This window comes from Cornus florida, unplaced genomic scaffold (genome assembly GCF_030987335.1).
Source record: "Cornus florida cultivar Cherokee Brave unplaced genomic scaffold, ASM3098733v1 CherokeeBrave_3.0.0_Hap2_Chr05, whole genome shotgun sequence".
Classification (NCBI taxonomy): Eukaryota; Viridiplantae; Streptophyta; class Magnoliopsida; order Cornales; family Cornaceae; genus Cornus; species Cornus florida.
This window is the reverse complement of record NW_026775575.1, coordinates 69677433-69813040: the sequence shown is the minus strand read 5'-3', so window position 1 is coordinate 69813040 and position 135608 is coordinate 69677433. Positions and strand designations below refer to the sequence as shown.

Below are 135608 nucleotides of genomic sequence, written 5' to 3'. Positions count from 1 at the left end.
CTATTCTTGTATATAAATATAGCTCTTGGCTCTCGGTTTGAATAAGCCAAAACCCAAAACTTTTTCCTTTTGGTATCAGAGCAAAACAAAAACCTTCGCCTCCCCATCTTCCTCCCCAACGCCGCCACCTTCTCTCTCCCTCTCTCCATTTTCCCTCACCTTTGGCGCACCTCCATCTCTTCCCAGCCCTTGCGCCAGACCCTTCGAGTAACCCTTTGTTTTTGACTCATTTTTTAGGGGAATTCCCTTAGTTTTTTTATGACCTAAGGGTCCTTATGGTGTTTTTTTTTTTTCTTTGTGGGCTGCCGGTGTTTGTTCGGTAGCATATTTGGAAGAAAGCACCGATTTTTCCGGCCTTGTTTTTTTCTCTTTCCTCCCGCTTTGACGTGTAGACCAGCATTCTAGTAACCAAAAGGACACTTTATCCTCGGTCCAACATACTTTTTCTTTGGCACATCATACTCTGGCACATCAGGTTACTAGTGTGCTCTTGAATGGGCGCAACTTCGTATCTTGGTCTTGTTCTATTCAACTCTATATTGGAGTGAAAGGGAAAACTGGTTGGCTTTTGGGTCTAGTCAAGGAACCGGAAAAGACGGATACTAAATATATTGCATGGGACATGGACAGGTGCACCATTCTGGGTTGGATCTTCAACTCAATGGAGGAGCGTATCGATAATATGTTTATGCTTCACACTTCCATTTTTTGTCTGTGGCAAGCCCTCAACAAGATGTATGCCCATTCCCGCAATGACGCTCGTATCTTTGAATTCTATCAGGAGATTGCTCATGCATCTCAGGAGACACTCAAGCTGTCAGTATCAGAGTATTTTGGGTACCTCCAGTCTAGGTGGGAAAAATTAGCACATAATGAACCTCTCTCGGATTTTTCTGAAGAAGCTGCAACTCTTTTGGTCAAGAGACTGGACCGCCAGCATACCTACCAGTTTTTGATGGGTTTATGATCTGAGTATGATGCTCTTAGAACTCAGATCACAAAACACCTCTCCTATGCCTGATTTATATGTTGCCTTCGCTACTGTTGACCATGAGGAGCATATATGCCAGATCTTTCAGCCAGTAGTTTTATCGTTGATCAAATGACTCTTGCTGCTAATTGTAGACTTTCAGAGGGACAGGTTATTTGTCAACATTGTGGAGCCACAGGTCACGTAAAGGATTGTTGCTTTAAGCTTCATCCCGAGCTAAAGCAGAAATTTTCTCGCAATTATCCTTCTGGCCGTGGCCGTGGCCGCACTGCCACAGTTGCCAATACTTTAGATGGCTATACTACTCCACAGATTGTTGTCCCTCCTTCTTCAACTCCTCCCATACCATCTTTTTAGGACTTCAATCAGTTATAAACCCAAATTGGTCAGCTCCAGGAGCAGTTCGGAGCTTTATCTACTAGGGCTGGCTTTTCTATTTCCACGGCTACTATAGCTACAGGTACTCCTTCTTATTTTCATGTTAAAGTAGGAAAACCTACTTGGGTTCTGGATTCCGGAGCCAATGATCACATGACTGGTGAGTTGTCATTATTTTCTACTCCCTTTACCCCTGTTAATCAAGTTGTTAGTCTAGCTGATGGGTCAACTACCATTATTCGTAGTAAATGAGATGTTCATCTATCTCCTGATATTATTTTGCATCCGTTCTTCATGTTCCTAACTTTGTGTTTAATTTTCTATCTGTTAGCAAACTTGCCAAATCACTAAATTGTGCAGTGATTTTCTTTCCTCATTATTGTGTTTACAGGACCTGTGTTTGAAGAGGATTTTTCGCAGGGGATATAAGCACGATGACCTCTACTACTTTAGGGATCCTCCACTGACACCTCCTCCACTTGCTTCAAGCCTCTGTTCTTCCAGTTTCTAGGTCTTATGATTTTTCTTTTCAAACTTTAAATTTATGGTATGCTCTCCTTGGGCATGTAAACTTTCTGTATTTATGTCTGCTTTTCCTTTCATTAATAACGGCTTGTAAAGATAATAAATTTCAATGTGAGATATGTGAGCTTTCTAAACATACTAGAACCAGTTATATTTCTTATATGCATCGTGCACCTAGTATGTTTGATCTCATACATTCTGATGTGTGGCGTCTTTCTCCTGTTACCGCTTTTTCGGGACATCGCTATTATGTCACATATTGATGATAATTCCCGCTGCACATGGGTATATTTATTTAAAATGAAATTTGAAGTTTTTCCCTTGTTCACTCTATTCCTCCAAATGATCAAAACTTAATATAAAACCGTTGTTAAGAATATTAGGTCTGACAATGGCCGTGAATATGTTTCCAATGACATGTGCCAAAGTCATACTGGTACATGGCAGTTCTTACAACTATTTTTCTCATTATTCGTACCCTTAGTAGAGTATTAAATGGTAAGGCCACCTGACAAGTCTTTCAGCCTGATATTACTTTCTTTTCTATCATGTCTCGGGTGTTTGGATGTACATGCTTTGTTCAGAATCGTAGCCCTTCTCGTACTGAACTTGATGACAAGGCCATTAAATGTATCTTTTTAGGATACTCTTCAATGTCAAAAAGTTATCGTGTTATGATCCTGTATACAAACACATGTATCACTCTCTTGATGTCACTTTTCAGGAGCATACCCCTTTTTATGGTTCTAACATTATCTTGTAGGAAGCTTCTACCCCTGACCAGAAGGCTTCTCCTCTTGCTCGTCCTCTTCCTATTTTTCAAGAAGAGTCTCCTCTTGTGGTTTCCTTACCCTCTTTGCAGGTTTATTCTCGCTGCCCTCGTGCTCTGCCTCCATTGCCTTTATCCTCCTCATATACAGGTTCAGGTACATCTCCTCTCTCTCTTTTACATTTCCCTGACCCTGTTCCTGAGTCTCGGTATCCCACTCGTGTCCGCAAACCCCTTGCTCGATTTGGATTCGCTTGTAGTACTGATCATCGTATTTTGCAATATATCTCTTATGATGGTCTTTCTGGGTCTTATCGAGCCTTTTTAGGCAAACTTGATTCCATCCATTCCCAGAAATGTCTCTGAGGCTCTCCGGAATCCCAATTGGATGTCTGTTATGATGGTAGAAATGGATGCTTTGCAGCAAAATGAAACGTGGGAGCTTGTATCTCTCCCTCCTGGTGAAAAGACTTTTGGTTGTAAATGGGTATTCAATGTTAAATGTCTGCTTGATGGCTCTATTGATCGGTATAAGGCCTATTTGGAGGCCAAAGAATTTATTCAGATTCCTGGTAAAGACTTCAATGATACCTTCCCTCCAGTGGCTAAATTGACTTCAGTTCGTTTGCTTGTTTCCCTGATTGCCTCTCATAATTGGCCTCTTCATCAGCTTGATGTGAAGAATGCTTTCCTTAACGGTGATCTTCTTGAGACTATTTATATGGATCCTCCACCTGGTTTTTGGGCTGAGGGGGATTATGCTGGAAAGGTCTGTCAATTTCAGAAGTCTTTGTATGGGTTAAAACAATCTCCTAGAGCTTGGTTCAGCTGCTTCAGTGATGTAATTCTATCTATGGAGTTTGTTAGATGTCATTCTTACCATACATGTTTTATCCACCGTTTTTCCACCGGTAGATGTATCATTCTTGTTGTCTATGTTGATGATATCATCATTATTGGCAATGACATCCCTGGGATTGCTCAAGTAAAGCTTCAATTGGCTAAAGCTTTTGATGTGAAAGACCTTGGGCAACTCAGATATTCCTTGGGAATTGAGGTTGTTAGATCTAAGCAGGGTATCTCTTTTTTGCAAATGAAGTATGTCTTGGATCTTCTTCGAGACACATGTATGCTTGGGTGTAAACCTGCTTCCACTCCTATGGATCTTAATCTGAAAATCTCGGTTGGGTTTGGAGATCTCCTTTCTAATCCCTCGCAGTATCAGCGCTTGGTAGGAAGATTGATTTATCTTACCAACACCAGTCCTGATTTGGATTTTGCGGTTAGTGTTGTGAGTCAGTTTATGCATGTTCCTCGTACATCTCACATGGACGTGGTATATTATATTCTTCGATATTTGAAGTCCTGCCCTGGATTTGGATTTTTCTATTATTCTAGCAGGCAGGTTAGGCTATTTGGTTTCAGTGATGCAGACTATGCTGGGTCCAAGACTGACAAACGTTCCACATCTGGCTTCTGTACTTTCTACGGAAGATCATCTTATTCTTTAGCTTCGATCTTTCTTGGAGGAGCTAGGGCTAAGTGAAAAACAGTCCTCAGACTTGCTTTGTGATAATAAGTCAGCCATCATGCTTGCTTCAGATTCTGTTCTTCATGAGAGGACTAAACATATAGAGGTAGACATTCATAGAGAGAAGGTTCGTTTGGGAATTATCAAGCTGTGCTTTGTTCGGTCCTCTAATCAGTCGGTAGATGTGTTCACCAAATCCGTTGGTCCATCTGTGCTTCATTCCTCGATTACCAAGCTAGGCTTGATTGATATCTTCACTCCAGCTCGAGGGGGAGTGTTGAAATATTTGTATTATTATTATTATTATTTTTTATTAGCTGTTTTCAGCCTTTTATTAGGTTGTTTTATGTAAGATCCTTATTATCAAGGGATCATGTAGATAAGATCCCCATAATCACGGGATCACGTAGATTTTGGCATATTTTCTGTTTTTCTTTGATTTTGTTATTGTATATAAATATAGCTCTTGGCTCTCGGTTTGAGTAAGCCAAAACCCAAAACTTCTTCTTTTATTTATTATTATTAGTTACATCGATACATTCCATATAGAATTTCATGATCTTCTTGACATCATCCCAATCCATACAAACAACCCCACCCCCGGCGGGCGTGGTGGTAGTTAATTGTGTAAGACTAGCATCTTATCTAATGATGTAGTGGTTGAAAATAAAATTGCTATATATTTTTTTCATTATATATCTCATGAAAATTATCAGGTAGGAGTCCTGTTTATAACTACTTTAAGGAAGTCAATGATTAAACAAGACGGGCCCAATAGCAACATTGTTCCCTTAATACCACTCTTTTGTTGTACATCTTATCTAATGATGTAATGGTTGAAAATAAAATTGCTATATGTATATATTTCATTATATGTCTCATGAAAATTATCAGGTAGGAGTCCTGTTTATAACTACTTTAAGGAAGTCAATGATTAACAAGACGGACCCAATAACAACATTGTCCCCTTAGTACCACTCTTTTGTTGTGCTGTTGTTTAGTTACCGTTTACTTTTTTAGCAATTTAATATAGGTTAAATAATAGTTTGATGTATTTAATCTTTCAGCATTTGAAATACTAGTATTATATTGTTCGAAGTAAGACGTTCAGAATGGATGAAGCTTTTTCCTGCTTATAAAACTGCTGTTTCAGTACAAAAGGTGTGACCGCTTAAGTCCCTCACAGTCAAAATGGCGTATTAATAAATTTAACTCTTCTCCGTCAACTTTGCTATTTAGCCAACTAGCCAGGAACATCCATTAATGGATTTTCCTCTAGTTGGCTATTTTGCTACTGTATTTTTGCTTTTGATTTTATGTGCATGATAGCATGAGATATTATATCTGTGTGTATGCGAACAATGGATATTCCTGGCTAGTTGGCTATTTTGCTATTGTTTTTGCTTTTGATTTTGTTTGCATGCATTTTAGATGATAGGTGTGGGAATGGTTTAGCAAGTAACGTTCTACTAGAAACTGTCATTGTTTTGGCTAATATATGTCTCTAATCATTTTGCAGAAGCTGCTCAATCATGCAAAGTTATTCTCGATATTGTTGAATCTTCATTCCAAGAAGGCTTGCCTGAAAACTTTGGTGCTGACTGTAAATTGCAGGAGACTCTAAGCAAGGCGGTTGAGTTGCTTCCTGAGTTATGGAAACTTGCTGATTCTTCTCATGAAGTGATCTTGTCATACAGACGAGCCCTCCTCTTTCACTGGAATCTTGATGCAGAAACTACGGCAAAGATTCAAAAAGAGTTTGCCATTTTTCTTCTGTACAGTGGAACTGAAGCAATAGCCCCAAACCTTCGTTCCCAAATGGACAGTTCATTTGTACCTAAAAACAACATAGAAGAGGCTATTCTTCTGTTAATGATTCTACTAAGAAAAGTTTCTCTAAAAAAAATTGACTGGGATCCATCAATTTTGGATCACCTCACATATGCTCTGTCTGTCTCAGCGGAGTTACATGCTTTAGCTAATCAATTAGAGGAATTGCTTCCTGGGGTTATAGAACGAAAAGAAAGGTATCTCAATCTAGCTCTATGTTACCATGGAGAAGGAGAGGAATTGACAGCTTTGAATTTGCTTAGGAAATTGTTGAATATTAGAGAGGATCCAAATTGTGTTCAAGCTTTATTAATGGCTTCAAAAATTTGTGGGGAGAATTCTAATTATGTGGAAGAAGGGGTAAGTTTTGCTTGTAGAGCTATTGAAAGCTTGCAGGACAGATGTGATCAGATGGTAGGTGTTGCCAATTGTTTATTGGGCATCTCACTCTCTATCCAATCTAGATCAGTTGCAACTGATTCTGAGAGGGTCAGGAAACAATCCGAGGTACTTATGTCCCTGGAGAATGCTGGGAAAATGACAAGAATGAGAGACACCAAAATTATTTTTCACCTTAGCCTAGAAAATGCTGAGCAAAGGAAGTTGGATAGTGCTCTTTATTATGCTAAGCGCTTGCTAAAACTGGAAGGTGGGTCCAGCATTAATGGGTGGCTGTTGTTGGCTCGGATATTATCAGCTCAGAAACGGTTTGTGGATGCTGAGACTATCATAAATGCTGCTCTAGATCAGACTGGGAAATGGGATCAGGGAGACTTGTTGCGAACTAAAGCTAAACTCCAAATTGCACAGGGCCATTTAAAAAGAGCGACTGAAACATATACTCAGCTGCTTGCTGTTCTGCAAGTCCAGGCCAAAAGCTTTGGATTTGGGAAGAAGCTTTTAAAGGTATGTCGATGGGGAGTTTTTTTTTTTTTACTTAAGTATTTGAATTGTTATTTGTTACTACCTTTCCATTTATAGCTCTATGATATTTTTTTTACAAGCTACTAGTAGCATCAAGCAGAATGTCTTGAAAATGGATTTCTTAACATGTCTAGCGCAGAAATTCTGTGTTTTTTTATATTATTTAAAATTTTGTTTTTATTTTTTGTTTTTGTTTTTGTTTTTGTTTTTGTTTTTGTTTTTTTGTTTTTTTTTCTCTAGTTCATGAGATTCTTGTTTGGAGAGGAAAAGGACACTAATTTTAGGATATTGCCACTGTGGCTACATTTGTTTTGTGGAATGGCAGAAATTTCAAATGATGTATAGCTTCTTGCCATCATTTTAATGGAAGGTTAGTTATTAACAAAATACACATCGTCTTATACTGCAAGCACAACAACAATTCTGCTTCCAAATATTACACTCGGTATATACTTTTTTTTAATCTCCTTTCTTCAGTGTTCACCTAACCCTCCCCAGACCCCATAGTGACTGGAGCCTCGTGCACTGGGTTTGCCCTTTTATTTATTTTTCTTTTCTTTTCTTTTTTTTTTTTTTTTAATTTTTTAATTTTTATATATATATAAATTTTAATTTTTTTTTTCCCAGCCCTATGTGGCTAGATGAATTTGTTTCTGAGAATGGTCTTGTTTCATAAAAAGCCATCAGGAGAAAAAACTGAATCCATGATTTTGAATAGACAGTGTAACATCACCAGATTCACCACTTTAAAGAGAAATACTCTATGTTGGTCCTCTCAGTTTGGGGTGCTGGGAGGGTTGAACTTGGTATAGACTTTATCACTTTACTTCAGGTTTTATTTATGCAAACAAACTCTCTCATATTTTTTTTCCTAGTTGGTAGTCACACACCCCCCTCCAAGGAATTGTTTGCACCTAACAGGAATCGATCCTGAGACCTGATGCTTCATGAGGTACCCGGGCCCAAGTCTTTTCCAACTAGGCCAACCCCTTGGGGTTGAACTTTCTCGTATTCAAACCTACATTTTCGTCCTTAATATTTCACCAAGCAATAACCCTTGCACTGTTACAATATTACTGTAGCCTGTATCTAATGTGTAAACTTATGTAATTGAAACATTTGCTAGAAAATGCTATCCCTAAACTAAGATAGCAATCACCATTTCCAAGAACCCGAACACGCATTCTTTTGCTCCTAACACATGGTAGATAATTTTGGAATCATCTTTTAGGTTTACTTTTCCTTACTAGACATGATCTTCAAGTTTATACTCTTCCGAGAAATCTATCTTGTTTAGAACATTTGTGTGTTTTTGACAGGGCGATGGGAACCATGACAGAACTTTGGAATTGGAAACCTGGCATGATCTGGCTTGTGTATACATAAATTTGTCACAGTGGCGCGACGCTGAAATTTGTCTCTCCAAATCTGAGGCCATCAATTGTCATTCTGCTTCCAGATGGCATGCCATCGGTACATTTATATATTCCTTATCTTATATCCATTGTCTTTTGTGGTCACTCTTAGTGTTCAAAACTGCTTCCCCACCCATTGGGAAAACAAAAAAAACGTTATCAAATTTAGAATCACTAAAGGAGAAATAGCACAAAAGCATCTCAATTTAATATGAAAGTATCGATGATTTTTTTTTTTTTTGGTAATAAGTTCTACAACCTTGATTTTCATTTCTATAATTGAAAATTAAGAAAAGATGTCTCTTAGATGGACTGTGGCGTTTAATTGAATTGATTCCTGTGGTGAATTTTGCCCTTGATGATAACTTCAGAAGTATGTCGCCTGACATGAGTTTCCTGATGTCCATCCATCATGAGCTTTCACTCGATACATTCTGGCTGGTTGTTATATTCTTAATCTAAGTTGGTTAACCGGCTGGCAGTCAATTTCAGTTTTTCTATCTATTCTGTCCAGAGATTTCAGCAATCACCAAAAACATGAATTTTCTGTCTGAATGTCTTCCCAATTCGCATTTATTTTCTCTCTAGAGAGTTGTTTTATTTAATTAATATTAAATGGCTAATTATCTATTTTGTATTAGAACTATAAGATTGTATCGATTTTTACTAGAAATGGTAACTGTCATAATTTCACATGAGCTGTTAGGACTTCAAAGGATTTTCTGCATTTTATGAGATAATGACCAAATGTGGAAGTCAGAATTTTCACATGAAAAGGGTGATTATTTTATAAAACTGTGATGTGAATTTCAGAGGAACTGTTAAGACTTCAAAGTTTTTCTGCAATAGAAGAGATTGAAATGCTTTTAGTGCATTATGGAAGCCATAGATTAGCTACCAGTTGCTCAAATTTCTGGGATGGAGTTTTCTATTGATGAAATGGGGCTTGTTGTCTAGACTATCTTCTAGTTTCAGAAGAATTGTATGAATCTGAAATGCATAACAGATAAGGTTACACCCGTAGTCCTGTAAAGTTTCATGAGACCATTTTTTGGCCAACAACTAGCCTGTCTGGAGTTTGTAATTGGCTGATAGAGGGTTGACATCTGGCTGAGATTTTGATCGGAGAATAATCTGAAGACTTGGTGGATCACAGTTAGATTTGTAAAAACTAATTGTAAATAGCTGGGATTTAGACATAGCAGTTCTATTTATGGTTGCAGCCATGAAATCGGTTATTTTGATTCCTTTTCACCTCTTGTTTTAGTTGTTAGTCGGTGCCTTGTTTTTTTTTTTTTTTTCTTTTCTTTTTTTTTCTTTTTTTTTTTTTTTTTTTTTTTTTTTTTTTTTAGCACTAGAAGGCTTTCGTCTGAGATGAGATGTATTGTCTTAAGGCTGAGTTACCTGTTGGACTTGCAAGTTTACTTTCCTCTTATCAGTTATAGTGATCCATTGGAGACTGGTTCTAGCTCCTCTAGCTGTCAAAGTGATTAGATAGAAGTTATTATCTTTTGCATGTTCTGTGAAACTAATTTTATTGTGCGGGCCATGTTTGATATGAAGTAATTGCTTCACACTACGAAATAATAAGAGACAAGAGTTGGGGTAATTTTGCAGGTTTGCTTCACGAAGCGAAGGGTCTCCACAAGGAGGCTCTTAAAGCTTTCGGTCAGGCTTTAGATGTTGATCCCACTCATGTCCCAAGTCTGATCTCCACGGCCGTGATTCTCAGACAGCTTGGTGGCAAGTCTCTATCAGTTGTCAGAAGCTTTCTGACAGAAGCACTACGGTTGGATAGAATGAATGCTTCTGCGTGGTATAATCTCGGCCTGCTTTACAAAGATTCCGGCGCTGCATCAGCGCAGGAAGCTGCTGATTGTTTCCAGGCCGCTACCCTTCTTGGAGGCACTGCACCAGTTGAGCCCTTCAGGTGACAAGATATTGACGAGTCATTGGTCTGTAAGAGCCGTCGTCTTTCTGCTTCTCACTCTCCTCGTTTATGTATCATCGATCATGTTGTTTGATGGAAAATCGATATATATAAAGGTTCCGGTTTTGTTTTCTATCATCCTTATTCACAGCCCGAGTTCTGTATAGTATCAATGGAGGACGATGTCCGGGAGTTTGGTCTACCACTGTTCCTGAAATGATGGTTGCACTGCAATAATAAGTTGATGCTCTGTTAACCACTTATTTCAAAGTGTGCAAAATTTCAATACATGAGAATAATATATTTGAATAATGTGTTTGATTAAACGGTCCAAAATTTGTTGGAAGGAGGAGGTTGTAAATAGACATTTCAAACAAGATTGTTTGTATTGTACTGACTAATTCTCTGGAGTTGAATTTTGCAGTGGAGGTTTATTTCTCGGAGGTTTCACCATAGTTTGAAGATTGAAGAATACAAAGTAAGTACCATGTCCTGGTAACCAACAAGAATGTTCTGCTTTGGAGTCTAAAATCTTCCAGAGACCCGAATTTTCGCTGGTACGTCCCCCGCGCAGTGTGGGCCCCTGCTGGGGCAAGAATAAAATCTTTTAATAATTTCAGGGGGGAATAACAATATTTTATGAGTATATAATGAATTTCAGGGGGTGCATACCCCGCCGCCCCGCGCATATGCATGATGCAGGTCCGTACCTGGTTATGTTCACGAAGTAACTGTACCATCATCGAGGCTTGTGGTGTAATGATATCTCTTTTCTTTTCAGAGTGAGTGAAATATGGAGGGTTGATACTCTTCAAAAATATTGTGGGAGACGAAAAAAAAAAAAACTTTAGCGCAGTTGAGCATGGTAAATGCTGCCTGCAAAACTCATGAATTTCTTGCCAAGAGAAAATTAAATTGTGACAAGCTATTAAAAGGAATTCATAAACTGCCATCAAATGAGATATTTCAGGACAAAAACAGGGCACCATTTATTGATCAAAATGTTACTCCTTTAAATCAATATGGTGTTTTGAAAATGCTCTTGAAGCACCAAAATATACAAAGTTCAATATGACCTTTCCTTTTCCCTTTATTTCGGGTATTTTGCAATAATATCATAAAATTTCAACATTTTATGTTAAAATTGTTTAATCACATTGACAAATTAAACCGTGAATTCAAAGTCTGCAAAATAAATGAAACTCACTTATAAAATCAAAATGTAATTACTTCCAAACATATCATTTATGTTCGGATATTCTCTATTCTATCATATTTGATTTTCAAGGCTTCAAATTCACAATTTGTTTCTAAAGATTGCTTAATCAGTAATTTACCTGCATTATATATATATATATATATATATATATATATATATATATATATATATATATAAGATAGAACCACGTGCAATGCACGTGAGTATAATTTAATTATATTTTGAGATAGTAAAATAGCACAAGTGAAAAATAAAAATAATTTGGAAGTCAAATGGAGAAAGAAAAATCTAAAATGAAATTAAAAATAATTGACGGTAACGTGCGGATAAAAGTGCTAAATAATTGACTTTTAATCTCAAAGATAAATAAGGATTAAAAATAAGTAAGTCAATCATTTTGACACTTTTCATCATCTTCAAAGTTCCTTTATGCAAAACTTTATTGAAATCCTAATATTCTTGTATCAATAATCATATAATGACTCTCTTTATCACTTTAAATTTTTATTTTTTAAGTTATTTATTATTGATTGTTTACGTAACTTATAAAAGAAAAACAAAATGAGTTACAATCTTAACAACAAACACACCTTTTAAAAGTAATCTCCTTAATGCAAAATACTTCTAATATTTTAATAATTAAACAGAAAGATGATTAAGACCCTCATATAAATCATATTAATATTTTAATTTTAATTAACATCGTAAATCTAAATTAATTTTAAAAAAAAACAAAACTACTTAATGAGTTACTATCTTAATAACAAATACACCTTTTAAAAGTAATATCCTTAATGCAAAACACTTCTAATATTTTAATAATTAAATAGAAAGATGATTAAGACCCTCATATAAATCATATTAATATTTTTATTTTAATTAACATCGTAAATCTAAATTAGCTTTAAGAAAAAACAAAACTACTTAATGAGTTACAATCTTAACAACAAGCACACCTTTTAAAAGTAATCTCCTTAATGCAAAACATTTCTAATATTTTAATAATTAAACAGAAAGATGATTCAAACCCTCATATAAATCATATTAATATTTTAATTTTAGTTAAGATCGATTCCATAAATCTAAATTAATTTTTTGGTTTGGAAGATTCAAAATTAAAGTCAATTTTATTTTATTTTGAGATAAAATATTATATAAAATACCAATTATTTATCCAATATATATATATATTTTTTTCGTGCATTGCACGTGTTTATTTTCTTAAGGAGATCACTTTTAAAAGGTGTGTTTGTTGTTAAGATTGTAACTCGTTAAGTAATTTAGTTTTTCTTTTATAAGTTACCTGTTTATTTATTATTTATAATTGTTATATTATAATTAATTGTTTGTTGGTACCATTAGTCAAATAAAAAGGATCATTCTTCTGTAAGAACAATCAAAGAATTTCATTAAACAATCAATAATAAATAACTTAAAAACTAAAACTTTGAAGTTATTATTATTATTCTTTTAAACCAAGAGTCGTTTGTTTTTGTTTTTGTTTTTAAATAAGAATACATGATTTTGAAGATGTGTTAGTTTTTAAATAGACAACTGATTTATTAGTCTAATCAGTCATGTGCTTCTTTGAACGTTAGATTTCAAACGGTCCACTAATGATTTGCAACAATTGAAATAGTTCAAGGGGTTAAGTGTCTTTCACTCAGTTCAGATGTTTATTGGAAAAGAAAAGAAAGTTGAGGGAGGTTTTAAAAAAAAAAATGTATATACTATTAATTAAGAAACTTAATCCCATAATCGTTCATTTAACCCTATCATCAAGTCTATCATTTAACCCTCATGTACTAATTATATATTGTATATATAATGATTCATTCATGAAAGAATTTTATGATAACTAACTGACATTTGAATCAATGATTATTCTCGTCAGTTATCTATATATACTTATACACGTATATTGAATAAATACAATATTTCATATATTTTATTCATGTAATTTTTCTGAACAAAACAAATTTAATATTCATGCATATTTCTTTCACATCGTAATAAAAGAATTTCAGAACTGAATTATTAGGAGAACATATAAAATATAATAACTCCTCATGTACTAATTATGTATAAAACAATATAAATATATATATGATTAGATAGAAAGATAAAATATATAAATCGTTCTTTAATTCAAATTAAAACATATCTTTAAAAAAAAAAAATTTGAAAGGGTTTTGAGTTGTAATTTGATGTACATGAACCAAAAGGCGAGTCTCCTCTCAAAGCTGTTGAAATTGTTTGCGGAATAAGAAACCTCTAACAAACTTTTTGTGAAGAAATTCTTTTCAAAGAGAGATGGAAAGAAATAGAGAGGAGTAAGATATAGGGTGATATGAATGTTAGATATATATATATATATATATATATATATATATATATATTATATGGTAGAACAAACATGTGTTTGCAGTTAAAAGGTGACTTTTAGAAGATGTATTAGTGCAGTTAAAAGGTGAATTTTAGAATAGGTGTTAGTAGTTCTTTGAAAAGTCACATTTATTTATTAAAATAAATTAAATGATTTAATTGTATATAAATGATAAAAGGTGACTTTTAGAAAATGTGTTAGAAGTTATTTGAAAAGTATATATTATTATTACAAAAAAGTGTATATAACAAATACAAATAGAATTGAACAAACAGGTGTTTGTAGTTAAAATGTGACTTTTAGAAGAAGTATTAGTGCAGTTAAAATGTGACTTTTAGAAGAGGTGTTAGTAATTATTTGAAAGTCACATTTATTTATTAAAATAAATTAAATAATTTAATTATATATTAATAATAAAAGGTGACTTTTAAAAGAAGTGTAAGTAGTTATAATATAATTTGTATATAAAAAAATATAAATAGAATACACTTTTATAGGGTAAATAGATATATATATATATATATATATATATATATATTTTTTTTTTTTTATGAGATTTTAATATAGAAACTTCCATTCCATTGTCAAGAATAAATTTATGCAGACTTTTATCAATAAAAAAAAAAAAAAAAAGGTTATGATTACTTGTCAAAATAAGAAAATGTAGGATAATGAAATGAACCAAATGTGACTACCAAACATGGAATAAATTGAATTGCTAGTGGGACAAAGGTGGTGGCCAAGTAAAAAGAAAGTTTGAATAAAGCAGTCAACAACAACTGGTGTGAACAGTACCTTGGCTCTATGATATATATATCTACTTTCAAAGTCATACAAAATACACCGACACAGGTTGACAGCATTGGGACAGACAGAGGCAACAATAAAAGGCTCTAAAGACAAAAAAAAAAAAAAAAAAAAAAAAAAAAAAAAAACACACACACACCCCATGAGAAGCAGTGCTCTATAGTCTACATATATACACACATATATGTATACATATAGAGAGAGAAAAGGTTTGTCTGTCTAGGACTCTAGTGTCTAGTGCCTACAACTAAAACAATTACTACTGTATTAACACCCTTGTTAGTGTTTTGGGGGAAGAGAGAGAGAGAGAGAGAGAGAGAGAGATGGAGGGTGGGAAGAGAGCAGAGGCAGGATCATCTTCTGGGGTTTTCTCAGGTAGTGGTGTTGGGGATGGAAAACAAGTTCAAGGGAAACAAACAGAAATGAGTGAGAGACCTGCAGAGGAGGAGGTTGGTGATGATATTGAGACTGTTGATCATGGAGATGATGATGATGATGGCGATGATGATCATGAAGAAGAAGGCGGGGCTGTTGGTAATTTTGTTCCTAGCCCTCTTTTACCTCTCAAAGATCAGCTTGAGAAAGACAAGGTTTTGTTTACTATCTCTCACTTAAAAATCCTCCTCACTTGTAGTATATGTGTTTCAGTTGTTAATATGTTTCTTACATCACTTTTAAAATTGTAAATCTCTTTCTCTTCCTCTCTCTATGTGTGTGTGTGTGTGGATTACCTGAATCCCTTTTATGATTTAGGGGTTGTATTTTTTTTACCCTTAACAATTAAAGATATATGGTGCTTGCCAAAAAAAAAAATCTTACCCCCAAAAAATTATAGTATATATATCAGAGATGTGTTTACTTTACCTAATTAGTATCAGCTTTAGGATTTCATTTGGTTCATTTTCCCCACTTACATTGGTGGTTAAGATTTTATCATTTCAAAAATTTCTATTTACATTCTAGAAGGTAGATTTGTGCTTTCAAATACTATTGAAACCTCAAAATGATTTTATTCCATCCATGGGGAATCAAAATTGCTTCTGTAATGAACTGCTAGGAATATATATATATTTTTAAATGGGTAACCCTTCCAACCTGGTAACCTTTGGTACACGAGGCTGCTAGGTAAATCTCGGATATGTGCAATCACCAGCAAACCACACACGTCGTTTGAACCGAGGTGTTTTTGCGTCTTGTGAGAGTCGAAGGACATCATTGTTCATTAGTATATTTGCTTTTCAGGATGATGAGAGCTTAAGGAGGTGGAAAGAGAAGCTGCTCGGTTGTTTGGAAGGCGACTTAAATGGTTTGTTTAGGGCTTTGTGTTGATGACATTTTTACACCACATCTATATTTGTTCTGTTTTTTTTTTTAAATTGGATTTCTCTTTTGTTAGGGCAAATGGAACCTGAAGTCTCATTTCATTCCATTGGAATCATATCCGAAGACCTTGGGGAAATTAACACTCCCTTGCCTCTTGATGTGAGCACGAGCAGCCGCGTCCTCTTTACTCTCAGGGAGGGATCGCAGTATCGATTTAAGCTGACATTCACTGTTCTGCACAACATTGTGTCTGGTCTGACATATACGAACACAGTGTGGAAGGGAGGACTACAAGGTTTAGAACTGTTCTTATCTCATTTCGGATTAACTAATTTAATATATGATGGATAAATTATGGTTGAGATTATGATGACCTTAATCAAGTTTGAATCAAACCTAAAGTGATTGCATAAATTTACTAATCATAGAGCATATAAACACTAAACGAATTAGGTATATCTTGTTGGCATCTTATTAAACAGAACAAGCGAGTTTTATCTTGAATAATGAACAACATGAAAGGATGCTTTAACGTGATTGGATACGGAAGGTTTTAAAATTTATGAAATTTGTTAACATGGATTGATATAGGCTTATCTCCTAAAGTCTGCCCATCTAGGAAAATTAATTATTGTTAAAATAGTAACATAGAATTACTTTGCAAAGTTACAGTACCAAGAGGTATAAACGCTTTAGGTTTTCTTTTAGAACTACACTATTCCTCATTCTTTTTTCATGAGCATGCATTAAAACAAATTTTATTTTAGAAAATAGTTATATAATTTGTCTGCATGATTGTGAAGCCATAAACACCTTAGATTTACAGAGCGCTTGTTGGTATTTTTCATTCTTACACTAGTGGAGATGAATGGCAATGGTGTAGATGTGATGGTGCTCTTGCAGAAATCACGGAGCACTTGTACTTCCCAAATATTAATTGCCTAACTTATTTGTTTTGCGCCTGAAACCACTTTCCCCGTGGTCATATTTCTCATCCGACTATATCGTCTGGTTTCTTATTTTCATTTGTTTATTTTTGATTTGGTTGTCAGTTGATCAAAGCAAAGGAATGTTGGGTACTTTTGCTCCTCAGCGAGAACCATATGTACACACCTTGGATGAGGAGACCACTCCATCTGGCGTGCTTGCAAGAGGAATTTACTCGGCAAAGCTTAAGGTACTTATAGTGTTCGTGCATACCTGCAGTTGATGTGCTTTTGCATGATCAACTCAAGTATGTGGTGTTTTACTTTGTCCTCCACGGCTGTACAAGTGCACACACAAGCATACACAAGGGAAAAAGAAGTGGAAAATGCAATTGTGATGATCAAATTTTAATGAACCAAAGTTATGTTTTTATTCCCACAATCTCAAGTCTATAGTTTATTTTCCTCCTTAACCCTACATGCTGCATTTGTTTTTCTAAATTGATGTCACTAAGATCAACCAACATTTCGCTTGTTTTGGAAATTTGAACCTTTTCTTTGGTCATGTATGTTTTGCACTTTGAAGCACATCATATAGTCCATTGCCTTCTAGGTTCTCAATTTTTCATGGAATGTAGAGCTGCTTCGCCCTTTTTACTTTCAAAGAAGACCATTTATAGTGTTATCTTCTACATATTTTACTTTTATATTCTTTTTGTCTTTGCTGAAATAATTCATTCCAGAACAAATTAAATAGAAATCAGATTAAAGTTCAATAGGTCTAAATGTGTATACAAGTTTGTAAGGATGAAAGTAAAGTATATTCTTCAAAGAAATTGATGATGCATATAGCTGAAAGTTTTTGAGTTAGTCGATAGAGGGGTTAGATTTTCAATGAACTATCGTCTAAAGGCCGGTTTTGTACTTCATGCAGTTTGAAGATGATGACAGAAGATGTCATATGGAGCTCAAATATTCGTTCGAGATCAGAAAAAGCAGCTAGCCAAGTCTTCATTGAAAGAGTTTATTCTTGTCTTTCGCCTTTTTTGGTTCTTTTATTTTATTTTTATTTTTTGAACTACACATACTTGTTTGTCAGTGTGAAACACAAGAGTTTTACTTCAGAGTTGTATCTTGATTCTTGAAACACACATGATTTCATGAAGGGTTTATGAGAGGGGAAAAGATTGGAGACAGATTTAACATTATATTTTGCTGAAAGCAAATGTCTCAAATTCGAACCCACGGCCTCGTGTGTTGAATGTTCAATTCACTACTAGAATAGTTTTCAAAACTATTGCTAGAAGGCTGACCCAAGGCTGAACTGGCACAAAGACCATAAGAGCACCCACCAATGCCACTTGCGGAGTTAGGAGATGAGCAGTTTGAGCTGCACTTGTTTGGGTATTGGGTTCCTACCACAAAGACACACCAAACTTGCTAGGTGCTCCGTGACAAATTGTGGTTATATTGTTCAAGCCAAAGGGAAAGACACTTTTGGAAACTTCAATTTAATTTTACCATGTCTGAATCAAAGGTTAGTGTTTGGGGTCACATGGTATGTGTAAATGCTTCCAAACCTTGAATCATGCAAAACAATTACCCAAATGGTTTCCACTTCTTTTCCCACAATGATGTTGTCTTCTGAAGATAGTGAGAGTTATCAACATGCAGGTCCCAACTTTCCAAAGGGAGGTCAGGATTCGAACCTCAGTGAAGGCCCGTGTGTGAGTACCAACTAAGAAAAAAAAAACAAAAAATTTAGTGAGAGTTTCAACTAAATGTCTGAACGGCTCCACCACCCTGAATGGTGAATGTGGGACTCATGTTTGGGTCTTACATGCACTATCTAATAAATAGAAAGCTGATCCGTGCTTTCTGCAATTTTTTTTTTTTTCAAAGTATTAAGTGTTCAGGGTTAGATTAGTAGATGCAGAGAGTTGAAGCCTGACACTCCAAAGTCCATCGGAGACACTAACCCACTGGGCTGATCCGCTCTTCATTCAGTTGAAACTTTCACTATGCATATCATAACTAGTCTTTTGTTAAAAATGACTTTAAAAGTTTTGCTAAAAATGGATTTTAAGGGAATCCAAGTGCATGCTCAAAAATACATGAAAATTAAACATTTGCAATTTGTCTTCTACAGTATTTGAATATAACCCTCCCCTTTCGACTATGTAGCTTTTTACCACACCAGAAAAGGAGCCAAAATGTCAAATTAACTGAAACCTACGTAAGTCTGCTTGTAATTTTTTTTATATGATACGACAATATATTCTCTCTAAATGCTTCCACCAGTGAGTGCAACAAATTTCATATGCTAGATAATACCAAAATTTTCATTAAGATGTCCAAAAACTCCCCTTACACTGAACTTCAACAGGATCAAGTAATCTTGAGTTCACTGTTTGTACACAATTCACCCTAGTACATCAATGCTTGAAGAAAGAAACATTTTTGGTTCGCAGCAAAATTCTCCACATTGCATACTCATTGGGTGAATATTTTCTGAAGATACCAACGCCGCCGATTTACTACTAGGAGTGAAAATCTACTTTTCTGCAATACAGCATTGAAGTTTTGAAATTATCATAAAGTCATTAAACAGACTCCAAAGTATAGAAGAACAGGAAAAGAAAACCTCTACATTAGTGCCATGTTGTACTAGGAATCGTTAAACCATCTGAATATCAATCGGAATCAATAAGAGACTAAAGCACTCACATGTTCATTGTACATGCCTCTGACTATGGTGACAATCAGCAAGAATTTACAATGTGGAACCAATTTCGGGGAGATACCGATACCATAGAAAACAGATCTTACAGTTCTAACAAATCAGAGGTTTAAATAAAGTATCAGTCTTTGGAAACAAATTTGATATGTTCTATAACAAAGCAGAGGTTTAAAAAAAAATGGATCAGTCTCAAATAAAAGAGTATCTATTTAAAATAACATACAAGTTCCAAACTATGTTCCACAACGGTATATATAACAACCAAGATATAATAAACACACAAAACAATACACTTATGCTATGTTTGTTTGCATGGAATTGATGTCTTGGGATTGGAATTGGAGAAAAATCAGTTCAGACTTTAAACTAATTTATCTCCAATTCTAATTCTAAAGCCAATTCCATACAACCGAACATAGCATTAAGCGATACACAATATAAAAACTCACTAGTTGAAACAGATTCCTGTTGCTTTTGTTCATAGGTCTGCTAATTTAATCTGTAATATATATATATTTTCTTTGTTGCAACTCCTCAAGTGTTGCATTTTTTTTCTTCGTTTAGAAATGAAGTTACAAAAATATTGGATTGTTGGAAAAGAAAGCAAACATAAAGTAAAGTATTTCCTGCCATAGAAAAAGTCCCTCGAGTTGTGCTTTTTGCCAGTTCAGGCCAGACACTTGACCTTTAAAAACCTCTTCACCAAAGTTCGCATGCAAATGTACGAACAATAGTATTAATCTATGTGATTTCAAGAATAATATAATTGGCAAAACATATAACCCAATACATAAAATTTAAATGAATCAAAATCTTATAAAAAAGAAGACATCATGCTTGTTGGCCCTATTATTATCTCCATTATTAACATAACATAAAGATGAAGTAAATCATTTGCATCTTCAAGTGGCATGAAGGAAATAGGTTGTATTTTAAAAGGATAATAAGGAAATAGGTTGTAGAACCATTAGATTACTTGGATAATTCTATTGGACTATCTGAACTCCACCAACAAACATTGTTCAAAGCTTCGCAAGTTATAATTTAGCCTGGATATTGGAAATATAGATATACCCTTTTATAAGGTTTTCACTTCCCCATACCCATCAGGATCAACTGAACTCGGTGGAAGTATATGCTTACTTGTAAGCTTCCTTTATTTACAGAACTATATGTTTTAGATGAATTTTTTTGACAAGGGCACAGTGCAGTCCGAAGGAGGGCATATGACAGCAAATTCCGAAGTTCAAACTAGAAAAGTTCTTTTGAAATTTTCTCACAATTTCTATTGGTTAGACTTTTTTTAAGGATGATCACAATTCAACTACTATCTTATCACTTCATAAGCTATACAGAGTATTGACTGTTTTAAACTTCAAAAAGTTAATTATTTCTTCCTTGGACCCTTCAGAGCTGCTCAAAGTATTTCCTATTTAGTGTCAGAGTGCTTGTGATGCCTTAACTTTTTCCTCTTTTGCTCCTGTTTTTGGGTACTTGGTCAATAACTTGTGATCATTCAAATTTCTCATATAGAATCAACAGGAAGAAACAGAAAAAACACCTCATAGTCTATACATAATGCAAGAGGCGATCGGCTGATGAGTTCTTTATTCTACAGCTCTGCCCCAGGTGAACATCTCCAAAAAGATACCTGTTATCATACAGAAAGTGAAATAGTTGGCCATAATATTGTAAAAATTATACTATTTTCAAAAGGAAGAAGATATAACCTATATTCACAATAATCAGGCCATGCACACCGAGCTTTTCCATAGTCCCAATAGCAGTCCTCATCCCTCAGAGGTCCACGTGTCGCTGTTACATGTAAGAACTAATATTAATATAATTTAATACAATGCAAAAAAAAAAAAAAAGAATTTAATGAATACAGATTCACCTTTTGTAACAAATTTTGATTTTGCATCCGGATGAACATCATGCCACATCTCAAGCCACAGTTCCCGCATCAGAACTGGGGATCTAACAATATTCCTGTGATTGGCTACAAAAAGGACAAGCACAATTTGTCATGACAAAGTGCCATTATGACAAAGGAAACGAAAGAGGACATCTTGATAAGACATTCAAAAGATGGAAAGGAACTTTATCAGTCCATGTGCAATGTCAACTTCCATTTTCATTATTTTTCAAGGAAAATGAAACAAAATAAGAATGAATCTACAATGGTCCTGTAGATAGAAGAACATATATATGAGACTGTTAACTGTAAGAAGGCCTTAGTTCTTTTCCAAGGTTTAAATTTGCAGGGAACCTAAAATTCACCGAAATGTACATAGACGGTGGAGGGTAGTCTGCCAAGCAATTTCTCAGTAGGGAAAGAAACATGCTCTCATAAAATTTTCTTTGTCATTAAGGGGCATTCTCTAATAGCTTTTCTCTTAGGCTGTGAAGGCGTATGAATTTGTAGCTAACTTCTATATGAAAACTCATCTTCACATTTTCAAATGAATTTGATGTTTTGATGTAAAACATGCCTTCCACTACTCACCAAGTCACTAGACAATCCCTCAGTTCACGGAGAAAGCAAGCTGTAACAAAAGTCCCAAGGAGTTGTAGTTTTGGAGTTCTCTCTTTTCTTACTGGGTGTAAATTAATGTCGAACGGAAGAACTTACCACAAGGGCTGTAACCTAGATGTAATTCCTCACCTTCCAAAGTAAAAGGTCAGGGATTCAAGTTTCCATACGGGTAAAGTGGGTGTGTGAGTTTAAAATAGGAAAAAAATAAAAATAATGTAGAACACTATCATGACCGAACTTAAAAAACTCCCAATCAAACATCACCAAACAATCAATAGAGATCTCTATGCTAAAATAGTAGCCACCAATGATGCCTTCAGTGCAGAACCTTCTAAAAGAAGATAATAGAGAAACGATATATTGCATGTATATCATAGCCTTTTGGCCAGAGGAAGACTGCAGAAATATATATAACATTCGTACATATTGGCCAAATTTAACAGTGAAAATGGCAGTTAGATTATTCTAGGTTATAATTAGTTTCCCCCTTAATGCATACTAGCTGTCGATCCTAATTGTTTGGTGACAATGCTTCTTCCTTGTTCCTCCTGCAAAAGGTGAGTCATATACATTCCATGACAACAATTAATTGCTGTTGCAAAGAGCAGCAAACTAGAAGCAAAAGATAACCAGAAAGCATATATAAAAATAAAAAAGACAATGAAAAGTCAAAAGCTTGTCAGCCTTAATATTTTGCATGGTAATTTGTTCTTTCATGCCAGTGCATGTAATCATTCATTATCATGAACTTATTTGAAGCCAACACTCCCCAAATTGTATACTCCTGTGAATAAGGATGGTGAGACGCTTCACATACCTTTATCAATCTCCCAAACCGCTGTTCTCTTTCCTGGAAGACTTTCAGAATCTTCATAATAGGTTATGTACTTGACTCTAGGTGACCTTGTCATGTTGGGAATTATATCTGCTTCATGATCATGTTCTACATTCAGGTGCACCTGTACGTCTGACCCTACATGCTCTGACTGGTTTTCAATAGTACGAAGAAGCAAGGCAACGATTGATTAGTGTTTTATAAGGCCTCCAAACATATATAAGACAATATCAACTTGAAAAGAGAATATACAGACTAATTCCACCAAAAAATTATATATATATATAGAGAGAGCCACCAAATGGAAAAGAACGAAACTTAGATGGAGAAATTGAGAAAAGAATTATTCAACCAAATAATCATATTGTCGATCTCAATTAAAATAAAAGATACTTTGACCTACTAGTTTGTTTTACACATGCATCAAAATCTAGTATCTACAGGCGCATGGATGGGAAGTGACAGTAATTTGAGCAGATAAGAAACCCAACCTACTTCACCCTTCTAGTATAACTATGGTAATTCAAAATCAAAATATGGCCCGCATGAGAAGTTTGGGATTTGATCTAGCCCACCTCAGTCTCCTCTAAATATGTGGCATAAGTATGGCATGTGGTGGCTAGCATGATATTCTACTAACTCAACAAAACTTTTCCCAACTATTTGATGTCGGTCAAAGCAATCTTGTTTCACCATTCTGCTCTATCTAAGGCCATAGCATTAGTAAAACATCATGCCATCACATATTCCCTAATTATTTCAACACATGTTAGCTTTGATCTTCTCCTTCCCTTAGCATTACCCTCAATTAGGACCATGTCACTTTTCTTACTGATGCAGTAATTGGTCGCTTCACATGGCCAAACAATCTTAATTAATTCTCAAATTTTATCTCCAATCGATGCTACTTCAACCATCTCTAGAATGTGTTCATTTCCAATTTTATTCTCTTTTTTCATGCTACACATCCATCTCAACATTTGCATTTATATACTCATTTAATGATTATGTTGTTTTATAACCAGCCAACATACTTGTCCCATAAAGTGTGGCAGTTCTAATACTTGCTTATAAAAATTTCCTTTCAATTTCAGAAAAATATCTCACCTACTCTTGCTTTAATTCTATGATTGATATGGTGTCCTAGGAAGCACAGCTACGGACACGTACACAATACGGACATGGCATTACAGAAAATCTAAAAAAAAGAAAAACAATAAAGGACATGGGTACGACAAAAATTAATAATATACTAGTAATTTATTATTCCATATGTAAAATAATAATTTTTGCTTATTTTATCCATATAATCATGAATGAAATCACTAATTGGAGCTTTGTGTTAGATGTTTGTTATTTTTATTTTCCAAAATTTCATATTATTTTTTAATTAACCCATAATATATTTTAAATTGAATTGAATCCCATTTTTCTAAGAAAAATAATTACAAAATCACCACGTCATGTTTTGAAAGCGTCCTAAATGTGTCCTTAGTGTCTCAGTCGTATCCAACTAGAAAATACAATATTCAAATTCCAAGACACTTCTAGCCGTGCCCAGCACGTGTTCAGGCCGTGTCCCATGCGTGTCCGATGCCGCCACTAGTAGAACTGTCCGTGCTTCCTAGATTGTCTCCAATTTATCCCTTATAGTGCATTCTTGAGCCTAAGTAACATAAAGCTCACTTTTGGTAATCTCAACTACATCCTTGAACTTCTCGATTTACTAAACTTACATGTCATATATTCAGTTTTAATCCTATTTATCTGAACTCTCTTGATTATAGAGTTTCTCTCCAAACATCTAGTTTAGCACTTATCACTGCTCCGATTTCATCTATCAAATAGCATGATATTACATAACACTATTATAACAACCCATTCCATCACATGATATGATATTGTCCGCTTTGTGCCCGAGACCGCACGATTTTACTCTTGGATTTTATCCCAAAATGCTTCATACCAATTGGAGATGGCACCACCACATATAAGCATTTCACTTTTTCCTTACCCAGGTGATGTGAGACTGTGTACCCGTTGCTCGCCCAGTGTGGTAGCGTGCCAATGGGAAGGTGCAAGAGGCATTGGCAGGCTACCACACTGGGCGAGCTACAGGTGCACAATTCCACATCGTCTGTGTAAGGGAAAGGTGAAGTACTTATATGTGGTGGTGTAGTCTTCAATTGGTATGAGACATTTTGGGGTAAAACCCAAGAACAAAAGTATGCGGACTTGGGCCAAAAGCGGACAATATCATAACATGTGGTGAAGTAGGTCGTTACAAATGGTATCAGAGCCTGACCCAGCCAGAAGTGTGTCCAACTGGGACGTTGGGCCCCGAGGGGGGGGGGGGGGGGGTTGTGATTGTGGCGACCTTGTGGGCAGGTGCAAGAAGCACTGACAGGTTACCACACATAGCGAGCTACAGGTGCACAATCCCACATCGCTTGGGTAAGGGAAAGGTAAAGTGCTTATATGTGGTGGTGTTATCTTCAATTGGTATGAGGCCTTTTGGGGTAAAAACTCAAGAGCAAAACCGTGCGGGCTTGGGCCCAAAGCGGACAATATCATACCATGGGGTGGAGTGGGTCGTTACAAATGGTATCAGAGCCTGACCTAGCTAAAAGTGTGGCCAACGAGGACGTTGGGCCCCAAGGGGGGTGATTATGGCGACTTCGTGGGCGGGTGCAAGGCAGCAAGAGGCACTGACAGACTATCACATTGGGCAAGCTACGGCTGCACAATCTCACATCGCCTGGGTAAGGGAAAGGTGAAGTATTTATATGTGGTGGTGTTATCTCCGATTGGTATGAGGCCTTTTGGGGGTAAAATCCAAGAAAAAAACCTTACGGGCTTGGGCTCAAAGTGGACAATATCATAAAATGTGGTGGAGTAGGTCGTTACAACTATTTTTAACAAAAAGACACAAAGCATGGAGAATTTAGAAGTAAAGAACCAACGTCGCGCTAGGTTTTGAACTTATAATTGACTGCAATACGACATTATAGGCTTATCTTTCCCCATGTGGAGCTATTCTGTGTTGTGTTTGGGAACAAAAAAGTGTAAAGAAAGAGCATGTAATATTTAGATTTGGAGAGTAAACTAATTATATTTACTCGTCTATAAAATATGTCACTGCAATCTCCCTTATCAAGTCAAGCCATCCATTATCCATGCTACTTCATCATTGGAAGAACCAGAAATTTAATTTGGGGTCAATATTGAACATTATCAAGATAATTGTTTTACCAAAATAATAAATATAAACACTTAAATATTGATTAATATTTTTTTACTCAATACATTTATGATTGTCCTAGAACAAAATTTCATGCTTCCAATTCAGAAAAAGTTAATTTACATCAACAAAATTGTTATCCTTGTAATTTTTATTTTATTTTTTTTTTCAAAAAACTAAATTTCTATTTTGAAGAAAGAGTAAGATTGGGTGACAAAAGAAGACTAGGGTTTTTTGTATTGGCTAAGAGCTGAAAGAAGACTTCTATAATTCTCTCTTTGCATTTTTGCCTTGGAGAAAGATTGAGAGAGTAAACAAGATATACTGATGACTAAAGTAGATGAGATGAACTAGATGTGAGTTGTGGAAAAGTGACGTACAAAGAGAGCTAGTGAGAGGAAGAAAAAAAACTAATAAAGGAAAGGGCTGAAACGGTCCAGACTTGAGGTCCTTTTTGTTTTTGTTTTTTTTTTTTTTTTTGAAGTGGAGGCATGTTTATAATTTTTAAAAATTATACATACAAAATAAAAATAAAAAAAATCTCTTTGTGGTTCCGCCACTGTACTTTATCCCATGTCTAGAACAATTTCTATTTATATTTTGTGGCAAACAGCTAAAGCATGTGAATCGTTGTTGCCATGCTTTGAAGTTTAAAATTTAAAAGTGAAAGGAATAAGGGTCTCCAAAGGGTACCCTTGCAGCCTCAAATTAATTCTCTTGCCATGCGTCCCCCAACCTTGGGTTGGAGACAAGTTTAGGAAGAAAATTTCATTCTGTGCCAGTCCCAAAAGGGGCACCCAAAACCTACTTTGTTGACATTGCTAAGCAGGATATCTTATAAAACAACAAAATATGCTGGTATTTGAATGGCCTGAGAACTATAAAAGATTTAAAGCAGCACAGTAAAACATACACAGTGGCTGATAACACGTCTTTAGCAAAGGAATAGGTTTGTTTAGGTTGAGAAATGATCAGTAATAAACACAAGTACAGGAGCCAACCATTGATGGGTGTTTAATAGATGATCATAACCAGAACAAACATAGGGAACATTATATATTACGAGTAGATCAAACAACTTTTCCTCTTCAGCATAAATCTTTCACTTTTCCTCATAAAAAGAAGTCCATGAATACTGCCAATTTCCCATAAACATGGTCTAATACAACAAAGAGCCCTTTTATTTATTTTATATATAATATTAACACATACCCCTAGTACAAACCACCGTTCTGATCTGATTGAACAGAAACCACACGGTCATACTTGATGACTCAAATAATGCAAATACTCAGAGATAGCAGAATACCCTCACACATACACATGAATTACATATGGTGAAATAGACAGCATTTCTGTTAATTTAGCATGAAGGAACATAGTACAAAAGTGATATATAAAAGAATATACATATTATGTGACTTGGATGACAGTTATCCATTTTGAATAATAAACACTTAAAAAAGTGTTCTTTCCGAGTCCAGGGTTGTCATGACACGAATACAGTATTTGACATTACTGTCCCAGGGCATACAAAAACGATACCAAGGTATATAAGAAGATCTGTTAAAATTTTCATCAAATATTCAATCAAAAAAGAAAATTTCAGCAAACAAATATACAATTGTAGACCAATTAATAAATCCTAAGGAAACGAAAGAGTAACTTTATCACAAATTTGATACTGCTTATGACAATGAGAAAATATGAATCTAAATTCAGGTGCAGCAAGGGAATGCCCTTGCTTATGGCCTTGTACTTTAATTCTTGATTCTTGTATGTATAAAATTTTCATTTAGGAAAAAACAAGAAAAAGAAAATATGAATCTAAACAAAACATTAGTGGCATACTCATATTCAAGTGAAAATAGAAATTACTGAAAAAGATAGAACTTCTATGCACCGACTGGGATTACCTGAGGAGCCCTTGTTATGTTCACTTTGGGTCCCAGCCAAGTCTTGCACCAAGAGAGGGAATTGTATGGTACCTGTAAACAGATATTGCCGCTCTATTCATTCAAGCTAAAATAACATTCTAGTACATTTCATAATTGACACTGAAACAGAAAAATGTTTCTTCTATACACAAACATCCATTTACATGTAAAGTTCTTGAGCATACCGTCTCATCGCCACTTGCTGCTCCTGGGTTCCCTTCAACCAGATTTCCAGACCTAAAACAATGGTGAATGGTGAGAATAAATTTAAGAATCCCCAGTCTCTGGAACATTTTTAAGCAAAAGCAACAGTGCCTCAGTAAGAATAAAAGTAAGTTCAAAGTGCTCAGAATCAACCTTGGGTAAATCATCCTTCTTTTTAATCTTTTTCCTATCAAAGAAAATTATGTTGTGAATCCTCATAAACATCCTTGAAATATGATCTACCTACTTTCTTTGTGCAGTATGGTTCGGTTCCTTTGCTTGTACAGTTCAGTTCATTTCTTTTGAACTGATTAAGGTAGTTCGATTTTGGTTTTGCTCTAACCCAAGCCAATTAATATTTTGCACACCCCTAGTTATTCATGTAGGATTGTACTGGTGGCCACATCATAAGCACTGCCAAAGCTACTCATCCCAAAGGATCAGGAACACTGGAGATGAAATATTTGTAATATCTGCAATTTCACATGCTGTCTCAAACCAATCATGCACTAAAATGCCCAATATCTAAAATAACTCAAATAAACTATTATTATTGTTTTTTAACTTATAACTATCCTCAGAAGAACCCACTTCACTTATTAGATATTGTGCAATAGCTAAAAGCAACAAGCAGAAACTTCTTACAACTCCATACTGAGCATTGAGCAATAACTAAATTTGAAAAGCTTGAGTTATATGCATACAGTCCAGTTTATTATCCATCAAAGCTATATTGTTTAATTCCCAATATAATCTCTGATCAGGTGGATGACAGCTACCTGGAATATAAAGATCCTTCAATCTCGTATATGATATCAGTTATGATCCAGTTATCAGGGTAAGGTTTGCCACTTGGTGCAAAATAGTAACCCACCTGTTTTGCCATTAGAAAATACACCAAAGTGATTACTCACAGCAACATGGTTACCAGCTAAACGTAAAACAAGCTCTAACAAGCCCCTAGCCATGTAAAGAAAGTGTCTTATAATTGAAATAACCTGTCAGTGTCAGCTATTAAAAGTAAAATAAAATAAAGTAAAAAATTACACGTACTGCCCATGAGATTTTTTGAAATTTTAGGAACCTCGTGTTTCAAAACCAACACGAACCATCCCTCAGGTTTTCTTAAATCATCACATACCTCCCCTACTTTAGTTATTGACCAAATGTAGCAAAGGACTGTGATAGCATCACTAATTTTTTCCTTGTTTGACTTTTTTTGCCTAAAAAATAATAACAATGCCTAACACTTTAATCTACTCTCTTTGTAATTTCGTTAGAATCCTTTAATCCTAAAACAAATGAGGGTTTTTTTTTTTTTTTTTTTTTTTTTTTTTTTTTTTTTTTTTTAATTAAGACAATTATTTTATTTAAAATAATTCTAACAATCTCAAGGTTTAAGAGTCATTTATCACCCCTTCAATGGTTAACAGAAGAGAGGTATGTGGTGATTTTTATAGCAAAAGTAATGGGAGGTCAATTTTCTTACCCGAACTTTCAGGGTGGTCCCTAAAGGTTTGAAAACCACATGGGAAATAAGTATAATTCGGAAGATGAAGATACTAAAAATGATTAAGAATAATGCACGTAGAACACAAGCTATTTGCAGCAAACAATAAAAATAGTACTTCTAAAGCAACACATTGATACATGTATCATATTCCAAGTAACTTAAATAAATTTTATTCACCAGATAGATAAACTTACAGATATTTCATGGCACCCAAAAGATGCCTGAGGAGGAGGAGGAGGAGGAAGAAAAGGAGTGGTTGCTAGTCTTTAAAAGTAGTGCTCGATTAACTTTCAATTTAAATTGATGAAAGGTAGAAATTTCTCACATGGGGATTTTGGGCCTCAACGAAACTACCAAGTCATGCAGGGAAAAGCATGTTAACCCCAAGGATTCACACCAGGGGTGGACCCAGGAATTCCAACTTGGGGGCTGAACTAGTACTGCAATATAGTTTTTTCAAAAAAATATTGTAATCTTAGATTTTTCATTCAATAGTCTTATATATATTATTGATATAAAAATAACCTAAGATGTTTATAAACCAAAAGTATTTCACAATCCATTAAGTTCATAAGAAAATACATCCCAAGTATGAACAAAAATAGACAAAAGAATTTGAACTTTGTGGTAAATCTAGTGGGTTGTGACATAGGTTTGAACAAAATGAAACAATCATGATGATAAAAAAGAAGGTGATACTATTAAATTCAAAGCTCAATGAGTCAATGTTGCAATAAAAAGATTAAATTGAAGAAGCATCAGAAGACACTTGCTGATCGTCCTAGTTCCTAGGAGACAAAGAAAATAGGAAAAAAAGACTGATGCAAGAAGAGGAGGAAAAAGAGAAGAAGAAAAATTTTAAAGAAAAAGAAAAAGAGAGGAGGAAAAGAAGTGTGTGACAGGGGAAAAAAAGAATCAATTAGAGAGAGGCAAGAATTTCTGGAAAGAATAAGAGGAAGAAAGGTAAAAAAAAAAAAAAAAAATAGTAGAATAATTAGAAAAAGATATAGGAAATGAAAGGTAGAATAATTTGAAAAAGAGAGGAAATGAAAGGTAGAATAATTAGAAAAAGAGATAGGAAATGAAAGATAAACTAGCAGCTAGGGTGAAGAGAGGAGGAAAAGAAGTGTGTGACAGAGGGGAAAAATGGAATCAATTAGAGAGAGACAAGAATTTTTGGAAAGAATAAGAGGAAGAAAGGTAAAAAAAAATAGTAGAATAATTAGAAAAAAGATATAGGAAATGAAAGGTAGAATAATTAGAAAAAGAGATAGGAAATGAAAGGTAGAATAATTAGAAAAAGAGATAGGAAATGAAAGATAAACAAGCAGCTAGGGTGGTTTTGGGAAGAATCAGTATGGTAAAGACTAACTTGATTATTGTTATTAGCGTTGTTGATTGAATAAAAGAGAGGGGACAACAAAAATGAATTGAACATATGTGCTGATTGATGAACAGAGGGGCAAGGGATCACAAATTTTTATAAATATTTGTAATTGTTATTGAAAAGTTGTGCTATTTGATGGGTAAAAGTCAATTCTTTATTTTGGGGGGGCCAAACTAATTAGCAGTTTAGCACACAAGTTATATATACTAGTTTTGAAAAAAATTGGGAGGGCCATGGTCCCCCTTGGACCCTAGAAAGGTCCGCCCCTGTTTCACACCAAGGGTAACTTGGTAATTTTGATGATAATAACCTATTTATGTGGGAAAAGAGTCATTTAGCCTACGTGGTGTCACTTCAACACTTAAATTTTTTCAAATTACTTTTTTCCAGAGTGACTACACGTCTAGATGATTCTCTGTAGACGTCTACACCTTAATGAAAGGTCCAAAGTACTACAATTGCTGAGTTCCAGGAATTGGCCTTATAGACGTCTACATGCATAGCTATAGATGTCTATCTCTTAATGAATTTGCAAAGGACTGCAAGGGCAGAAGTTCAGGAAATTGCCAAGTAGATGTCTATATGGTTCCTTCTAGACGTCTAACCTTGCATGTCCTGCAAATGGACTGCAAGTGCACAATTCTTAGAGCTTTAGGACTAGACATCTACATCAAAAAGGTGAATCCGAAACTAGATGTCTTGATGTTATATTTCAAGTCTACATGCATACGGACCAGCCAGTGCTGAAAGTGATACAAAGAGGACTAAACATCCACATGAATACTTCTAGAAGTCTACATGACATGATTTTTTAAACTTGTTTCCATATAGCCTCTTAAAGTACTCCAACAGATACATTTCCCAATGAGGCTATAAATAGAAGGTCCCTTGCCCTTTTTGAGCAACTTTTGCACATAGCTCTTGTATATTCTTCAAAGTTTTACTCATTTGGGCAAACCTCTTGCTAATTCTTAGATCTCTTACATCATGTTTGCAAATCTTAGAGATCTTTGTCATTTTCCTCTAGAGCTGAGCTTTCATCACTTACTACATCTATTACTCTAGAGAGAGTGCTTTGATTTGTATATCTATCCATTGAGGGATCATTGTAGTGAGCTTTGAGTTGTAATCAGTCCATTGAAGGACATTCATTGTTGTACTCAAACTCATATCATTTTTGAGATTGTTCTAAAAGCATTAGTGTAACCCTTGAAGTCTAGGTGAGGCGCTCACTTAGCAAAGAGAGAATCTCAAGGAGCTCTATAAAGGTTTTCTTTCCACCTGTGAAGGAGAATGAGATAGTGGATTTTGGGAATCCTCAAGAGGCATTCTTAAGGCGTGGATGTAGGCGGGGGAGCTGAGCAACATAAAGATTTGGTGTTCGGTTTGCATTTCTCTAACCCTATCTCTTTAACTTTGAGTTTTGCATTCACTATTGTTCTTACTTTTGCAATATTCACTTGCTCGCCGAGTGTGTTGAGAAAAATCGCAAAACTACTATAGTTTGCTAAAAGACTCAATTCAACTCGGTGTCCTTGTGTTTGCATTTCTCTAACCCTATTTCTTTATCTTTGAGTTTTGCATCACTATTGTTCTAACTCTTGCAATATTCACTTGCTTGCCAAGTGTGTTGAGAAAAATCGAAAAACTACTATAGTTTGCCAAAAGACCCAATTCAACCCCCCTCCCTCCTCCATTGGGTCATTGTTTGGCAACAAAGCAAGTCCAAAAAGAACTGCATGCAGAACGGGTGCCAGCCCATTTAGTTTAATCAAAATAACACAACAGCCAACTACTCTTTAAAGAGAAGATTTAGCCATCTAGTCAACAGCCATAGTTAGCTTTTAAGCACATCCTGAAGCTTGTGTAGACAATGTGAGAGCCAAACTTTTTGTTCAGTGACAGAATGAACTAAAATTTTACAGCCATGATAAGCATGGAATCTGAATTAAGGCACAGAAATTTCTGTTCAAAAAACTACTTATACCAAAACAAGTAATCTAAGTGCAGAATGGTCAAACCTGTAAATTAAGACAAATCATGACAACCCACCATTAATGAGTGACATTAATAGCAGGTTATATTTTTTCAGAATATTATATAGATAGAAGGATATGTCGGAATTCGAAGATCAGGCGGAGTAAGGTTGTCTGTTTAACATATCACCACAAAACACGCCTACAAACTTCTCATATATCCTTAACGTAATTTTCATGGGAATTTAGTTGAAAGAGTGGGATAAAGGCTTCATGTGGATTAAGTACAGAGAGCACTCAAGTTAAGAAAATGTCCTTATGGCATATTCTCCAAATGGATCATACAAATGCTGAGCACAAGGAAAGCCAACATTCAAACACATCCTACCCTTTGCAATTGATATGGATCATGGATAGATATAATCACTATACGAAATACTTATAAAAAATAAAAATAAAAAAAATAAAATCACTGTACGAATTAGTGAGTGGAAGGATTTATAATTTTATAATGACAACTTCAGTCCAACATCTATATCTGCAGAGCAAGTGATTTCTGTTTAAAATTACATCAGAAAAGTTCAACATGTAGCATAAAGAAATGGTAAGTTTGTTGTTCAACAACCTTGAAGTTAATGTTGGCTAAACACCAGTGTGCATCACTGGACTGATAAAACAAAAATAAAAAATAAAAAATTTAATGGCAATAAGTTCTAGCGTTCTAAAATGGAAAATCCTCTTTGAAGCCAGCGCATAATGAATAATGATTCCAAATTCATGTCATACTATACTAAAGAAACAGTTAATAAAAAATGGTAGTCTGAAAGCATCTATTATCGTTACAGTCATGGCATTTTGAAGGCAAAATTCGCTAGGATCCGTATATACCTCGGTTTTCGAATCTATTCCATATATACAAAAGATGTTCTTTAGCGGTGGTCTCTCCCAAGGAGTCAGAGGGTTTAGAACCGGGTCGCCATGATACGAACTGAAATACAAATCATTTGAAGCATAATTGGGAAGTAGTAACAAAAAGTGGTGCCACTTAAGTCAACAAGATATTCAAGAAAAATAAGCAAGAAATAATAGAAATTTTCATTCTGACTAGCCTACATAGACAAAAAAGCACACACCAAAAGAATGGTGAGATGGATGGTGATATAACTAATGGGATAGGCAGGTTGGACAAAATGGAGGCAAACTAGAGGTTTTTTGTGTGACAAAAAACATACCATATAAACTTAAAGGAATATTTTACAGATCAGTTATTAGGCCAACTACTTTATATGGCGCAGAGTGTTGGGCGTTAAAAAAGAAGCAAGAGCAACGAATTCATGTAGCGGAAATGGGGATGTTAAGATGGATGATTGGAGTGACTAGAAAATATAGGGTTTCAAACCAATATGTGAGGGAGAAACTAGGTGTAGCACCTATTAGTGATAGGATGAGAGAGACTAGACTTAGGTGGTATGGACATATACATAGTAGACAATTAGATGCACCGGTGAGAAGAGGAAGGATAATTTGCATGTGGGGTAGGAGACAGTGAGGGCGTCTGAAATTAACATGGAATGAAATTATTATAAATGATTTTAAAAAGTTAAATATTAGAGAAGAGATGGGTTGTAACAGAAAAAAATGGAAAAAGAGAATTCATGTGGCCGACCCCATTCATATGGGATTAAAGCAAGGATGATGATGATGATGATTGCATTGCATGTTAGGAAGTTTGCATGATGAAACCACAAATGCTAAATGTAGCATAGCAATAAAGTTCTTGCTTCCACTAGAAAAGAAGCTGGAGTTATGGAAGGTTAAAGAGAAATAGTTTCAAACTGTAGGGTGGATTCTGTTGCAATCCCAAGAGAAGAAACAAGGAGAAGATTACATTAGTACTGCATTCCTTGTTAGAATATTTGCACAATAAAAGCAAAATGCTATATGAAGCAAAGCAATTCCTTGGTACTCACTTCTCTAATAGGTACAAGAGCCTTTTGATATCAGGATCATACTCCTCTATTGCTTTGAAAAAGGTCCCATCTGATACTTCACGAGCAGAAAAGGATAACTGAGTTGGGAATCCCCATTCCATGCTAGACATGTTGGTCTCCGCTACTTCTAGGAATGATGGATAAGCATCAACTCCTGCTAATACAAGATAATGAGCTTATGAGAATAATTAAACGTCATCGCCTTAAGATATGAACATGGCTTTAAAATCCTACCTCGGGTTGACGGAATTTCGATATTGATTATATTTGTTGGCCAACCAGAATAGTTTGACTGATACTCACGTTCATCACAATGGTATACATGATGACCCTTTTTGTTCCCACTAGAAAAATGCTTCCAATATGCATTATCTGTCTTACAATACTTTGAAAATGGCATCATCCATGGTGAAGAGCCAAATGAATTGAACATCAACCGAGCTGTTCCCTGATATCTTGCCAAAACGTATGATAAACATGAGTTAATACAGGCATCCGGCAGCATCGGTCAAGCACTCCAACAAGCTACGATAACTTGTGTCAAATCAAATTATATGATTTTTCAGAACAAATTATCATAAAACATTAAATGCTTCTCTAAAGCATCACTGTGATTAAAATTTAAAAAGTATAATTTGCAGATATATGGAAACACTTTGACATAATTTGCTCAAATTCATTTAATTTGGAGATATTTGGAAACACTTCGAAATAATTTGCTCAAATTTTTCAGTCTATAAGCAATGCAGAATTGTATATGAATAATGTGGCGACCTATGTGGGCGAGTGCGAGTCACTGGTAGGCTACCACACTGGGCAAGCTATGGGTGCACAATCCCACATCGCCTGGGTGTGGAAAAGGAAAGTGCTATATGTAGATTCAACACCCTTCTATGACACAACGTGTTTTTAAGCCGTGAACCTACCAGAACTCTAGGGTTAAGCGTGCTTAACCTGGAGTAATATCAGGATGTGTGACCCCCTGGGAAGTCTCTGGTTTGAGGGAGCCAAAAACGGACAATATTTTGTCTGGGTAAGGTGAGGGTCGTTACAAATGGTATCAAAGTCTGACCCAACCGGGAAGTGTGGCCAACGAGGACTTTGGGCCCCCCCCGGGGGGGGGGGGGAGATTGTGGATACCTGTGGGCGGGTGCGAGGCACTGGCAGGCCACCACACTGGGTGAGCTACAGGTGCACAATCCCACATTGCCTGGGTGTGGAAAAACAAGTGCTATATGTAGATTCAACACCCTTCTATGACACAATGAGTTTTAAAGCCGTGATGGCTGTGAACCTACTAGAACTCCAGGGTTAAGTGTGCTTAACCTGGAGTAGTACCAGGATGGGTGACCCTTTGGGAAGTCTCTCGTTCGGGGGAGTCGAAAGCGGACAATATTGTGTCTGGGTAGGGTGAGTGTACTTACAAATAATGTAAGTATTCAATAGAAATTTACTAACATAAATGACGATGGCAAGGAAGGCCAGTGTGCAATTATTGGGTTTCACATATTCAGGAACAAGTGTACTGGTATAAACAATTTTTTTGTTTTTGCTTTTTCCCTATTTGAAACTCTCACACACACTCTGCCCCTATGTGGACTTGAACGACCTTCTGCTTTGAAGGTGAGGAAGTACCACTAGGCTACAGCCGTTGGTGGTTGGTATAAAAATTTAAAATTCAAAAGAAAATTAGTATGTGACAGACTACTTGCTAGCAAAATAGTCAATTAGCTTATCAAAATGGTCCCTTGTAAGATAAGTGAATTCATAGATTTGATATTGGACCTGACAATTGTTTACTCAAGCAAAAGAAGCTAGCTTAAACAGGAATCGAAATAAATGTCAAATTTAATAAGTAACTTGCCAGTAAATAATATCATTAGACATGTGAAATGGCGATCTGTAGCTGCTAGCAACTTTTCTTTGTGTGATTGACTATATTAAGGATGCTTAATATTGAAGATTTAATGGAGTAATCAGTGGAGGAAAATCTTTCAGCAATTGATATTGTTTCCTATTATTGAAGATTTGGTATTACTAGAGAAATCAGTGAAGAAAAATCCTCCTTGTTTCCTATTTTCTAATTCTTTCCATTCTCATAATTTCTTCTCCTATATAAAGGAGCCTCCACCATTGTATTATATATGAATTGAGAGAGTATTATAAAAGTGATGTAGCCTTTGGGCTCTTTGTGCCGTGGATGTAGGCCTTAGTGCTGAACCATGGAATATTTGTGTGTTCTACTAGTTTTATTTATGGGGATGGAGGGTTAAGAAACTTGGACACTTCTATGAAGGCGTTGCCTCCGTAACGGACATGTGTTGGACACCGACAATCTGTAGCACTTCTAGACACCTGTTTGACACCTTATAAACATGTTTGTAATTCAAAAATGAATTTTATTATTCAGACATTTAAACTACACATCCTAGACGCTCCTCCACACAAACCTTATGTGGCACAAACACATTGTAAAGGGAGTTATATGATAATAAAAAAAAAGTGCCTAACCTTAATAAAGCAATAAATGACATATGGTCATCACAAATCATATGCATAAATACTCTTTTCTTCTTTTTGATTAGGTAACTACTCACACACATATTTCAATAATTGCCCACGGGGCTTGAACCCCTCACCTCCCCTTTGATGGAGGAGAGGTTACACCATTGGACTAATGGCCCATTCGTGCATAGATACTTTTTATTATACAACAAGAATATAATTGTACTTAAAAATAATAATAGGAGAATAGTAGTATAAGTAGTATATATAAAATAACAATCTATATGAACATTTGCTTTTCACATTATGTAATTCTCATTGTGGAACCAGAAAATCAATCGAAGTTCTATAGTTGTTTATAAAATGAAATATTTGTACTCAACCCAACTCTATTAATAAAGTCCTTTTTCCAACTACTTGGAGTTGACTACATGAATCTTCTTTTTCAATTCCGTTCTATCCAAGGCCATAACCTCAGTCAAAATCACATGTTTACTATATACTTCGTTACTAACTTTACCCATTAACTTCTTTTTAAACTTAACAAATAAATAAAAAACACTCTACCCACGTTAACTTCGATCTTCCCCAATTTAGGATTTTTCCTGTACATATCCAAACCATCTTAATCGATTTTTCTCTTATTTTATCTCCGATTAGTGCTACTTCAACCATTTCATGAATGTGCTCAATTTTAGTTCTATACTTTGTTGTCTTGCCACACTCACTTTATGCATATGTTGTTTCTTAGTTGTACAACATTTTGTCCCATAAAAAACAATTGGTCTAATAGCTATTTAATAGAACTTCCTTTCAATCTTAACGGGATACACCAATCAAACAATATACTAGACCACCTCTCCATTTAACCCATTCTGCCTTGATTCTATGAGTAACATCATCTTCAATTTCTCCTTGATAATGAATAATATGAACCTAAATGGAATAAAATATTTGTATATAAATAACATTTATATTTAAATATTGTTGCGTCCACACTGCATCTGTATTCTACTTTTTCAAAATTTGACATGAACAACTTGTCTGTGTCCTATAGTGTTCGTGTGCGGTGTCAATGTTAGTGTTGCTCAGTTAGGGAAGGGGCAAACATCACCTTGTGGATGAAGATAGAATGAGTCTTCCAATCTAATCCCAAATGTTTCCAAACACAAACCTTATGTGACTCAAGGGCATTGACAAATTTAGCATGTCTGAGTGAAAAAAATATATATTTTGAATGTTCTAATTCAACAAATTCTCCCACAATGAACTTTTGAAATTTAAATTTAAAATCCTTCTATGGCACTAGATGTAGTAGAACCAGCCTATTTAATCAGGATCAGCTATCCAAATAGCTTCAGCTTGGACTAAATAAAGCTAAATGTGTTAAATAGGCAATACAATCCATATGAAAGACGACATGAGCAACTTATTAAAAAAAAAAAAAAAATGAAAAAAGAAAAAGAAAGATGACATGAGTAGAAACAAAAGGAGAAGGGCCGTAAAATAACATCAATACAAATATAAAATCAGAAAGAAAAATATAGAAACCTCAGAGACAGGAAGACCAAATGTAAATCCAGAGAGTGTTGCTTCGATTGTCTCAATTGAACCAAGTAGAGGAGCTCCTGAAAGCAAACAACAAACGAAGTTTCAAATAAACCCTTTCCCAACTCTGCTTGGAAAATTAAAATGAAGTTTAAAGTGTTGCAAGCATACCAACGGCAAAGTAAGCATGAATGTGTTCATCTAGCCACCGGATATAATGTTTTGGTGGAATTTCTAGCTTCAACCACTCTAAAAAGTAGCGGAACACATTGTTTCCTAGTGAATGGGCAAACACTACTGAGGGGCCACCACGAAGTTTAAGGGCAGTTTCAAAAGTCAGCCTGCAGTGACAACCAAAAACACGAAAAGGTCTTATTGGAGAGGAAAAATCTGCCTGCTGAAACCAACCAATATTCTGATAGAGCCAAGCTCATGATGGGGAAGCACAAGAAAAGAAGGTCCTGTAAGAAAAGACCACAAACATCTACAATCTGAACAGAGTTGACTGTGAATTATTTCGTAACTTCTATCAATTTTTCCCAGGTCCAAAGAAAAGACAAGGCAGTTCCCAATTTAACTGTAACATATCATTATGCATTACAGAGTCTTAGTTATCAACCTGCGGAAATAATCTCACTGCACTGACACAAACATTCTAGACATTATACATTTGTTCTCTTCCAGTTTGGAGATGCTAATTCTTTGTAGAACTGCTTATTAGAAAAGTTGCTGAACCGAACTCTCATGAAAAGGAAACATAACTACTTCAGGTTGTCAACCTTGTACAAGAGCTACTCTGTAAGGAGACATACTAACAGTATACCTAGAAATATGCGCCATAGCTAGTAAAATTAGAATGTGTGATAGGTATGCAATGCATATACAAAATTTAACTTGTGAAAGTATAGTCTCGCTCCTCAACCCTTAGTGGTGATAAAACAATATTTTTGGGGTTGTCAACCTTACTGAAGTTATTCTGAAAGTTAATGTAACAAAAGCAGTCTATCAATAAATAGGCACTCATGGCCAGTAAAAGTATAATTCATGAGAGATATACAAGATTACGAACTTTAGTTTGTGAAAGTAAAGGTCTCTCTCCTCAAGCTTTGACGGTGACAATCTCCAATCATAGGGAACAGCAATGATTGCATTAGCCTCAATACCAAACTCAACGCACCACTTAATCCATTCTTTCCACACTGATGAAAGAGGACCTGAAGACCATGCATTATTTTTCAGGGGAATGTAACCAATGCAATGAGAAAATAAGTTAGTCGTTTCATTCATCAAAATAAAGTCAATATATAGCTTAAATATCATGTAAATTCGTTTCGAAAGAGAAAGCTTTACCACCGAAGTTAGTCATTAGTCTATTTCTTATTAAATGATTTGTACTCTTCTTGTATATGAGAATAATTACCCTGAGTGTATTTGACTGTATACCTATATGGAACCCAAATAACATATATGTCTGTGTATACATGCTCTAGTACATACTCAAAGGTCATTATAAAGCATAAAAATAAATGAATGTAGATAAGAACATTATATGAATACCTGTTATGTAACCTGGATCAAGCTCTGTGATTGCGGAAAGACCACTATCAGGGCGGGACTTGCATTCAGGGTGATCAGTTTGATTGTAAGGGTCTAGCAACATACACTTAAGCCAGCAATTCACAGCAGAAAGAAGCTGCATGATAGATGGAGTGATCTTTTGTAAATCATATTGACAATAATGTGTTGCTCAAGACAAGCACAAATTTACCTTCCGAGAAAGAAAGAAGGAAATAAGAAAAAAAACGAGAGGGAGAGTAAATACAAGGACAAATTTTACAATGTAATGGAGGCCAGCACAAGTGGAATGAAGCACTATGAATAGTTAATCGGAATAAGCCACTCCACAACATGATTCACAGTTGTGAAATCAATTGTTCTCGGAGACCAAATACTGGCTCGATCAAGGGGTATTGGATCATAATCAGCAATATGAAAAAATACACTTCATACAAGGTTTAAAAAGATATAAGTAACTATATATATATATATATATAATTAAGAAGTAGGAGATGTTCATCTGGACATTGAGGTAGAAATGGGAGTGGGAGAGGGTTGGCTTGTTGACTTTTAGGTGGTGGTTGTGTGGGAAATGAAATTATAGAGAGAGAGAGAGAGAGCATGGATACTCCTCCAAGGGGTGTCGTGGTCATGTTGGACACGTGTCCGTCACAGTTACAAAACTGTCCCGAAGTTTCAATTTCTTTTCTTTTGGTTGGACAAACGGTAAGTTTTTTCTTATAAGTTTACAAACGGTGGTTTTGCAATTTTTTTTCTTCCCCCCCCCCCCCCCCCCCCCAAAAAAATAAAAAAACAGAGGATTCCAATGCAAATTTAAAACATATTATGAGTCAATAGAAAATAATTTAAGTTTTTGAACATGAAACAATGTCTATCCAACCCTAAGCCCAAATCAGTGATTACATTCATGATATTATGGATAAAATGAGCACAAAATCAAAATTTATATTGCTGGATATAATAGTTGGACCCTAACTTTTATGAATACAGGATTCGATTTGTTTCTACATTTCTCATTATCATTACACGAAAGTTAAAATTGAAGTGGCAAAAATTCTAAGTTATCAACTAGAGTTATCACCACAAGAATTCCCATGTGTGGGACCATAGTAGTATTGAAGTAAGATACTGGTGATACAAGTGAAGTAGGTTTTCTAATACATCCAAAAATAATAATAATAAAATAAAATAAAATAAAATGTATGAGCAACAAAGAAAGTTTGTAATTTATACTAGCAATTGTAGCTGACAAGTATGAGAGCGCGCGCACACACATAATAGAATCGTCGCTGAAACAGAGTTGAATAAAATTCTAATTGGCCCATAATGCGTTAACTAAATCAGTTAAACAAACACTTACAACATCTGGAATAAAATAAGAGAATTGAAAGAGCAAGAAGAGAACGAACATGTGGAACAATAATCAGTATTAAAAAAGCTGAAAACAAAACAAAAACTAGCATGAAATGAAAATGTAAGTGATTGAAAAAAGAGGAGAGGAAGTGGATTTTCAGTTTTTTACTTTGGTTGTGTCGAGCCAGACCAAATCGAGAGGGTTGAAATCGAGCGGCGAGTAAGGACAGTCCAATATTGACCACGCTCTGAGCTGAGTCGACGCGAATCCTGGAATTATGATGCCGGAGAGCTTCGCGAAGCCTCCGGTGAACTCGCCGCCATTGCCGGAGCTTGGGCGCAGAGCTCCGAGAAGAAGAAATGCGACGATGAGGTAGATACGCCCTCTCATTCGCAGTGTAGAGAGAGAAAGAGAGAGAGAGTTGCGTCGTGCTGGCAATTCTAGAGAGAGAGAGAGTTGCGTCGTGCGTGACAGTTTTAGATAGAGGGAGGGAGGGAGGGAGGGGGGGCCTTGGCTTGGACTGACTATTCTATCGGTTGGAATGGGAGTTGGAGACGTGGAAAGGGTTTTATTGACTTTTTTCCGATTTCCTATTTTAGCCTCGATTGATGTCCCATTTTACGAAACTGTTAAACTCGTTAATGACGTGGCAAGTCTTGATTGGATTCCCTGGAGGCAGACTTAAAAAGCCGCCGGTGTGCCGTCCTAAACCGTTGCCATTCTTTGCCCACTTGTTATCACCAATCACGGGTCTCGGCTCCACCCCCGTCACGTAATAACATACTTTATTATTGATTTAATTTTACAGAATTATATTTATTACTTATATATGTGTAATTCCATGCTCAATAGTATATTGTTCCCAGAATTATACATTCGGAAATCGTGAAGTGATTTTTTTTGTATGCTGACCAAGAAATTTAACCACACTAATTATAATAATCATTTAATATAATTGATTTTAAAAAAAAGTAATTTGCACTTAAATCATATCCAATTGTCATATCTAATTATATATTTACGTAGTTATATATGGTATCGGTTTGCAATAATTTTAAAAAAATTAAAATTGGACTACAAAAACAATAATAATAATAAATATTAACAGTTAGGGAAGGGTGGGAGATTTTTCTCTGGCTGCGGAGAAGATTTCAAAGACTGAACAATGAAGAAATTTCATCATTACTTTGGTCTTATATGAAACTTTAGTCTTATATGAACATTATTTGATTTCTCTTACTAGTACCACCGTTCATATCTAGTTATTATTTAGTCTCAATCATCAATCCACTTTTGTAACCTTACACTCTATTTATTTTATTTTATTTTATTATTATTATTTTTATAGGAATTTCTCAGGTGAACTGTAATGTTCCGCACTGACAGATTTGAGATTGAAAGAAAAATTAATTTAAAATTTTATCTAAATTTCTTTCAATTCGAAATCGAAATCAAAACGCTGATTACTTTTTGAGGACAACAGATTCAGAGTATGAATATTGGGAAAAAAAAAAAAAAAAAATGGAACCATTATGATGCATCAAATGGACTTTAACCAGTCAACAATTTTTTTTTTTTTTTTTAATCCCGACAAACTAGGGTGGACTTTGAACACATGCAGGCACACCCACTCGGGAAGCAGAACCACCTACCATAATGCCATTTACCAATCACAACTGGAAAACAGAGCAATGTAGAAGTTCAGCGTCAAATGCATCTTTCTATTTTCAAAGAGAAAAAAATGACAATACAGCTGTTTAGTCCACCTTCCAAGTTCCAACAGTTGACACCCATTCAAAAGCCTCTCCAATAAAAAAATAAAATAAAAAATCTGGACAAACAGCATGAATCCAAGTTCTTCGAATGTCAGTCAGGACAATGTATCAAGACACTCATTAACAGCTGATGCAAAGCACCATTTCTAGTAATCGTGTAGGGAGTAAACCTAGAGGGGGTATCTATTCCTCTCCCACCAAAGCCATTCTGGTATGCTCCATGGGGAGGAGATGACTGCAAATTCTTTCTGATTCCTCATTTTCTTCCTGGTAGATCTCTCTCTTCATTTTAGTTGATGGTTTTCATTGGATCTCTCCCGTCTAATTCGTCGAGACCCCATCTTATAGAAGAACACCTAACGGGAATTGGGAAAGAAAAGAGCCACATATTTTTAAGCACCTCCATTCACAAACAATGCTGCAGATCATCAGAATAACAAAGATATTTAGATTCCAGAATCAATCCATTTCTACTTCTCTTACATCCGGGAATGGTTTAGTAAGAGATGCTCAGAGCTGACGCAATATTATGTGATTGGTTCCATTTTAAGCCACAATTATGCTAGTTTCAGATAATAGATTAAAGCTTCTGTTATTGAATTGATTCAGTTAATACAAGTCACAGGAGCTTGTTATATAAGGTTATATGAAATTGAAACAGCAAAAAAATGCACATGATGACTCCACGCCAAACTTTTATTTCTGCTTGGTTGTTTATCCCAACCAAAAGTAAAAAGGAAAAAAATTAAGGACATAATAACAATACCACAACCAAGTATGACAAGTAATACAGCAAGAAACCGCTGACAATGAATGAAAACTAGAAGATTTCATGCATGATACTCCCATGAGCAATATAAAGAAAGGGGCAGTGTAAAAGCTTTGCCCTAGTTGGCTGGAAAAATATACCCAAACTCAATAATCCGCCCAAATCTGTCCAATAATTAATGATTATTGGGTGAGTAGTTTACTTGAGCAGGTCACTAACGGATCAATCGTTAAAACATAATATATTTACACGTTGTTAGTGGATATTTTACACCACCACCCCCCCCCCCCCCCCCGGCGAAAAGACAAAAAACACACAATAATAATTACCCCACTACTATCCAACTTCACTCTCCCTCCCCCGTTCTCTTCTTCTTCTTCTTCTTTTTTCTTTTTTTTGGTGGTAACTCTCTCCTCCATCCTCTCTCTCCGTTAAAAAGTAGTTTAAACGCGTGGCCTTTCGGGAAATATATATGGTGTGTATTTTCATTTATAGGAACTGTTCTAAAAATAACAATACTATTTTTTTCCTTGACAATTTGTGTCCCAAAAAAATCGGGTCATCGGGTTGGGTGCGGGTTGACTTATCCACTTAACACCCAACCCGTTTATGATCCGCCATCAATGGGTTGATACCAGGTTGTTACTAACCCACCCGTACATAACCTGCCCAAACCCACCCAATTGTCACCACTAGTATTTGTCATTGTAGTATCTTGCTCATATACCTACAAGGCTACAACTTTATTGCAATTGCCCATTCCACATCATAAATTCGAAGGTTGTGTTACAAGGCTTGCTTGTGGGCAAGCGGAGGACAACAATATAGACAAGGCCCTGGTGTGTGATAACAAGATATGATTTGTGTTTTGGAAAGTGCTTGAATAAATTTTGGATTTTGTAGAAATAGAAGCGATATTGTATGATATCCAGCATAACTGTGAATTGAATCCTAAATTTGTTATATTGATATTATTGTCATTATTTGCTAACATAATTTTATCCTCTTTTTCCCTACGGCACATCATAAATTTCTGCCCCACTCCCCTAAATCTTTTGCATACGAGGGAGATGGCACTAGAGCCAATTATAATTTCTTAAAGATGACTGCTGCTAGTGCCTATTGAAGTTTTAGTTATTAGGTTTTATTTTGCTCAAAACATGTAATTAATGAATTTATTTTTCTATTGTGAGTTTATTTAGAAGATTAGATTAATTATGTTTATTGGATTAATTTTTGATTTAGAACATGATTGATATTTGGGCATGCAATAACTAAGGTTCTATATATTTATATTTACTTGGGGTTGTAGAATGTTTAAATTTTAACTCAACTGGTATTTGGGATTATATTGATGAGTTGGGTATTTGAGTTGTGTACTAGGACTAGGGCTGACCACGGTTCAGATCAGTTCAGATTAGGTGTAAAATTCAATCCAATCCGGTCCCCACGGATTGGTTAAATCTAAAACTGAACTGAACTATGGGATGTCTCAATCCAAACCGAACCGTGAAATAACGGATTGAATCCGTTCGGTTCCCACAGATTGGACCATTCCAAGATCGTAAGAACTTGGACAAATTGATTCTTTGAAAGAAAAAATATAACGTTAGAGATGAAGAAGACAAATATCACAGACCACAAAAACAAATTGGAAGAAGAAAAATAAAACAGCTAAAACAAAACTGAAATCAGAGGCAAAATCATGATGAAGAGACTCTTCTTTTTGGTGTTTTGGTTTTGGGCCACTGTTCACGAAGTGTTTTAGTACTGTGTAAAATAAAACAAGGCTGCACCAAACATACTTTTGTTGCCAAAATCGACACCATAACAGCCCAAAAACAAAAACAGCAGAAACAAAACGCATGCCAAACGGGGCTTAACGAAGATCCTCAACACTAGTGATGGAAATTTGAACTGAGCACTATGGACTAGGCTAATTTTATTTACCTTAGAATTGTTACATGCCATTAAAAATTTTGAGATATTAAAGTACATTAGCTGATGAGATTGTGAGACTTTATTTGACTTAAATTTGTTAAGTTTCGAATTCTTTATGAATATTATGCATGAAGTTGGAGTGGAAATTGTTTCACACAACAGTATTAGCTTCCAGAAGGTTTTAACTTCATGTAAATTGGACTAGTACACTAATTTTGGTGAATTTTCAAAGAAAATTTTTCTTTGATATGTAAAACATATGTGCAGCCTTCAAAACTAAATTGTTTGATCAATTTATCTATTTTGATAAAATGTTAGGATTAAAATACAGTGTGTTGGCTTTCAATCGGTACTAGGTTCACATAATTTGAGTAAGAATTGTAGGGTCTACTTGGTTTGTTACTCAAAATACAGTTGTCAAGAACTGAGAAAATAGAAATGTTTTTAGATTACTATAAAAGACAATTCTCTAGAAATGGAACTTTTTTTAACCGACTTTTCAGAAAATAGTTCTCAAAAACTGCCAACCAAGCATGTTTTTGTACAGTTTTCTGATTTTCAGTTCCAAGTAGGCACCAATTTCTATGAATTTATAAAGACAAACGGTTATCGCAGAAAATTTTGTGGATGACAGTATCTTTGGATAATTCATTCCCAAACTATATTTTAATTTTAAGGGCTGAAATCAGAGCTATAAAGGTTTATCTATAATTTTATTTTATTATTTTATATGAAGTATTTGATTTATGGTGAATTATCAAATCTGAGTTATGGTTGTGGAAAAGATGACTACAAAATTTCATGTTTCATTTCCACTGATCTGCAACTTCATTGACTTTCTAAGCCCAGAACAGTTAAGAGAGACGTTTTGTGCAAGTCCATTAGCATTCAAAGTTGTTCATTGCCCATTTAAGGCTCTTCTACTTTGCCAAGATGGACTGATTGACAATCTCATGCCTAACGTTTCGGGTAAATCCATTAGCGTTCAAAGTTGTCCATTGCCCATTCAAGCTCTTTTGCTTTGCCAGGATGGACTGATTGGCAATCTCATGCCCACGTCATATTATTTCTGACCCTTGTGCAAACAAACGTCCGACAAGTTTATGTTTCATACAGCAAAATTTCATGTTTCATCTCCACTAATCTGTGGCTCCATTGGTTTTGAGGAGCCCATAACAGTTATAATTGTAGGAGAGAAATTTGATGCAAGTCCATTAGCATTCAAAGCTGTTCATTGCCTATTTAGACTCTTCGGCTTTGCCAAGATGGACTGACTCACCATCATCACACTTGTATCTTATGAACTATTTTATGACCGTTGCACCCAATGAAGCAACACACAAACACAAAAAAATAAAATAAAAATTCATATAGCGAAGGTTACATGATTCGCATTTAATAACTTAGCACACAATTTTACACAAACTTCAATGTTACTAAAAGCAATGGCATATAATATGAAGTGATTCATGGAGGCAAGGTATAGGCCTTGAGGCATTAAAAAAGATAAAAAGGCCTTCTAAATTTATTCCTTGATATTCTAATATCTGGGAAAAATAACAAATATAATGCAAGGGACAAAAAGGAGAAATGTATGTGATATAAATAATTTCAGAGTTCACGCATGAGAAAGAATGAAAATCAACATCACTTTGGGTAAGCTCGTCCCATGATAATCATATCTTGAACATGCCCAAAAGCATCTAATAAAAATTACAAACCAACCCCGTCGCATAAATGATAACAGAGGACAAATCTGATCAATTGAATTTGCTACAGAACCATAAATTCTACACTTATGAATCATTCAACCAATCATATCAACATATCAGACATGCTTCTATATGCATGATAACTCCACTTATAGCTGAAATCTGATAGAACTTAAATTAAAAAAAAAGACTTACCGCCATAACCCTCTTATTAAGATCAAGACAATAATCCAGCAGGACGTGAGGAACATTAAACCTGTAAAATTGGGAAATGCAACCAGTCAAAAAAAAAGTCTACCAGAGAGATAACAAATCATCACTACAAGAAATTTGGGATACACCAGCATTCTTTTTCCAAACGCTGGTGTTGTTTAATAATTACCAACTGTAGACACTAGAATTTTTATGGACTTTAGTTTTGACAAATTGACCCATCAAATATGGGTCTAATATTTAATTGGCCCAAACGTGGTCCACTTAAATTATTTAATTAGCCCAGCTCAGATGATTAAATAAAAAGATAATTATTTCTAATAAAATATATTTGGAATAATTATTTTTATGGATAATTATCATAATATAACAGGCCCGAAACAGTTATGATTATGTCTTTATCAGGAGATGACACGTGTCATCATCCCATTAATCCAAGAAGCCTATAAATAGAGGCATGGAGGGAGGAGGAAGGGATACAGAAATTGAGAATTCTAGAAATCCAGAATTTTAGAGAGAAATACAGAAGCTCTGCCCACATTCATCCCCAACACCCAAACCTAAAGGCGAAGAGCAACAACCACATTAAATCGTACCGTTCTTCATCAAAATTCCACAGTGATTCAAGATCAAACTCGTGTAGCCCTTGAATACCAACGAAAGAGATCAAATCAAATGACTTTATTCTTTGTAAAGAGTATCACAGAGGATTGTATTCCTTTTATTTATCATAAATCAATAAATTTCTTTCGTTCTTTATTTGCAGACTACGAAATTTGTGTACACCAACGTTCAAGAACGCTGATATAACCCTATTTTCCCCCCTCTTCCCTTCGCTGAAAATTTTCTGATTTTTTTTTTTTTTTTTTTTTGGGAATATTTGGCGCTATCAGATTATTCACTAAATTACGTCGTTTTCCTATTTCTTTTCCACTTACTTACATAGTCATTAGAAACCACCTAAGGTATATCAACGAGCCCCTTCACAACATTTTTGTGTCCTCTACTCCCTCTCTTTCCTTCGGCCATGAGCGCAGGGACGAAAGGAGGCTGATTCTTTCTGGATTTCAATTTTTAAAGTCTTACTTCATTCAAACTCTCTCGATTAAGCATTGGGGTACGACTGCCAATTTCTCACCGAATAGCCACCAATTTCTCACTCTATCGATCACAGGTAAGAGCTCTGCCCTAGTTCATATGTGTGTGTGTTTTGCTCATTTACTTGTAAATTTATGTATTTGTGTGTGAATATCATGCGTGTGTGTTTAGATTTCTCTATCCTCTACTCTCTCTCTCTTTCTTTCGGCCATGAGCGCAGGGACGAAAGGGGGCTGATTCTTTCATCCCTACGCTCCTGGAACATTTGGCGATATCAGATTATTCACTAAACTACGTTATTTTCCTATTTCTTTTCCACTTTTCCATTTACTTACTTAGTCATTAGAAACCACTTAGGATATATTAACGAGCCCCTTCACAATGTTTCTCTGTCCGTTACTCTCTCTCTTTCCTTCGGCCAAGAGTAGGGACGAAATGGGGCTGATTCTTTCTGGACGTTTCTCTCTCCTCTACTCTATCTCTTTCTTCCAGTACTCTTCGGCCAAGAGCGCAGGGACGAAAGAATCAGCCCCCTTTCGTCCCTGTGCACATGGCTGAAGGAAAGAGAAAGAGTAGAGGATAGAGAAAGTAAAACACACACACATATGATATTCACACACAAATAAATAAATTTACAAGAAAACGAGCAAAACACACACACATATGAACTAGGCAGAGCTCTTACCTGTGATCGATAGAGTGAGAAATTGGCGGCTATCCGGTGAGAAATTGGCAGTCGTGCCCCAATGCTTAATCGAGAGAGTTTGAATGAAGAAAGACTTTGTTCCACTTTCTCAATTGAAAACTGAAATCCAAAAAGAATCAGTCCCCTTTCATCCCAACGCTCATGGCCGAAGGAAAGAGAGAGAGTGGAGGACAAAGAAACGTTGTGGGCTCGTAGATATTCCCTAGGTGGTTCTAATGACTATGTAAGTAAATGGAAGGAAAAGTGGAAAAGAAATAGGAAAACGACGTAGTTTAGTAAATAATCTTATAGCACCAAATGTTCCCACAAAAACAAATTTCAGAAAAATTTCAGCGGAGGGAAAGAAAGGAGGGAAAATAGGGCTATACCAGCGTTCCTATGGTGAACGCCAATTACAATAGGGCTAACGTTGGTAATTATTAAACACCACCTTGTATCCCCAATTTCTTGTAGTGAACATGACTCCAAGTTTAAGGATGTCCGGATAATATATTTAGACGGACAGTGCTTGGATGCAGCCTTGAGAACTAACTTGGTCCCAACTGACATGGCCCAGTGAAATGTAAACACCTACACCTGTCTAACTTGGTTCCTGGATCATGATCATGACTCTTCTCTCTCTTCCTCTCACTCTCCATAGCAAAGCAAATCTCCACACTCATCCAAAATCCTTTTCATCCTCCACTACTCATTGTTGTCTTACTACTCCATTGCTCGCCTCTGCCTTCCTCCACTGATGGCCGCTACCTCCATTCCCAAACCCTAAGTGGTGACATCTCGTCAATCATGTGATACCGGAGTGCCCTTTCATCAAATACCAAATTCACAAAATCAATCAAAATCCACCTTTTTGTTTGGCCAGTTCTTTGGAATTAATAATTCCACTCTCTGTCATATATATACACATCTTGTTTCTCTTCACATATAGCCTTTTGCCATTTGTACTATATAAACTAAAATATAGTCCAGCTGACTATTTTTAAACCGACTAATAATCCAAGTCCTACAATGGCCTTCATTTGGTTTCATATGTTCAAACTTGAATCAACGCATGGCAAAGTCGGCAACTTAAGAAACTATACACTTGGGTTTGGGAAAGGAGGCAACAACAAGTAGTGGAGGAAGGCATCGCCAAGCAGTGGAGGATGGAGATTAGGGTTTTGAATGGAGGTTGGGTATGAAGAATTGCTACGTTATGGAGAGAGAGTCACGATAGTGGTTTAGAAGAAAGAAAAAAAAAAGTTTCAATTTAACCCGTAAGAAGATGGGTAATGCCCATCTTTAATTTTTCTAAATTTTATTGGGCCACGACAACTCGGAGAACCAAGTTGGTTCTCTTAAGGCAGGACCCAAGCATTGTCCTGTTTAGGCACCCATTAACAGCTAATGCAAGTACCATTACTATTAAGGAAAGTGATTTTTAAATCGATTTCCCAAACCAATATGGATAGCCGAAGGAGTTAATCCTTTGATGCAGCGGATGGAACCCTCACTTGGTTTATCCACTGCATCAAAGGGACAAAAACCCAATCAGCTACACATATTGGCTTAAAAAATAGGACCAAATAGCATTGTTTTTTTAGTAATCATGTAGGGGGCAAACCTAGAAGGGGTGCCTATACCTCTCCCACCAAAGTCATTTTGGTATGCTCCACAGTGAGGAGAAATTGAAGAAAGATGACTGCAAATTCTTTTGATTCCTCATTTTCTTCTCAGCAATCCAGTAAATGTCTCTCCTCTTCCCTTCCAGTTGATGGTTTCATTGGATCTTTCCCTGTCTAATTCATCAAGACCCCATCTTAAAGGGGAACACATAACTGGACTTGGGAAAGAAAAAAAAAAAAAGAAGCTGTTCAAGGATGCTTTGCGATTGATGCAGGATTCGCCATATATTTTTACAGAACCTCCACTCACAAACAATGCTGCAGATCATCAAAATAACAAAGATTTCACAATCAATCCATTTCTACTTCTCTTACATCCAGGCACGGGTGAATAAAATAATCTCAAAACTGATGGAATATTACGTAATAGGTTGCATTTTAAGCTACAATTATGCTAGCTTCAGATAATACACAAGGTTTTGTTATTGAACTAATAGAGTTAATACGAGTCACAACAAATGCAGGTCACTACTATTTCTTTTGGGAACTTGAAGCATAAATATTGAAAATATAAAATAGCTTCTATTTATGCTTATAACTGCTTATCCCAACTAAAAAATGCAGATAAATTTAAATATAAAAAAAAAAAAAAATCATAATAAAGAAAATAAACGGAGATAATAACAATATCACAACTGACAGTGAACGAAAACCAGAAAGATCCATGCATGAGACTCGGGACATGTGCGATCAGAACCAATGAAAGGGACAATATAAGTTGTTCTCATGTTTAGTCTGTCTTACTCATTTACCTGCAATCTTATTGCAGGTTGCCCATCAGGGGCATCCTAAGATTCCAAGCATACAATTCTTCACTTGTAGCTTCTTGTTAATCAAAATTTCATTATCAAATCCATGATCTCTGAATCTACTAAGTTTGCGAAGACCAGAACAGTAAAGGAAATGTTTCTTGTCAGCCCATTACCATCCAAAGATTTTTAGTCATCACACTTGTTTATTATAGTCCTGACCCTTCATAATTATTTTCTTGAATCTTCTCATCAATTAGACAAGGGGTAGAAAAAAAAATGTTTCATCTCCACTGATCTGCAACTCCACTGGATTTGTGAAGTCCATAACAGTTAAGAGAGACGTTTGATGTAAGTCCATTAGCATTCAAAGCTGTTCCTTGCCCATTTAAGGCTCTTCGGCTTTGCCAAGATGGACTAACTGACGATCATCACAACTGTATCTTATAATTTATTTTACCAAGGACTAATTCAACATGACCGTATCTTATAATTTATGATCCTTGTGCCTAGTGACAACATGTTCACAGTCCCGAAAAAAATTAATCTGAACAAATAACATGACTCCAAGTTCAAGGATGTGAGGAAAAAATATTTAGACGGATAATGCGTGGGTGCAGCCTTAGGAGAACTAAATTGGTCCTCCCAGCTGACATGACCTAGTGAAATGTAAAGACCTCTCTAAAAAAAAAATTTTTAAAAAATAAAATATTAAAGATAGGCATTACCCATCTTCTTACAGGTTAAACCGAAACTTTTTTTTCCCCAGAATCACAATCGTGACTCTCTTCTCTCTCTCTTCCTCTCACTCTCCACAGCAAAGCAAATCTCAACGTTCAACCTTGATCCGAAACCTTAATCTTCATCCTCCACTACTCACTGTTGCCTTACTCCTCCATTGCTCACCTCCGCCTTCCTCCACTGTTGGCTGCTACCTCCATTCCCAAACCCTAACTGGTGACATCTCATCAATCATGTGACATGGAGTGGCCTTTCAGTAAATACCAAATTCACAAAATAATTCAAAATTCACCTTTTTGTTTGGCGAGTTCTTTGGAAAATTTTGTAATTGGACCATGAACATGTTATCTAATTCCTCCCTCTTTCATATATATACCCATTTTGTTTCTCTTCACATGTACCCTTTTGTCATTTATACTATATAAACTAAAATATAGTCCAGTTGACTATTCTTAAACTGACTACTAATCCAAGTCCTACAATGGCCTTCATTTGGTTTCATGTGCTCAGACTTGTATCAACACATGGCAAAGTCAGAGACTTAAGAAACCATACACTTAGGGATTGGGAATGGAGGCAATAACATGTAGTGGAGGAAGGCGGCGACAAGCAGTTGAGGATGGAGATTAAGGTTTCAAATGGAGGTTGGGTATGAAGATTTGTTTTGTTGTGGAGAGAGAAAGTCACAATGCTGGTTCAGAAGAAGAAAAAAAAATTCAATTTAACCCGTAAGTAGATGGGTAATGCACATCTATAATATATAAATATTTTTAATTTAGACAGGTGTCCAAATTTTATTGGGCCACGACAACTCAGCGGACCAAGTTGGTTCTCTTAAGGCAGGACCCAAGCATTGTCCTATTTTGTCCTAGTAAGGAAAGTGATTTTTAAATCGATTTCCCAAACCGATATGGATAGCCGAAGGGGTTATTCCTTTGATGCAGTGGATGGAACCCTCACTTCGTTTATCCATTGCATCAAAGGGACAAAAACCCAATCAGCTACACATATCGGCTTAAAAAATAGGACCAAATAGCATTGTTCTTCTAGTAATCATGTAGGGACCAAACCTAGAAGGAGTGTCTATGCCTCTCCCACCAAAGTCATTTTGGTATCCTCCACAGGGAGGATTTATTGAAGAAAGATGACAGCAAATTCTTTTGATACCTCATTTTCTTCTCAGCAATCCAGTAAATGTCTCTCCTCTTCCTTTCAGTTGATGGTTTCATTGGATCTTTCCCTGTCTAATTCATCAAGACCCCATCTTAAAGCGGAACACATTACTGGACTTGGGTAAGAAAAAAAGCTGTTCAAGGATGCTTTGTGGTTGATGCAGGACTCGACATATATTTTTCCAGAACCTCCATTCACAAACAAAGCTGCAGATCATCAGAATAACAAAGATATTTAGATTTCACAATCATTCCATTTCTACTCGTCTTACATCCAGGAATAAGGCTTCTGTTATTGAACTAATAGCGTTAATGCGAGTCACAGCAAATGCAGGTCACTATTATTTCTTTTGGGTACTTGAAGCATAAATTTTGAAATTTTGAAATAGCTTGTTACATAAGATCTGTAAAATAAAACCCGCAGAAAAATGCACATGAGGACTCTACACTAAACTTCTATTTCTGCTTAATTGCTTATCCGAACTAAAAAATGCAGATAATTTAAATATAAAAAAAAACATAATAAAGAAAATAAACGGAGATAATAACAATATCACATCTGATAAGTATAAGAAGCTATAGCAAGAAACCACTGACAATGAACGAAAACCAGAAAGATCCATGTATGAGACTCTGGACATGCGCAATTATAACCAATGAAAGGGACAATATAAGTTGTTCTCATGTTACTCTTTATCTTACTCATTTGCCTGCAATCTTACTGCAGGTTGCCCATCAGGGACATCCTAAGATTCCAAGTATAAAATTCATCACTTGTGGCTTATTGTTAATCAAAATTTCATTTTCAAATCCATGAACTTTGACTCCACTAAGTTTGGAAAGACCAGAACAGTAAAGGAAATGTTTCATGTCAGCCCATTACCATCCAAATATTTTTAGTCATTACACCTGTTTATCATGGTCATGACCCTTCATAATTCTTTCCTTGAAGCTTCACATCAATTAAACAAGGGGTAGAAAAAAAAAATGTTTCATCTCCACAGATATGCAACTCCATTGGATTTGTGAAATCCAGAAAAGTTAAGAGAGACTGTTTGATGGAAGTCCATTAGCATTCAAAGCTGTTCATTGCACATTTAAGGCTCTTTGGCTTTGCCTAGATGGACTAAATGACAATCATAACAACTGTATCTTATAATTTATTTTACCAAGATGGACTAACTAACAATCATCACGACTGTATCATATAATTTATGATCCTTGCGCCTAGTGACAACATGTTCACAGTCCTTTGCTAGTAGCTTCTAAAGTAAGCAAACAATAAACAGTGCAAAATTTTATGTTTCATCTCCACTGATCTGAGACCACATTGAATTTGTAGAAGCCATGAACACTTAAGAGATAAGTTTTGTGTAAGTCCATTAGCATTCAAAGCTGTTCATTGCCATTTAAGGCTCTTCTGCTTTGCCAAGATGGACTGATTGACCTCATGTCTACCTCTTATGATTTCTGACCATTTTGCACATGAAACATCCAACAAGTTTACGATCCTTTGCATGCAGCTTCTCACTAATTAAAAAAGGGCATGAAGCAAAATTTCATGTCTCATCTCCTCTAAGCTGTCGCTCCATTGAGTTTGAGAAGCCCAGAACAGTTATAAAAGTAAGAGAGAAAGTTGATGTAAGTCCATTAGCATTCAAAGCTGTTCATTGCCCATTTAGGCTCTTCAGCTTTTGCCAAGATGGACTGACTTACCATCATCACACTTGTATCTTATGAATAACTGAGTTTATGACTCTTGCACCCAATGAAGCATCAAACAAACACAAAAAAATAATAAATAAATAAAAATAAAATTCATAAGAGTACGAAAAATATCAATGTTTTTAAAAGTAATAGCATATAACATGCAGTATTTCATGGACGCAAGGTATAGGCCTTGAGGCATTAAAAACAGAAAAAGGCCTTCTAAATTTATTCCTTGATATTCTAATATCTGGAAAGGAAAAAATAAATAAATAAATATTATGCAAGGGACAAAAAGGAGAAATGTACTTGATTTAAATTACTTCAAATTTCAGGCATAAGTAAGAAAGAAAATCAAAATCACTTTTGGGTAAGCTCGTCCCGTTATAATCATACCTCGAACATGCCAAAAGCTACTAATATGAACAGTTGAATTCGCTATGAAACCATAAATTCTACACTTATGAATCAATAACCAATCATAAAAAAAAATATCAAAGACATGCTTCAATATGCAAGATAATTCCACTTGTAGCTGAAATCTGATAGAACTTCAATAAAAAATAAGAAGACTTACCATAAACCTCTTTATCGGAATCAAGACAAGAATCCAGCAGGAGGATAACACTAAACCTGTAAAAATTGGGAAATGCAACCATTCAAAACTAAAGTCTACCGGAGAGAACATATCATACACTAACAAGCTGAGCAATAACAACTAGTAAACCCAATAATAAGCAAACGTTGGTAGCTGGAAAAGCTCAAATGCCGAATCCCATACATCTATGGACTCTCTTTCTCTCTCTAAAATTATATATCCTTCTTAATAGGGAAGCTTAAGATGCTCCTACTCAAACATAGAGAGGGCAGTCCCGATGTAACATACTAAAATGCATAATCCTTAAGCTAGAGCTCGGTGAAATGCATAAACACACATACACAAATAAATGCAGAAGCCCCAGAAATGAAAAATCAAGACCAAGATGGTTCACTGGACTGCGATTCAAGATTTGTACATGCATATATATGATGTATACATGTATATATATATGTACCTCTATTGATGTAACAGTGCATCATCTACTGTTTCGAAATATATTCACGCCGGGCTTGTTCATGAAACTGAACAACCGATGCTCGTAATCGCAACCTGGATGAGAGAGTGAACAGTGGACAGGACCGGCCAGACGGAACCAGCAAGTGGAGGGGCTTTGGGTGAGGCTTGGTCTTTGGAGAAGACGAGATACAATGAAGATGGTGATGATCGAAATGTCAGGATGGATTGGGATTCTGTTGCTGCCACTGTGGCCGCCATGGTTGCGAAATGGAGGTAGCAGATGCTTTCAGAGAACATTGTTAGGGATTTGGGGTAACTGTGTATATATACTACTATATATATATAGTAGGAATAGTGATTAAATGGCTTAGGTTAATTTGAGATTGATGACGTGTCAATATTGCATACACTTTATAAATAGAGTATAAAAATAGACCATGCTGGGTGAGGAGGAAAATTGGAAATGTGACACAACGAAGAATGAGCAGTGAATAACAATATTTTTACTGGTTATTTCTATAAAATACAAATAATTGATGGTATTAACCTTTATTTTGAATTTAAAATATAAAAAATAAATATTAGAATTGAAAGCCATTGATGATACTAATTTTTATTTTGAATTCAAAATATAAAAAATAAATATTAGAATTGAAAGCTGATTTAAGATTAGAAGAATTTTTTTAATGTTAACTAAATTTTTTTGGATCTTTAATTCAAACTTGTCCCAAACGTAACATAAGACTTTATATATATATTTTTAATTTTTATTTTTAAAATGGGCATGCATCTTCTTTCCATCATTATGGCACATCAGTTTTTTTTCATAGTAAATATTATTTTATAAAAAAACAAAGATGAATTCATAGCACCAATTTTTTTGAAGTTTAAGAAAGGTTACATGTACGTTTACAGATAAGATAAATTGTTTCGAGTCGTGACCATGATAATAGAGCAATCTTACTATGCTCCATGACCCCTTATTAATTTTTTGAGAATTCATGAAAATGAGATGTGGCAACCTCAGTGATAAGCTTCTCACTCCATGATGCACCTTCAAGTAAAATGCATTCCTTACCCTTCATGTGTACCAACAAATGAATGAAGCAATGCTAAGCTAAACACTTGTGATTCATAAATTGCCACCAACTTGAAAAGGAGGGAAAGTTCACATCCAGAAACTCAACAAGTCTAGGAGGAGAAAGCTTCCAGACCAAAGCCGATTGTGGACAGAGGAAGAGCATGTGTTTCACTGGTTCTTCACAATTGATTGGCACAATGCATTAGCAAGTCTAAAGCAAGACATTGTACAAAGGGGCAAAGCAGTCCACACTGCTTTGGATGAATGAGGTGAAGCCTGCGAGGCACAAGAAATCTGAAGACCAAGAGGGGGAGTGGGTGAATTGGTCCACTAAAAATTCAATTAACTATTACAATTCTTCTTCAGAGATTGTAGGTGTGTTTTGTGGCTTTGCAAGGCAGTGTCTATGCCAAATGCTGAAGTGTTTGATGAAAGTCCTTTTCAAACCCTAATTAGCTACAGGTGTTTGACAAAATGCATAAACCAATTTCATAAGAAGTATGACACCTAATGTATGAGGTAAAACCCCCAATGTGGAGGAAACGTCCTTGAGGCTGTGAAGCCTAGATCAAGAAATCCGCTATGAATTAAGCTGAGTTACACATACACACATTCTCATTCACACACTCGCCAAACTCACTACAAATGCACTCAAACACTCCCCCTGTCCGAAAGCACCCAAAACTTGGACTAACTATCACAAAAACAGTAAAGAATAACAACAAAACTCACTCAAGAAGTAAAACATCTGAATCATAACTCAACTAGCTTGAATGGACACAGAAGCTTACTTACAACTGCAATAGGAGCTGAAAACTGAGGTTTGAAAGGTGAATCTTTGATGCAGCCTCAGCAAAGACTTGGGACTTGCTTGAAATGATGTAAAATGAAGAAATAATTTTGTTCACGCCAAGGACAGTCTCAAATACACAGCATCTGCACTTGATAGCACTATTTGAGGCTTGACAGCAACTGAAACAGGTTCTCAGTTTCTGCTGGCATGGTTTGCTGTAGGGAAAGTTGTAGCAGCCATGCTTTTGTGAATTCTGCAGCTTGAGGAACCTTCAGAGACTATTTTAACATTGCTCAGATCATCAAGAATCCTTCAAGACCTCAAAAAGATAAAATCATCTTAATCAACTCATAGTCTTGACTGATGCAACAATGCAGTTTTTTCAGAACTGAGCAGTAAGAAAATGCAGCTCCTTCTCAATATGCTAAAACCACAATGAAATCTAGCATTCTATATGAGAAAAAAGGATCACTCAATGCATATGGAAAGAGTAGAGAGATTCTCAGCACTCAGCCTTAGCAATTTAATTATCCGGTCTCTTTAAATCCTCAGCAGCTGCAATAAGCAATATATAGGCTACAAGAATGATGCACTAAGCACATAAATAACTTGAAACACTAATATATTCAAATGACGGATATGATGCACTTTCAGCACAATAGAAAGTGAACATGAATTATGCAGTAAGTGATGATAATGGGCATAGTGGGCACTAAAGCTAAAATTAGGGTGAAATTAATAATTTTTTATATTAAATGCGCAATTCCTAGGACATAGATCAACAAAATCCTTTTGCACGTATAAGGAAAAGGTTGAAAGATAGAGGATCTCGCTGCCTTAAGCCTTTTGAGGGTTTGAAGAAACCACAAGGGCTACAATTTATCGAAATTGAGTAAGAAACTGAGGTTATACATGAATGAATGAATGAACAAATGCGGTAAAACCAATGACAATTGAGTCCCAATAATTTTTTATTTTTTTATTTTTATAATTTTTTTTTTAAAAAATAGCAAGCAAGAAAAACCACTAAACCTTATTATAGGATTTACTCATGTCCAATTTAAGTGCCGCAAAAGCGTTTTTTTTCGTTCCCTTTCATTTTTCATGTAATGCAACAATTCATGAGTGATCAAATATTGTCCTGTCTACCAGCTACAAAAGCACTTTGGGTATCATTAATCATGGTGTTAAGTATAGGTTTCAGTCTATTGGTAATCACCTTGGAAATAATTTTATGTGACATTAGAGTGGTATACGTCTGTAGTGTATGAAAGAGGTTGATCCCATTTAGCCAAACAATGCCACTAATACATAGAATACGCCATTAAGTTTTGATAGGAGAACTTCATAGAATATGCAGAAAATGACCAAAATCTATGTTACATTTATAATGAGCTTTTCACTTGCAGTGGCCAAGTATGAAGAAAAGAGAACAAGTTGATATTGATTGTTTTTTACCAGCTTGTATATGATTCACATATGAAAACAATTTACAAGAAGTTTTAGGAACTTAGCCCGTCTTTCAAACCCTTGTCATCTTGAGATGCAGCTTTGTTCCACAAGGGTTGCATTGATTCCTGCAGCTCTCTTTGAGATTCATTCACATCCGCATTATATACGAATGACTTCGCAACAACCAGAAAAAACAGAAGGTTGAGAAAGCTCAAGATAGCATAAAAGGCATAATAGTAGTCCAAATGAGAGATATTTAGGTTGTCCAAAATCCAGCCAGTGTGGTCATTCTTCTTAGTAATATTAGCCACTGTTGATAGAAGGAAACTGCTGAGGAAATACCCAACTCCGAAGCTGGTTGTGAAATAGGCAGTCCCAAGGCTTTTCATGCCCTGTGGTGCTTGGTCATAGAAAAACTCAATCTTTGCAACTTCCAAAAAGTTATCAGCAATCCCAAGTAAAGCAAATTGAGGGAGGAGAATGAAAATGCTAAGAGGAACAATTTGGTGTTTGCCGGAGATGCCATTCTCTCTTGCAACGATTAGTCTCTTTCTTTCAGCTAAGAAAGCAGTGACCATGACAATCACATGTAAAACAAATCCAATTCCCATTCTCTGCAGCAATGTGATCCCTCTTGGATTTTTGGTGTAGCGTCGAATTGCAGGAACAAAGTACCGGTCATAAACCACAAGACTAACCAACATGAATATCGTTACAAATGCTGTAAGACATGCTGGAGGAATTTTGAAATGAGGACCAATGCTCCTGTTCATTAAGGCGCCTTGCTTGATGAAAAGTGTGTGTGTTTGTGCTAGCATGGTGCTAGGTAGGAACGTTGCAACCAAAATTGGTAGCATTTTTATCATTTGCTTGGTTTCTTCAACTTGGGTCACTGGACATAGCATCCACGGTGAAGTTGGCCCACTCCTCACGGCTGCTTTGTCTAGGACTCTGCAGATGCGATGCTGGTAATTAAGAGAGGAAATGGTGGAAACAAATAGAGAAAATTGCATATAATTGTTTTATTCTTAGTTTTTGTTGGTCATAAAATCATATTAACAACCTATTGAAATGGCGTAACATAGGAATTTATATCTTCAATCATCCCATCCTGTGTGCTTATATGGATATCATTAACTATTTTGGCCAAAGGAAAAAATGCCCCAAAACAAGGAGTTGTAGATGAGGACTCATATGCAGATGCTCTACCAACCAAAGTTGTAGCAGAATAATAAAGTGTTGGCGTGTCATCTAAAAGAGAGGTGAGATTAGGAATTTGATTCTTGTAGCTGTCAGTTGACTGTAAACATATTACTTTAGCAAGAAGGATCAATGAAATTTTAACGACTAGAAATGGGAGATCGAACCTTAATGAAGGAGTGTTGTCAATTTTGAAGTTGCCAGACTTGGAATACTCATCCAAGCTTAGCTCATGAAGCTCTTTTGGGTCATTTGGGACAACCACATTCCACTTCTTCACTGCAGCCACCATCACCTTAGCCATCCTAGTCAAGGGACTCCCCGATGGCTCCTTGTGTCTGTAATAGGGGGTGCCCACCAGGAACACTAAAATGGATACTGCAAGCCCTAGTGTCGGAAGCCCATAGCCAAGAGCCCAGTCCACATTGTCTTGAATGTACACAAGGAAAGTATTGGAGAAGAGGGTACCAAAGAAAATGCTAAACATCCACCAATTGAAGAAGGATAGCTTTTGGAACCTTTCCTTTGGCTCAAAATCGTCGAACTGATCGGCCCCCATGGTTGAGATATTGGGCTTGGTTCCACCTGTCCCCACTGCAATTATGTACAAAGCACAAAAGAAGACGCCAACTTGTAATGATGAAGCCTGTTTACAGTCCTCCTCCTTGACCCCTTTACCGCATGATGGTGCCCTCAGGGCTGGCAATGAAACTGCTAGTGTCAACAAGCCCATTCCCTGTTTGGTAGACATTTAGAAGGTGGCAAACTATAAATAATTTCATATACCATATACGTTTGTTATTTGGTGCAATTTGTTTGTGTGAAAAAAGCTTGACTTGGGGGCACATTACTTGGTCCTCTCTTTTTCAGGCCTTAGTATTATATATATAGTTTTGCATTACAAAGTCCATGGCTTGTTCCCAAGAAAACATTTAAGTTCTGTATTAATTTTATTTTTTCCCCATTTAGTAAAAGCCAATGGATTAGAAATGTTTTGTTTTCTTCTGTCATTATCTCAAAAGAAAATCCTCATTTGACATAAACTGGTGACAAGATGACAGATTGATTCAACCTTGTGATATTGATTGACTAGCAGGCACACACACACACTCGTATATTTATGTATTTATATCTTAGCCAGAGAGATACTATTGTATAAGTTTTTGGTGCAACAGCCTCTAACATAAAACCTTGGAGATTTCATGATCTACCATGATGCAATAGGTTAATCAGCTTTGCATCAAAGTGTCTGGTCATTATTAATTTATATTGTTGAGATTCAGTAGAACAGTACTTCCCCATAATACCACTTGCAGAAAAATCAGTGTAGAATATTTCATTAGTTTTACGATGATCATACACATATTTGACTATGCATGGTTTATGATGAATGCATTTAATAAATCACTGGTTTATGCAATGGAAATATATATATATATATATATATATATATCTCCATATGTTATATGTATGTAAACTGAATTTAGGTACTACCACAAGGTAAATGGCTGATGCAATAACGAAAGTCCAGTATCTGCCAAGATAAGTATCCGCAATGTAAGCGCCTAAAATGGGTGTTAACCATACAGTGCCAATCCAGTTGGTGACATTGTTTGAAGATTTTACAGTGCCTTCATGGAGCTTATTTGTTAGATACAACACCAAGTTTGATGCAATTCCATAATATGCCATCCTCTCAAACGCTTCATATGCTGCAAAAGCATTGCTATGGAGGGTTAAAAATGAAGAAGAGATGTACCACAAGAAAGAAAAAAAAAGAAAAGAAAAGAAAAGAAAAAGAACATAATTCTTAATTAGTCCTACATAGGCTGCATATTTGTTTGGTGAGCCTTGATGCTCTTATAAATCATAAGCAAATACTCCAAATGTTCTTCCAATATATATAGGTGCATCCCAAACTATTGAAATATTTTATTTCAACACTACTCTACTCAAATGAATTAGATAAAATATAAAAGCTCAAAGAAGAGGGTGGGATGGAATTAAACCGCGCGCATAAGATGCTTTACCTACAATGAAAGAACAAGCTTTCCATCTCCCTGTTTTTGATCTTAGGATGGGTGCACCTTTGAGATCCACAGTCCCATCTTGTGTGTAATCCTCTTTCCTATCAACATGGCCTTTCTCTTCTTCTAAACTTGCCATTATGCTAGAGAGAGAGATAGGGGCTATAATATTAGGTGTAACTCATGTGAGTGTATGGCTTTTTATAAAGTTAGGACTCTAGGCTCTCAATCTCTATAATCATCAGATTTTCCACTCCATACTTGTTTACCACAGCCTTTAACCTCTATATGTATCATTCATTTAGAGCTAAGAATCTTTCTGCATATTTTTTATCTTCTATTAATTATTTCTTAGTAGGTTTGCCTCTAAACTATCTACAAAATTTAGCAGTATTGATGTAGACAAATTGCGGGAGACATAGGCTACAATATATGGTAAGCTAATCATTATGTAAGTTAATTTAGGCTTCCTAAATGCTGCTACATTAGCTTGTCTTTAGTTGGGAATTGTATGAAGACTTTTGATAAAATATGCGTTGACACCAACTAGACAGATTATTTCAACTGCAAACTGGCAAGGAATCGAATTTCCTCTTTTGGCCGTCAATGAATGACATAAATTGTCTTTAATTGGGAATTGTATGAAGACTTTTGATAAAATATGTGTTGACACCAACTAGACATATTATTTCAATTGCAAACCGGCAAGGAATCAAATTTCCTCTTTTGTCTGTGAATGAATGACATAAATTAATGGAAAATACAAATGATATGGAGCATTGCTGTGAAGGTGATGATGCTGCCGATATACGAGGAGATGAAATTAAAGTACAGCATAACATGAGATACAAATTGATAGGGGATATCTTATCAATGATATATACCAGGAAAGGCAATGGTCTGTAACACATTCTTTTTTTTTTTTTCCAAGACAAGACTCTTCAGATCCTACCCTAAGGCGCCAAATTGGAGATACTGCAGCCCAGCCCATAGCTACAACAATGGTCTATAACTTGTTCCTTTTAAAAGACATCTTCTAATAAGATATGCTATTTATTCAAACGGACTAGCTAATGCATAATTTATAGGTACGAAGGGACTCAAGGGACGATATTGTATAAAAAGAAATAAGGGTTAATTTCATTAACACCTCTTAAGTTTAGTCAAATATCACATTAAAACAATTCTAAAAAATTATTATCACTCATGGTAGATATGTTTGATTCATTTTTCGCTCACATCCCAAACTAAAAGTTATTTTTCATTAGTGTCAGAATAATTTTTGCTTGTAAAATAACATTGTTATCCTTTTGACTTTTGTTACCTCGTCAAAATGGTTGAAATGACTTGAATTTCTTTTGACTTTGTGTGTGTATCACGCCATTACACTAAACTAAAACAAAAAAAATGAAGTGAATTTAAAGAAAGCAGATGAAGTGAGTTTAAAGAAAGCAGGTCAATAATTTAAGTGTTAAAAACAAAAACTCAAAAAATGAACTGAATTTAAAGAAAGCAGGGTGAATTTAAGTATTAAAAACAAAATAAAAAATCAAACTCATGGACATCACACACCCACAAATTAACGCAAAACCAGAACACACCATAACCACCCCCGCCACTACCGGCAGTACCACCCCCACTACCACAATAGATGCCCCACAACCACCACCACCATCTCTATCTCTATACCTCCGCAACCACCACCGCCATCCCATATCCATAAGGACCATAATCACCACCACCACCACTCTGTATTCGGCGAATGAACCCCGTAGCAGCCACCACTACCATCCTCACCCCAACAACCACTATGTATTCAAGTGAAACAATCACGCCGAATTAGCAGCAGCGAGGTTGAGGCGGGGTGGAAGCGGTGACATGGTTCACAACAGCAACTTTAGGCGACGGAAAAGGCGACGTGGTTTACGGCGACGTCGAGGTAGCGACGGCGAGGTGGATGATTTAGGGCTTGATTTGCGAAGCGGTTTGTAGGTAATAAAGATTACGATTGGTTTGGGTGTGAACTTGCACGAACACGACGTCGGCGCCGTTGAGGCGAATCGGCCTGCTCCGGTGAAGTGACTTGTCTATTACTTCGAGATGTTTGTCAAGAATCATGGCGCCAAGGGCAAGGTTGCCATCGGATTCACTTGCGAGGGTTACAACATGCGCAGACAACCGGGTGAGCATATGTGTGTGTATGCTATATAGTTGTAACTATATATTTGAGTATTGTGTGGTTGTTTTCATTTGATTTGTATAATTGGATGAGTCGTATGGGAATTCTTGATTTGTTATAGTTGTATATTATACATATATATCTTATCATCTGTTTAATTTGAAAAGGAAAGGCTGGTAGAATGTTAAAAATGGTAGAATTTGGGAGCTGCAAAGTGACAGAAGAGTGGGTTGGTTAGAGTAATTAGTGAGGGCAATTTTGCCCTTTCAGATTGTTGATATTTTAAAATATAAAAAATATTAAAAATTAAGGGTAAAATTATCTTTTCATATATTTTAATGTGATATTAGACGAAATTAACTCAAAAAATCAAACAACACAACCAAAACACATAATTATTTAATTCACCCAAGACTAGGACTAAGTAGAGTTGCCAAATTTTAACTATAATGAAAAGCAAATGAACATACTGGGTTATGATTCTTATAAGAAAACAATTTCATATATATATATATATATATATATATATATATATGTATTTATATACTTTATTCGAAACATTTCTTTTTGGTCTTTATTTGTATTACATGAACTTTTACATTAAACTAGAGTTTCCTTATTCCATTACATAACAATCTTCAAATTCACTCACTTCTTTGAAGACTCGCACTCCTCTCTTCTAAAAAATATTGTAGGTGACCATCTTATCCTCATGGTCATTTATGTGAGGGCATATCTCTCTCCAAATATATAACTATGTTTATCTGCTTTTCTAGGATTTATATTCACCTTAAATTACATGAATCAAATTAATTTATGAGTTGTCTATAAATATATCCAATTTAACTCCATCCTTACTTTAATTGAAAGTATGCTCTTCCTCTGCATATCTAAAGTATATAGTAATTATCTTACTCATTTCACTTGATTTTATTATTTTTCTTGTCCTTGTCATTTGGTTTTGTTATTTATAGTCATAAAATATATATACTTTTCACTTGCAGTGGCCAAGTATGAACAACAGAGAACAACTTGACATTGATTGAATTTGACCAGCTTGTAATCTGATTCTTACAAGAAAACAATTTACAAGAAGTTTTAGGATTTTAACCCATCTAACAAACCCTTGTCATCTCGAGATGTAGATTTCATCTGCAAGGTTTCCATTGATTCCTGCAGCTCCCTTTGGCATTCATTGATGTCCACATTATATACGAATGACTTTGCAACAACCAGAAAAAACAGAGAGTTTAGAATGCTCAATACGGCATAGAAGGCATAATAGTAGTCCAAATGAGAGATATTTAGGTTGTCCAAAATCCACCCAGTGTGGTCATTTTTCTTAGTAAGATTAGCCACAGTTGATAGAAGAAAGCTGCTGAGGAAATACCCAACTCCCAAGCTGGTTGTGAAATAGGCAGTCCCAAGGCTTTTCATGCCCTGTGGTGCTTGGTCATAGAAAAACTCAAGCTTTGCAACTTCCATAAAGTTATCAGCAACCCCAAGCAAAGCAAATTGAGGGAGGAGAATGAAAATGCTAAGCGGAACAATTTGGTGTTTGCCGGTGATGTTATTCTCCCTTGCGACACTTAATCTCCTTCTTTCAGCTAAGAAAGCAGTGGTCATGACAACCACATGCAAACAAAATCCAATTCCCATTCTCTGCAGCATTGTGATCCCTCTTGGATTTTTGGTGTAGCGTCGAATTGCAGGAACAAAGTACCGGTCATAAACCACAATGCTAATCAACATGAAGATCGTTACAAACGCTGTTAGACATGCTGGGGGAATTTTGAAATGAGGACCAATGCTCCTGTTCATTAAGGCGCCTTGCTTGATGAAAAGTGTATGTGTTTGTGCTAGCATAGTGCTAGGTAGGAATGTTGAAACCAAAATTGGAAGCATTTTTATCATTTGCTTGGTTTCTTCAACTTGGGTCACTGGACATAGCATCCATGGTGAACTTGGCCCACTCTTTACGGCTGCTTTGTCTAGGACCCTGCAGATGCAATGCTAGTAATTAAGAGAGGAAATGGTGGGAACAAGTAGAGAAAATTGCATATAATTGCATTACTCTCAGTTTTTGTTGGTCATGTCAACAACCTATTGAAAGGAAGTATGTGTGGTTTTATGCATATCATTAACTATAATACTTTTAAACATGGAGATGTAGATGAGGGCTCATTTACACATACTCTGATATGTTGCAGCACAATAATGAAGTATTGGCATGACATAAGAGGGGTGGGATTAGGGATTTGATTCTTATAGTTGCCAATAAACATAATATTACTTTAGCAATAAAGGTTAAATGAAATTTTAACAGCTAGAAAATGGAGAGAGATTGACCTTAATGAAGTGGTGTAGTCAATTTTAAAGTTGCCAGACTTGGAATACTCATCTAAGCTTAGCTCATGAAGCTCTTTTGTGTTATCTGGAACAACCACATTCCACTTCCTCACTGCAGCCACTAGGACCTTGGCCATCCTAGTCAAGGGACTCCCTAATGGCTCCTTGTGTCTGTAATAGGGGGTGCCCACTGCAAACACTAAAATGGAAACTGCAAGCCCTAGTGTCGGAAGCCCATAGCCAGGAGTCCAGCCCACATTGTCTTGAATGTACACAAGGAAAGTATTGGAGAAGAGGGTACCAAAGAAAATGCTAAACATCCACCAATTGAAGAAGGATAGCTTTTGGAACCTTTCCTTTGGCTCAAAATCGTCGAACTGGTCTGCGCCCATGGTTGAGATATTGGGCTTGGTTCCCCCTGTTCCCACTGCAATTATGTACAAGGCACAAAAGAAAACACCAACTTGTAACGATGAGGCCTGTTTACAGTCCTCGTCCTTGATCCCTACACTGCATGGTGGTGGCCTCAGGGATGGCAATGAAACTGCTAGTGTCAACAAGCACATTCCCTGTTTGGTAGACATTAAGAAGGTGGCAAACTGTAAGTAATTGCATAAACGATCTACTTTTGTTATTTGGTGCAATTTTTTGTGTGTGTGAAAAAGGCTTGACTTGGGGACACATTACTTGATCCTCTCTTTATCAGGCCTTGGTACTATTTACCTGGTTTTGTATTACAAAGTCCATGGCTTGTCCTCTAAAAAACAATAAAGTTTAGGATGAAATTTTTTTTTTTCCATTTAGTAGAAGCCAGTGGATAAAAACTATTTTTTTCACCAAACATCAAAAATTTTGCTTTCTTCTGTTATTAGGTCAAAAGCAAATAATTTTTTTTTTTTTTTTGGACATAAACTGGTGACAAGAAGACAATTGATTCAACCTTTTGATATTGACTGGACAGCAGACAAATATAATATATAGATGAATGATATATCTTTATCATAGCTAGAAAGAGAGTATTGCAAAAGTTTTGCAACAGCCTCTAACATTAAACCTTGGAGGTTTCATGATCTCTCCCATGATGACAATAGGCTACCTCGATGAAGGCTAATCCGATTTGCATCAAAGTGTCTGATCATTGTTAATTTTTGTTGGTATTCAATTGATCAATACTTTCCCATAAGACCACTTGCAGAAAAATCAGAGTATGTGTGGATTGCAGTAGTTATACGATGATCATACACGTATTTGACCATGCCTGGTTTACGATGAATACATATAATACAGAACTGGTTTATGCAATGGAATTATATATCCATATGTTATATGCATGTAAACTGAATTTAGGTACTACCGCAAAGTAAATGGCTGATGCAATGACAAAAGTCCAGTATCTGCCAAGATAAGTATCCGCAATATAAGCGCCTAAAATGGGAGTCAACCATACGGTACCAATCCAGTTGGTGACATTGTTTGAAGATTTTACAGTGCCTTCATGGAGCTTATTTGTTAGATACAGCACCAAGTTTGAAGCAATGCCATAATATGCCATCCTCTCGAACACTTCATATGCTGCAAAAGCATAGAAATAGAGGGTCAAAAATGAAGAATAGATACTTACCAAAAAAATGAAAAATTGAACAGAACTTCATTAGTCCTACATAGGCTGCTTATCACTCCTTGGGTTGTCTTCTATCAAACATGGATTTAGAATAGATATGAGAGAAAGATGAGTTTGGTGAGACTTGGTGTCCTTATAAATCATAAGCCTAATACTTTAAATATAGAGTAATATTCTTCAATTATATAGGGGCATCCCAAACTCATGAACCCTTTTCTTTCAACACTACTCTACTCGAAGGAACTAGGTAAAAATAACATGCTCAAAGAAGAGGGTGGGATGGACTATATTAAAGCGTGCGCATAAGATACTTTACCTACAAGGAAGGAACAAGCTTTCCATCTCCCTGTTTTTGATCTTAGGATGGGTGCACCTTTGAGATCCACAGTCCCATCTTGTGTGTAATCTTCTTTTCCATCAACATGGCCTTTCTCTTCTTCTAACTTTGTCATTATGGTAGGGAGAGAAAGAGTGGCTATAATTTTAAGTGCAACTCATATTAGTGTATGGCTCTTTATAAAGCATCAGATTTTCCACTTGCATACCTTTTTACCACAACCTTTAACCTCCATATGAATCATTCCTTTAGAGCTAAGAAGTTAATCTTTTGCGTCTTCTAGTAACTATTTTCTAGTAGGTTTGCCTCTAAACTATCGACTAAATTTAGCAGTACTGATGTAGACACATCGCGAGGGCCGTAAGGCATAAGCTATAATGCTTGTGTAAAATCACTAACATGTGAGTTAATTCAGGCTTCCCAAATGCTGCTACATGGCTACACTTGTCTGACTTGTCTTTAATTATGAATTGTATAAAAATAAATTGATAAACTATGAATTGACATCAACTACAAAGAGTATTTCTAACTGAAAACCGGCAAAGAATCTAAGATCCTCTTTTGTCTGTTGATGAATGGCATAAGTTACTGGAAAAAAAAATATATATGACATGGAGCATTGCTATGCAGGTGATGATGCTGCAGATACGGAAGCAGTTGAAATTAAGGTGCTTCGAGAAGGCTGCTAAATGCTAATGTTTATCTGCCAGCATAACATGAGGTATAAATTGATAGGGTATATCTTCTCAATAATATATAGCAGGAATGACAATGATCTGTAATTTTTTCTTTTTAGTAGACATATATGCTGTTTATTCAAACTGATTAGCTGATACACAAATTTATACGGATGAAAGGCCGATATTAATGTCTCTGCTGAGAAAAATAACAGAAATAGAAACAAAGAACACTAGCAAAACCTACAGATTTTTACGTGGTTTACCCAAAACTTGTGCTACTGGAGTCGCCAAGATTTCACTACGATGAAGAGCAAACGAATTAATGAGAGTTCAAAATGACTAATAACCGCCCCCCACTGTACTCCTATAGAATTACAACTTCAGCTTGTACTGATTTTCTGTATTAGACAGGTCAATTTCCTAGCCGTAAACTAGTGATTGATCAAAGTTTAAGCCTACCTGAATCGGGTTTGGAAAAGGCTTAGAGGATTGGTAAAATACTCTAATCATCCTTACTCACTGGCTTAACCTATATCAATATGCTTTTTTAGACCTTTTCTCTATTGGAAATTGTATTTTGGGTATTTATTACAAGTGAACTATGGCTTGACAGCTCCTCTTAATTAATTAAGCTTTTCACTCATCCAATACTTCATTCATAAACCCTAAATCTGGATGTTCATGATATTTTTTTATTAAAAAAACAATTAAACTCCATTATCATATTTTTGAGCCAATAAGCCTAACAAATGAGACACTGACAGATTGTTAAACTATAACAAGCTTACGAAGGATTGTTGTCGCGGGAAACAGTAACTTCTGTCAATGGTCAAGAAAACTGTAGCTACTGCAAATGAATATTCACATATATATTTTGATTACGATCACGACTTTTTGTTTCTTCTTTCTTCTGATTAGTGAAATAGCACCCTGAAATGAAAGATCAGTTTTGAAAAATGAACTTGGGTGAACCATAACGTATTGATTTTTGTGCTTTCATTTGATGAAGGTGGAGGCAGAAGACAAAGAGGAAGGCCAAGAAAAAGTAATTAAACAGGCCTGTGACATTGACAAGGCTTTCAAAATAAGACAACAACATTGAAGACAAAGTAGACTTTGCTAAATACAACCATACATGGAATCAATGCAAAAGAAGAAAAAAACACTAATAGGTCCAAAAAAAATTGTATTCTCTCTTTAATTCTGGTTCATCTCAAATTGACAACTTTACAGAACCACATACTTGTTTTGGATCATGCTGAGGCGGCTCACTGCCAATCAAAGTGTTAGAACAATCCTTGTGATCCACGAAAACGAACATCCAGTGACTAGGTTAGATGCAGTGCATGAGACCTCCATGCATTCTAATCCACATAATTATTACAATGATTATATTTATTTGACAGAAATATATAGAAGTTATCTGAGGTGATACTTTATATATGCCACCAATTTTTTTTTTTTTTTTTTTTTTTTTTTAAAAAAAACCCCACAAAATAGTAAAAGATACTTGGAATACTTATATAATTTAATTGATTAATATGCAAATATAGCTTAATTACCAATTAACCACCCAATAAGTTGAGTTTTTTGTTTCTAATCTGGTCTTTCTTTGATCAAGCTAGATTCTAGTTAAATCTTAATTGACTAAGCAATAAGCATACTAGTTCAGATGTTCAATGACTTGCAATGCAAGGCGAATTTGCATTCTCTGCACCATTACTGCATATATTCCCTCTTGGATTCTCAGTGAAGCTTTGAACTGAAGGAATATTAAGGTATTGATCATCATATGTTACAATGCTAATCAATATGAAGATTGTCACAAATGCTGTGTTGCAACCAAAACTAGAACCACTAAAATTATCATATGCTTTGTTTCTTCCACATGCTAGGTACCAAAATTATTTAACATCTTGTGTATATTCCTATTTTCCATAAACAGGGCCTTTCTCTCCTTCTACAGTTCTACCTTTGTGTTTTCATGGAGAGAGAGGAAATTGAACTTTTATCAAGTGAATGGATATGTTTGGAAAGAACAATACTTACCCAGGTCATCGACGGCTGATGTGATCCAATTACAAATGCACACATAATTTGTATTGTCCTTTGGAAAATAATAGTTGTTATCAAAATCAGTACTCTTAAAATATTTAACAAATTATTTCAAATTCATTGTTGGTAATAAACTACTCATAACAGATAAAAATATAACAGAGTAATGAATAATAAATGAGTTATTCCATTATTCTTAAATTTTATAATTAATCTATATTTCTTTATTATTTTAAAAAAAATCTCAAGAGTAAAAAATAACTCTCTATATAAACTTTAGACAATGTCATGTAGAAAGTGTGTCAAATTTATCTTAATGAATCGAATATTGAATAATGTTGGAAATATTTTAATAAAAAATATAATTAAATTAAATTAACGATGGCTTAATGTGATATTATTTTACTAGTTAAATCATATTTATGGTGGATATTATTCATTCATAATTGTTATATCTTAACTGTTACTTATTCATTTTATATATACATAAAAAGCATTCAATATCTCTCAATTTGGACGAATGTGGCTACCATGTTTTTCTTCTCCATCTTTTTATTCAAAGCATGTTTATACTTGTGTATCCATTTATTTATTTATTTTATGAGTTTATGGACAACAAGACACATAATATAGATTTGGAGAACATAATCTCGTGTGGTCTTGTGTTATATCGTTTGTACTTGCATGTATGAAGGACTATCAACTTTAAGACAACGTTTTTACACCTACTTTCTGTCTCACAACTCTTTTTTAAACTCATTTTTTTACTTATTGTTAATTTTATATATAAATTGCACTCTTATTATCATTTTTTTGGACAAAATTACCCCTTAACAGCCACGTCAGCAAATTCTCCGTACCATTATATACGTGTGAAAATTAATCTAAGTCAAATTTATTTTATTTACTTTTATCCTATATATCAGTATGAAACCATATTATGAGTCAAGTTTATTTTATTTTTTATCCTATCATATCCATATGATAATTTTTTCCTAATATCATCTTAGATTAGTATGAATCTATATTATATGTTTCTGTATAAAAAGATATTTTTTATAAGAGCTTGCATAAAAGTTAAATAATTATAGTAATCTGCTAACATAGGAATCAAGAATCACAAATATAATATAATATAATATATCTAGTGACATAGAAAGTAATTTTCAGTGTTACAAATTTGGTATGGCATGATGATTCAGATTTCAAATATAATAAAATAATTTAGAAATAGCCCAGCTTATAATATCTATACTAAACTTGTTTTTCAAAACAATAAATAGAATAACATATAAAAATCTCTAAACAGGTCACGTTTGTGGTTAATTTCATCTTGAGGTACTTTAATTAAAGTACTCACCTTCAATGAGATTTTGTTTGCAAAAACTCATTGATTACTTGTTCTCTTTTCACGTGCAAACAAAATCTCTCTCCCTCTCTCTCTCTAATATAATATTTAGGGATAACAAAGTTTAACACAGCTTGTCAACAACGAGATAAATGAGTTTGGATTGATCTTAAACGGGTTCAGGTTGTAAACGGGTCGACACGATTAATCCGTTTAGTTAATTGTATCGTGTTTGGGTTGAGGGGTTCAACCCGTATAACCCGTTTATACTTGTTTAACTGTACGCGTCATGAACAAATTTCTATTTAAATTCCAAAATAACTATCTAAACTTATATCTTATATAATTTTTATAATTATAATTATTTTTTTTTGTAAATTAAAGATTATTTAGTAATTTGATTGGATTGAAACTTATATTTTTCTAGTATTTAATATTTGATCGAGTATTATTAATAATTTAAATACTTAAATATTTGATTTTATTAAATAAGTCATTAGATGGGTTATACGTATAACTCCTTTAATAAACAGGTCGGGTTAGTGTTGAGGGTTCTTGACATAATTATTAAACGGGTCATGTTCGGGTTAAACTGTTTAGTAAAATACCCTTACATGGACACGACACAATTACGACCCGCAAACACGAATTCCCACCCCTAAATTGACATTCCACTCCCTCTTAATTTCTTTTCTTTCCTTGACATCTGAAAAAATAAAATAAAAATTTGAAGGCCCCATAGCGATTGAGATCAAAACCAAAAAAAAAAATTCATAGTTGTTAGAAATACAATTAAAGACTGAAAATGCAGAAGGGGTAGCCAGCATTTAGCTTTGAAGTAAATAACTAGTTTCCAAAAAAAACACTAGCAAACTTAACATAAGCTAGTTCTCCAACAGCCATGTCCATCATGATCATTAGAGGACCTATGACCCCTTTTCCATGTAACTTAGAAAACTTGTTAAACTCAAAATGATGTATCACACAAATACAGTTAATTTTTGTTTATATGTACCCAAAACAAATTTAAATATAATAGTATAAAAAATAAAATAAACTTTTATGCAAGCTCGTATAAAAATACCCTTCTATACATAAACATATAATATGGTTTCATACTTAATCCAAGATGATATTAGGAAAAATTAAAATATGGATATTATAGGATAAAAAAATAAAATAAACTTGACTTATAATATGGTTTCATACTGATAGGATAAAAGTAAATAAAATAATTTTGACAATATATAATGGTATGAAGAATTTTCTAACGAGAAAGTAAATAATAATAAAAAATTCCTTTACTGTTGAGGGGCAATTTTGTCCAAAAAAATGGCTCAGCAAATCATTTAAACCGACATCAATTAAAGTCACCTGACTCACCTCCTCGAAATAGTTGAGGAGGATTTTTTGATAAAAATATTCATAAGGGGGATTTTTTGTTGGAATTTATATATATATATATATTTAAATAATAAAAATTATTTTATGGTCCTATGCACTACGTTTTCTAAAGTAGGATTGTAATATAATTTTTGATACTTCATGGATTGGGTTTGTACTTTCTAATTTGATGGTCTAATTAGAAGTATGGTTTTTATACTGTTGGATTGTGGTTTTCCAACTTATTTGGTGTGATTTAATTCTAACAATTGATATCTAAGTTTCCATGATAGGAAGGGAGACTTAGGTATGCTTGTTTGTAGAGAAGCCGTCCCCCTGTTGTTGTTATATACAAGGGTTTTAAATTCCTTATTCAGATCTTTTGTATCGATAACTCTCAGAAGGGAGTAAAACGCTCTAACTTTTTAGATCTCTCAAAGGACACTAAGGAATTCTCAAAGGTATCTAAAATTTAATCATCTAATCAGGTATGATATAAAAACCCCTGATGATTAATTCTGATTTCTACAAGTATATTATTTAATTTAAACCCCACATTTTTTGCACATGGTTAAAAGTTGAGGATTTATTTATTTATTTATTATTTTTTTGGCCATTCGCCCAATTTGAAATAAAGCTTCTTAATTTTTTTGTTCACTTTGATGCGTCAAAATTTTAGCACAATTTTTTGGGACAATTTGTTAAATGACATATATGATAATATATGAAAACGGTAAAAGAGAAATTATAGAAAAAAAATAATATTAGTTATAATGCTTTGTTGGAGATATTTATAAAAGTTAAAACTTCCTTATTTTATAGAAAAAAAAAAAAAAAAAAAAAAAACCGAAACAGCCGTAAGTCTGCTACCTCCTCCTTCCTCTCTCTCACTCAACCTTTGTCCCACGGCGGGCTTGCGATAACAAAGTTCCCGTTGAAAAATTATATTTGAGGGGTAAAAAATCATTTTCGGTTACAAAGGTTCATGTAATATAATAGTCAACAACATACCATTCAAGGAAAAAATTAACTTACCAACGTACTAGTGACTTAACGGTATCAGTCTTTTACCTTTCAAAAAGAGGAAATCAGGTTCAAGTCTTTTCTTCACACGTGTCTGGCTGTGTGAGTACCAACTAGAAAAAAAAAAAAAAAAAAATCAAACTTTTTCTCCTCTTAGTTTTTGTTTTTTTTACTGGATCTGTGGAACCAAATTGAATTGATTAAACACAGTTTGGTTCCATTGGATTTCAAGGTCCTGTTTGGTTCCAATTTCTATATAAAAAAAATAGGAACCGTGCGTACCTCCAGTAAAACAAACGAGTTTGGAGGGACTTGAGAATGAAAGACCATATAAGTGAATCAAATGCTTTCTTAAAATCAACTTTGATGGACACCTAATTTAGCTGTTCACTAAATGAGTAAATGGTAATTGACAACCCTTATCTTGTTTGGGTAACTCGACGGTCTAAATTTTTCAATAGAAATAATTTGGTTTAGTTTTGTAATAACAGTTTTTAGGAACTCTTTAAAAAAAAAAAAAAAAGAAGAAAAAAAATCTCAGAGAACTACAGAAAAATAAAAGAAATAAAAAAGAAATTGTGCGTTTTTTTTTTGGTAAAACAGGAAAAAGTTTTTTAAAAAACCAAACAATGCCCCTCTTTCCCCATTTCATCATCACTTCGTCAGTCATTACCTTTCTATCTATGCATGTTCTATTCTATAATTGAGAATCCCAACGGTCACTTCCCTTTTCAAACAAAACCCTAGAGAGAGCCTATCGAAACTTCAACATTTCTCAGCCGCTTTGTGGTCTTTTCAATCAACTTCATTTCGTAATCTGCCCTCTCTCTCTCTCTCTCTCTAAAAATGAAGACCTAATAACCCAATTTTCGTCACCCTTTATTGGAGCAAAATCACTATCTGAAATCAAGAAGTGAAGATCCCTAATGGGCTGTTTTCTTGCTTGTTTTGGTTTTTCAAAGGATCGGAAACACCAAAAACAGAGGAACGAGGTCCTCCCTCTAGATCAACAAGTAAGCCAACTTTAAGCTTAGTTGTTATGTAGTTTTCGATTTATCTTTCCATCTGTTTGGCAGCCCAGAAAATTAGATGAAAGAAAAAGAAAAGTAAAGAAAGAAAGAGAAGTTTATGTTTACATTGTTCCCACAAGACCTAAAAATCAACTCAGCAACACCACAGTTGTATTAGGATCAAGCTGAGTTCGTTTTTTGTTTCTGGGGTTCGAAATTGTAGGATTCCGTGGTTCAAAAGTTGGGTTCTTTTTGACTTTCAAAAAAAAAAAAAAAAATAGAGAAGGTTTTCATTTCTAATCTTTTTCAATATTTTTCTAATTAACCAAACTGAGCTTTAAATTCAAATTAATTGATTTTCTTCTTAAAAATCAGAAACAACATAGAGTCGATATTTTAGCACTTAACCCCTTTCGTGGATTCCACTGTCCAAAATCAGTAGAATTTGTCTTGGCAAGCGCTTGGTTCTGCTCTGTCCCCCATATGCTGCCCCCCTTTTCCAATATTTTCCTAGCAACCAAACAGGGCTTTAAATTCAATTAATTGCTTTTCTTCTTCTTCTTCTTTTCCTCTTTGCAGATATATGGAAGTCAAAAGTCGGTGCAACAAACTGTCTCTTTAGAACAGAACATCCCAGAAAAATCCACCAACTCGATTTTGGAATTGCAGTTAGTATTTCTATTTTACTGGGTCATTGAATATTCTTAATCTGTTTGTTTTCATTATTATTATTATTTTTCATTTATGTTTGTGTCTTTTGAAAACGAACAAAAAAAAGTATGCTTTTCCTTAAATTGGTTTCCTGTGAAAGAAATTTTATGGATATTGGTTGTAGGGATAGGTCTGAGGAGCAATTGAGCTTGAGTAACAGGAAAAAAGTTACATTTGATTCAAATGTCAGAACCTATGAACATGTCTCTGTCCATAACAGTACAGACATTTTACCGAAGATTGACAAAGGTATCAAGAAGGAGGGGGACAGTTTTGCAGAATCTAGCCTATCCCATTCGCTGGCTGAGAATGGTTCAGTAACATCAAGCATTGGATCGTACCCTCAGAACCACAGGTACCAGAATTGCAGAGACAATGATGACACCGTTGAGGAATCAGAAGATAAGGACAGTGATTTGGATGATGAGGAAGATGAGAAAGAAGACTATGGAGATTACGATGAAGATGGGGATTATAGAATTTCAAGTAATGAAGTGTGGTCGGAGACAATTCCAACTACATCAATGAAGTCAAGGACAGACATTTCTCCAGCTACCGTGGTTATGGAGGAGGTAGAGAGCCCGGTGAAACTGTCTGGATTGCCTCAACAAGAAGTGAAAACCATTGGGTTGGGCAGGAATGCAAGAGACAGGAGTGTTTATGTTGATTCAGTACTGAACCCGGTGGAAAATTTAAGTCAGTGGAAAGCTGTGAAATCAGAAGGGACACCATCATTGAAGTCAGATAAGGAAAACTGCATAGCAGACCGGGAAGCACCCCGTATTTTGTTTAGTTCAGAATGGAGTTTTAAGGAATCATCTTTCAGTTTTAAGTCCAATTTTGAACAGTCTGAGAATATAAATCGAGAAATAGCTGTTGATGCAAGTCTTTCAAATTGGTTGGTGTCTTCTGCGACCAGTCCCACCAAGAAGACTAGCTCCATTGGGCTTGAAACTATTGCTCCTGAGAAGAGCATGTCACAAGGATCAAATTCAGTGACGAGCATAGATGATAAACCAATTTTAGGTGCATTGACTGTGGAGGAGGTGAAACAGTTTTCTGCATCGTGCTCGCCCAGGAGGTCACCGAGTCAAAGCCCTGAAGAGATGCCCATAATAGGTACTGTTGGGACATACTGGAATCACACAAGCACAGCTAAGGATTCTGGTTCAGCTTCTTCCTATAAAGGCATACCAAACACAACCAGCAAGTATAGAGAGGTATTTGGGAAGTAAAATTTTGTGGATTATTTTTCTATAGGTAATTGAGGGTACTAATTAAGTTTATGGGTTTGCAGGATAAGAGAGTGAATTGGCACTCCACCCCATTCGAAACAAGGTTGGAGAGAGCCTTGAACAGAGGTGTTTCTAAAGCTTAATCTACCTATCTTCTCAGTGCAGTTTGTGAAAATGATTCTAGAGTTCTCTTTTGGCAAGTTTGTTTTCGATACAGTTCATTGTTTGTTTGTTTTCTATACAAATTCATTGTTTCTATCAGTTGTTTTGTGAATTCAAGGTAAAAATATATGGGAATTTGTTTGTTTGTTATTTTGTTTCCTTATCAATTTAATTTGTTGGAATGAAATTGAATTTATATATTTGTTTGTTTTTATTTGCATGTTTCTAGGCTAAAGGTAGATATCTCTTTGCACTGAAAGAGACATAATATCTCTCAATCTTTGCATTATGATAACAAATTGAAAACATAATTTTCGTCGTTATAAGCATTATTACTTCTCTTCCTGTATGTGTCCTGTCAATGGATTGTAAATGTAGTTGCGTTGAGATGATTCTTGGCATCCCTAGATTTCTTTGGTTTGTGTTATAAATTTTTGGTTCTGCTTTAAATTTAGAAGTGCTATGAAAATAAGTATCTCCTTCCATTAGTTTCAACAATCAACTTCACTATGATCAAGCAGGGTTAGTTTTTGAGAAACTAATTTTTTGATTGGAAGATCATATATAACAATCTGTTTTTCAATATGAAAGCAGAGCAGGGGCCTGCGGAAAAGAGAAAACAGCCCACATCATCTTACTTGCTTCCCCATTTTCCTCAACTCGGATTTTCAAATAATATTTCACTGCATCATTGATCTGTTTGTTCTGATAAAACCCAATGTGTGTGTGTGTGTTTGGGTTGTAAAATCAACAGATTATGGTTAAAAGTCATTTCCGGAGAACAACTGTAAATTCAAAGTTGAAGAGAACAACTTAAAAGAGCAGAATGGGAGTTATACCTTTTGAAGGAATATGACCTCATGTTGCTTTGTTAGATGCGATCTTATGCTATGCATATCCCTTCACATATTTAAATAGACACCATAAATATATCCAATTAATATCAGAATAACTTAACAAAAAATGTTTAATTTGCATCTACTAATATATCCATTATAGTTTGGTTGTATTCTGAAATAAAATTGTGTAGCACTTCTTATCAAGTCAATTTGTTATCAATCAACAAGTGCATTGAAAAAAGTGGGTTATTATTATTATTTTTTTGGTAAATTAAAAAGAAAAGCGGGTTATTTGATTCACCTCAAAATTGTATATATGCTGCAATAAATATACGACATGAATGAAGAATCATCAAATAAGAATCTGCTCTTAGATTTTGTTGACATTGTATTCCATGCTGCTTATGCCAAAAGTTATGTTCTAGATTTTCATATGAGTTGACATTGTATTCCATGCTGCCTGTTCCTAGTATTAGTGCTCTAGATTTTCATATGCATTTTGAATTTGTTTTGGGCAGTTGGTTTTAGCACTTTAAACCCTCTCATAAAAGACAGTAAGAATGATCATGATTACCCACAAAAAGTAAAATTTAAGGGAATTGTAACTGAGAACATCTGACAGTGCACCTGTGCGTGCTTTCTGGTGTGGGGCAACAGTTCTCACTGCTGGGCGGGAAAGCACCGGTGCACTAGAGAGATTTGCAGTTTATTGAAACTCTAGTTGACAATACATCCAAAGATTGAGAAATAAATTTGGCATCAATGATACGAACTCATAGGATTCAAAGAGCGCGGAATGAAAACAGAAGATTCATGTAGCCGACCCGAAGTACTTGGGAAAAGGTCTTCTTCTTCTTGTTGTGTCTAATGTGTTACAGCTCTGTGAAGCAAAAACTGTCATTATCTTTATCTAACTCCATCATTGAGGATTCTGTGAATTGAAGAATACTCATCTGAAACCCACTTTCTATCAAATTGTGATAGCGATACAACAGAAAATGAGCACTTAGGAACTAGTGATGAATGTCTGCTTGTGAGGTTGAGTTGTCAACTTTTGCTCCCTGGAATATTCTGATAAATTTGGATATGAAACTCGTACAACAATCATTACTTGCATCCCTACAGAAAAGAAAATACAATGGGTGAGAATTAGTTAAGTTGGTATAGGCGCAATAACAACTAGTATCAATTAGATCAATTACAATGCATTAGCTTTAAAACTCTTTTATTTCCTGCTAAATAGAAGACACAGGTTCATCAAAAACTGTCAAATGGGATATGGAATATATGGTGTATTTATTTATTTATTTCTTTTTTCACATTTGAGTTTGTGTTTCTTGCATCTCTCATCTTTCCATACACATATGTTTCAGTTACCTTTTTCATGTTTTTCTTTTGACACCATATACCATTGTAGGTCAACAGATTGCATTGCAGTGTGCGCACTTTGAACAAAAGGCCTGTTTCTATGTGATGAGTTTTTTATTTTTTATTTTTATTTATTTATTTTATTATTATTATTATTTTTTATGGTATACAAATACAAACTACTCTTATTTGTTTAATTGTTTGTATGAGGCTAGATTGAATGACACAACACAACCAGCGCATGACAATGGTTCTTATCATGTCGTTATCAGCAAAACCATAATGTAATATTGCTGTTGTTTGTAACTAAGTCAAAATTACATTAGCCCATTACAAATGCTAGTCTTGTTAATTCGAGTTTTGGGAGGATCGGATGCAAACCTAACATTTGATGTTATTTTATGACTGCCCTTGAACTTGCATCTATGTTACTTACCGTGGGCAGTGGCTACATTATTGCACATCTCTGAGGCTGAATTTTTTGTACTGTTTTAGGAAAAATTTACAATGCACTTTGAACAACAGCCTGTTTCTATGTGTGTAGTTTTTATTTTTATGCACTTTGATGATCAGCAGGACAATGCTGAATGTACTAGCCCAGTATAACACATCAAAATATGTCACATAACATTATTTGGGAGGGACGGACTGGATACAAACTTAACATTTGACATTATTTGTATGACTGCCCTTGGACTCGAATCCATGTTTCTTACCTTTGGCGGTGGCTGCGTTATTACACATCTGAAGTTGAATTTTTTGTCCTATTTTAGGCTAAATTTACATTGCACTTTGAACAACAGCCTGTTTCTGTGTGTAAATTATTATTTTATCATTTTTTTTTTGAAAGATATTATTTTATCATGTTGTTATCAGCAAAACCATAACGTAATATTGCTGTTGTTTGTAACTAGAAGAGTAAACATTGACAAGTTAAAATTACATTAGCCATTACACATGCTAGTCTTGTTAATTCGAGTTTTGGGAGGAACGGACTGGATGCAAACCTAACATTTGATGTTATTTGTATGATTGTCCTTGGAATCAAATCTATGTTTCTTACCATTGGGCCTTGGCAGTGGCTACATTATTGCACATCTGAAGTTGATTTTATGTACTATTTTAGGCTAAATTTTCATTGCATCAGTTTATTTGATCCATAACCTACTACAATAATTATGATGTATGGAAAAAATCAACCAGAAATCAAGCTAGCAAGTTTACCTTGAGATTACTGTAACTAGTTCTTCACCATTCTGATCGCTCCACCGCACTTTCTTCTGTAACTTTCTTGACTCTTGTACTGTTCCATCTGTTCTCTCGGGCATCATCATAGTGCTTGATTCACTGACTATTTCTATTCCCAAAAGAACGTCTGCTCCTTTTTGAGTCTTCACCATTGTTATTTATGATGACCCTTGGTTGCAGAAAGTTGCATTAACAGTATTTGTATCCAATGTGATATATATATATATATATATCTAGAACAAAAAAAGTTCAGTAAATTCTGTTAATTTTATTAACTTCAAAAAACAAATATATATAAGCATACTGAAAATGCAAGAAAGCCCTTCTTCTATTCTCGGAAAGTTTTTCTTACCCCCCAAAACAACCTCCTTTTTTCTCTCTCAGTTTTACTTATAGAAGTTTATATTTTGCCCTAAACTTCCTTCTCGGCTTCCAAGTTGGAGGTTGATGGGCTTTACTTTTCTGTGGGGCGGTCCGTTTGTACGGACTGTCCCAATCGGAAATCCAGCCTTCTTCCTTTTAATTCTGTATTTATTGGGCTTGACCTTTAGGCCTGAGGTTGGCGAAGAGTCTTAATGATTGGATGCACTGGGCTAGGCCTGCCCCAGTTCAGGCCCATTGATAATTCTATAAACCAGTACCCTCATCCCACCCCTTTTGAGATGTCCACTTTTATCAATCACTCTGCTCAGATTTGTTGGTTATATGAATATCAAATCCTATAAAATTTGTGTGAGGTTTAGTTCATCCATAACAGGCCACAGTTTTTTTCCTTCACGAAAGAAACCAACAGAAATAGATACAGAAGACATATGTATGCCCACACAAACACACACGGGTAATACAATTTTTTTAATTTTTTTTATTGATTAACATACAAAGTTCAATGAAAACAAACCAAATAAATATAATTGAATTACAAATAGGAATATAAAAAACCAAAGAAAATTACCCCGAGTTTTGACAATGACAAATTAATTAAGAAGAGTGCTAGCTGCAGGCACTCTCATTAGTTGAAAAATCAATTATAAAAGGTTTAATTAATACCTCTTTATTTTTGCGTGACTTTGCAATTTAACTTTTTATGACTAAATTACCCTTTTAACTTATTACATCTTTCTTTCTTGTTAATTCTTTACCTTTTTATTCAATGTCTTATATATATATATATATATGTTCACCTTTATTAATTCTTTACTGGGTTTTTATCATTTTAAATTTGAATTAAAATAATATTTTGAGATTGGGGAATTTGAGTTTTAACACTGAGAGAGATAATGATGGTTTGTAATCCATTCAAAATATGATTATATAGTCGGTCAATCTTTATGATTATACCTCTTTGCTCGTTGATCTCAATTCCACTTGAGTGATAATATGGTATATATATTCACATATGTAAACAAAGAAAAAGAAAAGGTAATAATCTGCTTTTATATATATATATATAAAATTAAAAAAAATTGAAAAAACAAAAGAAAAAATGAAGGTTACATACCATACACGCAGGAGAGAAAAAAACAGGAAAGAATTTAAAAGGGTAATTTGGCCCAAATAGTTTAAGTTTTAAAATTTCATAAAAATAAGAAAGATGCATTAATAATAATTTTTATAATTGATTTTTTAATCATGAACAGAGGTGAGCATATATATATATATATATATACAAGGCATTGAACAAAAAAGGAAAAGAATGAAGGATAGCTATATGTATGTATGTATGTATATGATTATAATAAGGAAAGATGTAATAAATATATATAGGTATACTTATAATAAGGAAAGAAAGAAAGATGTAATAATTTAAATGGGTAATTTAGTCATAAAAAGTTAAGTTGTAAAATTTCATAAAAATAGGAATAGTAACTATTAATTATATTAGCATTTTAACTAATGAGAAGTACGACTACAAAAATTACTGTGGGTAGCACTTTTCATTAATTAATGTTGGCACGGATCAGACAACAAGATAGTGCAAGTTTGCACAAAATATCCAACCTTGGATTTATAAATTCTAGAAGGAAAAAAAAAGAAAAAAAAGAAAAAGGTTTTTGAAGCTTTATTAATGCCATACCTGGGGTGGTACAATTGAAGTAGAGTTCTACGTAGAAATAATTTCCATGAAAGACTTATATACTATACTATTGGTCTTAAACTCTGAATCTTACAAGGATTATCCAAAATAAATAAATAAATAAATTCAAATTTTGGTAAATACAAGTAGGGATGGCAATTTTCTCCACCCTATCCCGCCCCTAATGGGGTGGATTTGGTAGCCCATAAATTGATTTGGGGCGAATATGGTAATATAATTGAAAACTCGAAGCGAGTGGGGCGGGGACGGATTTATTGATGAACCCGCCCTAATTATATATGTACCTTTAAATATATATATATATATATATAATTTTTGTAAGAATCTTGTTACTTTGCTGGAAGTATTAGTTAATACTATATTTAAATGCACATAAAACAAATAATCAATTAATCAATTAAAATGCACCTAAAACAACTAATTAAATTCCAATTATATCATTTTGAAAATTAGGGGTATTACATTCTTCCCCCCTAACAAAAGAAATTCCGTTATCAGAATTCACAAAATTCTGAATTCTTTTATTATAAATTCATTTCCGTTCCGTTGTGGATTCTGCCTCTGTGTATGGGCTCCATTGACGTCCAAACTCGTATAGAAAAGTATGGTTCAGTTAATTAAGGAACACCAGAACTACACATAAGTTGTATTGCACAACACCGCATCCGTACCCAAGATCTATACTAGGGTACCAATCCATAGTTCTCCAAGTGCCACAGAATATACGCACAAAAGTCCTATGTATGTAGCGCTTAACAAGTTGGTAACGCTAAAGTATAGGCGACCACCTAAATCGATTAACGAAATCTGTGAAAAGTCAATTTAATACGTAAAACTGACCTTCCTCCAAAAAGCACCTTGCAGTACCCTCTGATATACGAGTTCAACAATTTACCAAAGCCTACTGTCGCCTCCAAACCGCCCACAATCCTTTACAAAAGAGAGGATTTCTCTCTAATGTATCCTTAAATAAAGTCAAGGTCGTATTTGATAACCTCGCTTCCAATTCAGACCAACAAGGAAGAGGTCAGCACTACATAATATCCAAAACCCCAAACGTTGTCGCACTAACCCCCTTGTGCTAACAATAGCACAGATAATAACTGAAAAGCGAAATAACACTCTCAATTACCCATGCAAACGTAGTATATATGTCCTAAGCATATCCTCCATGATCAAAGAAAATGTAGCGACCCAAATCTCCCTTCTAGAGATGCGAAACAAAGTTGTTGCTCCCACACCATCCGAAAATTCCTTTGATATAGCACCTTGTATTCTACTATAAAAAATAACCACATGCTATAACTCCGTTATCAGTGCAATGTAGAACTGATATGAAACGCCAAGGTAAACACCACGAAAGTGACGTCCACAAGCGAACTTGCTCTATCCACCACTCTAAATCCATATGTAATTAAAATTCCAACCAATGTTGATAATCTCACCCATCCATCCACTCTAGATTAGTCTTACTCCCATTTTGATATAGGAAGTAGCTAAATCCTCCATTGATAGCCAAGTATCAATTTTCCACCTTGCTAACAAATGATATACTTGGAGACAATTATGTACATGTCTCTATCCATACTGACTCATTGAAACGAACCTGTTATGTCATCGAAACCTCCATTACCCATTTGACTGCACCGTAAAATGTTAGGAATTTTACATCCCAGTCACTCCGACCTTCTTAGTATCATTAAGACAACCCACTAATCCTCCTTCAGTATCCTAAGCTCATCTGAGTAAGGTATCACCTCCCGTAGGGTCAGCTCCGATATTCTAAGTTGACCGCTTCAATTGCCTTGGTAACAACAAGTGTTATTTTTACACATGCGACAACCCAACTGATTGTGCAATAACCACCAAAAGTTCAATTACCATATCGGTGGATAAAACCATCCTCCTCCCCATTACTTCCACCAAACGAAACTTAATGCAAAGTGTGAATCACCATATCTATCCATTTAAGCCGTCTCGTGATCCGTGCTATTCGTATGAACTGATATTTTACCAGTTCCAAAATAGACAAAAGGAAGCTGGTTGAACTTTATCAGTCACGCACCATCCCAACCAAAATCCTGACCCTTGTGTAGAATCAGCACTCTCTCAACTAAATCCGTGGAAACTACTCTGTCATTCCCACTCTAGTATGAGAAATGGCTGCAAGGATCTAACGATCTTTAATGGTCCATCTACATTCGTTAATAGACATCAGACTTTGAGACAAAATCACTATATCCCTCCTCCTGTTTGTCCTCCCCATATCTGCTTCATTCTGTGAAGTATTATGTTTCCTCCAGGATAAATAAAAACTAAGAGTTGTGAACCTCAGTCCTTACATCCTTTTTGTAATTTGTCTACAGAAAGTACCGTCAAAAGCTAAATTTGCAACTAAATTCACATATTCTGATCCACGATAAACTTACCGATATAGAAAGTCAATTAATAATTCTATTTATCAAAAGTCAACCAACGACAACTTTTCCATATACACCGTGCACCTTTTCTTTATTTAGGTGTTCGGTATCACCTTCATGTCTTTGACATCCTACTTTTCTAACACAAGTAAGTGTCTATTAGCCTTTTTGTCTAATTTCAAAAGAATATGGAATCTTTCCATCCTTCAAAAAGTCAGCAATTTCTTGGCAACAACTATTTGTTGCGAACTGTGACCTAAAAAAAAAAATTTCCATAATATTTGTGCCAATGAAGAGACTTTGCTTCCTCATCAATATGCAACTACGGTACCTCCTCCTAATGACACCCCCTTATTAACAAAATTCTCAATTAAGATAGACTAATGAATAGTTAATCCGTCTACTATCCTCAGTCGGTGTCATTCCAATAAGTACTTAAACTAGTACAAAATCCTCCTGTCGACCTGGGAACAACTTTCTAAATTTCTAAGAAGATATTCAATAAAGTCAATACCTCAGATAAATCATCATGGCGTTAAAGTATATCAAACGACTCTAGATCATCCCATCCTATTTTATTTTCTTTAAAACTCTGTCACATATAACCTGTATTTCTATATTTATTATGAGTTTTTTTAATAAAAAAGAAATCTAATTAGATAAGGATATATTTAAAGAAAATAAAATAAATTTTGAAAAGAGTTTATATAAAACTCTAACACAAATTACCGATTTATCTATTTATTATGATTTTTTTAATTAAAAAAATTCTAATTAGACAAGAATTATTAATATAAAAAATATTTATTAATTGATATAAAAAATAAAATAAATTATCTAAAACTCTAACACAAATTACAATTTTTTAATAAAAGAAAATCTAATTAGACAAGGATATATATATATTTAAAGAAAATAAATAATTTCTATAAAATTCTACTACAAATTACCTATTTTATTTTCAATAAAACTTGATCACATTAAATAAGGATATATATTAAAAGAGTTTCTGTAAAACACTAACACAAATTACCTAAACTCTACTATAAATTAACTATTTTATTTTCTTTAAAACTCTATCACGTATAACATGTATTTATCTATTTATTACCACAAAAGACAAATTATTTTATCAAACTCTATAACAAATTATCTATTTTATTTTCTATAAAACTCTATCACATCAGACAATGATATATTTAAAGAAAATATATAATAATATAATAATACATATAAATCTATATCTCTATTATTATTAAATGTGTAAAGTGTTTCAGTGTTTCAGTATTTATTTATTAATATAAAAAAATATTTATTAATTGCTTCATTAGTTCAATATTTATTTATTAATATAAAAAAATATTTATTAATTGATATAAAAAGTGTTTTTATAAAAGGAGTTTCTATAAAACTCTAATATAAAAAGTGTTTTTATAAAAAAAATTTCTATAAAACTCTAACACAAATTACCTAATAAAATTTCAGTTACCTATTTTATTTTCTATAAAACTCTATCACATATAACCTATATATATATATATTAGGCCAAACTTGTGGTGTGCATATTTTTTCTTTTCTCTTTATAATTGGTCTCGTAAGTTATTTCTTTACTTTTTCTTTTTATAAACATTATTATTATATTATTATTATTTTTTTTCTCTTTCTAATTGATATTTATGTTTAGAAGTAGTTGATTTGTTTTATTTTTATTTTCTCTTTCTAATTGAGGTTTAGAAGTGGTTGATTTTTTTTCTTCATTTTTTTATTTTATTATTTTTGGTTCATTCTTAATTTATTATTATATTGAGTCATTATTATTATTATTATTTTTTTCTTTTTCAGAAGTATCATTCTTCTTTTTTCTTTAGTTTTTATTTTTATTTTACTCTTTGTAATTCTACTTTGGATGGTTCAAAATTTGTTATTTTTAATTTGTTGTATTGAGAAGGTTGGATTGTTAATTTATTTCCTTACTTTTTCTTTTTAGAAGCATTATTATTATTTTTTTCTTTTGTTTTATTATTATTTTTCTCTTTCTAATTGGTGTTTAGAAGTAGATGAATTGTTTTATTTTATTTTTCTCTTTCTAATTATTTTTTTATTTTTTATTTTTTTCTTTCAGAAGTATCATTCTTATTTTTTCTTTAGTTTTTATTTTTATTTTACTCTTTGTAATTATACTTTGGATGGTTCAAATTTTGTTATTCTTAAGTTGTTGTATTGAGAAGATTGGATTGTTAATTTTTTTTCTTTACTTTTTCTTTTTAGAAGCATTATTATTATTTTTTTCTATTGTTTTATTTTTATTTTTCACTTTCTACTTGACATTTAGAAGTACATGAATTGTTTTATTTTATTTTTCTCTTTCTAATTATTTTTGTTTTTATTTTTATTTTCCAGAAGTATCATTCTTCTTTTTTCTTTAGTTTTTATTTTTACTTTACTCTTTGTAATTATACTTTGGATGGTTCAAAATTTGTTATTCTTAATTTGTTGTATTGAGAAGGTTGGATTGTTAATTTTTTTCTTTACTTTTTCTTTTTAGAAGCATTTTTTTTATTATTTTTTTCTTTTCTTTTATTTTTATTTTTATTTTTCTCTTTCTAATTGATGTTTACAAGTATATGAATTGTTTTATTTTATTTTTCTCTTTCTAATTGATGTTTAGAAGTGGTTGATTTGGTAACTTTACTTTGGTTTGTGACAGTGATAACTAATTATTATTATTTTTTTATTTTTTAATACAAATTTCTATAATGAAAATAAAATAATTTCTATAAAATTTACCAAAAATTAGCAATTTTATTTTCTATAAAACTCTATCACATTATCTATTTATTATAAGTTTTATTATAAAAGAAAATCTAATTAGACAAGGATATATTTAAAGAAAATAAAATAATTTATATAAAATTCTATCACAAATTACTTATTTTATTTTCAATAAAACTCTATCACATAATTCACATTAGACAATGATATATTTAAAGAGTTTCTATAAAACTCTAACACAAATTACATATTTATCTATTTATTATTAGTTTTTTAATGAAAGGAAATCTATTTAAACAAAAACTATATAAATAAAAAAATATTTATTAATTGATATAAAAAGTGATATTAAAAGAGTTTCTATAAAACTTTAACACAAATTACCTATTTATAAATTTATGAGTTTTTAATAAAAAAAAATATAATTAGATAAGAATTATAAATATAAAAAAAATATTAATTAATTGATATAAAAAAAGCTTTTAAAAGAGTTTTTATAAAATCTAACCCATATTACCTATTTATCTATTTACTATGAGTTTTTAATAAAAGAAAATCTAATTAGAAAAGAATATATTTAAAAAAATAAAATAGTTTCTACAAAATTTACCTCAAATTAGCAATTTTATTTTCTATAAAACTCTATCACATTATCTATTTATTATAAGTTTATTTAGGAAAAAAAATTATTATGAGTTTTATAATAAAATAAAATCTAATTAGACATAAATAAATTTAAAGAAAATAAAATAATTTCTATAAAACTTTACCTCAAATTAATAATTTTATAATCTATAAAACTATATCACATATGACATGTATTTACCTATTTATTATGAATATATTTAAAGAAAATAAGATAATTTATATAAACCTCCATCACAAATTATCTATTTTATTTTCTTTAAAACTTTATAACATATGACCTGTATTTATCTATTTATTATGATTTTTTTAATAAAATAAAATCTAATTAGACAAGAATAAATTTAAAGAAAATAAAATAATTTTTTAAAAGGGTTTCCATAAAATTCTTAAAACAAACTGCCTATCTTTAAACATTTTTTAAAAAAAACTTTGAGAATTTGTCAAATAAGGATTTGAATTTTTTGAGATTTCAGTTTACTCTTTTCTTTATTTTATTTATTTTATTTTATTTTTCGTGCCAACAATATTAAACCAAATAAAAATAATAATAATAATAAAAATCCCACTATCAGTGTGCACTGGTTTTCGAAGTTTGGAGCAAATTTGTTTTCTTTAGTTTGCATTTTATTTTCGTTTTTTATTTTTTATTTTTATCTTTACTTTTCTTTTATACTTTTATTTTTATTTTATATTTTCATCTTTGCTTTTCTTTTATACTTTTATTTTTATTTTATATTTTTATCTTTACTTGTCCATTGCCGGCGTTCTCCAATTGTGTTATTTTCTGTCATTTTATAACATTATTTATTTTTGTATATTTTATAAAATGGTCCAGTAAGGGTAACTTAGTTAACATAGGGTTTAAATTTGTCAGAGGGACCTATTTCCACCAGATCGAAACTTTAGGGTTATTTTTTGCACGTGAAGGGCATCCTCCAATAGTGTCCTTTTCGGTCATTTTACAAAATTATTTGTTTTTATATATTTTATAAGATGGTTCAGTAAGGGTAATTTAGTCAACTTAAGGTTTAAATTTGTCAGAGGGACTTATTTGCACTAAATTGAAACTTCAGGGGTGTATTTTGCACGTGAGGGGTGTGATATGCATTGTAAGCATACTTTAGGGGTGTTTTCTGCATTTGACCTAATATAAAATTAATAATAGGTAATATATGATTTTAAGAAAGAGTTGATTGCATGTGTAAACATATTGTCCTCTCCTCGGTGCAAGTACAAATGACACTAGTGGGTTCCAAGACACAACCCAATTAGTTTGCAATGACATCTACGTGTCCAAGTCTATATGTGTCTTGTTGCCCAAAAACAAGTAAAGTAGATTAACACATACACATGGATAAGCATATAATGTAGAGATGTAGGAGAAAAACATGGTAGATGTTTCACATATATATAGAATTCATATGTAATGGTTAAATTCAACCTTCAGAAATTGGCAATCTCTCGAAGCTTGGCGGGTCAATTAATCGATATACTATTGGCAACCTCTCGAAGCTCACTTTCTTAGACTTAAGTAACACTATTTATATGATATCATACCATCAGAAAATGGCTAGTTGAAGGGGTTTAATTTGATATCTTAGTGTTTTTAATAACAATGCCAATGATATGGTATCAGTCCATGTCAAGTTGGCTAATGTTTTCAATAACAATGTCAATGGTTATTGAAGATGCAATAAATTGCTCCCTATATTCAGAAAGTAAATATGTTACATTTTAATTGACTCTTTTACAATTTTGCTCCTTCTATTTATAGAAGTCTATCTTTACCTTAATAATCCCTTGTACCTGTTTAGACTCTGAAATAATATGGGCTTAGCCCTTTTTCAACGGGCTTATTCTTTGCTTGGGCCGATCCTTAGGTAAAAACGGGCCTTACATGAGAAAATATGGGCTGGGAAGTCACTGGACCTCCTTCTTAATAGACGGGCCAGGCCGGACTCGGCCTAGTGGGATTTTATGCCCCCTCATCTGCCCTTTTAATCTCTCTTATTTATGAGAGCGAGATTAATGATGGGATGTCATGATTAATGTGACGGCTCGAAGCAATGACGTGGGGATACGAATGGTTTTCACGGAGATCCAAACCTTGAGTTTGAAAGCTGAAGCTTCATCATTGCGCTGTAATGCTTTGTTCAGCATGACGTTCCTCTATAAAATCACTGACGTGCTTCTTTGAACCTTTCTTCTGTCTTTTTCGTCTTTCATTCAAGCATTCAACCCTTCTGTTTCTATCTATCAGCGAGGAAATCTTTCTCCAGCAAGTCCTCCTTAAAGACCTCTCCTTCTCAACTTTCTGTGGTGACTGCTTTGAATTCATCCTTTAAGGTTAGTTTCGGTCTCTCTTGTTTTTCAAGAAACTCTTTATTTCTTCTTTTACTTTTGCTTGAGCGTCTCCTCTATTGTTGCCATGGTGAATGGATTAGAGTCCATTCGTGAAAGGTATGAAATCCCCAATGATGTTTTCATTAGGCGTTATCCTAGGAATCTAAATGCAAAGATTGGTGAGGGTGTTCTTTAAGGGGAGATCTTGTTTTCTCCTCTTCACCCAAAATTTAATTAGGTTCCCCCTTATTTTCCTTTGTATTCTATTAATTAAACCTTTGTGTGATGTTTTCGATTTTTGACATTTTTCATTTTCTGAAATTTTATAGATGCAAGGGTATTTTCGTGTTTTCACGTTTTGTGCACCGGACACCGTGGGGTGTGCCGGGTGTGTCGGGTGGTTGTTTGAGGTATTTCATTGAGTTCGGCACTCCTTGAAATGCAAGGTTAGGCATTTTCGCATTTTCTATTTTTTTTCGGGCCGGACGGCTCCATGTGGGACCCGCTACCAGTATTATCGCGTACGGGATTTCAGTTGGGTCCGTTTGCATCATATTTATTTTTATTTATTGTGTTTTAAGTGGTTGTAAGTTTAATTGTGTATCTATGCAGTTGTGTGGTGAGAAATTAAGCAAAAGAAAAAGGGAAAAAAAAATGTTGGTGGCGGACCAACCACTCACATACTAAGTGGTCTAGAGAGCACACATAGTCTCTCATTCTTCCTCCTTTCCCGCTGAATTCTCTTTCCCCTCTCTTTATTGACCTTTTCTTTTTCTTTTGGATTTCAAACTTTAATCCTAGATTCCTCCCTCAATACTTGGAGTTTTTGGAAGCCATTTGCAGCAAATCGAAGCCCACGACGAGGCCTTCGTATCCATACCAGCAATTTCAGTTTTGGTGCTTCCTTGTGCTTTTGAAATTGAAGACCCATTTTGAGGGTGTTCGCATTTTAAGAGGCAGGGGTTCCAAATTCATGTTTTGCTTGGTCCTTTGTGAATCATGTCTTATAAATTGTTACAAAGCATGTTTGTCCTTGAATTATTTGTATTAAAGATGATGTAAATGTTATATGTGAAGTTCATGATCAAATGTGCTATTTTAATTATATGAAAACATGCTTAATTGTTAATCTCCTTGTTCAATTGTTGGTTTACTATGCCTATTGTGTCGTAAAATTTGCTAGAAATGGTATGTGATGGCATGTGTAATTTCCCTATAGAGCTTGTAGAGTATGCTCAATTGAGTAGTGTAAAATCCCTCATTTCCATGGCATTAAGAAGATGATATGTACATGCATACCATGGGACATGAATGGAAAGATTGTTTTGAAATGAAAAAAGGGAATTTTGGGGAAAGAAATTTTGATGAAAGTATTTTAGGAAAACCCGGTCGCCGCGGGGGTACCAAAGGGCCAGAGTATTAATATTGCCTAGAGGGAACTTAGGAGACTGCCTTAGCGTGGTTGAGCTAGCTCAGCCCAAAATGATGCCGCGGGGGTACCAAGGGTCAGGGACACTAGGCAATCCTTTTCTCGCGTCATTGCGGGGTCACCAAAGGGCGGATTATATTAATAGTTTAAAAGTGATGAATCTGAACAATGAAAATAGGGAGCGACATTGGCATGCATTGCATTTTATAGCATCATATTGTTTATGTTGAGATTTGGTTATTATGTTATATTGTCCCGACGTAGTCTGACCCCTATTTCCTATTGTTCCATTCCTTGTTTAGACTCACGGGGACCCAAGGGGCGTGTCTTAGGTGCCACTTACTGAGCGCTTTGCTCACCCCACTATATCTAATATTTTTCAAGTCATGGGAAGGAGGTGGAGGATGACAATCCACCACAAGTTTGATGGAGTGCTGGAAGTTCATTATTTTGTTATTTTGTACTTAGGCCATTCTATGTATATTTATTGTTTTGGGATTGTAACTAAGTTGACATACATGGCCTTGTAACTCAAGCATGAGCTTTAACTTTTATTTGATGTAAATGGAATTAACGTAATCATTATGTTTAACATCATGTAATTGTATCAAATGGTGTTGTAAGATAATTATATGATAATAGTCATGTTCATGATCGTAGAATGTCTCATTTTGATGGTTTAGTTCAAGTATGAATCATTCTAAAGTCTCTATTTTAGTTCCCCTTCATTTCTAAAGTGCAGCACTTCAGTTTCAGGATTCAGGGCTCGAAGGAGTCATTTTGGTCGACTGAAATGGCTCAGTGGTCGACCGAACCAGTTGCTAACTCTCGGGACCTCCTATTTCGGTCCACTGAAATAGGGTTCGGTCGACCGAACCATCTTCTTACTCTCAGGATCTCCCCTTTCGGTCGACTGATGGAGGGTTTCGATTGACCAATTCTTGAAGGTCTGCTTCGGCCGACCGAAGCTCCACTTTGGTCGATCGAAGTGCACCTGTTTGGTTCTCTCTGCTCCTTTTTTCATGTTAATCTACTATTGACTCTTGGATTTTGTTTTGATCATTTGGGAGAGCATAGTTTGATCCTAAGGATGATGTTTTGACGCTACAATGGATGAGTTTGACCTAGGTGACCTCGGATTCGAGTAAGTACCCGGCTAACGGTTCGGGCCTCCGGGTTCGGGTCGTTACAGGAATGGTATCAGAGCCTTTGGTTCGAAAACCTAAAGACGACGGGTAGGGTTACCCTAAGTAGGACTTGAGTTGATTTTGATGCGTTGCATGTTAAAGTGTTTATCGTTTTGAGAAGTACACTTACTTGCTTAGTTGCTTATGTGTTTACGGTTTTGAAAAGCATGCTCACCTGCGTACTTGCTTATTTGCTTACGTGATTACATGTATATATGTTATATGTGTGTAGTACTGACTTAAATGATCCATGAGTAGGTGTTATGTTTTCAGTATATAATTATTTAGCATACGCACTTCTATGTTGTATTAATTCTGTGAGTTATCACCTATGATTGGGGTAGGTATCAGCATTGTGAGTAAGGGTGATGTGAGTTGCACGATCTTTTGAGTCCAGTTTGATTTGAACGCGTCGCTCCATTAAGAGTCTTTTCCTAGAAACTGGCAATGGTGAAAAGGTAGGTGTCTTCAGAGATGGAAGTCCTCATTTTCTTGCACGGGCAAGAGTTTATGTTGTGTTCCCTTGGTATTGTGAGTGGACTCTTGGGGTGATGGATTAGTAGGGTATGGTGTGTGAGTCATGGGATCCTTTCACATACGCAAAGTTGATTTGATGTCACAGGATATGAGGTGGTATGTAGTGTCTGACTTGTGAGGTTCATGTATTGTGCGGGTTAAACGAGGGTTGTATTTGGATTTTTATTTAGAAGTTCATTAATGTTAGGATTGCAAATTTGTCTCTTAGATTGCCGTTTTGGGAGTAAAAGTTGAGGTTGATCTTGAGTTGGCGACGAGATGACTAGGTTACACCTTTTGTTTTGATTTCCAATGAGGAAGGCAGAAGTTTAGTGTGATGATGTTTGGTGACCATAGGGTGTTGGTCACAAATTGTGTTGAGCTGGGATGAGGAGTGACCTCTTGGGCTTAGTGGCCTGTTCTATTTGATTTATTTGTTTTGTGGCCTTGTGGGCGGGTGTATGTGAGCGTGTGTAGGTGGCACCAGAAGGCTACCACACTGAGTGAGCTATGAGCACACAACTTAGATGAAATCGATATGAACATTCTATTGTGTTGGATGGTAGTCATGGTTATAGGTATGACTTGAGTATCCAGTTAGATACCAATGAGAGACCATTGTTTTATAGTCATCGTCTACTACAGTTTTTGTGATCGACCATTTAGCGTAGTGTTTGTTTTCCTCTTAGGGGCTGTTTCTGTAGTATGCCACGTATGATTCCTTTTTCTTGTAACGGGTCGTTGACTATGGTGTTGGGTATCATGAGTGATGTGTGTTTTCATGTCAAGTTAGCATCACTTTTGAATGAGTGGTTGGTTCGTGGAGGCTCGTTGTTTCTAGGGGATTAGAGTTTGTGTAGTTATCTTGGGAAGGATGATCATGGGGGTATTGGTACTTGAGGTTCTTGAGTTGAGGAGTGGGTCAATTTAGGAATGACCCTAGTATTCAGGAAGAAAGTGGTGATTGATTGCATTGTTGATGGTTTTAAGGAATAGACGGGTGTAAAGCATTTTGGAACTTTAAGCCCATTTTTGTTTTGAGAATTTGTTGGCATGGCATTGCTGTATGGATGATCTTTTCTAGTGGTATGTAATGGTTGTTGTAGGGGAGTATCAAGAATAATGGTTATTTTCTTGTTAGTATGGTAATGTCTCAAGAATACTTGGGGAAGAGATCGCTTAACAATGGCTTGATAGTCCGGTGGGACGATAGGTTTGGATTGTGGTTTGGAAAGAATGGTGGTTGAGGTGTTATGACGTGATGTTTTGCATTAATGAGTATAATGGATTAAGGTATTATCCGAATGTAAGCTGAAAATTTTGAGTGTTGTTGTGTGTTGATGGGTATGCGATGGGATCATGCATCAGTCGAGGTAATGGTGGACGGCTTAATCTTTAGAACCAGATAGATAGGTGTTGCCATGTAGGCATCTTTTTTCCTTAAAGAGTCAGTAGGTTATTGTGACTGAGGTTACGGGTCTTGCACGTTCAGTGATTGAGGTAGTTTCGACTTCAAAGGGTAGAGATGGAACAGGTAATCAGGTGTCATTGTATTTCATAGAGTTTCTCATTGGGAGATTATCGGGTAGGATGGGACGCAGTGTCCAACGTACAGTGATGGTTCCTAGTGTCAGTATGTTAAGGGCGTTGGTGTTTTTATCTGATTAGTTTTGGTTAGCATAGTGTTGTGGAGAAGTGTGTGCGAGGTATTTGTGTTGATTGTGTAGGACGGTTCGGTAATGGGAGTGGTCGCTTAGATTGGTGTTCGTGGTTCCGTATGTGTTCCAAGTTGGTTCCACTCCTTGGGTATAAGGAGTTCATTTCATCTCAGGTGAGATTAGGTGTCCATGGTTAGACGACTGGTGAATAGTGTGTGATAGGGTGTCTGGTTCATTAAGGTGCGAGTTGTTGGTCTCATGTGAGAGCGGGGTTTATTGCCCTTCCGTTTGTTCTAGTCTTAGCAAGGATGTCGTTTGCTGTGGGTCTTGTCTCTGTCTAGGAGTTGTGCGCATCTGTGGATGGACGAATTTGTGAGTGGGTGTTACGCTGTTAGAGTTCATTGTTTGTTTTGAGAATGGTTTTGACTGGTAGGATGTGAGGCACAGGTTGTCGAATGGGGGTTGTGTCTCTAATGTTTGATAATTGCGGTGGCGGCAAGGATATTATCATGAATGAAAGGTTGAGGATGAATAGGTGATGTGATGTGACTTATGTATGCAGATTTTTTTTTTTTTGGGTGATTGATTCTAACGATGTCTTGAGGACAGGTGTTGGTATTATAGAATGTTATGCTGTCAGAGAATGATTATGGATTTCACTGAGGAATAATAGGAGGGATTGTCTTTAGTTTTGAAGTTTTTGACATGAGACTGTCGTATTGTACGTTTTGAAGAAATAAGAATTAGATTGAATGATGTTATGGAATTATTTTCCTGGTATGAGTATTATGAGAAGATTAGAGAGCTTTGATTGTTGGTAGATAATTGGGACATTTGATGCTGTGTTGTTTTTGTTTATTATGGTTATGTGATTGAGATATGATTGGGATTTTGAGGATAAGTATATGATTGTATAGTTATTGAGGTTATGTATAGCAATAAATGGATAGTTAGCGGATCTCATAGTTATTTTGTGGACTGTATAAGACTGTGTTTGAGGTTTGGACCTGAGGACAGGAACGACATCTGTGTTGAGATTGGATCGATGATGAGAATGGCCTGGCCAACCATTTCTCTTGAATCAATCCTTCTTTAGCACGATGTCGGGTCAAAGGTCAATGATTGTTTTGAGTTGTCATAGATAGTGAGAGTATGATTTTGGGTGTTATGTCAGTGTGTCGATGTGGATCCAGGGAGTTGTCTCGGGTGATAAGGTGTGTTAGGTAGGACCAAGTGTCCAATCCGCTTAATTATTAAAGATCTTGTCTTGAGAATTTGAAACCTGGGCACGGGATAGTACGCTCTATTGATTTGGTGACTCGTAATTGTATAGTTGTTGGTAGATTCATTATTTAGTTACCTTGAAGTTGATCAGTATAATAATTGCCGGTTGGTATGTTTGGTAGTCATTGTATGATTATGTAGTGGTATAGTCATGCGTTGGATGACAAGTGTTGATCTGATTGAGAGATGTAGAATTAAGTTTGAGCTTGATTGTGAGATAGATGGGGTTCCTTGATTGGGGTTTTGTGTGTCTCTTAGGGAATGAGTTAGGTTTAGATGTGGTCATACTCGGTGGTTTGGCGGCCCTTTTTTTTTTTTTTTTTTTTGGGCTTTGGATGCCTTTTGTGGCAGCCTAGAGTGGACCGATGTCCGTTTTAAGTCAGACGTAAGGTCTAGTTGTGTAATACCCCTAGTTTTGAAAGGGATATGATGAGCGTTGAAAAATGCGTATTTAAACCCCTTAAGCTTAGACATTGTAGTACCTTTATCTATCTTACTTTACCATTTTAGATTGATTTCGTATTATTTCCATTTTTAGGCACTTATCCCGAAAATAAGCTAACTCAGCCAAATAAGAGCTTAATCGAAGCAATTCTGGGATTAAACAAAGAAAGGTGCAAAGTGGAGAAAGAAGGAAGCAAATGAAGCCAAAGGTGGCAAGCAGCAAAATTCGATCGATCCAAGTTCAAGGTTCGATCGATCGAACAATGATCGATCTCAGCACTTTAAAATAGATCCAAGTCTTGACCCAAAAATATAAAATTCCAAAAGTTCGATCGATCCAATACCATCCTTTGATCGATCGAACACTTTTGTCCTTATTCAAATGATTGATCCTATCCACAGCTGTACCACCCACTAACCACTTTTGTCCTTTTCCCATAAATATATCAGATTTGTCTTTTTCCAAAAAGCTCAGCCAGTTGATCGATCCAGCCTAAGTTCGATGGATCTTACTTACTTTCGATCGATCCAGTTCAAGGTTCGATCGATCGAACTTCCTCCAGTGCGAAAAAGTTAAAATTCCATCTCATTAAATGTTGCCCTTTATCCAATCATTAGGGAATATTGTGTGCACGACCCCAGCTCATTTTGGGTGTCATTTTGACCTACCTATATAAGGATAAGGATTGCTTTTACAAGAAAAAGGAGGAACACATATTTTCATATCATCTCTTGGAGAGGAAGCTTAGAGGAGGAGGAGGCTAGAGACACTATTGGAGACTCTTCATCAACAAGGAGCAGATTTCAACCATGGAATTAGCCCTTGAGGGTTGGAGCATCATCACCATGAGTGGCTAGACATCCTCTTGGGGCTAAAGTTAGCCCCAAACATGCTTTCTATATCTTAATCTTGTGTAATTTTGAAGGATTAGTGTTGAAATTGATGTTTTGACACTTTGATATATATAGATCTTGTTTATTCAATGATTTATGTGGTTTAATGCTTCCAATTGATCATTTCATTCTATCCAAATGTCTATGTATGCTAGAATAGATGTTCATGTGCTTGTCTTTAGATTTTGTGTTATTGATACATGTCTATGTGTATTGATGCTATATATTTGGAGATTGTCAAAACATAGTGCTTAAATGAGTGCTTTTGTGATTCTCTTGATGGTTCATGCTTATCTCTTGATGGATTGTGCCTCTCCCTTAGTTTATTTTCATGCTAGTAGTGTAGATGTAGTGTAGTTGTAGTGTAGTGTTAAATGGGAAGACAATCTATGCTTGTTGTTGATGATCCAAGCTTTTGAATGCAAGTAGCATATGTCCCTATCCTTGTGTTGTATTTGGATTGTGAGTTTAATGAAAGGATTAATGACTTGTTTTGATTTATTGTACCTTTCACATGTTATTTAGACAATATATGCTTCATTGCTTAGATATATTGTGCCTTTCACATGATGTTTAGACAATATATACTTAACTAGTCATCCTTGCTTGTTGAATCAACCAAACACACACACACACATACCAATATTGCAACACACCATTTGCCCTCATTAATCACTTGTTAATGATATAGAAATGCATTACTTGGTAGTGATCTCTAAACCCCAAGATCTTTCTCTCTTACTTACTCTTAATTGCATTCTTTTGCTATCACTTAGTTTAATTTAGTTGCTCTTTAGTCAACCAACCAACCAATTGTTTGATCACCCGACCTACTTGCCTTAATTGTGATTTCACGACATTGCTTGATCCCCACAATCCCTTGGGACGATCCCTACTCACTCTTGCTACGTTAGTAGTAGTGTTGGTAGTGGTTTTTATAAATTTAAATTTGTCCCAAAAGGCTTTTCTTGAACCGCACATTCACTACATCAATTTTGGCGTTCACGAGCGGCCGTCGTCAAAATTTTGGCGCCGTTGCCAGGGATTAACGGTTAGATTTGGCAACGTCGGATTTATGGAATTGATTAGGATTAGTACTCTTTTGATCGTGTCTTTACTTTATTTTTATTTTTCTTTTTGGTTACTTATTGTGTTGATTATTTAACTAGGTGCATTGTTGGAGAGGAAGCAAGCAAAGGAGCCATCAAGCATTCAATTCAAGCAAGCAAAGAAAGCAAAAAGTTAAAAATTTTAAAATTGCTAAGCTAAGCTTTAAATTTGGAGTTGAAGTGCTAAATGACCTTTGTGAGATTTTCTTTACTCAATCCCTTAGTTAAATCGTTGGCCCGCGTGGAGGCTTATTTTTTATTGTCTTGCATCATTGTTGTTAAAGTATGGGAGTATGAATTAAATGTTTGTGGAAGAAGTTTAATTGCATTGTTGTGAAGGCATAATGTTTTTCATTCTTTATGTTTGTTGTGTTTTGCATTGTGCATGCATGGACGTTGTTCATTGAGACCAACTCTTGTCCCTCTTGATTTATATCTAGAATCTATCGTTAGAAATCCTAAGGGAAGCGGAAGTTCAAATAGAGCCAATCTTTCAATGGATGACCATAATGATAATCATGTTGAGGACCTTGGTAACATAGACCAACAAGGTATCCTTCATCCCAATGTGCACAATGAGAATATACAAGTACCATTAGGCATGCCTAGGCCATTCATTCACCAACCACCACAACAACAAGGCCAAGTTCCATATGGAATGCCAAGGCCAATGTATGTTCCACAACCTCCCATCAACAATCAAGGAATTCAAAACCAAGGTGTTCATGTTGCACCTCAAGTAGCTAATCCACCTCTTGCTTTAAGAGACCATTATGTGCCTAATGAGTATAATGCACCTACATGCATCCAATTGCCTCCATTTAGAGTACATCATTATGAAATTAAGCCACAAACCATTCAAATGCTTCATAACTATCATGGACTTCCAAGTGAAGAACCTTACAAGTATTTGGATGAGTTTCTTGAAGTATGTTCCACCGTAAAATATACGGACATGCCGGAAGAGGTTTTAAGACTCAAACTTTTCCTATTCACCTTAAAAGACAAGGCAAAGTATTGGTTTAACAATCTTAGGCCTTTTTCAATCACTTCTTGGGCAGAAATACAACAAGAGTTCTTGAAGAAGTACTATCCGGTTTCTAAGACCAATGCCATGAGGACCTCAATTCGAGAATTTTCGCATGGGAATGGAGAAACGTTTCATGAGGCATGGGAACACTTCAATGAATTGCTTAGGAAGTGTCCACATCATGACATGCCCAAATGGCAATTAGTTCAATACTTCTTTGAGAGCTTCTCGGACAACTATAAGGGCATGGTTGATGCTTCCATGGGTGGCTCATACATTGATAGGCATGAGGCTGACGTGTGGCGTCTCTATGAGAGCATGAGTGAAAATTCTTTGCATAGAACACTATCATCCAAGAATGGTAGAAATTCACAAGGTAGGAAGCGTGTTGGGTTATATGAAGTCGACCATTCAAATGAAATAGCCGCCAAAATGAAGTCTTTATCTCAAATGGTTGATTAATTTTTGATTAACCAAAACTCGGTGAACCAAATATCTTCCTTCCCTAACCATTCTCACCTGTATCAAATGAAACATGTATGACTTGTTCTAGTATTCTTCATTCTACTTCTCATTGTCCTTACGGATAAGTGCAAAGTGAACCTAATGAACAAGTCAATGTGGCTTTTGTAAACCAAGGGAACAATCCTTATGGTACTCATTATAATCCAAGTTGGAGGAATCATCCGAATTTCTCTTGGAAAAACCAAGGAGAGGGCTCAAACCTTTCCCAAGGCGGTTTTTAAGGGAAGTACATTCCACCTCCACTTCAAAACCAAGGATCCCAAGGTTATAGACCTTATCAATCACAAGGGAATTAATTTTCTAATTCTTATTTTCCCAACCAATCCTATTCCCAAGGTAATACTAGAAGTCCCGCCTTTGAAGAGAAAGTTTTGAATGCTTTAGGCACTTTAGAGGCTAACACTCAATTGCTTCATTCTCACTCTCAATCTATTGCAAAGCTAAAAACCTAAGTAGGGCAAATAACAAGCACTCTTAATGCAAGAGAGAAAGGAAAGATGCCTATAAATGCCCCACCTAAGTAACAATGTGTTGTGGAAACCCATTCCTCATTGGAAGGCCACACCATTGAACATGTTAATGCGGTGACTACCTTGCGGAGTGGTAGGATTGTGGACAATCAAGTTGAAATGTCCAATGAAGAGAGTGAACTGGTGCAACCTCAAGTTGTCACCCGTCCCGTTTCACATTCCATTCCTCCTTTATTGCATATACATGATCTTGTAAATGAGAAAGTTTTAAAAGATGTGTTTGGAAAAGATGTTTTGAAAAATGATGTTAAAAAGGTTTTATTGAAAAATGATTTGAAAACTTCTTGTGTTGAATAGAGTTCAAAAGAAAATTTTGAAAAGTGTTTGAACCAAAGGTTCCATTTCTGGATGTCTTAAAAGGATCAATTTCAAAAGACAAGCAAAAGGCAAAAACCAATGAAATCATGGAAATGTTTAGGCAAATGAAAGTTAATCTTCCACTATTGGATGCAATCAAGCAAATTTCGGCTTATGCCAAATTCTTGAAAGACTTATGCACCCAAAAGCGGAAGAACAAGAGCCAAGCACCAAGAAAAGTGGTTTTGACTGAGCAAGTAAGCTCAATTTTGCAACATAACACTCTTCCAAAGTTTAAGGACCCCAGTTCACCCACTACATCATGCATTATTGGTGATCATATCATTAATCGGGCATTTTTTGACTTAGGAGCAAGTGTTAACCTTTTTCCATACTCGGTTTATGTCAAATTAGGCTTAGGTGAATTGAAACCGACGTCGGTAGTTTTGCAACTTGTCGACCAATCCATTAAGAAGCTTAGGGGTATAATTGAGGATGTTTTGATAAAGATTGACAAATTCTTCTTCCCGGTTGATTTCGTTGTCATAGACACGGAACTGGTTCCTAATCCTAAGAGCCAAATTCCTGTTATCCTTGGCCGTCCTTTCTTGGCAACCGCTAATGCCAACATCAATTGTAGGACGGGGATAATGAAGAACTCATTGGCCACATGAAGGTGAAGTTGAATATCTTTAATCCCACACCCAATTCATTTGACAAATATGAAGGAGAAGTGAATGTTGTAGATGAATGTCATGATCTTCAATGCCAAGGAAATGAGCTTTTGTGTAAAACCAAAACTTCCAAAGGATCATCTTCAACATTGCATTCTAAAAGTCTTGTTTCAAACTTTTGCTTTGAAAGGGCATGAAAGCCCAAAGGTTGTAATTGCATAGACAAGGGACCAAAGACTTCTGTTGAGCTTAATCCAACAAGTTCTTTAAAGAACCATTTGTTGGGTGGAGTTCAAAGCATCTATCACCCCAACAAGGAGGGGATGCGTTATAAGATATTTGATCCAGGCTAAAAGAGCCCAATGTCTTGCTAGAGACGTTAAAAACTAGCAAAAGCATTCGTAGGGTGTCAAAACCCTATTCCTCCCCCATTTCTATCTTTCATTTCATTTCTTGCGAAGTCCAGATACTTGTTTTTGGTTCATATGCATTTCAACGAACTTTGGTGAGGATTGCATAAGCTTTCATGTCATTATTGAGCATTTGGCATAGTTCGATCGATCTCAAACTTAAGTTCGATTGATCGAACTCTTCTCTGCATCCAACACTTAGAAAATTTTTCGACCTGCAGAAACCTGCATCCAAATCACCTCTCTGTCCCATCGTTCGAACCAATTCCAAGATCGATCCAACTTCCAAGTTCGATCGATCTCATGGTTCAACACTTAGAAAAATTTTGAGCCTGCATCAACCAGCATATTTCAGCTCTCTGTCTGATTGTTCGAAATATTCCAAGATCGATCTGAAAGTTCTTCGATCGATCCAACTTCCCAGTTCGATCGATCCAACTTCCCAGTTCGATCGATCTCATGTTCCAACACTTCGCCAAATTTTTGAACCAAAAACTTGCATATTTTTGCTCTCTGTCTGATCGATCGAACTCTTGTTTCGATCGATCTCAATCTTCATTTCATTATTTTAACTTTATTTTGATTTTTCAAATTTTTAAAAATCCAAAAATATCTTATTTTTTATTTTATTTTATTTCATTTTACTTTATTTTATTACAGTTTCAAAAATCCCAAAATATCTTAATTAATTTTTAATTATTAAGTGTTTATTCAATGAAAAAAAAAAAAAAAAACTTTGAAGAGAGTTCATCAAAATTTGATCGATCACAGTTGAGTTCGATCGATCGAACTCTGTCGGGAACGTTTTTAAAAATAGAATCGAGGGTTCTCAAGGTCGATCATTTAGATCGATCTCACCCTCTCTCAAACCCTAGACCCTCTCGTCGCCGTCATTGTGCATCATCATCTTCCCCTTCTCTAGCAAGCCCTTCGGTGTCATCAAGCTTCCTAATCTCTCTCTCTCTCATCTCGGTTTCATCTCTCCCTCTTCATCTTCAATTTTCTCTTCGGTTTAGGTAAGAACCGAGATCTACTTTGAAGCTTGATTTGATTTGATGCATACATGTTCTATATATTTGATTTAGGATGCTTAGATGATCGAATCCACCATTTTTGAAGCTTCGAAGCACTGTATTTCCATATATATATATGTGTTGCTTCGTGTATATATACTTTGCATATTTTTGAATTTTGATCTCATTTTGGGAGTTTGGGCTTTGATCAATGATGCGGATTTGTTGATTTGTTGTGTTAATGGGCCCACGAACACGTTCGTGTGGGCCCCATGCTTCTAAGGTCACAGATTTGTAACCTTTGGGTTTTCATCGTCGCACAGTTCGATCGATCGAACTAGTATCTCCGATCGATATTGAGAGATCGATCGAACTCATGTATTCGATCGATCGAAGTAGTGAGATCGATCTCACTTACCTTCGATTGATCCAACTTTTGTGATCGATCTCATTTCTTTTTATGATCGATCGAACTTCACAGATCTCACACACACACTTCATTCATCATATCTTATGTTCATGCTATCATATCTATGCCCAATGCCTGTGATGTTCCACATTAGATGCATTTCATACTTACATTGTTTAACATGTTTCATATTCTACCACTTGCATAGATTCATGTCATATTTGTTTTGTCTATTTTACCTGACATACATGATTCTATTTCGTGCTTTTAAATTTCTTATTCTGGCACTAACTCCCATTGCAAGTTTTTCTTTTTCTTTTTGCAGGCCATGGTAAAGAGGAAGACCGTTGCCAATAGGTAACACGGGCCCACCAACCATACTAGGCCACGGACAGAAGAGCCCGCAGAGCCCTCTTATGCATAGCGGGAGCCAGCACAGGCTACCCCACCTCAGTCACCATCTCATGAGCCTGAGGATGACCACATACCATCCACTTCTACGGCTCATCCTGCTTTCACTCCATCACCATCTCCACCGCAGACTGGAGTTGAGCATTCACATATACCACCTCAGTTAGCTCATCTGCGGCGTGATAGGCCCACGCCTCGATATGCACACATGACACTCGACCATGAGTTAGAGTTTGACACGGCCTTCTTCTCTCGATCGGTGCTGACCTGATCCACCTACCAGGATATTATTCAGAGGGGCCTAGCCGCTATTCTTGCCCCCGTTACAGAGCCGGTCTACCCACGGCTGGTTTGGTTGTTCTACCAGAACCTCCGACCATCGCCGCGTACCATAGCTGAGATGGTCACTTCTATCGATGGCCATCCGATCACCATTACAGTGGACACTTTAGCCCGCTCTTGCCGCTGTCCACATAGCTGTCCTCCAGAGCTTCAGGACACATATCCGAGGCTATTCAGGCCTTCATACTCCAACATTGCTGTTTCCCTTACAAGTCACCATGCCAGTGGCGCGACTTTCGCCACCCGGACATACCTTCCAGACGGCCTATGGTTTATTGATTCCGTCCTTTACCAGAATACCTACATGGCGGGGCACAAAATTTAGAGGAGGGGCGATTATCTGGTAGCCCTTTACTCTTTCTACACCGGGCACTGGGTGTCCATTCCTGTGCTCATCTGGAGCATGATGAGGAAGCTGTATGATGAGTACATCAGCAAGGAGATGCCCGGACGGGCTAAGTCTCTTCCTTTTAGCCATCTTATCACCCAGATTCTCATTGACCAACGCTACCCCATCCATCCTCGAGAGCACCCCGAGAGAGGTTCCTGTCACTTCCTCAGGAAGGATTGGAACAAGACCTACCGCTCCCTTATTACTAGGTTGCAGGACCACGCGGTACTGGCTGCAGCAGAGTGGAGCTGGAGGAGGTACAGGTACAGGCCCAGGCATCGGCAAAGGCAGCAGCAGCACATCTCGTAGCGGACGACGCACCAGTCGATCCAGCTGCCGAGCACTTAGACATAGACTCAGAGTGCCCTGCAGACGATGCAGAGCAGGACTCTCCAGCCAGGTCGCCCATTCATGAGTAGGAGCAGACTCAGGAGCTTTATTCTGATTCATCTATGCCTGAGACTCCAGATATGACCCCCGGTTTTGGAGTACGTCTGCAGACGCTCGAGGATACTGTTGTTACCATCCGAGCTGACCTCACAACCCACAGAGCTGAGTTTGCCGCCTTCCACACGGATGTCGCGACCATGTTCAAAGATTTATCCAGAGACATCCGCGGAGCCAGACCTGCCCGTCCTACCTCATCTTCCTGAGCTCCCAGTCTTTTCTATCTTATCATCCCTCTCTTCTTTTGATACTTTACTATTGTCACTGTATTATTTTTACAGCCGGTTTGTCGACTTTGATATTTTTGTTGTGCATGCACTTTATCCGTTTTTATTTTTATTTTTATATATCTATTTTTGCTATGGATGTTATATGATTGTATTCTCATATCTGTATGTTTGACTCCATCAGGTGCATCACAGTGACTTCAGTGAGAGAGTGCTACCTAATTTCCAGGACCACCCTTATACCTCTCTCATTTCGTTATCTGTTTATCCCATTTACACTTGCATATCCACTGTGCACTGATTATCCCATTTTGTTATCTGATAAGTTTATCCAAGTGCCAATTTTCAGGACCACAGTTCATCCCAAGTTTGGGGGGGCAATGCCACCCACTTCAGATACTTCAGTCCCGATCATTCTTGCTTAGTTGCACTAGTATACTCTTTCCTTTGTTCTCTTTGCATATTGAGGACATTGTGCAATTTAAGTTTGGGGGGAATGGTGCTCTACAGTGTTAGTTTTAAATTCAAATTTTTAGCACGACTTGTGTATTTGAGGGATATTTCTATGATTGATCCATATCTAGCTATGATTTTGATCTTTTGTGAACTATATTGCTTAAAATTTAAAAATTGCTTGACTTGAGAGTTCAATACTCCTTGTATGCCTTATGAATGCCATTTAGGAGTAAATTTTTTGAAAAATTGATATTATGCTTGCACTTGTGGTCCACATCATCTTGATTTTGTGATTATTTTGAGATTCAATCTAGTATTCTACACTAGCACAGGCGCACACTAGCATTCATTTGTGGGGTACATGCTTTGTTAATTATTGAATTGGTTATATCTCAATTGAGCTAGTAGTGCATTGAAAGCTTTCATTCTTGATAAAGGTTTTCAGTGAAAACCGATGCTTAGCCATCAAATTAATTGACAAACCCATTCAATGAAAACCCATGCTTAGCCATCACTAGATTCTCAATCAACCACACATAGACATGCAATTAATATAGAAAAACTAGTGTAGAGATTAATTCCCAAATAATCACACATAAGACAACATGTAATCAAATAGAGAATCAATAGAAAGAATTAATCCTTATGAATCATGTAATAAATAATTCCTAATTTAATCACACATAGACGTGTAAATAAACTAGAGAATTAATAGGAATAATTAAATCATAGAAATCATAGAAATACACCAAGATTCATTAAATTCATAAGGGTGGAACACTAATCACAACAATATATATAAATCTCCAAAAATAGAAATACAAGGGTTTAGATTACACAAGACTTGGGGCTCATCCAAGCCCTAAGTATAGATCTAGCCAATCATGGAGGAAGTAGATATGGTCATGGAATCAAGCTCCAAATATGGCTCCATCTTTTTCTTCTTCCTTTTCTTCTTTTTCTTCTTTGAAGCTCTAAAAATGGAGAGAGAGAGTGGTCTAGAGATGGATCTTGAGATGTGCCTCCACTTCCCTCTTTTCTTCTAACCCTAATCTATAACTTTGCTAGAGAGAGAAAAAAATACAATGTAAAAAAAATAAAAAGATAAAAAGTTTATTTACAAAATGGGTCACTTTCCTTTATATAGAAGGTCCTTTTCTTAGTCACAAAGTCAGGAATATTGCCCCAAAAATATCTAATCCCGTACTATGTGGTAGGTGGACTTTTGGGCGCACACAGGAATAAGACAGCTCGTTGCCAGCAAAAGTTCGATCGATCAGACAAAAAGTTCGATTGATCCAACTTTGATTTTCGATCGATCCAACTTTGATCGATCTCAGAAAAAGCGATCGATCTCAAAAAAAGTTGGATCGATCCAACTTGGCAGATTTTCAGCATCAGCCTCTTTTTGCTCCGGATCACCACTAAGACTTCGTTTGACTCCAAAAAGGCCTTAAGAAACCATTTTTAGCCCATTTTAATATTATTGACCTGAAATAGACAAAAACACAAATAAGTACTAAAACGGATAAATAAGATAGATAAAGGTACTAGAATACTCAAGCTTAAGGGGTTTAAATACGCACTTTTCAGCGCTCATCACACCCTCAAACTTAAATATTGCTAGTCCTTAGCAATGAACTTCAAAGTAAAGAAATGAAATGAACAAGTAATTAACTATGAACTAGAAAGCAATAAATGGATAACGCCACTTTCGTAGGGAACACGATTGCATTTAGTATATGCAACAAGCCTTTTAAACCCCTAGGTTACCCCTAGTGGACGAGTGAAGTCTCGTGAGGGTTTCTAGAAATGATATCCACAAATATTAAACTCATTCTTTCTAAAGAGGCACCAATATTGCAAACAAGTACTGGGAGAAAACTACTTCAAGAATGTAATTTTTCAAACATTTCCAAGCAATCTCCCAAAATCTTAACATTAAGCAATCAAGTATGGTCCTCCACACATCAAGAAAATGATCATATAAATCAAAACAACTCTAGAATTCTTTTTGAGTGGACCGGCATCAAATATGTTACTATCTTAACCAACTAAAGAATTAATCACATCCTTACCTTCAAACTAGCATACAAATCTAGTACCAATCATCAAGACAAAAAGTGGACCTTTTATTAAAGCTTTATTGTTCTAGGTGCACTTATTTTATTTTATTTTATTTTTAGGATCAAAAATGGAAGCATGGTGCAATGTGTTGATCTATTAAGCTTTCTAGCGATTCATGAGGTCGAGCGTTAGGTCAATGACTCCCAAACCAGACGGCTTTGGGACATTAGGCGTTCAAACACCCCTACGGACTTGCAAGCTCAAATCAATTAGGTTACAAATCAAGACAACCTCCATCTAATCATTTCCCACTTCTCACCTTTTGGGAGAAGTCCTCACTTTTTATTACTTTTGCTTTTGCTTTTTTTTTTTTTTTTTGTAAGTAAGTTCAATTATTAACCTAGAGTTTGGGCCCTCCACCTTTCGGCGCGAGAAGTTCAGTGCTTGATGAGGTTAGAATCTCGGTTACTTAGTGAAAATGGGTTGTTATCCACATTTATCAAGAATGAAAGCTTTCAATGCACTACTAGCTCAATTGGGATATAACCAATTCAATAATTAACAAAGCATGTATCCCACAAATGAATGCTAGTGTGCGTCTATGCTAGTGTAGAATACTAGAGTGAATCTCAAAATAATCACAAAATCATGATGATGTGGACCACAAATGCAAGCAAGATATTAATCTTTCGAAAAATTTACTCCTAAATGGCATCCACAAGGCATACAAGGAGTATTGGACTCTCAAGTCAAGCAATTTTTAAATTCTAAGCAATATAGTCCTCAAAAGATCAAAATCATCGCTAAAATAGATCCCAAATCTCAATCATACATTTAAAGTTCAACTTTAAGTAGAATGCAACAAAGTCACCTTACCCCCAAAATAAATCATTGCACATTGTCCTTAATGTGCAATGAGAACAATGGAAAAGATGGAAAGAGTATACCATGGTGATAAAGACATGAAGCTCGGCAATGATCCAATTCGAAAGATGCCTCCCCCAAACTTGGAATAAACAACCTACTTGAATAACCACACTAGCAAACTCATATCAAATATCAAATGGGATAAGAATAATCAAATCATGCATTCTAAGGCAATATAGCACAAGATGAAAGAGAGATATGAGATCAAGCCCTAGCTAAAGCATAAAGTGTGCATGACTACATATAAGGGCACAATGGTGAAAAGGTTTTATATTCTTCTTTTTATGAAGCAAATATATACAAAATGCAAGAAAAATAAAGAATAAAATGAATGAACAAAATATAAAAAGAAGAATAAAGAAAGTAAAATGCAATTAAAGAATATGTACAATGCAAGAAATGAAAAACAAAAAGTATGTACACACACAAAATAATGAAAAAAAAAGTATGTGCCATTTTTTTTTAAAACATGCAAAAAAAAAACGAAAAATGTAAGAAAGATAAAGAAATAAAAATAAAAATGAACATGTATGATACAAAAGATAAAAGACACATGTGTCATGTGGGTGCTAAGTTTAACGTCTCTAACTAGACGGAATGCTATATTGAAAAACCGTTTTTTTTTTTTAAAATTAAAAATTAAAAATTAAAGTTAAACAAAATATTTTTGGATTTTTTTGGAAATACGATAAAAGGAAATAAAATAAAATAAAAGAAAAGAAAAATATTTTTGGGAATTTTTTTTTTTAAAAAAAAAAAAAATTGAAAAAAAAATAAATCTTTGAAAGTAAAAATGAAAATAAAATAAAAATCTTTTTGGAGTTTTCGAAAATAAAATAAAATAAACAAAAATATTTTTGTATTTTTAACAAATTTTAAAACTTTTTTTTTTTATAAGAGAAAAGAGAGTAAATAAAATAAAAGAAATAACAAAAGTCAAAGAAGATGAAAAATAAAATAAAATAAAAATAGAAAGAAGAAAAAGTCAAAAATTCAAAGGGGCAAAGCTGTGATCCTAGTCCAGGTAATCATGAAAGACACGGTTGATTAGGTCCATGAATGCTGTTGGCGTATTAGTTATACCGAAAGGCATAATGAGAAACTCATAATGTCCATACCGTATACGGAACGCTATCTTTGGGATATCCTCATCCCTAACCTGTAATTGATAATAGCCTGACCTCAAGTCAATCGTCAAAAAATAACTGGCTCCCCTTAACTAGTCAAACAAATCATCTATCATTGGAAAGGGATACTTGTTCTTGATGGTGGCATGATTCAACTTCTGGTAATCAATGCACAACCTCAAAGAACCATTTTTTTTCTTAGCGAACAAGACTGGTGCACCCTACGGTGACAAAATCGGTCGGATAAAACCTTTCACCCTCAAATCATCAAGATGTTTCTTCAATTCTTCCAATTAAATAAGTGCCATACGATACGGTGCTATAAAAATCGGTGTGGTACCGGGCATCAAATCGATAGCGAACTCTACCTTTCGATATGGAGGCAACTCAGTCAAGTCCTCCGGAAACACATCTAGAAAATCACGTACAACCACTGGATAGTCAATCCCATGAAACTCAACATCATCATTGATAAATAGGCTAGCCAAGAAGAGCCCTTGACGATTCCGACCTCTAACACTATAAAATGAAGGAGTGAGAGAATCACACCGATCTCCCATAAAACAGAAACAATCCCCATTCGGGGTACACACTGACACTCTACCCCTGAAACAATCAATAATGATTTTGAAGAACGACAACCAGTCCATCCCAAGAATGACGTCAAACCCTGCCATCTCGAGAAGGATGAGATTGAACTCTAGTACCCGTCCGTCAATGGTAATGGAACAACCCCGACAAACTCTACTAAGAGTGACTAAACCCCCAATAAGCGTGTCAACACAAAGCGGTATGTCTAACTGACTGACCTTTAAAGCCAATGCTCGTGTAAATGATGAAGTGATGAAAGAGTAAGAAGCACCAGAATAAAACAATACTTGAGCCCAAGAATGGAACACAAGAAACATACCCCTGACAACTGAAGAACTGGATGATGGCTCGGCTGAAGTAACTACATACACATGACCCTGAGTCCTCTGCCCCTGAGAACCACCTACCTGATAACCTGACTGCTGAGTGGGTGCGCTTGAAGAAACCCCTCTGCTTGGTCGAGAACTCTGAGCTGTCATAGCTGGCTGAGATGACTGAGGTGGTAGTGGCAGTCAGAGAATAAGGTTGGATCAGATAATGAGGTTGGATCGATCAAACTTTGAGATTTTTGAATAGGAACAAATATGGCTCAGATCCATCTTGAAGTGCTAAGATCGATGAAAGTTAGATCAATCGAACTTTTCTTGAGATCGATCGAAGTTGCTGAAATTCTAACCTTTATTTCCTTTTACTCTACTTTGCTCATTTATTTGATTCATCCCAGAATTGCTTCATTTCTGTTCTTATTTGGCTGAGTTAGCTTATTTTGGGGATAAGTACCTGAAAATGGAAATAACACGAAATCAATAAAAAATGGTAAAATAAGATGGATAATGGTCCTAGAATACCTAAGCTTAAGGGGTTTAAATACGCACTTTTCAGCACTCATTACAGCCCCAAACTTAAATATTGTTAGTCCCTAGCAATGAACTAGAAAGTAAAGGAATGAAATGAACAACTATACAACTATGAACTAGAAAGCAATAACTGGATAACGCCACTTTCGTAGGGAACATGATTGCACTTAGCATATGCAACAAGCCTTTTAAATCCCTAGGTTACCCCTAGTGGATGAGTAAAGTCTCATGAGGGTTTCTAGAAATGATACCCACAAACTTTAAGCTCATTCTTTAAAAAGAGGCACCAATATTGCAAACAAGCATTGCGAGAAAACTAGCTCAAGTATGCAATTTATCTAATATTTCTAAGCAATTTTCCAAAATCTCAACATCAAACAAGCAAGTATTGTAACGACCCCACTCTACCACATGGTATGATATTGTCCGCTTTGGGCCTAAGCCTGCACGGTTTTGATCTTGGGCTTTACCCCAAAAGGCCTCATACCAATTGGAGGTGATACACTTACATATAAGCACTTCACCTTTCCTCTACCCAGGCAATGTGGGACTGTGCACCCATAGCTCGCCAGTGTGGTAGTCTGACAGTGTCTCTTGCACTTGCCCACGGCACACTCGCCCACAAGGTCATCACAATTTACCCCCCTTGGAGGCCCGACGTCCTCGTCGGCACACTTCCGGCTGGGTCAGGCTCTGATACCATTTGTAACGACCCCACTCTACCACATGGTATGATATTATCCGCTTTGGGCCTAAGCCCGCACGGTTTTGATCTTGGGCTTTACCCCAAAAGGCCTCATACCAATTGGAGGTGACACACTTACATATAAGCACTTCACCTTTCCTCTACCCAGGCGATGTGGGACTGTGCACCTATAGCTCGCCAGTGTGGTAGCCTGACAGTGTCTCTCGCACCCGCCCACGGCACACCCGCCCACAAGGTCATCACAGATAGGGCTTGGAAGAGGGTTAGATCGATCTGTGAAATCGATCTTCAAACCCTCAGGTTCATTTTTTTAAAAACATTCCCTTGCCAGTTCAATCAATCGAACTGAATCTCAGATTGATCGAACTAACATCGATCTCTCCTAAAAGTATTTTTGAGAAATTTTTTGAATAAATATATATATATATATATATATATATATATATATATTATTTTTATTTTTATTTTTTATTATTTATTTATTTATTTATTTTTATTTTTTTTAGAAAATAAAATAATAAATAAAATAAAATAAAATGACAATAAAAATTAATAAAATATTTTTTTGGAATTTTTGAAATTAAGAAATTAAAACAAAATCAAAGATAGTGAGATGAAATACAGAGATCGATCTGAACAAAATGTTCGATCTATCTGACAGAGAGCTGAAATATACAGGTTTTTGGTTTCAAAATTTTTTTAAGTGTTGGAACTCAAGATCGATCGAACTTGAAGTTTGGATTGATCTAAGGACTTATGATCGATCTGAGAACAAATTCGATCGATGGGACAGAGAGGTGATTTGGATGTCGGTTGAACGCGGGTCGAAAATTTTCTAAATGTTGGATGTAGATCGAAGTTCGATCGATCGAATCTTCCTTGGAGATCGATTGAACTTATGGAAAATGCTCAATTTCAACATAAAAGTGCATGCAATCGTAATCATAGTTCTTAACAATGCATATGAACCCAAAGCCAATATCTAGACTTCGCAAGAAATGAAATTAAAGATAGAAATGAGGGAGGAATAGGGTTGTGACACCCTACGAAATGTCTTGCTAGTCTTTAACGTCTCTAGCAAGACGTTGGGCTCTTTAGCTTGGATCAAACATCTTGTAGTGCATCCCCTCCTCAATGGGGTGATAAGTGCTTTGAACTCCACCCAACAAATGGTTCTTTAAGGAACTTGTTGGATTAAGCTCAAAAGACGTTTTCAGTCCTTGGTCAAGACAATCTTTGGGCTTCCACACCCTTTCAAAACAAGATTTTGAGATAACTTTCTTTGGTTTCAAGGTTGAAGATGGACTTTTTGAAACTTTGGTCTCACACAAAAACTCAATTCCTCCACTTTTGAGGTCCTGACATTTCTCTACAATATTAACCTCTTCATGCTTGTCAAATGAATTGGGGGTTGGATTAAAAATATTCAACTTTACCTTCATGTGGCCAAATAAAATTTTCATTATCCTCGTCCTACAATTAATGTTGGCATTCGCGGTTACCAAGAAAGGACGGCCAAGGATAACGGGAATTTGGCTCTTAGGATTTGGAACTGGTTCTGTGTCAATGACAACGAAATCAACAAGAAAGAAGAATTTATCAATTTTAATCAAGACATCCTCAATGATACCCCTAGGCTTTTTGATGGATCGGTCGGCAAGTTGTAAAATCACCGATGTTGGTTTCAAGTCTCTTAAGCCTAATTTGACATATATCGAGTATGGAAGAAGATTAACACTTGCTCCTAGGTCAAGAAGAGCCCAATTAATGATATGATCACCAATGATGCATGAAGTGGTAGGTGAACCGGGGTCCTTAAACTTTGGAAGGGTGTTATGCTGCAAAATTGAGCTCACGTACTCGGTTAAGACCACTTTCCTAGGTGTTTGGCTTTTGTTCTTCCTCTTTTGGATGCACAAGTCTTTCAAGAATTTGGCATAAGCCGGAATTTGCTTGATTGCATCCAAAAGTGGAAGATTTACTTTCACTTGCCTAAACACTTCCATGATTTCATTTACTTTGGCCTTTTGCTTGTCATTTGAAACGGATCCTTTTAAGGCATCCGGAAATGGAGCTTTTGGCTTAAAAATCTTTTCAAAATTTTTCTTTGAAGTCTCTTCAACACAAGAAGTTTTCAAATCATTTTGCAATTCTTTCTTTTCAAAATCACTTTTCAAATCACTTTTCAACACATTCTCATTTATATGGTCATGCACATGCAATGAAAGAGGAATATGATATGAAACGGGACGGGTGTCAACTTGTGGTTACACCAGTTAACTCTCTTCATTGGACATACCCACTTAGTTGTCCACAATCTTTCCACTTCTCAAGGTAGTCACCGCATTGACATGCTCTATTGTGTGACCTTCTGATGAGGAATAAGTCCCCACAACACATTATTGCTTTTGTGGGGTATTCAAAGGCATTTTTCCTTTCTCTCTTGTATTTAAAGTGCTAGCTATTTGCCCTGCTTGGGTTTCTAGCTTTACAATGGATTGAGAGTGAGAATGAAGTAATTGTGTATTTGACTCTAAAGTGCCCAAAGCGGTCAAAACTTTCTCTTCAAAAGCGGGACTTCTAACATTTCCTTGGGAATATGTTGATTTATTAGGAAAATGAGAATTAGAAAATTGGTTTCCTTGTGATTGGTATGATGATCTAAAACTTTGGGAACCTTGGCCTTGTAGTGGAGGTGGAATGTACTTTCCTTAAAAACCACCTTAGGAAGGGTTTGAGCCCTCCCCTTGGCTTTTCCAAGAGAAGTTCGGATGATTCCTCCAACTAGAATTGTAATGATTGCCATAAGGATTGTTCCCTTGATTCACAAATGTTGTATTTACTTGTTCATGACGCTCACTTTGCACATGTCCATGAGGACAATTAGAAGTAGAATGTAAAACACTTGAACAAGTCATACATGTCTCATTAGATGCATGATGAGAATGGTTAGGGAAGGAACATACTTGATTTGCCGAGTTTTGGTTGATCAAAAATTGATTAAACCTTTGAGATAATGATTTCATTTCGGTAGCAATTTCATTGGAGTGGTCGACTTGATGTAAGCCAACACTCTTCCTACCATTAAAATTTCTACCATTCTTTGAAGATAAAGTGCGATACAAAGAATTTTCACTCATGCTCTCATAAAGACATCACACGTCATCCTCATACCTATCAATGTAAGAGACACTCATGGAAGCATCATTCATGCCCTTGTAATTATCCGATAAGCTCTCAAAGAAATATTGAACTAATTGCCATTTGGTCATGTCATGATGTGGACACTTCCTAAGTAATTCATTAAAGCATTCCCATGCCTCATGAAATGTTTCCCCATCCCCATGTAAAAATTCTCGAATTGAGGTTCTTATGGCATTGGTCTTAGAAACCGGATAGTACTTATTTAAGAACTCTTATTATATTTCCGCCTAAGAAGTCATCAAAAAAGACCTAAGATTGTTAAACCAATATTTTGCCTTGTCTTTAAGGGTGAATGGAAAAATTTTAAGCCTTAAGACCTCTTTCGGCATGTTCGTGTATTTTACGGTGGAATATACTTCAAGAAACTCATCCAAATGCTTGTAAGGTTCTTCACTTAGAAGTCCATGATAATTAGGAAGCATTTGAATAGTTTGTGGTTTGATTTCATAGTGGTGTGCTCTAAATGGTGGCAATTGAATGCATGTGGGTACATTATATTCATTAGGCACATAGTGATCTCTTAAAGCAGGGGGAGGATTAGGAATTGGAAGTGTAACATGGGCACCTTGATTGCCTTGAATGATAGGAGGTGGTGGAGCATAGATTGGCCTTGGCATTCCCAATAGAACTTGGCCTTGTTGTTGTGGTGGATGAATATATGGCCTTGGCATGCCTAATGGAACTTGTATGTTATCATGATGCACATTGGGGTGGAGGATGCCTTATTGGTCTATATGACCAAGGTCCTCCACATGGTCCTTATTGTGTCCTTCCATTAATGAAATGGATTGATTAGAACTACCTCTTCCCCTAGGGTTTCGAATAATGGATTCAAGATGAAAATTTAAAGGGACAAGAGTGGGTCTCAATGATCTACGACCATGCACGCACAATGCAACACAACAAGCAATAATGACAAACACTTTACCTGCACAACAAATCAAAAATCAACAAACTTCCTCCACATTCAATGTTCTCATACTCCCATGCTTTAACACAATATGCAAGAAAAGTAAATTGCCTCCACGTGGGCTCACGATTTATCTAAGAATTGAAATACAGGCTTCCACGAAGGCCGACGATTTAACTAAGGGTTTGAGTAAGAAAAAGTTCACAAAGGTCCTTTAGCACTTCAACTCCAAATTTTTAGGTTTTAGCTTAGCAATTTTTTTTTTTTTTTTTTTTAATTATTTTAGCTTCTTTCCTTTGCTTGCTTAGCTCCTTGCTTGGAATTCTCCTTTGCTTACCTTCTTAACCCAATGCTCCTAGTCAAACAAGAACAAACACAATAAGTAACAAAAATTGAAAACAAAGTAAAGACACGATCAAAAGAGTATTAATTCCTAATTGATTCCACAAATACGACGTTGCCAATCAATCAATCCTGGGCAACGACGCCAAAAACTTGGTGTCACCGGCTATTCGAGCCCAAATTTATGCAATGTGGCCAAGTTTTACATTTAGAAATTACCACTACTACCTTTCACTAAAAATGTAGCTAGGGCAAGTAGGGATCGTCCCAAGGGATTGAGGGTCGCACTTGGTTGAGGAATCAAAATTAGGTTTAGTAGGTCGAGTGATCAAAATAGTGGTTGGTTGGTTGGATTACACTAGATGCAAATTAAATTAAAGTAAGCAATAATGCAATAGAGAGAATAAAAGAGAGAGAGATCTTGGGGTTTAGAGATCACCACTAAGCATACTTTTCTACACCTTTAATGAATAATTAATGAGGGGAAAAAAAATGTATTGCAATAAAGTGTGTGTGTGTGGTTGTTTCAACAAGCATGGATGACAAATTAAGCATATATTGTCTAAACAACATGGTGGATATCACAACATATCAAATTAAGCCATTAATCCTTTTTTTAAGCTCACAACCAAACACATCACAATATGTTGCTTGCTTTCATAAGTATGGAACATCAACAACAAGCATAGATTGTCCTCCCATTTAACAACTACACTACAACTAAGCTAATGATATGAAATTAAATTAATTAAACTAAGGGAGAGGTACAATCCATCAAGAAATGAGTATGAACCATCAAATAAACCACAAGAACATGATATTAAGCACTATGTCTTGACAATCTCTAAATCTATAACATCAATACACATAGACATGCATCAATAACACAAGAAATAGGGACAAACACATGAACATCTATTCTAGCATATATAGACATATGAATATAATGAAATGATCAATTGGAAGCATTACACCACATAAATCATTGAATAAACAAGATTTATATATATATAAGTGTCAAGACATGAATTACAATACAAATCCACTCAAAAATACATAAATCAAGAAGTAGAAAGCATGCTTAGGGCTAACTCTAGCCCCAAGAGGATGTCTAGTCACTCATGGATGATGTCCTTCAACCCTCAAGGGTAAGCTCCATGGAAGAAATCTGCTCCTTGGTTGATGAAGAGTCTCCAATGGTGTCTTTACCCTCTTCCTCTCCTTTGCTTCCTCACTAAGTATTATCTCCTCTAAGAATGTGTATCAAAAGTCTCTCCCAAAAAGTGGCGCATATTCCTTATATAGGTAGGTCAAAAATCACCCCAAATGAGCTGAGTTCGTACACCAATAATCCTCTAATGATTGGATATGTGAAATCTTTTAATGAGTTGGAATTTGGATTTTTTTCGGGATTTGGGAAGTTCGATCGATCGAACTTGAGGTGCGATTGATCGAATATGGCTGAGATCTATCGAATTGAAGTTGGATCGATCCTCAATGGCGGCGCTTTTTTGGATAAAAACAAATCTAAGATATTTTGAAGGTATTTTTGGGAAAAGGACAAAAGTGGTTGGTTGGGTGGTACAACTGGATAAGATCAATCATTTGGATAAAGACAAGATGGTTCGATCGATCAGAGAATGAGGTTGGATCGATCGAACTTTGAGATTTTTGAATAAGAACAAACATGGCTCAGATCCATCTTGAAGTGCTGAGATCGATGAAAGTTAGATCGATCGAACTTTTCTTGAGATCGACCGAAGTTACTGAAATTTCATCCTTTACTTCCTTTTGCTTTACTTTGCTCATTTCTTTCTACTTTGCTCCTTTCTTTGATTCATCCCAGAATTGCTTCATTTCCGTTCTTATTTGGCTAAGTTAGCTTATTTTGGGGATAAGTACCTGAAAATGGAAATAACACAAAATTAATACAAAATGGTAAAATAAGATGGATAAAGGTCCTAGAATACCTAAGCTTAAGGGGTTTATATACACATTTTTCAGCGCTCATCACTTTCCTTCCTTATCATTAGCAATCGCTGGTGCAAACGTCAAAAGCGACGTAAACTTGTTCTCGTACTTAGTGACAGTCATACTTTCTTGTTTCAAACCATCAAACTTTTTCTTTAACTCTCTACACTTAGGTGCTGGAAAGTACTTCTCATAGTACAACTTCTTGAATGTATCATAGGTTATTTTGTCTAGATTGTGGGTATGAGAAATGAACTTCTACCAAATCTCAGCATCCCCAACAATATTATAAGTCGCCAGTGTAATCTTCAACTTGTCCATCGCCAAATTTATGGCGTTAAGATGCTTCTCCACCCTATCCATGAAACTTTCCGCTACGTGTGGATCTGGTCCTCCCTTAAACAAAGTCAGTATCAACTTCAAAAACTTTGCAATGTGGCATAGAGTCTCATCTGACTCACTTGTCTTTGGAGGTGGTGCTGGTGGTGCCGGTGGTGGCACAACCTGTGACGATGATGCCACAGCAGTCTGAAACACATCATGAAAGACCGCTTGAACAACCAACTTAAGCTACTCCTCACTTATCTGAAGAGGTGGATCAACGGTCCCCCTCGCTTGTCCCCTCTTGGTGGGACCAAATCACACAATAAGACATCCTCTTCAACTTGCTCCTGATCCTTTCTACGGGGTTGGAGCTAGAACTTTCCCTCGGATCCCTTCTTGATGGCATAACGCTATAAAATGAGAGAATGGGTCAAAACAATGACACTTATATACACATGAGAGTCCTTACACAAATGACTCGATATGAAATGGTAACACTTAAACGTTTTCCATACTCTTGGAAAAAGAATCCCAACCAATGATAAGCATGATCATGCTAATAATATACTTCAACTTTAAACACTTTACAAGTATTCACATAAGCTATTAAGAAATTAAGCATGCTTTTTAAACAATTAAACACCTTAACACATAAGTACATAAGCAGTTAAACATGTGATCATGTAGGCAATTAAGTAAGTAAACAAATAACTCAACTCCCCATGCATTCCTAGGTAGGCCTCTACCCGCCGTCCTAGTGGTGTTCGAACTATCGCTTTGATACTAAATTTATAACGACCTGAACCCATAGGTCCGAACAGCTAACCGGGTCCTTACCCGAACCCGAGGTTACCTAAGTTAATGCCATTAAACCCAGTGTTATTATATCATTATCACATCTAATATATGCTCCATGAAGGCTCTAAACAACCTCCCAAGGCTCAGGGATAAATGAATTGAAAGAAGGAACAAGATGCACCAAACATCAGCATTTCGGTCGACCGAAGTGGTGCTTCAGTCACCCGAAATGACCCTTGTACCGATCGACCGAAATGGCCATTTCGGTCGGCCGGTTGTGACCAAAATTTTAGTGAGGCTACTGGAATGATCGATCGACTGGAATGCCGATTTCGGTTGGTCGAAATGGCCTTATGAGCTGGAAATTTCCTTCTAAATTGTTATAAGCATGAAAATAGGCAGAAGGGTTGCTATGGGACTTAAAACTGAATGAATCCTGCCCAAACACATTTGAAATGAAAATTTTCATCCCATTCATTCAAAATACAAAATTTACATAACCTTTACATAAATCCCAAAATCATTTACATCAATTGTACCATAATTACATCGAGTTTGCAATCCATGAAACAAAATACAATTTCTAGAATCTATAAGTCTCATTGCCAAATACAACAAGTTGAGGTTTAATAGATTCATGTAACTTAGATACAAAATAACAAAATGATCCTCTGATCCAAGCTAGGTCTGTGGTGGAGCGTCGTCTGCCACCTCTTTTCCCAAACCTGAAAAATGTTAAGATGAAAGGGTGAGCTAAACGCTCAATAGGAAGTGTCTAAGACACATTTCTTATGACCCCATGAATTCACACAAAGAATAAGAAAAACGTAGGCGGGATCATGCTATAAGGGGTACACATCAATAACCACAACAACAAGCATATAATACATGTCATCCAATCACAAATAAGCCATGTATGCTAATGAAGTGAAATGTCATGCCAATGTCGCTCCCCATTTCTGAAACATTTCCATTTCAACTTCCAAACCGTTAGTGCAATCCGACCTTAGGCACCTCCTAGGCGTCACGAAAGGAGGATTGGCTAACCATCCACGACTACAAGGCACCTCCAAGGAGTCGTATCCAGCTTAGTTAGCTCAACCATGCTAGGGTCTCTCCCTAATCCCCTCTAGCCCACACTAACACCACAGACCACTAGGCGCCGCCTAGGCGTCCGGTTTTTACAAATAATTTCAAAAACATTTTCCCAAAACAATTTCCTTTGCTTTCAAAACGCCCTTCACTTTTCCTTCCTAATGAATGCATGAATGCTTCATGCTTCCAAATGCCAATTCAATAATGGAATTTCATATAAGCCACTAATTCCCAATAACAAACAATTACATCATGTTTTAAATGGACAATTTAACATTTAGAACATATCATGGCATAAATTGAACATATATTTCATCTCATTAACTCAAGTAACATGTATTTGAACAAATACTCATATAAACCACATTATCAAATAGAACTCTAAAATACCATAAGCTAATAATTAAATTAAACATGCTTAGAAGTAATTTAAGGAAAGAAAATTCACAAAAACCAAAGAATTTGTGGATTAGAACACCCATACCTTAATGTAGGAGAAAACCCCCAAAATCCCCAAATCCAAGCCCTAAATTTGAAATCCAAAGGTTGGGCTAAATGGTGCTTGGCTCCTATCAAATTGACGGCCTCGACGAGCTTAAGGTAGTACTATCAAATTCCCAAAGATGTGGGAAAATCAAGCTTTGAAAGCTTGATTGAAAGGAAAAAGAAAAATAAAAGGAAGAGGGAGAGAGACTTATGGGGAGAGAGGGAGAGAATGAGGCTTGAATGGCCTCTTGGCCACTAAAGGACTTAGTGGTGGGTCTCACCACTTACAAAAATCCCACCTGTTAACATTTCAACCACAAAATATATACATAAATACCATTTAATTTGGAACCACACAATATTAACTTATAACATAAAATTATGCATGAAATGCAATGGACCCATGACACAACTCCCATACACAACAATTCCGGTAGCGGGTCCCACCCGGGACCTTCCAGCCCGAAAAATAGAAAAATGCTGAAATGGCAACCACTGCATTTAAAAAAGTTTCTGAACTCAATGAAATGCCTTAACCAACTCTTAGACACACCCGGTACACTGCACGGTGTTCGGTACGCAAAATAAGAAAAGATGAAAATGTCCCTGCAAAACAGAAATTCTGAAAAAATGAAAAATTGCGAAAAATAGAAACATTACAAAAGGTCTGGTCCAGCATCCCCTCGTCCTCCACAGTACTCACCTTGACCATTCTTGGCGACATTTCCCTTTGAGGATTCAATATGGACGCTCTACAACTTCCCTTATCTAATGCCCCCACTATCTCTCTTTTTCCTACCACTGCATCTGGATCTTCAGACCCTCCACGTGCTCGGGAGTCCGATCGGGGGAAATGGAAGAGGACTTAATTTGAGAGGGGGGCCGAATCTAATTTGGATGAGGTTCTTTTATCTTAAAGGATCTGGAGCTCTGGGCTAGTTAATCGGACAAATATACCAAGTAAGGATCCTTCCTCAAGTGGCGCCACTGATGGAACTGAGGGGACCTCATCCAACCCCTCTGCGGTGGTCCCCTGGACCCCGAGGTTCGTTCGAGCAAATGGATCGATAGTTGCCCCCAGTGACACCATGTTTGTTCGACTACCATGTCCTATTACTCCAATCTTTGGACTCTTGAGGATGTGAGGCTTTAGATGGAGATGACCAGAAAAGAAATGTTTTCCCGATTTCCTCTCTCTGTTATAGAGGTATCTTGTCTATTAACTCGTATTTTCTTCTTCTCTTTTTTACTTCATTTATCTCTGTCTAGCTTACCTAGAGCATAATATTTTTCTTGTGTTTGTATGCAGACCCTATTTGGGATGGTTACATTGCAGAGGTATCTGGAGGTCGCTGATAAGAGGGCACTTAACCTCTCCAAAGGGTTCAAAACCGTATCCTCTGACTTAAAGAAGGCAAATGATGAGAAAAAATAGTTAAAACTTCAGTTGGCTGCCCTTTAGAAGAAGAAGGATGACCTTCAGATGCCTTGAAGTCTGAGCAAGATGTACGGACTGTAGTGGAGAAGAAAGCCCTGGATGATAGCACAGTGCTCTTGGGCGTTATAAGCAGAGTGGAAGGTGGGATGATCGCTCTGTATGGTTAATTCTCTCGGGGAGGAGCCCTTCAGTATCCTAAGGGTACAGGGATAGGTTCAGTGACTGTTCTCCTCTTGAAGGAAAGATGAGGTTATATGTTGATCCAGATGAGTGCGATCGAGATCTTTGCATTGAACTGCTCGGGAATTATACCGATCCAGCTCCTAACCGGGCCGAGTTAATCTTCGGGGAGTGCAAAAAGATAGTACCTTCCGGGGTCATTCCTCTTGTCACCATCGTTCTGTCTAGGCCCATAACTTCGAAGACGTTGTCCACATTGAGTCTCCATCTCGAGGTGACGAGGTGGTGGAAGATACCCAAGATGATTCAGGGTCGGTCAAAGAGAGCGAGAGGGGTGCGTAGGGATATTCTCTTTGTAATGATCTTGATTTTTCCTATTTTGTATCTTTTAGGATTTTTTAATTTTTTTGGATTATTTTAATCCTTGTCTCGTTTTACGTGTCATTCACCGTAGGGTGTGCTGGGTGTGTTTGAGAGTTGTTTGGAGCATTTTCTTGAGTTCAAGACTCTTGAAAATGCATCTTTGCTATTTCGGTAATTTTCTGTTTTTCGGGCCGGGAAGTCCCAAGTGGGACCCGTAACCGGATTTGTTGTGCATAGGAATTTTTTTTTGGGACCGTGGTATTTTGTACACTGTTATTTGATGTACATTTATGTAGCTATGTGCTTGTACATATGTTGTGGTGGGTTTAGTTTATGTACATTATATATATAATTGTTAAATAAAATTTTTATATAACTATGGGCCCCACTAGGCTTTAGTCATTTTAAATGACCTTGGGTTCATTCACAGACCCTTAATTTTTTTCCTCTTTTTCTCTCGTCAGTTCTCTCTCTCTTTCTCTCCTCATTTTCTCTCCATTTTTCTTTTCTTTTATGTCACAAATTTTTCCTCCCTTTTCCGGCCAATCGGCCGGGTTTCCAGTCTTGGTTCCTGACGAAAAATGTTTCGCTCGTCGTTCTCTATCACATAGTCAAAGGGTTTAATTTTTGGAGGAGTGGTGATTATTTTACGAATTTTTGAAATTTTTTGGATCTAAGGCTTTGGAGGGGGTTTTGGGCCACTTCGAGTCGAATTCCGTAGCCGAGCCTTTTAGAACAGTAGAATCTCCTCGTCGACGGCTACGTTCCCATAGAATAGTTTTTCGTTTTGCCGCCATTGACCTGCGTTAACTTTTGTTAATCGGCATTGACTGCGTTAACTTTTCCGGCCGGGGATGCATTTTGGCTACTTTTGAGGTAGGGATATCTAAACCGTCACGTTTTGACTTTAATTGAGTTCGTTATTTAGTTTCTTGCTAAGCATGCTTAAAATAACAGATATTGGGATTGAATTGTTGATTATGTGTTTACATGTTTATGTGGCAAAACATGATCTAAATGATGTTAATTGTGTATATATATGTACTTAGTTGTAAAGTTGTTTAATGAGCATGCCTTATGTAGAATTGTTCTCCTGAGGTTATATATATATATACATAACAATGATGATGAGTATATATGATTAAGTTGATAAAATGCAAGCATGTGTATTGTCAATTTCATTAATGCAAGATTCCATTCATGGCATAGGTATAGTTTGGGAAAAGCGAGGTTAAAATGATTCTTGTAAAGAAATGTGATTGAAAGGGAATTGTGAGAAAAGGATTTAGAAATGAACCAGGTCTCGCGAGCCCGAGGCTAACTTGACCTAGAGTGGTCGCGGCCTGGTGTAGGGCGTGAAAAGTTGACACTAAAAGTGTCAATCTTGGCTCGGTAAAGTCAGTTAGCGGTTAACGTGACCTAGAGTGTGTGCGGCCCGGTGTAGGGCATGAAAAAGTTATCACTAAGAGTATCAATCCCAACTTGGAAAAGTCAGTTAGCGTTGGTAGGGATTTTGGGTTGGTGTGAGAACAAGCTTGGGATGGTTACGCAATGCATTACATTTCATGGCATTTTGGCACCTATGATTATGACTGATTATGTGATGATAATTTTTTTAAATTGAATGACATAGATTGTGATTTTGATAATTCCCCATGTATGATCCCGACATCTTTTTCCTGTTCTTTGGTTGTTGGCTTAGGGGAGTCCAAAACTGGTGTTTTAGGCATTACCTACTAAGCTTTTGAGCTCACCCCATCATATTATTACATTTTTCAGGTCTCGGGAAGGAAGTGGCGGACTACGTTCCTCCATAAGTTTGAATGGGTTAATGGACTGTTTTATCATCTTTTGTATTTGAGATCTCATTTGTTTTGTATAAGCCTTGGGATGACATGTATATTATGTATGGACCTTGGAATTTACCATAGTGCCTTTAGAAGACCTCGGGTTTGGGTAAAGACCCGGTAAACAATTCGGACCCCCGAGTTCAGGTCCTTACACTCTTTTTCTTGTTTGTGCTGTCGTTTCTTTTCTCTCTCTTTTTTATTTTATTTTATTTTTTTTATCAGGCTGAGAAAGCCTGTCTTTTGTATCCCTTAATTATATATACAAAAGAGAATCTTTAAAGATCTAGCTCTGCTCTTTCTTTATTCTTGAGATGTCATTCACACATAACTCATAAGCATTTGGTGTTTGGTTCACGAACACTGCCTTGCAAATCTTCAACCATGAATTTTCACAAGTGTACTGCATTTGGCCTGTAGCGCCGCTCGTTTTTCACCTGCAATTTTTAGTTTGAATTCCTTAAGTGTTAGGCGGTCAGCTAATGATGTCACTTGCCTCTTTCACTTGGAATTTTAGTTTTGAATTCCTTAAGTGTTAGGCGGTCGGATAATGATGCCACTTGCCTCTTTCATTTAGAAGTTTGTTTGAATTCTTTTAGTGTTAGGCGATCGGCTAATGATGTCACTTGCCTCTTTCACTTGGAATTTTGTTTGGATTCCTTTAGTTTTAGGCGATCGGCTAATGATGCCACTTAACTCTTTCACTTGGAATTTTAGTTTCGAATTCCTTAAGTGTTAGGCGGTCGGCTAATGATGCCACTTGCCTCTTTCACTTAGAATTTTGTTTAGATTCCTTAAGTGTTTGGTAATTGGCTAATGATGTCACTTGCCTCTTTCACTTAGAATTTTATGCATTGGCATTCACCATAGTTATGTATTTGAAAGAAATAAATGTTTTTATTTGAACATTTATCTATTGGCATAAATAATGGATTGTAATCTGAATACAATTCTAATGATAGTACCTTTTGAGATAGGTGGCATTCCAGGGTTTGTTCACCTGTTTGCCTTGTAGTGTTTCGAGCCTGTAGCCCCTTTACCCATGACTTCAACTATTCGATAGAGCCCTTCCTAGTGGGGTTGCATTTTTGGTACTATCCCTACCTATCATTTTAAAACCATTTCCCCTAAGGTGAAGGCTTTGTGTTTGACCTTCCTGTTATGCCCGTGCACCAGGGTCTGTTGTTATAATGCCAGTCGAATCGCTGCGTCTTCTCTTTTCTCGTCTATCAGATCGAGGTTGTGCTCGAGCAAACAATCATTCCTAGATGAGTTCCATTCGATACTTCTAATTGTGGGCATGACATGCTCGGTTGGGATCACTGCCTCGCATCCATAAGCCATGGCGAACAGGTTTTCTTTGGTTGGTCTTCTTGGGGTGGTTTGGTAGGCCCACAACACCTTCGGGAGTTCCTTTAACCAATTTCCTTTTTCTTTTTTCAATTTCTTTTTGATACAATCAAAGATTATTTGGTTTGTGATCTCGACTTGGCCATTTCCTTGTGGGTGGCTGACCGATGCCACTTTCTAGTTGATCCCATATTCATCGAGTAGCTCTTTGACATGTTAATTGTCCAAATTTATGCCATTATCCATCACTATCGATCGAGGACTCCGAATCTGCAAATGATGTGGTTCCAAATGAAGCGTGGGTCACAGAAGGGTAAGGCTCGGCTTCTACCTACTTAGTGAAGTAGTCTGTTGCCAGCAGAACGTACTTGTTTTGTGATCCTGGTCCCACTACATCCATCCCTCATTGAGCAAATGGCCATAGACTTGTCATTACATGAAAGTCCTCCAGGTGCTGATATATGATTGGGCCGTACTTTTGACACTTGTAACATCTTCTAGAAAACCCCTCTGCATCCCTTGACATGTGTTGTCAAAAGTAACCTTGCGTTAGGGCTTTGTGAGCTAGCGATCAGCCTTCAGTATGATTTCTACACGTGCCACTATGGATTGTTTTTAAAAACTTTTGGGACTCAGAGGGGGTTAGGCATCGCAAATAAGGGCTTGAGTATGATCGTTGGTATAGTTGACTGTGGGCGATCGCGTACTTCACTGCTTTTGTCCTGATCGTTCTGGTTACATTCTTGCTCTTGGGTAATGCTCCAGTCATGATGTAGTTCATGATCGAATCGATCCAGCCTGGTACGTATGGGATAACATAAATCCGCTCGGGCTCTCCAGTAGATGGGTGAACCAAAATGTCCATTGGGACTACTCTGGTTAGATTGTCGCCAGAACCAGATACTGTATTTCCTGCCTAATCGGCTCTTCAATTCTCCCCCCTGGGGATTTGGTTAAATTTTATTTGGCTGAACCCCTGCGCTTCTCTCTCAACCTCGGATCGATAAAACTCATTTGTTCATCTCTGGTAATGTAATCCCCCAATACTTGTCTCACTAGCAGTTGAGAGTCACTGAACACATGTAGGTTTTGTATTTGTAATTTCCTGGCCAACCGTAGGCCATCTAAAAGAGCTTCATACTCCTCCTCATTGTTCGTGGTTGGAAACTCAAGCCTGATCGCTTGGGTTAGGAGTGTCCCATCTGGGGTTCTGATTACTATGCTGACCCCTGACCCTGTTTGATTCGAGAAGCCATCAATGTAGAGATGCCATTGGGGCTCTGCTTATGCATCAAACTCGTCATTGGGCTCCTGATCCAATAGAAAATCTACCACAGCTTGCCCCTTGATCACAGTGTGAGGCTCATAGCATATATCAAAAGGACTTAGCTCAATTGCCCACTTAGTGATTCTCCTAAAGAGGCTTAGCTTATGCAGAATTTCCCTGAGGGGATAACTGGTTAGGACTACTATTGGATGAGACTTGAAGTAATGCCGCATTTTGGTCTTCGCATTAATCAGAGCGAGAACAATCCTTTCCATTCTCGGGTATCTTCATTCGGCATCCCCTATAATCTTACTTGTGTAGAAAATAGGCTTTTGCCTTCCATTTTCCTTCTTAATTAACGATGTACTGGTCACCACTTTTGACACTGTGAGATACAGGTACAATGTTTCACCTTGAACTGGTACGGAGAGGTTCGGTGGCTTCTGCATGTATTCCTTATGTTAGCCAAAGCTTCTTGTTGTTCACCTTCCTAAGTCTGCTTCCCTCTAGACCTAATAGCATCAAAGAAAGGTTTACATTAATTTGAAAGACGAGATATGAATCTGCTCAGAGTAGCAATTCTTTATATTATAACTTATACATCCTTGAGTGACTTTGGTACTTTATTATGCACTAGTGCTGTGACTTGAATCAGGCTGGCCTCAATGCCTCTACTGTTGACTATGTGGCCTAAGAACTGGCCAGAGGTTACCTGTAATACCCCTAATTTTAAAAGGATAGTCCTGGCATTTATTTAATTGTTTAATCTTTTATTTAATTGTTTAATTACGTGTTATTTTATTGGTTATTTTAATTGTGTGTTTCTTTTATGGTTATTTACATTTGATTTTGTGTTAATTAATTGATTAAAGTGTTTGGTTTTGTTTTATTGTAAATTGTTTAAATTAAATTGTATTATGATGTTTTATTTGCCTTATTTGAAAATTGGTTTTATTTAATTAATTTGGTTTAAATTAGAATTGTGTTTTTCTATATTTTCACGTATTAGCCGACATAGGTTATAATTTAGGTTATTCTTGGGCCGATTAAGTGTTGCATTAGGGCTCACATTATACAAGGGTTAGGGTTGGATTACTAAGCCTATAAATATACATGTACGAGTTTTACCTAAGGTTTCGAAACAAAACCCATATACGTAGTAAAATATAGAGAGCAACAATTGTGGTTTTAAGAAAATAGAGAGTGGAAACTTGAGAGCTTACAGAGAGGGATCAAGGAGGGAAGCTAGGGTTGTGGGTTTCAACTAAGACTAAACCAAGAGTGACGGAGGTGGAACAATAGTCGGAAACTTCATCGAAAAATTCAGGAGACGACAGTTTAGAGTTTCAAATCTGAAACTTAAGGCAAGTCTTTGTTCTATTCTTTCCCTTTAATCTGTGTTCTGTGCATGCCTAGCTAGACTCCAGGGGTTTAACTAATGATAAAACAAAGTAATCATGCATGCTTAACGGACTGAAACTGAGAGTTTTATGGTTATATATACTTGTGTGTGATTTCATTATTTTCTTGGATCTTTGTGTATGATTTGTAGTTTAACTTGAATATTTACCTACTAAAACACTTAAAATAATTTATTATGGACGTATGAGACTTAGGTTGAAGCTTATGGGCCTTAACAATGAAGTTTTAGGGTTTACAGAGGTTGAACGGACGAAGAAGAAGACCCCAGCATTAACTAAGGCGCCTAAGTTCGCAACTGAGGCGCCTAAGTTAGCAATTCAGCCCCCTTAGTTCGCAACTGAGCCCCCTCAGTTAGCAATTCAGCCCCCTCGGTTAGCAATTCAGCCCCCTCAGTTAGCAACTAAGGCTGCTCAGTTGTAACTTAGCTTGCTTAGTTGGGGTTTTAGTTTTTAATGCCCAGATTTGTTTTAAAACCTATTTTAATTAAATCTAATGGGTTAAATGGACTAGGGAAGGTTCTAGAGTGTATAATACATCTCTTAGGCCTAAGGAATTGGACAAAATAGATTTGAAAATAATTTCTATAAATTATTTAAAGGATGAATCAGTATAAAAGCATACAACTTAGCATACTGATAATGGATAGAAAGAACCAAATTGTTTAGTTAAATTTTGGGCAACATAATGATTTGTGAATAAGATTATAAATCTTATATTGGATGCATGATAGATCATTTTATGTTTAAAGTTTGAACTATTCATGCTCTGGATGTTAATTGTTGGAATATCAAATTCTCTAGTGCAATTACATGAATTAATGCTGGGATTTATATTGCTAAAATTTTAAATACATTTCTGCAATGATATGGATAATGGTTTGGATTATAAATTACTAGCTTATTATGCATTTGTTGTAATTTACAAGGATATGGAGGATTGTATGCACCGGTATGGGACGGTGACATACTAAGGATGGTTTAACTCAAAACGCTTAAACCTAACCTATCGGATTAAAGGAATGGATTGAAAAATATTGAATCCTAATTGCGACTAAGTCAGATCAACTGCGACTAAGTTGAATGGCTTCCTGGATTAATGGATGGTGGTTAAGTCATATCAACTGAATAAGTTGAGTGACTAACTAGTTTGTATATTGTATGTCATCTTAATAAGTATTTGAATGACATACCCTGGTTTTGGATGGACGGTATATTTATATTTATGGTACCATGAGATGAGCTTGAGTCTCAGACTCGTTGGTTTGGGTACGTATATGCAGTGGATGCGTAACTGGTTAAAGTAGGTTGAGGTGTACCCTGTTAGGTCTAGGTACTCATGCCCACCTTTGGGTGCATTTTCGTATGTTGCCTTCTATTCAGGTTGAGACCCCTACTGTAGTCCAGTGAATGTCCCTTAGTGTGGATATATATATGTATGAACTAGATAGATATTGTTGAGCTATCTAGGATGTATCTGCGTATCGGATTACTGTTTGGATCGCAGTAGAATAGGACTTGCATGTGGGCCTGACCCACTCTTTATTTTCCAGGTGTTCATCAGTTCCAGGGTTAGGGCTTGGACGTGCAGAGCAAATACAGACACTCACTCCTCCGTTTACGTAAGACTACTCTCTATGTTTAGCTTTATGTTTCATTTCAGTTATTTCAGTTTCAGTTTGGGATTTTATTAGGGTCCATAAGGATGAATTCTCGAGTTGTTAAACTTATGGAGCATTGGATTATCGGATTTTCATAATTATAGGTTGAGGATTTTTAATTTAGAATTCTTTCAGCATTATTATTTATTTTCTTCATTATTTTGTAATCTGTGTTCGTTTTAAAATACTTTAATTTTCTGATATCCCTCGGGTTTGGGCCTGGGCCTGATCAACCCGCGTCTCGGATCCGAGGGGTATCATAGTTGGTATCAGAGCACTCCAGGTTCAAGTGTCTCTAGGGTGTTTTGTATTAAGTCTTCCGCGTAGCGTTTTATCTGGATTAGAGCTTATGTTTAGGATTCATTGAATTCCTTGACGGTTCATTTAAACTCGTACTGATGTTTGTCTTTCTATGTTAACAGCATGGTTAACACTGGAAGAGGACAGAACATGAACAGTTGATAGAGGAGAGCGGCACGTAGGCAGCAGGAATGCCTACAACGTCGACAAAAGGAGGAAGAGCAGCAAATGCTAGGGTTTTAGGAGGAGCAGGAGGAGGTTCAGCAGGCTCAGGATCAGGTCAGAGATCTAGAGTTTCTTCCTCATATTAATGACCTTATTGCTCAGGCTATAGAAGCAGGGGTAACGGCTGCTCTTCGGAATCAGCCTCAGGTACAGTCGGCACCGTTACCAGCACCTGTTGTTCAGACTGATACTTGGGAGAAGGTTAGGAGTTCTTTCACAAAGGGGAGTCCACCTGAGTTTTCGGGCTCTACCGATGCGAAAGCAGCTCACCAGTGGAAACAGGATATCGAGCGACATCTTCGCTTAGTTCAGTGCACGGAGGTTCAGAAACAGATGCTTGCTACTTTCAAGCTAGCTGGGGATGCACTACAGTGGTGGGAGTCAGTTACCACCGCAGAGGAGAGGATGTCGTTGACTTACGATTAGTTCAGTGCATGCTTTGATGAGAAGTACTTCCCTTATGTAGTCAGGGCAGCCATGAAGACT

The 135608-nt window shown here is 35.8% G+C and overlaps 7 protein-coding genes and 1 pseudogene across 15 annotated transcripts in view; 4 read left to right on the top strand and 4 right to left on the bottom strand.

The window, feature by feature from the left end:
- LOC132306770 (protein NPGR2-like) overlaps nucleotides 1–10732 on the top strand; it is a 12990-nt gene extending 2258 nt beyond the window's left edge. For all 3 annotated transcript variants that reach the window (XM_059804326.1, XM_059804327.1, XM_059804328.1), the window contains 3 exons: nucleotides 5714–6930; nucleotides 8268–8421; nucleotides 9981–10732. In XM_059804326.1, the coding sequence (XP_059660309.1) occupies nucleotides 5714–6930; nucleotides 8268–8421; nucleotides 9981–10297 (1688 nt within the window). In that variant the 3' untranslated portion in view covers nucleotides 10298–10732. The remainder of the gene's footprint in view (nucleotides 1–5713; nucleotides 6931–8267; nucleotides 8422–9980) is intronic.
- Nucleotides 10733–14835: 4103 nt separating this feature from the next.
- On the top strand, nucleotides 14836–18150 carry LOC132306769 (rho GDP-dissociation inhibitor 1-like). Its single transcript, XM_059804325.1, has 5 exons — nucleotides 14836–15295; nucleotides 15948–16011; nucleotides 16102–16323; nucleotides 17081–17205; nucleotides 17889–18150. The coding sequence occupies exons 1-5, from the start codon at nucleotides 15029–15031 to the stop codon at nucleotides 17955–17957; spliced, it is 747 nt and encodes a 248-aa protein (XP_059660308.1). The 5' UTR covers nucleotides 14836–15028; the 3' UTR covers nucleotides 17958–18150.
- A 1025-nt stretch (nucleotides 18151–19175) lies between these two features.
- Nucleotides 19176–42796, bottom strand: LOC132306768 (phospholipid--sterol O-acyltransferase). 3 transcript variants are annotated; one of them, XM_059804322.1, is made up of 17 exons: nucleotides 42471–42796; nucleotides 40928–41063; nucleotides 40440–40584; nucleotides 39542–39711; nucleotides 39374–39450; nucleotides 35552–35765; nucleotides 35297–35474; nucleotides 34215–34314; nucleotides 29230–29324; nucleotides 28432–28483; nucleotides 28226–28297; nucleotides 23051–23219; nucleotides 21592–21696; nucleotides 21425–21509; nucleotides 21256–21345; nucleotides 19682–19787; nucleotides 19176–19516 (listed from the first exon to the last, which is right to left on the bottom strand). In XM_059804322.1, the coding sequence occupies exons 1-15, from the start codon at nucleotides 42690–42692 to the stop codon at nucleotides 21264–21266; spliced, it is 1902 nt and encodes a 633-aa protein (XP_059660305.1). In that variant the 5' UTR covers nucleotides 42693–42796; the 3' UTR covers nucleotides 19176–19516; nucleotides 19682–19787; nucleotides 21256–21263. The 3 variants fall into 3 exon arrangements, with proteins under 3 accessions (XP_059660305.1, XP_059660307.1, XP_059660306.1); XM_059804324.1 differs by having other exon boundaries at nucleotides 35297–35471; XM_059804323.1 differs by lacking the exon at nucleotides 19682–19787.
- A 1014-nt stretch (nucleotides 42797–43810) lies between these two features.
- On the bottom strand, nucleotides 43811–66525 carry LOC132306767 (protein NRT1/ PTR FAMILY 5.2-like). 4 transcript variants are annotated; one of them, XM_059804320.1, is made up of 8 exons: nucleotides 63627–66525; nucleotides 62300–62868; nucleotides 59483–61883; nucleotides 57127–57182; nucleotides 54838–55049; nucleotides 52139–52438; nucleotides 48695–48755; nucleotides 43811–44495 (listed from the first exon to the last, which is right to left on the bottom strand). In XM_059804320.1, exons 1-3 carry the CDS (start codon nucleotides 63822–63824, stop codon nucleotides 60983–60985), a joined length of 1668 nt encoding a protein of 555 aa, XP_059660303.1. In that variant the 5' UTR covers nucleotides 63825–66525; the 3' UTR covers nucleotides 43811–44495; nucleotides 48695–48755; nucleotides 52139–52438; nucleotides 54838–55049; nucleotides 57127–57182; nucleotides 59483–60982. The 4 variants fall into 4 exon arrangements, 3 of the variants coding, with proteins under 3 accessions (XP_059660303.1, XP_059660302.1, XP_059660304.1); XM_059804319.1 differs by lacking the exon at nucleotides 52139–52438; XM_059804321.1 differs by lacking the exons at nucleotides 52139–52438; nucleotides 54838–55049.
- Nucleotides 66526–67354: 829 nt separating this feature from the next.
- On the bottom strand, nucleotides 67355–71497 carry LOC132306766 (protein NRT1/ PTR FAMILY 5.2-like). 2 transcript variants are annotated; one of them, XM_059804317.1, is made up of 4 exons: nucleotides 70625–71497; nucleotides 70042–70259; nucleotides 68688–69256; nucleotides 67355–68337 (listed from the first exon to the last, which is right to left on the bottom strand). In XM_059804317.1, the coding sequence occupies exons 1-4, from the start codon at nucleotides 70758–70760 to the stop codon at nucleotides 67437–67439; spliced, it is 1824 nt and encodes a 607-aa protein (XP_059660300.1). In that variant the 5' UTR covers nucleotides 70761–71497; the 3' UTR covers nucleotides 67355–67436. The 2 variants fall into 2 exon arrangements, with proteins under 2 accessions (XP_059660300.1, XP_059660301.1); XM_059804318.1 differs by having other exon boundaries at nucleotides 70629–70764.
- Nucleotides 71498–77491: 5994 nt separating this feature from the next.
- LOC132306764 (uncharacterized) lies at nucleotides 77492–80402 on the top strand. Its single transcript, XM_059804316.1, has 4 exons — nucleotides 77492–78147; nucleotides 78724–78812; nucleotides 78980–80075; nucleotides 80153–80402. The coding sequence occupies exons 1-4, from the start codon at nucleotides 78061–78063 to the stop codon at nucleotides 80231–80233; spliced, it is 1353 nt and encodes a 450-aa protein (XP_059660299.1). The 5' UTR covers nucleotides 77492–78060; the 3' UTR covers nucleotides 80234–80402.
- A 33275-nt stretch (nucleotides 80403–113677) lies between these two features.
- On the bottom strand, nucleotides 113678–114859 carry LOC132309428 (uncharacterized). The gene is made up of 2 exons (XM_059807739.1): nucleotides 114158–114859; nucleotides 113678–113821 (listed from the first exon to the last, which is right to left on the bottom strand). The coding sequence occupies exons 1-2, from the start codon at nucleotides 114857–114859 to the stop codon at nucleotides 113678–113680; spliced, it is 846 nt and encodes a 281-aa protein (XP_059663722.1).
- A 4354-nt stretch (nucleotides 114860–119213) lies between these two features.
- On the top strand, nucleotides 119214–119312 carry LOC132310793 (small nucleolar RNA R71; annotated as a pseudogene).
- Nucleotides 119313–135608: the final 16296 nt, after the last annotated feature.

Excerpts from the sequence above, each read along its gene's own strand:
- LOC132309428 (XM_059807739.1), bottom strand. The coding sequence starts at position 114,859 with ATGACAGCTCAGAGTTCTCGACCAAGCAGAGGGGTTTCTTCAAGCGCA. Across the intron at positions 113,822-114,157 it reads AGTTGCCTCCATATCGAAAG|GTTAGGGATGAGGATATCCC; the intron begins GTAGAGTTCGCT and ends TATCAATTACAG.
- LOC132306767 (XM_059804320.1), bottom strand. The coding sequence starts at position 63,824 with ATGGCATATTATGGAATTGCATCAAACTTGGTGTTGTATCTAACAAAT. Across the intron at positions 62,869-63,626 it reads CATCAGCCATTTACCTTGTG|GGAATGGGCTTGTTGACACT; the intron begins GTAGTACCTAAA and ends TCTACCAAACAG. Across the intron at positions 61,884-62,299 it reads GACAACACTCCTTCATTAAG|AGTCCTAGACAAAGCAGCCG; the intron begins GTTCGATCTCCC and ends TCGCATCTGCAG.
- LOC132306768 (XM_059804322.1), bottom strand. The coding sequence starts at position 42,692 with ATGAGAGGGCGTATCTACCTCATCGTCGCATTTCTTCTTCTCGGAGCT. Across the intron at positions 35,766-39,373 it reads TTGGTCTTCCTGTCTCTGAG|GGAACAGCTCGGTTGATGTT; the intron begins GTTTCTATATTT and ends GCAAGATATCAG. Across the intron at positions 28,484-29,229 it reads GAAGGATCTTTATATTCCAG|GTCTGGAAATCTGGTTGAAG; the intron begins GTAGCTGTCATC and ends CCATTGTTTTAG.
- LOC132306764 (XM_059804316.1), top strand. The coding sequence starts at position 78,061 with ATGGGCTGTTTTCTTGCTTGTTTTGGTTTTTCAAAGGATCGGAAACAC. Across the intron at positions 78,813-78,979 it reads AACTCGATTTTGGAATTGCA|GGATAGGTCTGAGGAGCAAT; the intron begins GTTAGTATTTCT and ends TATTGGTTGTAG. Across the intron at positions 80,076-80,152 it reads CAACCAGCAAGTATAGAGAG|GATAAGAGAGTGAATTGGCA; the intron begins GTATTTGGGAAG and ends ATGGGTTTGCAG.
- LOC132306766 (XM_059804317.1), bottom strand. The coding sequence starts at position 70,760 with ATGACAAAGTTAGAAGAAGAGAAAGGCCATGTTGATGGAAAAGAAGAT. Across the intron at positions 70,260-70,624 it reads AGCTTGTTCCTTCCTTGTAG|CATATGAAGTGTTCGAGAGG; the intron begins GTAAAGTATCTT and ends ATGCTTTTGCAG. Across the intron at positions 68,338-68,687 it reads GACTACACCACTTCATTAAG|GGTCCTAGACAAAGCAGCCG; the intron begins GTCAATCTCTCT and ends TTGCATCTGCAG.
- LOC132306769 (XM_059804325.1), top strand. The coding sequence starts at position 15,029 with ATGGAGGGTGGGAAGAGAGCAGAGGCAGGATCATCTTCTGGGGTTTTC. Across the intron at positions 16,324-17,080 it reads GTGGAAGGGAGGACTACAAG|TTGATCAAAGCAAAGGAATG; the intron begins GTTTAGAACTGT and ends TTTGGTTGTCAG. Across the intron at positions 17,206-17,888 it reads TTTACTCGGCAAAGCTTAAG|TTTGAAGATGATGACAGAAG; the intron begins GTACTTATAGTG and ends TACTTCATGCAG.